Genomic DNA, 135,000 nt, shown 5'->3' on the forward strand with positions numbered 1-135,000 from the left:
ATTCATGGAAAAGTGTAGATATTCGTATCGATTATACAAGCCTCTGGTAAGAAGATACTTAAAAGGTCACCACCAACATGTAACTGACACTAATAAACATGCTTCGTTGCAGAAACTGTCAAATGTATTCATTACATGAATGATGATGACTACAGAAAGGTGGATGATTAACTTGCTTCGTTGCAGAAACTGTCAAATGTATTCATTACATGAATGATGATGACTACAGAAAGGTGGATGATTAACTTGCTTCGTTGCAGAAACTGTCAAATGTATTCATTACATGAATGATGATGACTACAGAAAGGTGGATGCTAAACATGCTTCGTTCCAGAAACTGTCAAATGTATTCATTACATGAATGATGATGACTACAGAAAGGTATCAGAAGAAGATGGTTGATGAAGGGAGATGGGGATGGAGGGGATTGTGGAGGGGTGCGTGGGGGGATGGGGGGGTGGGGGACTAGGGGGAGTTAAACCCAAACCGATAACCTCCAGGAAGGTATTGCCACATCGCCCCGACCCCCGGCACGCTCCGAGGTCCCGGGATGTCCCGGATGCCCGGGGGACCGGAAGTGACGCGGGCCTTGACTTGCGCTTTGCAGGCGAAGGGCTGCGCGTGGCCCAGAGACTGCAGACAGAGGGTGGTGGTGTGGCGGGTCTGTTTCAGCTTCTCCGGCACTCCCTGCAGCAGTCTGCGTGCTCTGGTGGCCATGGCTTTCTCCTTGGTTCGGTTCCCTTGTTGTGCTGGAAACGAGGGACAGAAAAGAAAAGAAAAAAAATGACCCTATCACAGTCAGCCGTGTCCGACTTAATGACCGTCAGAACTGCAGAGGAGGCAGCTGCTGTCCCGACTAGAATTTGATTATTGTGGAGAGTGTCTTGCCCGAGTTACATCCCCCCCCAGCTCCTCTCAGCCGAGAGGGCTTTAGGACTGTAGGCGTTGCGGCTGGTCCCAAAGGCCAACTAGCCCCTGAGGCTGCAGCGCTAAGAGCCAGTGCAATCTCGCCTCCTAGTCTGGTAGTCGTAGTCCTTCACAAAAGATTGAGCTGTAAACGAATTCCCATTGCAATGAACTTAAGAAACCATGCAATTCTCACTTTGTTGTTGGCCCAAGTGTGACCTAACGTCAGCCTCTGAAAAGAAGCCGATCGCCGAGCCAGGGACATGGAAGGGAAAATCCAACAGGGAGAGAAAAAGGGATACTGGTTCTAAAGACTTTCAAGGCCATCGGGGCAGTGAATTCACATCCACTGTGCACTAGGACTCCGGGAAAAGGAAAGGAAGGCTGGGCCCATTCCTGTCCTTCCGCCGTTCCCCAACGGAAGTAAGCCTACCCCAACGGAAGTAAGCCTACTCTAACGGAAGCTACCCTAATGGAAGTAAGCCCACCCTAACGGAAGCTACCCCAACGTAAGCAAGTCTACCCTAACGGAACTAAGCCTACCCCAACGGAAGTAAGCCTAGCCCAACGGAAGTACGCCTACCCTAACGGAAGTAAGCCTACCCTAACGGAAGCCACCCTAACGGAAGTAAGCCTATCCCAACGGAAGTAAGCCTACCCTAACGGAAGTAAGCCTACCCCACCCTAACGGAAGTAAGCCTACCCCACCCTAACGGAAGTAAGCCTACCCTAACGGAAGTAAGCCTAACGGAAGTAAGCCCACCCTAACGGAAGTAAGCCTACCCTAACGGAAGCCACCCTAACGGAAGTAAGCCTACCCCAACGGAAGTAAGCCTGCCCTACCTGTTCATAGCTGAGTGGAGTGAGGAAACGCTGGGTAAAGCACCTTTCCTAAGGTCACATCACATCGCCGAAACAGAGCCTTTAATCCATTCAGGCCTGCGCCCGAGCAATGCTTTGGCGTCAAACTTTGTTTCAATAAAGTGACGGGCGCAACAGCCGAGTGGTTAAAGCGTGAGACTTTCAATCTGAGGGTCCCGGGTTCAAATCTCGGTAACGGCGCCTGGTGGGATAAGGGTGGAGATTTTTCCGATCTCCCAGGTCAATATATGAGCAGACCTTCTTGTGCCTGAACACCCTTCGTCTGCACACGCAAGCAGAAGATGAAATATGCGTGTAAAAGATCCTGTAATCCATGTCAGTGTTCAGTGGGTTGTGGAAACAAGCACATGCCCAGCATGCACACCCTCGAAAACGGAGTATGGCTGCCTACATGGCGGGGTAAAAACGGTCATGCACGTAAAAGCCCACTCGTGAACTTAAGAGTTAACATGGGAGTTGCAGCCCACGAAGAAGAAGAAGAAGTTTCAATCAAATATTTTCCATGTTCCGACATATGTATAAACTGCTAGCAAAGGGAACGAACTTCTACAGTATTTCCGGCTGTGTCCACGCATGTCAGTTTGGAGAAAACAGTGGTTTATTTCAGTGTAATTCCTGCATTTCCCCCCCACGTCAGTGTAGCAGGGAAGCCTGGTAATGCTGTAGACTCCCTTAGGATTGAATGGGTTAACCCTGAATCACTAGTGATCACTGCATCGAAAATCCAGCGCCTGACCGACTGACCGACTCGGCCACAGGAGCCTCCCATGATTCCCTTCAGTGCCCTGATGAAGGGCTGTGCTGTGCGAGCTGTTCGCTGTAATGCAAACTAGAACAGAACAGAACAGAATGTGTCTTCATTACCAAGTGTACCAGGATTCGAACCCAGACCCTCACGGACTCTGTACTGGCAGAGTGAGCGTCTTGACCATTCTGCCACTTTCCTCCTGTGTTGCAAATCTAAGTGAGACAAGTATTTCTCAATTAGAAGTGACGGGACATTTTAAGAACTGTTTCTCTAAACTTAAAAGTCCTTGTACAAGTACAGAGGGTTAACGTACAGCAGTGACGTCATTACTCCATGACGCAGTTTCCCTGTTTCAGACGTCAGCGTTCTGTTCTCACTCCCAGTCCAGCCAGCGTTGTACGGTAAAATTAAAGCCTGAACCGGACTATAAATGGCGGGCGATTTGAATCAAGCCAGTTTCTCACCAGAGTCTGACATTGTGACGTCGGTGAAGGTTTATTCAAAATAAAAGCCTAATAAAGCTACGGTTTGGCTTCATTTATGGCAGAGAGCAAGATTTGCCTAGCAGCTTCCAATCTAGACCTGAATTGACTTTGGAAAGTACAAAATGTGTCAGCTACACGTAATACAAAATTTGAATGCAGAGAAAAGGGGCGGAGCTAGAGCCGTTTGTGTTTGCGCTAGACGTGTCTGTCAGATAAAAATAGCACCAGCACGTGGTACTGTCCGGTGAGAATTGGAAAGCATGCAGACAGCCCCTCGACGTTGGCAACCGTAAACGACCACATTGTGTGGCAGGAGTACACGGATATCTTTCTCCGCTAACAGTGAGTCGGTCTTTGTTTTGCTTTCACCTCCCACATGTTTACATTTCTACCGGACACGTGCTCGCGCTTTTTATAGATAAACTCCGCCCCTTTCCCTTTTATGGATAGGCTCTAGTGCGCATGCGCAACCGAAACCTTGCTCTCGGGAGTTAAGACTTTAAGTAAAGGAATGGGCTCCCTCACAGGGTAAAGTACCCGATAAACTCCCACCCCTTATGGCAGAAATTTGTGCAAAGTGGAGAAGGGCGCTTACAAGGTAGCTCACAGCATATGCACCTTGAAATGTGTAGAACATATATGAGTAGACCGATAACAGCAAGTATTTCTCAATTAGAAGTAACGGAACATTTCAAGAACTGTTTCTCTAACCTTAAAGGCCTTGTACAAGTACAGAGATGATTAACGTACAACAGTAACGTCAGCAGTATTAATACGGATGAGGAAAGACAGAAGAAGAAAGATAGGGAGATGGAGATTTTTTTTTTTTTAAGTATGAAAATAATAGCAATAAAAAAACGAAAGACAAAAATCTTATCAACTATAAATGGCAGGTCTTGCGAGGAAGGAAACAGCGCCAGATTGTCAGGCAAGACAAAGAGACTGAAGGACAAACAGATGAACTTGGGCCAAATGCTTGACGGGAGCCATAGCCGAATGGTTAAAGCGTTGGACTTTCGATCTGAGGGTCCCGGGTTCGAATCACGGTGACGGCGCCTGGTGGGTAAAGGGTGGAGATTTTTACGATCTCCCAGGTCAACATATGTGCAGACCTGCCAGTGCCTGAACCCCCTTCGTGTGTATACGCAAGCATAAGATCAAATACGCACGTTAAAGATCCTGTAATCCATGTCAGCGTTCGGTGGGTTATGGAAACAAGAACATACCCAGCATGCACACCCCCGAAAGCGGAGTATAGCTGCCTACATGGCGGGATAAAAACGGTCATACACGTAAAAAGCCCACTCGCGTATATACGAGTCAACGTGGGAGTTGAAGCCCACGAACGCAGAAGAAGAAGAAGAAGACCAAATGCTTGGGTCGTTGAGATCTTAATTCAACGTTCTTTACTGTGATATGACGTTAAAGACGAATTTTTAGTAACGGCATTACGTACTAAGGAAGCGCGTTTGGTATCGTGTCTTTCTGTCTGTTGCAATTACGATTATAAAGATTGATTTTAAGGATTGGTGTGCCTTCAGTTGATGCCGATAACTAACGATAAGAAACAAACAACGACAAAACCAGAGCAGGTATATCTTCCACCTTCACGTCAGTAACTATTATATAACGAGCAACTACAACACGAAAATGCACAGCTTGTGTGGATGCAAAAAGCTGAGAATGCAGTCAAGTCCTTTAATAGTGGATGGGACACGTTCATAATCTGCTTTGCAGTGCAGAATGATTGGAAAGTGAGCCCGTCTTGATTATTATATGTTACATCCGTTGTTTTGCCTATGGCTGTAGTGAAAATCTGCCCAACAAGCGCACAGTAAACTGCACACTCCCCACGGCCAGCCAAAAGTGTGTATGGAAGCAAGGAATTCAGAATTTGGCAGAACTGCTGTCTCGAGATTGTGCTGGAAACGAAAACTCAGAACACAAAGAAAAAAAACCGTGGTTTAACACACGCACAGACGCGCACGCACACGCGCGCACACACACCACACCATGCACCATAACGCCACGTGTAGGCTATGTGTGTGTGTGTGTGTGTCGGTCTGTGTGTGTCTATGTGTCTGCGTGTGTATCTCTGTGTGTGTGTGTCAAAAGACAGGCAGAAAATTCATTACTTACTTGCAATTTTTTTTAAAATCAATAAATGAATAAACCACCACCAATAAACGCAAAATCAGAGAGTTCCCCTCAAAATCCCTACACTTTCTAAGTTCTTCCTTTCCAATACTTGGCTACAACACTAAACTTTAGCACTCGTTTCTTCTGCAGCGCTGCAACCTTCAGGCGATGTAGTTCCAGCTGCAGACAACGATGGCACCGAACCCTCTGGCTGTCTCTCGGCACCGCTCGGCGTTTTTATGGCCCGGAAATCGGCCGGCCGGCCGGCCACCCACTCGGCCTGACCGGCGCAGCATGTGAGCCCGAGCTGACCGTCATCATATCGATCTGTGGTGATGTGTGTCTGTGTGTGTCTGTCTGTGTGTGCGTGTGTGTCTGTGTCTATGTGTGTGTGCGTGCGAGCGCGTGTGTGTGTGTGTGTGTCTATGTGTGCGTGTGTTTGTGTATGCGTGTGTGTGTGTATGCGCGCGCGCGCGTGTGTGTGTCGGTCTGTGTGTCTGTGTCTGCGTGTGTATCTATGTGTGTGTGTGTGTGTGTCTGCGTCTATGTGTGTGTGTGTATGTGTGCGTGCATGTATGTTTGTGTGAGTGTGTGTGCCTGAGTGTGTGTGTGAGTGGATGAGTCTATGTGTGTCTGAGTGTATGTGTGCGTGCATGTGAGTGTATGTGTGTGAGTGCGTGCGTGTGAGTGAGTGTATGTGTGTGTGTGAGTGTGTGTGCCTGTGTGTATGTGGGAGGAGGGGGGCACGGTAGGGGAGTGGGGGGGGGGGGGGGGGGGGCGTAGTGCGTCGTGTGTTTTCGCCTTGTTGATTCCCCGTGTCTTGATGGAACAACACGACACAATACGATAAGTTACAATGAAATAAATGAAATGAAATGTGGAGTCTTCTTTTAAATTTCTTACAAAGTAACGATAAGAACCAGTATTTAAAAGGAAACCACAAAAAAGGGGGGGGGGGAGGAGGAAACTTTGAAAATAATGAGCTACCAACCATACAGTTTTTTGTAGGAAACTACGTGACTTTGCATTGAGCACTGGGGTTCCGAGTTTAACTCTGAACTGCTTCAAACATAAGTTTGTTTTCCCAATTGAAACAGATCTATAGAACTGCAGCTTTTGTGAGCGAATTCGTTTTTCTTTTCTTTTTTTAAACAACACGTTTTCAGTTGTTCACATTCACAGATGATAAGCATGAGGGCGATTACACTGACGGGGGCGGTAGTCAAATGGTTAAAGCGCATGAGTTTCCCCGAGTTCTACCCCTGCCGCACCTCATGGGTTAAGAGAGGAATTTTTTCCTATCTCCCAGACCTGCTGGTGCCTGAACCCCCTTCGTGTGTATACCCACGCAGAAGATCAAATACGCGCATCAAAGATCCTGTAATCCATATCAGCGTTCAATAGGTTGTAGAAACAAGAGCATACCCAGCATGCACACCCTCGAAAACGAAGTATGGTTGCCTACATGGCGGAGAAGGTAATCCAAGCGGTCATGCACGTAACGTGTTACATGTCTGTGTGTGTATGTGCGCGACTGAAACCTGATTGAATGATACAGGAAACGAATGATGAGCGTCAGTCCAGTGCATGCTGTCAGCTCTACCCAGGTGGGCAGCCTATTGTGCAGATGACTCCGTGCTTGTAAAGCACTTAGAGCTTGATCCCTGGCCGAGAATAAGTGCTATGTAAGTAGGTGTATCCAAATCATCAGACACATTGCTGTAGCCAATATTGGCCATCGTCGCAACAGACTTCGGACGGTGCAAGCAACTGATAAAAAATAATTTCTATTGTATAAACAAAAATAAATTAATAAAAAATTATAAAATATTTTATACAGGTATTGTTTGTGGTGGACAGCTGTTAGTAACTGACAAAAAACGTTTAAGAGCCGCTCTAAATGCTGTTGAGGTCCCAGCACTAACTTCTCCTTTCAGCTGCTTCCACTCTGTTGCTGTTCTTGCAAGAAATACATTATTGAATTGTTCCGTTTTGTACGAGTTGTTCTTGTTCTGTTAAATTGTTTTGATTGTTTTGTTGCTTTTTGTTTGTTTGTTTGCGATAGACTGAAAACTTGGACCAGCCACAAGAAGTTTTGGTGCGTTCTTCTTTCTTTCTTTTGTTTATTCACAGGAAACATGTTGACATACAGCCACGTATTTACACACAGTTCCTTGAAAAAAGCCATTTGTTGTCTGAACAATGCTTTTTCTCACTCGAAAGGTGTCAGATATTTTTTCCCCAAAAAATTTAAGCCAAACGGATCCCGACTGGTAAAACGGATCTGGGAAAGATGGACAGTCACAACAAAGTGACCGATTATCTGGTCACTGACCACGCGGTCTCCCTGGTCAGAAGACGACCACTGTGGTCATTCGGATGAGTTGTTGTGGGAGGGAGGGGAAGGGGTAGGGGGAGGCTAGGAGGCCTGGGGGGGGGGGGGGGGGGCGTCATAATTCCCTGACGTCATCGTGCCGAGTTGACCTAAATTCTGTGATCCAGTTAGTACCGGAGGTCTGTGGTCGCGATGGCTGTGAAGTGTTATGTTTTGACACTGATGCTGAGGTCACTGTCCTAGAGCCATCTGACGTTTTGGTTCTGGTTCTCCAATGTTGTGCCGATGTGTAGTAAAGAACAAGTTGAGGTTACAGACCCCTGTCATCGCTGGCTGCAGAATTCGGTGACCGACCCTTGGTGATCATGGAACAGTCGTCATGATCAAAACGCGGTTGTGACGATTATAGAATTGTCCGTTATATTATATTCATAAAACAGTCGTGATGATCATATAGAACAGTCGTTATGTTCACAGAACAGTTGTGTTGTACCACGTACTGACCTGTGCCAGCGATCATATGGTTACAGAATGCTATCAAAAGATCATAATGTTTGTAGAATCCCGTCAATCTTGGCTGTTGCATTTGGGAATCCTGTCAGCTCTACTCAGGTGGGCGGCCTGTTGTGCAGGTGACTCCGGGTGACATTTGGCCAGATCGTCTTCTTTTCCGTTGCTGTCGTGTTTTGGTTGGTTTGATTTTTGTTGTTTTTCTTCAACGGATCTGACCCCAAGTATCTTTCTGAACTCATCCATATCTATACCCCGTCTCGCCAGCTCCGTTCTTCCTCTGATACTCGACTTCTCAGGCTACCTCACGTCAGAAGACAGACCTATGGACACAGATCGTTTTCTTTTCAATCGCCAAAGACGTGGAACAAGCTCCCTGATAACCTCCGTCATTCTGATTCCCTCGCATCTTTTAAATCTCGTCTCAAAACTCACCTTTTCCCTCAGCAATAAGTTCAATTGTGGCAGGTCAACTTCCTTTTCGTTAGCTGTGCTCGACTATGTGTGTATACATATGTATGTGTACATAACTACATGCATGTATATGAATGTGTGTTATGTGTGTGTGTGTTTATGTAAGTTTGTGCCTGCCTATGTGTGCGTATGTGTTAGGGTAGCTGTTAGTTACACATGTATGTTAAAATGTATGTATGCAGTGTGTGTGCGTGCGTGTGCGTGTTCTGTCACATTTTGGTGTGTGTATGTAACATAGATATAATGTTTTATGTTAACAAAAGCGTTTTTGTAAAACACCTAGAGCAGATTTCTGGATAGTGTGCTATATAAGTATCCATTATTATTATTATTATTAATGTCGCCGGCTTCTTATTGCCTTCTAATTTCTGCGTTCTGGTCCAAACCATGTCCATGCTTTACTTAAGTTTTCCCAGCGTTTGGTTGGTTGGTTCTTTATTTTGTAGTTGTTTGTTCCTTGGTTGGGACTTCGGTACAATCTAAAGTAAGGTGTCTGTAGTATACCGTGCGTTCTTTGCCTTGCAGATCAGTGCCATACTAGTCCTTTGTTTCCGTCGTCGTCGTTCAAACCTTTCTTCCCCTTGTCTCCCCTTGGAGATGCTTGGGTTACGTTCAATTACGGACTCTGCCAGAAACTCTCTTCCCTTCTCGTGCTGTCTCTCCCTCCCCCTTCTCTTTGCCGTCTCTTCCTTTCTCATCGTCTGTCCTTGTGGTTCATCAACACGTGGCTTTTCCCGCAAAATTCTACACATCAGTTTGCTCTCTCATTCTCCCAACTTCCATGACCAGGCGTTCCTATCCAGTTTATTTTCTTAGGTATTGATAAGAACCTGCGTGCTGTTCTACAAACAGCTCTCGCCCTGAATAAAGTCTTGGGCAAAAAAACAAAAACAAACGCGCGCGCGCGCGCGCGCGCACACACACATACACAAACCAGATCATAACTATGTGTTCTTCAAATGACTTTGTGAGTCGAGATGTGTCACACCAGGTCTACCCGAGGGAACGATGCCGGTATTGAGTGTTCCCAGTTGCAAGGTGGAGACAGTATTTTGTTGGCCATTTGAGAGGGGTTGAACACCAGGTACGGGTAAACCACCCAGCAGTTGACCCACAGCTTGGTTCTGAAAGTTTTCTGCAACGCATGGCATGACAGTGAGAACATGAAAAAGTTTCATTTGTGCGGCTTTTTTTTTTTTTCTTCCCCTTTCAACGTTTTGTGTCTGGAGGGTTCCGTTTCTTCGTATTTTATTTACCGACTTTTCATCAGCATCAAACACCATCCAGCCACATCTCACGGAGAAAACGCTCACTACAGCTCAAGCAAAAGTGATCGTATGTTGGATTCTTAATGAGTGTCCTGTGCGTGCCTGCACCCATCGTGAACACAGCGCAGGCCTCCAAGGGTGGTGCAGGATTGTTCCAAGGGCGGGTGAAGACAGTGCTTCTCTGGGTCCTCCCCAGCACCTACGGGTGTGGTGTTTCTTTCTTCTTCTTCCAAAGCAAAAGAACATTACAGCAGCAGAAGGTTAACCGGTCTGTATACGATACGACTACGGATTGGATGCTATAACAACAAAATTTAATTGGAAACGTTTTATATTAGGAAAAAATAAAGACTTATGTTTGAAATGGTTCATAGTTTAATCAGGAGCCCCACTGGCTCTCTTGTAGTTTTACTGGTGAAGTAATTATTGTTGTTTTATTTTATTCATACTTTTTTGCAAATTGATGAAAAAGGAATAGAAAAAAGAGTGATGACATGAGACACGGGTGAGTGGGGAAAAGGATGGATTTTCGTCTAAAATCACAATTGTGGACGGACGTTAAACAAAAGAACGAATGATATCACACACACACACAACACACACCAAAACAATAAAACAGACCCCCCCCCCCACAAAAAAAAGCAGAATGTTCAAAATTCTGCAAACACACACACACACACACACAACCAAAACAATAAAAACAGACCCTCCCCCCCCCAAAAGAAAGCAACATGTTCAAAATTCTGCATATATTGTCATACCACCATTAAAATCCTCAGTATCATCATCATCATCATCGTCATCAACGTGATCACAAACGGAAGCATATATATCACAAATGTGTGTGTGTAGTTTTGAACGACAGCAGATCCGAACCATGGACCCGAACGCTAGGTGCCACCACCACCACAGACACACAGACTTCTCCCTCAGGTCCTGATGCTTGCATTCAACGTGCGCATCAAGTTCAACCACACGGCAAGACACATGAAGACACGGACTGGGTCAGAGGGTATGGTGGATGAGAGGGGTTAATGGGATGACTTAACGAAGGTCGAAAACAGTAATGTTGAAATTCCATGTGAGATTCGTCTGTTACTCTGTGTGTGTGTGTGTGTGTGTGTGTGTGTGTGTGTGTGTGTGTGTAAGGTAGGAAATCAAAATCGTCTAGGCGTGCAAACTGCAGTTGCCTGAACAGAATGAGGAGCATTCTTCTTCTCCATGTACTGATTCATTATCTGTTCATTACGAGGTGATTTAGACTTGTTCACATTCAATCAACACACACACACACACACACACACTATGTGTGGAGCATGGGGAAGGGGTGGAGAGAGAAAGAGAGAGAGAGACAGAGAGAGAGAAAAGGAAGTTTATCGTGGGATGTTGGGTGCTGGCGTCATTTCTGTCACACGCCCAATAAAAGGAATAACACGTTCCCTTCTACAGTATGAAATGTACAGGGGCAAACTGGAGAATCCTTCATCAGGGTTGTGGTGAGTGATGATGCTAATGATGATGACCAGCTGTTATCACTTTCAGGAAGCAAGATCATATCATTAAAGATGGGACACATTCACAGCAGGCTTACTCACAATACTGAACAACAGGATCATTCCAATATGAATTAATCATAATGAGTACGCCCTTTTCCTGCTGAGAAGTGGAGGGGGCGGGGGCGTGGGGGTTGGGGGTGGGGAGCGGGGGCAGCGTTGTTTGTTGCTGTTGCCCCATAATCTGCACCCCTTTCACTGACATCACTCCTGTGCTGCTCATTCCGAGTCCCCCCCCACACACAGCCATAATTGTATGCCGCGTAATGTGGAGCAGAGGACTGGCAACGCCCCATTCTCAAACACCAGCAACATGAGGAGAAGGCACTTAACCCACCTGCATCTGGACAGCACCAGCTGCAACCCTGTCAACTGTGCCACAGACACTCCAGAGCCCTGACTGGACTTATCAATTACACATCTATGGACCCACCAAGCATTAACTTCATGCTCATCTTCGCTTGCGAACGAGAAACAAAAACAACCCTTCCAGTGGCATTAACTCCAATGCCGCCTCTTCGGAGTCCCCTGTACACAGCCACAATTATATGGCATCTACGATCTAATACTGGTAACTTGCTCTGTGTTGCTCTGTGCTCTGTGTTGGAGGGCTATTCCTAAAGGGATATAGCCACCGTGTTGATCTTCTCAAGAAGTTAAACAAGGTTATTCTGATACGGCATTGATTGACATTGTTGCTCACTGTCTAGCCGACCTGACAGAACCATATTATAAGGACTGAATTCCAATATGGAATAATACTGATGCCGAGTCATTTCATGCAGAGAAACAACAGAATAACTGCAGTCAAGGACAGTGAGGTTTGCAGGAAGACAAACAGGCTAACAGCTACAGAGGACACAGTGGCTGCTCATTTCAAGAATAAAAAAACAACAATAAAAAAACAAACTGGGTGATTGCAAAATGGGATGTAGCCACTGTGATTATATGTTCAGACAAAAAAAAAACCCAAAAAAACAAAAAAAAACCCCAAAAAAACATGGAATAAAGAAGAGTCACTGCAGTGGTACTTCATGAACAGTATCGACAGGATAATTTTGAATGACTCACTGCAGCAGGTGAGAGGGGTTGGTGTGTGTGGGGTGGGGGTTAGACCACATGGATAATATCAACAGGGTAAAAACAATGCCATGTTACTTTCTGGTAAAGCAAAAAAAAAAAACAACCACAAAAAAAACCACAAAAAAAACCCCATAACACAGGACAGTCACTGCTGTCTTGTTTGAACGGAACACGTTCGATTCCAACAGTAGTGGAGTCATGCTGAAAATGCACAAGGTGATCTTTTACAGCGGATCATGTGACTGAATACCGTGTTGAAGATAGCTCAGTTCAGACACTCGTTTGGCTAGCTATGGTAATTCTCAACACTTTCCATTAATCATTTAACAGTTACAGCACTCTGAACAAACATGCTGGACTAATTACACTTAAAACAAAGAACGATAAATTCAAATATCCAATCTCTGAACAGACCGCTTTCCCCTGTGTCCGAAAATAAGTGAAGGAGAGATCAGCAATGCATAGGCAATAATAAATACACTGTTCTCCTTAAGATCCTATTGCTGTGAGTAAGACCCATGCAAATTATACTTTCACTTGATAAACAACAGACCACAATCCTTACAAATCTGCAGTCCAAGCTGAATTTTTTAGCCACTTACTTTGGCCAGTTGTACAATTTTATGATGAAATGGTCAAAGAGTTGTCATCTTTTTTTCCCCTGTGAATAATAATTTAATTTATTCCCAACAGTAAACAAGTACACAAACTATTCTCCAAGAACATTACCCGTAATTATTAATTTATTCCCAACAGTAAACAAGAACACAAACTATTCCCCAAGAACATTACCCATAATTATTCCTTAATGTATTCCCTCCAGTAAACAAGAACACAAACTATTCCCCAAGAACACTACCCATAATTATTAATTTATTCCCTACAGTAAACAAGTACACAAACTATTCCCCAAAAACATTACCCATAATTATTCCATAATTTATTCCCTCCAGTAAACAAGAACACAAACTATTCCCCAAGAACATTACCCATAATTATTCATTTATTCCCTACAGTAAATAAGAACACAAACTATTCCCCAAAAGCATTACCCACAATTATTTCTTAATTTATTCCCTCCAGTAAACAAGAACACAAACTATTCCCCAAGAACATTACCCATAATTATTCCTTAATTTATTCCCTCCAGTAAACAAGAACACAAACTATTCCCCAAGAACATTACCCATAATTATTCCTTAATTTATTCCCTTCAGTAAACAAGAACACAAACTATTCCCCAAGAACATTAGCCATAATTATTCCTTAATTCATTCCCTACAGTAAACAAGAACACAAACTATTCCCCAAGAACATTATCCATTATTATTCCTTAATTTATTCCCTCCAGTAAACAAGAACACAAACTATTCCCCAAGAACATTACCCATAATTATTCCTTAATTTATTCCCTTTAGTAAACAAGTACACAAACTATTCCCCAAGAACAGTAATTATTCCCCACAGACCAGACAGTCAAGTCATCGAAAGCCGCTTCACAGTCCTCCAAAACATCAAGGTCTCTGTGATGTGGAGATAATTTTGCAGACACAAATCTGGATTTGCAACAAGACAGAAAAGAACAAAAATGCATGGGTGGGAGTAATTCCGAATTATGCAGATTTTCATATTGTCATTCTGACAATTCCCCTCTCTTTTAACTCTTTTTTAATTTTTTTTAATTTTATTCAGACTACTTTATGTGGGTATTCTGACATGCACTTTGGGTAAGCAGCCCTGAGACACCGACTACAAACTTTTCAGTAAAACAAACAAAAAAATCAGTTAATCCCACACATGGATATACATCCCCCATGCTCCTTTCTACCCACCCCCATCCCTCCCCATCACCTCCCCTGTGGCTGTGCATCCAGGCTTATTCAGACCACCAGCTACGCTGCTCAACAAGGTCGCTATCAGGGCTCATTATAAAACCAGGATCTTTTGCATCACTGCATTCTTCTAGCCCGTTTAATCATAAATCCAGGATTTTTCTGTATCACTACCAGTTCCTGATCATTGTAAAGCCAGGATTTTCTGTACTGCAACATTTTCCTGGTCAGTATGAATCCAGGATTTTTTTTTTTTTTTTTTTGTAGTTACATTTCTCTGGCTCACTGTAATTACAGGATCATCCACAGCACCACTTTTTTTTTCTTTTTTTTTTCCTCATTATAAAACCAGGATCTTCTGTATTACTACATTTTTCTGCCTCATCATAAATCCAGGATCTGTATTGCTACATTTTTTCTGCATCATAAATCCAAGATCTTCTTTATTGCTACATTAATCTGCCTCATCATAAATACCGGATCTTCTGTATTGCTACATTTTTTTTCCCACATCATCACCATAATTCCCAGATCTTTATTGCAATATCTGTCTGCCTCATCACGAATCCAAGAGCTTCTGTATTGCTACATGAATCTGCCTCATCATAAAGTCAAGATCTGTATTGCTACATTTGTTTTCTACCTCGTTACATATCCAAAATCTTCTGTATTGCTACAGTTTTCTGGCTCCCTATAAAACCAGGATTTTCTCTATCGCTACAGTCTTGTGTTTGTTCACCGGAACTATATCACCTTATTGCACCTTCAGCCCTCTCGCCTCACAAATCTGCTGATAAGCTTGTCGACACTGAATGGCTGTCCAAGTGTTCATTTCAGAAAAAAAGAAATGCTGACAAATTTTGTTTCAGAAAAATCTTCTTCACAAAATGCCCATCATCGTTTTCCCTGAAGTGGTTGCTGAAAATTGATCACCAATCAGATAAGCCATACAGTCAAACACACACACACACACACACACACAAAGAAATGACAACCCAATGGAACACAGAAAATCCCAAATAAATAAAAAGCTAAGAAAATGAACAGCAGCTGCCCATCACATGAATCAGAACCAGTCAATGAAAACAAGAACATCAGACACTGACATACGAATACACGCACATAAGTGAAAACCTTGTGACTCAACTTTTAACCCTTTCGCTGCCAGGAAAATAAGATTTAAGTGAAATCTATTTGCCAGGGTTTTTTCACAAAAAACGGGTATAAATTTTCAAAAACTTCTGTGCTCTTTGTTATTGGAGAAAGACCCATAAAAGTATACATTTTCTGAAAGGGAAATGAATAAAGAATACAAAACACATGATGTTTTCCCATTTTATGCATTTTAAGTGACATGCTGTTGTTTTGAAATCAGTGTTTTGTTTTTTGTCACATTTTCAACTTGTTCATTACAAACATTAGTCTGGTAATTTGCACAAAAATATCATTTTCTGGACAAATGGATATCTGCACACACAAAATCATACTAGAACAACCACAATATAAAAAAAACTGAAAAAGAAATAGATGCATTGTGACTTCTGCAAGTGATAATATGGATGTGAGGCCACGCCCCCTCAGTCTCCACCATCCTCCTCTTCACCCCTCTCACACCGTCACTTCATCAGACCGCGTTGGCTGAGTGCCAAGAAAATAGCTCATACGGTGCCCTGCTAAAAATTCGTCTGCTAGAGTTGAACAGCCTGCATCACTCACTGATAGTTGTATCTTGGCCACTCTCTTGATTGCTCCCTTTATTTTCTATCAAATCGTCCTATAAATGTTCACCACTGTCTTCTCCTTCGAATTTATGCTCCAATTCTTTCTGAGCATCAGCTGAAGAAAGTAATCTTGGTTGATTTAGTTCGCCACGAGCGCATGTCTTGAGCACGGAGTCAGTCCGACATTTTGTTGAGCGAGCGAGGAGAGGAGCCAGGCAAAGACTGCGGCCAGTAACCCAACCAAAACGTTCAAATAAAGGACTGCCTTATGACGCAGATGGTGTTTCTAGCTATGAATAGAATCCAGAAAGATTCCCCAAGCTAAAGCTACCAGCATTTTTGTCAACGAACTGAATGCAAAGCAGGGAAAAGTCAGAATATTTCGATGACGAGTTATCTCGTCATGCAGGCAGCGAAGCATACATGCTTGCCATGACGAGTTATCTCGTCATGCAGGCAGCCTAGGGGTTAAAATGATACATACAAACAATTACAAGGTTTCCATTAGCAACACGTTTATAGGTATGCACATGCTAGCATTCACAACACAAAACCTGCAGTGTTTTAAGACAACCATGATATATGTTCTTTTATCATGGTACTCACAATCAAATTACCCATGAATATTCTTATAACAAGAATCTGGGGCACGCAGCGTTGAATCGTAACTGCTAATGAGCATACTTGTTGCAACAACTAAAAATAAAAATAAAAAAGCAAAAACAAAAAAGCGAGATACATTCAAAAATACATGAATTTATAAATTAGAAATAGAATACAAAATTATCATCTGTTAACTCAACCTTTCATTCCACAATTTCCATGGAAACATAAATTATGCACAATATGCTGGGGCATTCAAACGCACACACACTCTCTCTCTCAACCAGTAATGGAGGCTCCGTTATTTGGTCCTCTCACAGCTAAACTGTAAGCGATCCATCATCCCATGTTCAGCTGAGTGAACTACGAACATTCATCAACACTCACACAGAATGATCCATGTTCAGTTGAGTGAACTACGAACATTCATCAACACTCACACAGAATGATCCATGTTCAGTTGAGTGAACTACGAACATTCATCAACACTCACACAGAATGATCCATGTTCAGCTGAGTGAACTAACAGCCATCAACACTCACACAGAATGATACATATTTAGCTGAGTGAACTAACCATCACCAACACTCATACAGAATGATCCATGTTCAGCTGAGTGAACTACGAACATTCATCAACACTCACACAGAATGATCCATGTTCAGTTGAGTGAACTAACCGTCACCAACACTCACACAGAATGAAACATGTTCAGCTGAGTGAACTAACCGTCATCAACACTCACACAGAATGATCCATGTTCAGTTGAGTGAACTAACCGTCACCAACACTCACACAGAATGAAACATGTTCAGCTGAGTGAACTAACCGTCATCAACACACATACAGCATGATCCATGTTCAGCTGAGTGAACTACGAACATTCATCAACACTCACACAGAATGAAACATGTTCAGCTGAGTGAACTAACCGTCATCAACACACACACAGAATGATCCTCCATGTTCAGCTGAGTGAACTATGAACATTCATCAACACTCACACAGAATGAAACATGTTCAGCTGAGTGAACTAACCGTCATCAACACACATACAGCATGATCCATGTTCAGCTGAGTGAACTAACCGTCACCAACACTCACACAGAATGATCCATGTTCAGCTGAGTGAACTAACTGTCACCAACACTCATACAGAATGATATATGTTCAGCTGAGTGAACTAACCGTCACCAACACTCACACAGAATGATCCATGTTCAGCTGAGTGAACTAACTGTCACCAACACTCATACAGAATGATCCATGTTCAGCTGAGTGAACTAACCGTCACCAACACTCACACAGAATGATACATGTTCAGCTGAGTGAACTAACCGTCATCAACACTCACACAGAATGATATATGTTCAGCTGAGTGAACTAACCGTCACCAACACTCATACAGAATGATCCATGTTCAGCTGAGTGAACAAACAGTCGCCAACACCCATGCAGAAAGATCCAGACAAGTGAACTAAAAAGTCATCACCCTTGCCAACTCACCCAGGCCCGGACACAGTAAGGCACTCTTACAACAGGGAACTAAAAACCATCAATGTCTGGATATCAGTCTGGTTTGGAATCATGACTTTCACTTTCAGCTCTTCATCTGGAACAGTACACTATTCCACTATAGCACTATTCATAAAGGGACATAAGAGTATTTCATTGTAACACAGGGGGATTGTGCATTGCGTCACCATCACTAGTACACAACTAAATCATCATTATGCGTTCATCCATGTGTTCAAATCATCCGAGTAGGGGGAGTGAAGCCTGACCAGTGCTAGCGTTCTCTGGGTGAACAAAAAGCCTGTGGAATGGTTGTACCATGTCCAGTCCTTTTCTGTTACCAAAAAATATACTGTACATGCAACAGGGTATAATGCTGTTCAAGATATAATGATGGTCTACACTGTGGAGGGTAAAAGTTTTGAATAAATCCGAATTATTTGATTAAATCGGAAATATTATATCCTCCACACCCCAAAAGGGGTGCAAGGATTGCATTTCTCTGAATCTTTGAGGAAAAAAAATCCTACATGTTGACCAATCAAAGGTAATCATGTCATTTTTCACAGGCTATTTCCTAGTTAACATCTGTATAGATTTTAATCATATAAATAACCCCGGAGTTGAATCAATGGAGACCTGTGTTCAGTCGACACTGGATACTGCTCAACACGAAGGCAGTACATGGTAGGCATATAACCCATTCTGATACACAACCAGCCAATCCAGAAAAAAAGACCTTCTCACAAACTTACTCAGCCATTCACAAACAGTTCAACTTTACACAAACTTGGTGCCTTTGGCAGGTGTTTTGGGCAACACACACTTTAAGCGAAAGGCATTTGTTTGGAAATGGGGGTGGACCTGACAACAAGGACATGATGGCAGCACATTTTGAACCCCTCCTCCCCCTCCTGCCCCCCAATAAAAAAAAAATACAATAGTTTTAATTCATCGTCTTGAAAAGCAGCTGTACTTTTTAACACACACACACACACATGTGCACATGCACACCTTTTTTACCCCACCATGTAGGCAGCTATACTCCATTTTCGAGGTTGCCACAGTTTGTTATGGGCCTAGTGATCAGCTACTGCTACAGCAGCAGTGGCTGATACTCTACGCTGTGACCAAACGGAACTGCTGCCAAACTTGCGTAAGATTTCCTAACAGTTTTGTTCATTTATACTGAAACACATACATGTCTCTTTAGTGTGTCATTTGTTTGTCTTTGAACTGTGTGCACAACCATGTGTTACTTTCTCTAAGAAAATAAACTGACTTCTGATTCAAGTTCCTCCGTCTTACTTCACCAACTAACCAACCCTTCCTTCCCACAGGAAAGAACCCAGCTGATAAAGAATATAATATAGATTTGTACTTGGAAAAATACTCTTGGAGTCATCACAGTAAGTGTCGTTTACAATTTAAAATATACATGACAATTGATAATGAGAAATGACTTACCATGTCAGAGAAACCATTCCACAGAATGGTTCAACATATCTTTCTATTAATTCACTGCCAGCCCATGGACTTGCAAAAGGAGATTCCATTATTAACAACCATGCTCCACCCCTCCCACCCCCTACCCCTCTCCATTTTGATTTTAGGATATCAGTGAGCGATGGAATAAAGGAAGACAAAATTAAAAAGGTGAACTTTTATCACACTGCTTTTTTTTTTTTTTTTTTTTGCTTTTTTTTTTAACAGTTGACATGATGTTGCGTACATTAATCAGTCTGCACACTTTCCCATCTCCTTGAAACTTAAAACAACCTGCATGGAAAGAAAGCTAATAGTGGAGTGTAGTATCCCTCACTCTATCCCCACCCTCCTGGGACAGGTTTCCGTTTCAAGAAGGCATCAGAGCATGCAGACTGATCCATATACTCAACAATCTGCTATAAAAAAAAAAAAAGTTTAAATAACAATGATTTAAAACAACAACAACAACCGAAAACGAAAGAAGCAGATGCCTGACTACACAAAGTCAAACAGAATGATGAAAAAAAATCATGGCTGCATAGGCTGGTGACTTCATACACACATCACATCAGACTTGTCCCAAGGGAAAGGTTTTGGTGGTGTCACCGTGTTTGCGAACGCTTCACTAGTCACGCAACGTCAGCGCAGCCCAAGGTTTGGTTTCAGGGTATATGGAATCTGACCATGACTCCATGTGCACCTTTCCTTGGCAGAGACATTGCAGAGGGATATGTGTACGTTTCCATGGAATGACAACTTGTGAACTTATACATCCATACACAAATGGTCAATGAACAGTAAGAAGGAAATTCATAACGTCCTTATAAAGATATAAAATTTCTTTACAAAGTTAGAAATTTTCAATGCTTTGCCGTAATACAAAAAACAGGCATGCATTATACACATATATATTCTCACACATGCATATGAATGAATGCTTACCACCAACTTATTCTTGAATACTGAATACCTGCAAGGCGGTGACTGCATCCTCCAACACAACTTCCGCTCTTGGATCACCCAATTATCAGCATGCTTTTAATTCACCACCCAAACTATTCTGTATACTGAGGCTTTGGATCACCCAATTATCAGCATGCTTTTAATTCACCACCCAAACTATTCTGTATACTCAGGCTTTGGATCACCCAATTATCAGCATGCTTTTAATTCACCACCCAAACCATTCTGTATACTCAGGCTTTGGATCACCCAATTATCAGCATGCTTTTAATTCACCACCCAAACTATTCTGTATACTCAGGCTTTGGATCACCCAATTATCAGCATGCTTTTAATTCACCACCCAAACTATTCTGTATACTCAGGCTTTGGATCACCCAATTATCAGCATGCTTTTAATTCACCACCCAAACTATTCTGTATACTCAGGCTTTGGATCACCCAATTATCAGCATGCTTTTAATTCACCACCCAAACTATTCTGTATACTCAGGCTTTGGATCACCCAATTATCAGCATGTTTTTAATTCACCACCCAAACTATTCTGTATACTCAGGCTTTGGATCACCCAATTATCAGCATGCTTTTAATTCACCACCCAAACTCATCTGCACGCTGAGGCTTTAGATCACCCAATTATCAGCATGCTTTTGATTCACCACCCAAACCCATTCATGCCCCTCATAGGCCTTGGATCACTGAGGCCTTGGATCACTCTTTATCAGCAAGCTTTTAATTCACCACCCCAAACCCATTCAAGCGCACCACCTTGGCATAAGCAAGGCACACACACACATGCTCCAGCCCCGGTCGTCAACAGTTGTGGGGGTACAGCTGGCTAGCGTAGTAAGCCTGCAGGAGGCTGGCATCGTACTGCTGCAGAGCCGACCCTGGCTGCAGCTGATCCACCAACACACCACCACCACCACCACCACCACCGGCCCCTGCCGACACCGTCACTGTGGGCACCGCGACATCTTGTCCTTCCTGTTTGACGATAGCCAGGGGTTGGGGGGTGGGCGTCACGGCAACGTACACAGGGGTGGGGGAGATGGGAGGGGCGGGGCTGATCGGGGAGTGCTGCATGTACAGATGCTGAACCCCACTCTCCTGAGAGGTGGCCACCGGAGCGGAAGACACCACCGTCTGATGAGGGGCGGCAGCCGAGGAAGCATCAGGGGGCTGCAGGTTCAAATCCACGGGGTTCAGATCCGCCGCGCCCTGGCGGAGGGCGCTGTCCACCTCCATCGACCCCATGCTCATGTCCCCTAGGTCCACCACCTCATCCCCCTTCAGACCCTCAGGGTTCAAGGCCGTCGCAGAGACAATGAGGTCGCTGGGGGTCAAGGTCTGCAAGGTGGGGGCAGTGCCCACCACAAAGCTGGTGAAATGGGGCGGGGCCTGGGGGTACAGGGGCTTGTGGGACGGCTGCAGCCCCTGCGGCTGCTGCAGCAGGAAGTTCTCCGGAACCAGGATGGTGGTGGTGGCGGCTGCAGTGGCGGAGGACACAGTGGAGGTCATGGCAAGGTCAGCAGCGGCCCCCGACTGCTGGAACATGGTCTCCAGCCCCGGGGGCAGGAACATGGCGCCCGCCTCCCCCCCACACACCCCCACCCCAACCCCTCCGGCCGACCGGAAGGGGTCCGCAGCCTGGAGAGTCACCACGCTGCTCTCCCCTTCCAGCATGACGGAGGGTCCCAGCACGGACAACTCTTGCTGCTCTCCGCCCATCGTCTCCTTCCCGGCTGCCATCTCCGAGGCTTTGTCCGAGGACAGGGCATCTCCCAGGGAGTTTTTCAGCAGCAGTTCCATGGCGGTGGACTCTGCCAGCGCCCCCTGGCCGCTGTGTGTTGTCGACGCTGGGACGGGGACTTGCTGCAGCTCTGGCTCCACTTTCTCTTCCTTCTCTTTTTTGACCCTGGCTTTGGCGCTGCCTCCTGACTTCCGTTTGCTGGGCGGTTTCTTCTCTCCACCTGGGAAAACGTAAACCCTGCTGGAGTCTGCACCAGTGGTTCACAGTACAGTATGCATAATCAAAACAAAGTTTTCATCCCAACACACTGTCAATATGCACGAACATCATCCGCTTTCAACATAAAAAATGGGCAAATGAATTTCTATAAAAAGGAAATTTTCTTCCAAAAATTACGTTTATCTAACATACTTACCATGACCCACCAGTGCAGACTCCAGCAGGGGTCTGACATTCCTGTCCTGTGCAAACTACTATCCGCCTATGCGGAGAAAACGAAAGTAGCTACGGCCGATACTTAAAGATTTCAAATCATCACTAATGCACAAAATGGGCAAATAAATGAAGACATTTGTATAAAAACGATCCTTAGAGATTTAAAGATTTCAAATCATCACAGACACACACACTAAAGATTTCAAACCATCACAGACACACACACACTGAAAGATTTCAAACCATCACAGACACAAACTGACCGCTGTCCGAAGAGGCCTGCTGTGAGACAGAACGGAGGGAGACGTCAAAGTCCGGCTTCATATCCCGCATGATGTCACTAGCTTCCGAGGTGGACAACTTGTGGCGGTTGATCAGGTGGAGCCGCATGTTGCCCCGCGTGGTGGAGCGGTACGGGCACTCCGGGCAGCTGAAGGGTCGAACCCCGGTGTGAGTCCGACCATGCACTGACAGCTGTGTCCTGCAGTCAGAGAGAGAGAACTACATGTGTGGAGCGGTGGCCAAGCGGTTACGTATCAGTCTAGGAAGCGAGTGTCCACAGGTTTGATTCATGCACCAGGACCGGGATTTTTTTTACTCCCCCACTCCACTAGAACCTGAGTGGTGGTCTGGGCACTAGTCTTTTGGATGAGACAATAGACTTGAGGTCACATGTACAGCGTACACTTAGTGCACATGAAACAACCCATAGCAACCAAAGGGTTGTCCCTGGCAAATTCTGTAGAAAAATCCAGTATGACAGCAACACAAATACAGTTCCAGAAAGGAAGACAGGAAAAAAAAAAGTTAAGGGTGGTGCTGTACTGTGGTGACCTCTTCTACCCCAGAGCTGCCGAAGTTTCACACAGAGAAATCTCTAGTGGCAATACAGAACTACACAATACCATAATTTATCTGATGTTTCAGAACACAGACAACTGTCGCAAAACAAGATGCACAATACTAATTCTCCCTTCCTCGCCCTCACGAGTCAGAACAAACCCACAGGTATCTTCTGAAGCTTGACATTGTTTTGTCAAGGGACCTGCAAGCTTCAAAGTCTACAATACCCTCACGTTTATGGACATCATGTTTTGTACATCTCTTTTGTACATCACGTATGTGTGTGTGCTTGTACAAGTAAGTGTTCATCTCTGTGAGTGTGTGTGTGTGTGTGTGTGTGTGTGTGTGCGCGCCGTGGAAGCTGCGATACGTAGACTAGAAATGAGTGTGTGGAGGAGGGGGGTAGAGGAGGTGCAGGGTAATGTGTGTGGTGTGGTGTGGTGTGTGTGTGTGTGTGTGTGTGTGTGTGTTGGAGCTCATGTATGTTTATATGTATTTGACTGTGTTTTCATAACTGTGAAACTGCATGTTTGGTGCATATCTGTTATGCATGTGTGGGTGTATGTGTGAATGTATGTCTTCATGTTTTACATTTATTTGCTTATTTATCATCATTGTTGTCTTATTTATTTATTTATTATTATTATTATTATTACCACCACTACCTTTATTTATTTATTTATGTAAGCTTATCTATTATTTATTCACCTTTCTTTTTTTCTCAAGGCCTGATTAAGCCCGTTGGGTTACGCTGCTGGTCAGGCATCTGCTTGGCAGATGTGGTGTAGCGTATATGGTTTTGTCCGAACGCAGTGACGCCTCCTTGAGCTACTGAAACTGAAACTGTACATCTCTGTTCATTTAATGGTTGAAAGAGACCTCCCTTTTTACTGCTTTTTGGACAGCAACCACCTTGTTCAAACCTGCCCATCACTAGGATCTCATATGTTTTTACCCAGACATTTAGACAGTTATATTAAGGGGTGCACATGCTGGGTATGCTCATGTTCCCAAAATGTGACAAACACTTTTTTTGGGGGGGGTGGCTGGGGGTGGGGGTGGGGTTCTTACTGACTATGGGATTTTATGCACTGGCAGGTGTGAACATATGCTGACCTGGAAGAAAAAGACACTGGCCGTGTTTTTTGACCTGTCGAGAGCGTTTGACAAAGTGTGGAAGGAGGGCCTCATCCTGAAACTTCTCCAAGCTGGCGTACGTAGCAAGATGTACATGTGGATCCAACACTACCTCTTCGGCAGGACCGCAAGGGTCAAACTAGATGGCTTCCACAGCAGAAAGGTCAAGCTACATAAGGGGTGCACATGCTGGGTAAGCTCATGTTCCCAAAATGCGACAAACACTTTTTTTGGGGGGTGGTGGCTGGGGGGCTGGGGGGGGTTCTTACTGACTATGGGATTTTATGCACTGGCAGGTGTGAACATATGCTGACCTGGAAAATCTGGGGGGAAAAAAGAAAAAAGACAATGTCCACTCTTAACGTATTCAACGCCAATACACAGATTAAAACTACTCAACCTCTGCCTCTAGAAAAAATAAATAAATAAAAAATCTAAAATCTAAAAACAATTTCACAGAAGCACATGGTCAGTATCTTCTCGTTCATCAGATGGACAGTGGTCAGAGTCAAATAGGGTGGGGGTCATTTTTTAATCCAAGAAGGATGGCAAGGGATTACTTTTAATCAAACAGAATTATCTGCTTTAGATGATACACATCCAGAACTCATACCAAACACACAAATACAGAACAAAACACACTCCACACCTGGTTTTAAAAGTGCGGTCACACTTGTCACAGGAGTGCTTTTTTTCCACTCGGTGTCGGTGGAAGACATGACTATGCAGATTACTGCGACTCTGGAATCCAGAACCGCAAATCTCACACACAAATGGGGTCTTCTCCAAATGCGTCCGCTTGTGATCCTGGAAAATAAGACCACATGCTATCATCTTTATCATCAAAGTTCAAATGTCAAATGTTTCTGTCAGTCACATGCTACATACTACTAACAGAAAAAATCAGAGCCAAAAGGATATCTGTGAACTGACCAAATTCATTTGATTAATACTGTTCATTTTTATCTTTCTATGTTGCTTTTAGTCCAGCCGACCAAACAGGGTTGCACCTTTTTTTTTTATCAGGAATGAAAAAATGCCAGAAAAAAAGAGACAGCAAAACCTAGGGAAGAAAATCAGGCAAAATGACACAGTCACATTCATGCACCTAAACCTAGGACATGCATCTGGCGTTGACTATTCTGTCAATTTTTTGTCAAAGAATTTTTTATTTTTTTTAACTAACCTGAGCAAAAACATAGTAATAGATTATAGTTAATACACAAAATCATACATTGTAACAGACATTCTATTCTTTTCCTTTGTTTCTCAACTTTATCCTTCTGCCCCTTCTCATTCTTTTCTTTTCCCTTATTTTTCAACTTTCCTTTTCCGCCTTTTCTCTGATAATTCATTGTCTTTACTCGTGTGTGTGTATGTGTGTGTGTGTGTGTGTGTGTGTGTGTGTGTGTGTGTGTGCGTGTGTGTGCACATGTGGGCTTGCGTGTGCAGCTTGTTTTAGTTTATCAACAGCTATTAGAGGGATTTTTAATTGACCAGTTTTGATCTCTTTTTATGGAGTGCCTGATCACATTTTGTTTGTGAAATTCATCCCCGAGGAGTTTATTCCCTCGGAAGGCTTCCACGCCCATACTGGTGCAGAAAAAACACAGATTTTCCTCTTAATTACATGTGGAAACTTCCAGAAATACTGTAGAGTTAGTTCCCTTCCTTTTGCTTTCATGCAGATGCATGAATGCGAAAGGAAATTTTTTTCCTAAAATTACTTTTATCTAACATACTTACCATGACCCACCAGTGCAGACTCCAGCAGGGAATCTAGATTCCTGTCCTATGCAAACTACCACCCACCTTTGCTTAGAAAATTAAAGTAGCTACAGCCGATAACCTCCCGGAAGTAGGTTACCTCCCCTCTATATCCCTGACTAGCTTTCTCTTTTAACGTTTATGCATATGAATGATTGCGAAAACCATTTTCGATGAGACAAATTCTGATGCCGCAGAAAACGCTCGGGCGCTGGCCTCAATGAGTCAAGGTTCCTGTGAAGTTAATTTCCGTGCGGATCAATCAAGTATTTTTGATTTGCCTTGCTTGGATCTGTTCTACTGGGTTACCTTCAGCTGGAACTTGGTGAACAGTTCCTTGCCACACAGGTCACAGGTGTAGACTGACCAGCCCTTGGGCAGCGGCACTCCATGCTTGAAGTACTTGTGGTAGTGCAGGTAGTATGTTGTGTTCTCCCGGCTTCGGTAGCCGCAGATGTCACACACCTGCACACAGCAGTAAGTCTCTCTGTTACCCCTCACTCCACACTGGCAAACAGCCATAAATTTCGGTCGCACACAATACTAGAACTACACACTACTCCATCCAAAGTCAACAGACCTGAAGAAGATGTACATGTCTTCTTAAGAGTATATTTGTGTTGTACAATACTTAAAACCATACAATATATTATTCGATAGGAAAACCAAATAAAACTGCACGCAGGAACAAACACAAAAAAAATGGGTGGCGCTGTAGTGTAGCGACGCACTCTCCCTGGGGAGAGCAGCCCGAATTTCACACAGAGAAATCTGTTGTGATAAAAAGAAATACAAATACAAATGCAAATACTCCAACCAAAGTTAACATACCTGAAGAAGATGTACATGTCTTTTTTGTGTATGTTTGTTTTATACAATACTTAAACCATACTCTACTCCATCCAAAAGTAACAGACCTGAAGAAGTTGAAAATGTCTCTGTCACAACCCATAAGGGGTTGCCCATGAACCCCCGCACCTTCCCAGACTAACTAACACCCCAACAACACAAAACACAGAGACATAGAAAGTTCAGCTCAATTCTTTACTGTTGCTGTGCTTTGAAAACTCTGGTCCAGACACACAAATTTAATACACTTAACTATAGCACCATTCCCCTTCATTTTTATGAACAATATAATTATCAAGGTGTGCTTAAGCAACTGCAGTACCAGTTCTATGCAACGTCATTTCACTTGAACCAAAGTCAAACCCATCTGTGGATGACCAGTGTTAATGAACCCACTCAAGGCCTGAAGTCACATGCCTGCTAAAGAGAGGAGAGTATCAAAGGACGGGATACACTGGACAAGGAAGTTCTTGGGAATATGGAGGTTGGGAAAGGGAGTGGGGCGTGAGGGAATTTGGGGTGAACAGGGCAGAAGGGGAACGAAGACCACTGCAGAGGCCAATCCTATCACCAGGAATCAGGCACACCACTGACCCAGGAGAAACACACAGAACACAGACCCACACAGAGGAAGAAGGGGGTCACACAGGAATCGAACCCCACAACCGTCCAAGAGGGCACCCAACAGCTCGCTTGCTGGCTCGGCGACCCTTCTCCTTCCAAAGCTCGGCACCAAAGGCAATGCAAAACCCTTCCTTCAAAATGACGTTAACTCCAAACTCATCTCAAGAGTTCAGAACGAGAAGGAATACGGACATGTCAGACACACATCACAACAGATTCACGTGCATTAGTTCCGAACTGAACTGAGCACACAAGGGGCCGATAGAGCAAAAAGGGGGAGAGAGAAGGAAGAAAGGGAGAGGGGAAAGGGAGAGGAGGGGAAGGGAGACGAACCCACGAACAAAGCACACAAATGAATGCCACGAGCCGTGACAGTCTTCTAAGTGTATGTTTTTATGTTTGTGATTATCATCATTATCAACTGGTCCATTGATTGGCTGACTGATTGATTGGTAATTGACTGATTAATTTGGTTGGTTGGCTGGTTAGCTGAATGGTTGATTTATCTGTTTATTTATTTTTTTCATTCATCTGTTGTTATGACTGTAAAATATATAATGCAATCTTGAATAATCTCTCAGTACTTTCACATGGACATGTCTTTTAAGTATGCATCTTGTTAGAACTGTGAGAAACACAACTGCATGGTATTTTCTCTTGAGAGATAATAAAGTCGACTTAACATATGAAAAAAAAAAGATTTCTAATATATAAAGTTCTTCTGGAATGGCCATTTAAACGGCATCAACATACTTACATTTCTATATTTTTCAAGCATATGTGCACACAAACGCAGTAGTCTACCAAGCTGATAATCAGGAACGTCCACCTCTCAAGTACACTGTATGTAAAATAACTTGCTTAAAAACAATAAAATATTCTGATTGTTTTTAAAGTAAACTCCTTTTTTTTTAATAGATTTAATTACAGCACACATGTGTGTGAGAGAGTGTAGTGGCAGTCTTCAATTTCACATCTTTTGATTCTAAGTGATTACAGTATGTGTATGTGTGTGTGAGAGTGTCAAATTAGTCTTAAAAAATTTCACTTCTTTCCACTCTGAGTGACTGTAGTATGTGTACATGTGTGTGCGAGTTTAGAAGTGGTCTTCAATTTCACACCTTTCCATACTGAGTGATATTAGATGCATGTGTGTGAACGAGTGCGCACACACACACACAAGTGATTAAAAAAAAAAAAAAATAAAAACACCCACAACAAGTAAAGACCACAGATTTCGGCGCCTCACCACATCAACCAGACAGGAGGGCCCATCTCCCAAGTACGCAGAAAAGTAACCAACTAAACAAACAACAATCAGGTTACACAACGCTGAGACACCTTGGGAGGTGACGCTCGTACCCCATTCCCCCCGGTCCTCTTCATGACCATTGTAATGGTACGAGTATTGCCTCCGCGAACTGCATCTGAAGACGCATCACCGCGGTCCCTATCGGGAGAAATCAGGGCCTGGGAGAGTCTCTTGCCGAGTCTCGATCCCAGCATCATGATTCTTGCTATCGTGGGTTGACATACGAGGCATGGTAACAGCGCTTAGGCACCCAGCGAAAATACGATCCGCAACAGAGAAAGGAAAGGCAGGATCGACTGAGAGGTAGAGAAAAGAACGATTCGAGTCGAATCAAGTACACAAAAGGTAAAAATACAATAAAATCAAGCCACATGCAGCAAAATAAGGCCAAATGAACACGCTTAATAGCCAAAAAAAGCATAAGACGAGACAGAGCATAAACCTCACAAGAAGGGGTCGAGAGCCTTGGCCAAAGGAATGATTCAGCGCTTATAGCTTTTAGAGGCGTTTGATTAGTTAAGAGCGGACCGGGCAAGACGAGTTGTCTTTTCACTGTTAGCCGCACGAAATTTGGCCAAGCAGAGCAAACAGTCTGACATGGAACAGTATATGACACCAAAAGGAAATTTTCTTCCTAAAATTACGTTTAAGTAACATACTTACGGTGACCCACTACTGCAGACTCCGGCAGGGGTCTGACATTCCTGTCCTGTGCAAACTACTACACGCCTATGCGGAGAAAACGAAAGTAGCTATGGCCGATAACCTCCCGGAAGTAGGTAACCTCCCCTTTGCACCCCTGACTAGTGCCCTCTTTTTCTGGCAGCCATCTTGACTCCTGTTCCTGTGCTCTTCATACGGATAAGGTTTTTTTTCGTATTTTCTGTCTGTCTGTCAATTCTCTGGCATTCTTGTTTTTTGTCAAATTATGTCTTCAACCACGTCACATAATTATATGGCTCTAATATCAGTGCCTCACGCTGAGGGTCCATCTCCCAAGTACACAGAAAAGTAACCGACTAAACAAACAACAATCAGGTTACACAATATCAGTGCCTCACCAGATCGCCTGGCACGGAGCCACCCCCCTCCTCAGCAGCACACCTCTCCCCCTCCCCATCCTGCCGCCGGACCTCGATCTGTTCCATGACCTCTGACTCGGGCACCTTGTGGGTGGCCATGACGTGCGACAGGCAGCGCTTGGGCAGCAGGAACCGGTTGTTGCACAGCAGGCAGACAAACACGCAGCCCCCCTCCGCCACACTGGACGCTCGCTGGTTCAGCTCGATCAGCAGGTGGGTCACCTGGTCCTTCTTGATCCACCGCGGCTTCTTGCCCGGCTTGGTGGAGGGCATCTGCAACCCGAGACAAATGGTGAAAGCTGGGGACTGCGACAGGGGCAAACGTGGGTCTTTGTCGTTTGAACACTATTTGTATTTGTATTTCTTTTTATCACAACAGATTTCTCTGTGTGAAATTCGGGCTGCTCTCCCCAGGAAGAGCGCGTTACTATACTACAGCGCCACCCTTTTTTTTTTCTTTTTCCTGTGTGCAGTTTTATTTGTTTTTCCTATGGAAGTGGATTTTTCTTCAGAATTTTGCCAGGAACAACCCTTTTGTTGCCGTGGGTTCTTTTACATGCGCTAAGTGCATGCTGCACACAGGACGTCGGTTTATTGTCTCATCTGAATGACCAGCGCCCAGACCACCACTCAAGGTCTAGTGGAGGGGGAGAAAATATCAGAGGCTGAGCCGTGATTCGAACCAGTGTGCTCAGATTCTCTCGCTTCCTAGGCAGACGCGTCACCTCTAGGCCACCACTCGAGTGAAAGTTATTGATGGTGAAATTTCTTATTGACAGGACAAACGTTCTTAATCATTTCAATAGTATGCTTGAGTTAGTTATTAATGGTGAAATTTCTTACTATGTGTTGTCAACCCCAATTATACATTTCCACAGTGACTTTAGTCTGAACAGAAGAATTGTGTAACAATGTTTTAATCTTCTAAGTTTGATACACTTTTCATCATTCTGTCGGACCCAAGAGACCAGCTGAGTTATGAATATTACAAATCCATTTGAATAGTATGCTTGAGTTAAAGTTATTAATGGTGAAATTTCTTAATGACAGGACAAACGTTCTTAGTCATTTCAATAGTATGCTTGAGTTAAAGTTATTAATGGTGAAATTTCTTACTATGTGTTGTCAACCCCAATTATACATTTCCATAGTGACTTTAGTCTGAACAGAAGAATTGTGTAACAATGTTTTAATCTTCTAAGTTTGATACACTTTTCATCATTCTGTCGGACCCAAGAGACCAGCTGAGTTATGAATATGACAAATCCATTTCAAAACCTCAATCTCAGGTAAAGGATGGAGATTCTTCCGATCTCCCAGGCCAACATATGTGCAGACCTGCTTGTGCCTGAACCCCCTCCGTGTGTACATACGCATGCAGATTTCATGAACCTCCAAGCTCATTCAATCCACTTTCTAATACAAGGAAAATACAGTCCATTACTAAACCAAGCAACCAGACGTCAAACCCTGACCTTGATTCTGACGACAGAGCCGGAGGCGGGTTGCTGGCCACAGTGCTGGTCGGCCCGCCCGGCCTCCGCCCCCTCCATCCGTTCCTGTTTGAGGGCTGCGCTGGCCGCAGCTGCCATCTCCTCCTCCTCCTCCTCTTCCTCCATCTCCTCCCTCATCATCTGCTCCAGCTCCATCTTGGCGCGCTTCTTGGGCGGGGCTCGAACCCTCACCCCGCCGCTGCTGCTCGGGGTGCTCAGCAACATACGCCTGTGTGTGCGTGAAGATGCAGGAACACACACACACACACACAGAGTAGGTTTAAGCAGTTGGAGGTAAAAAAAAAAAAACCCAAAAAAACAAAACAAAAACAAGTACCGAAAAACCACCTCTCCTTTACAATGAAAATAACTTCGCAAAACACACTTGGAAATTAAGGAGTGGTAGGGAAGGGTTCACAGAACAGACAGCAGAAAAAAAAAAAATAAAATCCTTCATTGATAACTATACTGCGTCCACAAATTCCTCTCTTCCAATACAGTGGGCCGTGACTTAGTTTGGTCTCCAAAATAAAACACATCCAATGTTTCAGTACACCGATGGTCCTGAAAAAAAAAAAAAATGCCATCACAAATTTAGTATATGTATCTAAAATCTACTTCAATGAAGAGATCCCTGTATGTTTCACTTTGGTAATGGCGTACATTTTCACTGTGCTAGACTCCACACCACTTTCTTGGGAAGAATCATAAACTTTCAGGTTGCTATCACTTTGTTCAAACTTCCATAAGGTAACAGTGCATCACTAATAGTAATACACGTACCTACACAAACACATCAACATGCAAGTGTGAGTGGATGTTTAAAAAATAAATAATAGAAAAAAAAAAAGAAAAAACAAATTTTTTTTCTAAATATACATATATAAAATTCTCATATATACACACATGCAAGTAAACATACACACACACACACACACACACACATTGCAGAAAACGGACACACCGCATCTCAACAAGACAAAGAATAACAACTCGCTGACAGTCCCTCACCTGGTCTTGCCTTTCTTCTTGCGTTTGGTGGTGACCGGGGAGTGAAGGGTCTCCCTCAGCTGCTCAGCACCCACCCCCGCACCCTCTCTCTCCACCCCTTTGCTCTCCGGCACTCCCATGTCCTCCAGTCTCTGATGCTTCGCCTCCCCACCGCCCGACCCCTGACCCTCAGCGTCTCTGCTTCTGCCGTCCTCCTCCGGCGTCTCTGTCTTGGCCATCAGCAGCTGATCGGTCACCACAGACTGAATCAAACGTTTCCTGTACGCTCTTGGCGCCGAGCGTTTGGCTTCGGTGAGGGTGGTGGATGTGGAGGCAGCCATTGTAAACTGACCTGCCGACGTTGGGGAAGTATCAGAGGCCAAAGAGGATGGCAGGCAAGTCAGATCAGACTGGAGCTGAGCACCTGGCGGGGTGTTTTTCTCGTCTTCGCCTGCGTTTCCCAGTTGTTTCCGATCAGGTATGTTCGCCGCTTCATCAGTCTGCGAGGACTGTTTGAGGGCCTCGGACAGGGCGGCAGCTATCCTCCCTTTCTTGGTGCGGCCCCTGTGTTTGGCCATTTGGATCTGCGCTTCTGCACTGCCATCCCCCACGGAGTCTTTCACTCCTGGCGCTTCGCTGACAGTGCCGGAACCTTTTTGACACACGCTTTGTTTGAGGGGTGGCGGATTGGAACCCAGGTCCAGGTTTTTGGTGGGGGTGCGTGTGGCCGCTCTGGTCCCATAGGAGTGCAGCACGGGTCGAGCCGTCTGACCCGGCAGGACAGGCTGGGAGGAGGAGGAGGTGGAGGTGGAGGGGAGAGCTGGGGACGGGGAGGGGGTGGTGGTCTGTGCTGCTGCCCTCTTCCTGGCCTTGCCTGGCACTTTGCTGCTGCCCGGAGTGGCAGGTGTGGCTGACCCACTGACCATGATTTGACTCTGCGCCTCCCCACTGTCCTGACCCCGCCCCTCCGTGTCAATGCTCAGTTTTTGCATAGGGTCAGCAGTGGTGGCGATGGTGGTGGTGGTGGTGGAGGTCAAGGACGTCACGGCCACAGACAACGACGATGATGCCGATGACGACGACGATAACAACAAAGAAGATGCTGGTAATGAAGGCACTACGGAAACAGCCACCACCGACTCGGACTTGACGCGACTGGCTTGCGACGCTAGATGCTTCTTGTGGTGAGGTTTCACCGCTGTCGAAAAGGGCACCACCCCCCAGGGGTGTCCGACACTGCGTGGTGCTTCGATTCAGTGGACAGCGGGGGCTTCTCCGAGTCACCACCCTCTCCCCCAGCCACGCATCCCCCGTTCACAGCCAGGCTCAGCGAACCTACGCCCCCCAGACGTAACGCATTCCCCCCAGACCGCCAGTCCCTGGCGCCAGAACAGCCACAGTCCTTGAAGGGCGCTTCTTCTGTCTGGCATGACTGCTCCACCTGGGTGGGTGGGGACAAGGCGGGGGGGTCTGTGGCCACGCCCACACTGCAGGAAGGTGGGGGGGAGGGGGCGGGCAGAGGGAGGGAGGCGGTGCACTCCTTGTCCAGTTTGTCCACAAGGGTCTCCAGAAGGATCAGCTCCGGAATGGCGATGTCCGCGTCGTTGGTGGCTCCCATCGACGCCAGCATCTCGTCGCTCGTCTTCTTCAGTGACTCCATCTGTTGGGCAGTGAGTGAGTGAACTGATTTAAGGGTCGCTCGACGCTTTACATGGAATGGCCTGTGATGGCCTAGAGGCCAACCTGTGGTATAATTTGTGAGAACTCCAACAGTGTGGTGAAAGGAAATCTCTACAGAAAGTAATTTACCTAATCTTATGTATTGTGTAACACTGCCGCAGTATTTATTGTGTAAATGAGCAAGTGAACGTTAATATAAATCAGTTAACATTTACTGGGTTGAGGACTTAAATGTAATTATGTTTGGGGCCCAAATTACTACTCTTGTCTTGTTCCACTGTGTGGTAGAGTGTGAGAGATCAACAAAAACATACATGCACTACCAACCACTTTATTTATCATTGGTGGACTGTGACAACTCCATCTGTTGAGCTGTGGACTGATACAATGATCGTTTGATGCTTAGCATGATACTGACATCATTCAGTCAAGACAACAAACTGATACTAGAACCGACAGCTTCATCACCACTGTTTCCATTTTTTTCCCCACAATGCTATGTACAAACACTAATTTCTGCCTTGGTGAATTCAATCTTTTCAACCCATATGGGAGAAAAACATAAAGCAGAGTACCATAAAGTTCGGTCTATTGAGCGCACTGGTATATAAGCCGCACCCACTAAATTTTGGAAAAAATTGAACTTTATACATACATAAGCCAGTTTTCATCTCGCCATGTAGGCAGCCATACTCTGTTTTCAGGGGCGGCATTCTCATGACACTCACGTGTAAACAGCGAGCCATGATGTTGAGGTCGCGCACGCTCTTGGCCACCAGTTTGATCCTGCCCTGGTAAATGTAGTCGATGAACGCCGACAGGGAGGAGGCCGGGATGTCGGCCTTGAACTGCACCGTCAGGATTCGACCCCCACTCTTCCCCATGCACGTCTGGCTCAGCACACCGCACAGGTAGGCGCTGGCTGAACACAGGACTGCTTTGTGCACCTGGAACAGGACAAAGGCACTGGTTGAACACCTGGAACAAGACAAAGGGACTGGCAGAATGCTTTGTGCACCTGGGACAGGACAAAGGCATTGGCTGAATGCTTTGTGCACCTGGGACAGGACAAAGGCATTGACTGAACGCTTTTTGCACCTGGGCCAGGACAAAGGCATTGACTGAACACCTGGGACAGGACAAAGGCACTGGCTGAACATCTGGGACAAGACAAAGGCATTGACTGAATGCTTTGGGCACCTGGGACAGGACAAAGGCACTGGATGAACACAGAACTGCTTTAAGCATCTGGAATAAGACAACAGTTCATCATTGTCTATAGGCATTGGCTGAGAAAAGAACTGCTTTGACTACAGCCCTTGTCTATTTCTTACCCCAAGGTTGGTTGGTTCTGTTACTTATTTATAGTCTGTTCACAAAAGCTGGTTACTTTGGATTCTTAACTCACTCAGTACGGCTAGTCCTCTCTTCTCCTCTACACATACCTTTCGGATGTCCAGTGGGTGTCTGAATGACCCAACCTTTAGCTTCCGTCGTCAGAATTGTGGTATTCTTTGTCAACATTCACCTCTTCAGTATAAGAGCCTTCCGCTTGCAATATTTTGATGATGGTAACTGGGGTGAAACGCTGTTAATGTCGTCTCTTTCGCCGTTCGTATGGAGAGAGTTAATGATGAGTGCAACAGCAGAGAGGTTAACTAAAAGCACTGAACTTTCAATCTGGGAGTCCTGGGCTCGGAATTCCAGTCACAGTGGCTGGTGAGTTATGGGGGAGATATTTCCCCGATTCCCAATTCAACAGAGGGGTATACCTGCAAGCGCCTAAACCCCCTTCCTGTGTATATGCACACAGAAGATCAAATACACAGGTTACAGCTCCTGTAATCTATGTCAGTGTTTGGTGAGTTATGGAAACAAGAACACACCTGGTATGCACAGCCCCCGAAAAAAAGGAGTATGGCTGCCTACATGGCAGGGTAAAAACATCATCCATGTAAAACTCACTTGTACAAATAAATGAACATGGGAGTTGCAGCCAACAAATGTAAAACTTTTGGCCACATGACATAGTCAGATTTTTTTCGTTTTTTTTTTTTTTTTTTTTTTTAATGCCATCAACACAAATCATGTGATCAAGTACATGGCAAGGATCTTGTACCTTGATGGAGTGAAGAGAGGTTCCCAGAACAGCGTCACAAAACTGCTGCTGTTTCATCATCTCATACAGCCTCTCTCGTGACGACGTCAACGTGTCGTTACAAATCAGGTCCCCGTGTGCGCTGAACACTTGGTCCACGGCACTCTGCACACAACAATGTGTTCACACAGAAATAATAATAATGCAGACTGCACAGCCTGGGAAAAACAACAACTCATACAATTCTACAGTTATCAGAAAAAATAATTATCACTGGGTTTACTGAGCTGGTGATTACTGATCATGTTACATACCTCTGTGTGTGTGTGTGTGTTCATACTCGTATTTCTCTTTATCACAACAGATTTCTCTGTGTGAAATTCGGGCTGCTCTCCCCAGGGAGAGAGCGTCGCTACACTACAGCGCCACCCATTTTTTTGTATTTTCTCCTGCGTGCAGTTTTATTTGTTTTTCTTATCGCAGTGGGTTTTTCTACAGAATTTTGCCAGGAACAACCCTTTTGTTGCCGTGGGTTCTTTTACGTGCACTAAGTGCATGCTGCACACGGGACCTCGGTTTATCGTCTCATCCGAATGACTAGCGTCCAGACCACCACTCAAGGTCTAGTGGATGGGGAGAAAATACCGGTGTCTGAGCAGTGATTCGAACCAGTGCGCTCAGATTCTCTCGCTTCCTAGGCGGACGCGTTACCTCTAGGCCATCACTCCACACTCTGTGTGTGTGTTTGTACCTGTGTGTGTATGTGTATGTGTTTGTGGTGTGTGTGTGTGTGTGTGTGTGTGTGTGTGTGTGTGTGTGTGTGTTTGTGACTGAAACCTGACTGAATGACACAGGAAGAGAATGACAAGCACCCAAAGGCAGCTGTCAGTTGGCTCTATCCAGGCAGGCAGCCTGTTGTGTAAATGACTCCATGTTTGAAAAGCGCTTCAAGGTGCTTAGAGCTTGGTCTCTAACTGAGGATACCTGATAGGCACAATGTCAATATCCGCATCATCGTCATGTTTGTGTGTGTGTGTGTTTGTATATGCGTGCACATCTTTTGCTACAGTTTAATAGACAATTACATCTTTTAATCACTCTTTACTGCTTCTGCTCTTTCAAAATACTGACACAAAATATGCTGACAGGAGGGGTGGGGGATGGAGCAGAGCAGAGTGCAGGGAGTTTATCTAAGACGACATTTAATGATTTATCAAGGGTGTGTTGTTAGAGAAGAGGTTGGCACTTGAAGTGACCTTTGAACTTTTCACAACCCAGTCAATCACCAAACCTGAATAAGGACCAGTTGGTATTTTAATTTTTATTGTGGATCTCTGCACTGTATGGCTCATTCTTCACACAGGCACACTCACAACACATTCACACACCCAACACTCACACGTGCATGCACACACACACACACACACATACTAATACACTCACACAACACACACTTTAACACACATACATACACACACACACCTGCACAAACATTGACACACAAACACACACACACACACGCGCGCGCGCGCACACAAAAACACACACACACACCCGCAGAGACAGACACGCACACACACACACGCACACACACATGCACGCACATGCACAAACACACACACAAGAACACACTCACACAAACACACACACACACGCATGCTCACACACGCGTGTGCACAAACACACATGCACACCCACAGACACACAAACATACACACATAAACACATGCACACACACACACACACAAATACACTAACACCCCCACACCCCTACAGACACAAACACAAATACACACACACATGCACACACACACACACAAACACACACAAACAGACATCTACACCCATCCCCACACACACAAACACACACACACACAGACACACACTCATGTATACACACATGCACTAACCCCACCCCACCCCCCGTCGCCCCCCCCACCCTCTCCCCACACACACACACATAAGCACACTCACCAACCCACACACAAACACACACCCACACACACAGACACAACCCACCCCCCCACCCACCCACACAGACTACCTTGAAGGCGGGTACAGGCAGAGGGGCAGCGGTAGCCAGCATGGAGTGATGCACACCAAGGTCGGTGTAGGGCGTGGTCAGCTCTCGCCTCAGCCGACTCATCTCTGTCGGCTTGCACAGACCACAGGAACAGACAAAAACTGGTCAAAGCATCCGCCACCACAGACAGCTCACAGACAAAAAAAGAAAAAAAAAAAAAGAAAAAAAAAAAAAAAAAAGATAGTGAACTCTGTCTCTACAGGCAAGAATCTTTAAAAAAAAAAATTTTTTTAATTATTTTTGTTGTTTTGTTTTTTCAACATGCTGCTGCCAACACTGAAGTCACCTTACGAGAAAAGTTATAATTTCTTCACAATAATACGTGGAACAAGGCTCCCTGATAACCTCCGTCGTTCTGATTCCCTCGCATCTTTTAAATCTCGTCTCAAAACTCACCTTTTCCCTCAGCAATAGGTTCAACTGTGGCAGGTCCACGTCCTTTGCGTTAGCTGTGCTTGACTATGTGTGTATACGTATGTATGTGTACATAACTACATGCATGTATATGAATGTGTATTGTGTGTGCGTGTGTTTATGTAAGTTTGTGCCTGCCTAAGTGTGCGTATGTGTTAGGGTAGCTGTTAGATACACATGTATGTTAAAATTTATGTATGCAGAGTGTGTGTGTGTGTGTGTGTGTGTGTGTGTGTGTGTGTGTGTGTGTGCAGTCACATTTTGGTGTGTGTGTCTGTAACATTGATGTAATGTTTTATGTTAACAAAAGCGTTTTTGTAAAGCACCTGGAGCAGATTTCTGGATAGTGTGCCATATAAGTATCCATTATTATTATTATCATTAATATCTAACAACTCTGCAAGATGAGGAGAGCAATGAAATGCAGAAAGCACTGCCATTTTTTTCCTATCACAGCCACTAAACTCATGTGAAATCGTTATAATCTTATTACTGGTTAGTGTGTTCATTCTGCCTTAAGAAAATTTCAAGTTATATACACATATACTTTCTTTTTGAAGTGTGCATACTAGAATTTTTTTTAATTATTATTATTACTCTCTGTGACCCAAACATCCCTTGGTAAACAGCTGTTACTGAGCATAAAACAGGCTTGCCACTGAAACTGGAAGCCATCAAGCTAATGCATCCTAAAAGACATCAGAAACTTGTGAAAACAAACGCCTTTTCAAAAAGAAAATTTTCTATCTAAAATTACGTTTAATTACACATACTTAACCGTGACCCAACTAGTGCAGACTCCGGCAGGGGTCTGACATTCCTGTCCTGTGCAAACTACTATCCGCCTATGCAGAGAAAATGAAACTACGGCCGATAACCTCCCGGAAGTAGGTAACCTCCCTTTTGTCCCGCTGGCTAGCGCCCTCTTTTTCCGGCAGCCATCATGACTCCTGTTCCTGTGCTCTTCATACGGCTAAGTTTTTTCGTATTTTCTGCCTGTCTGTCGATTCTCTGGCGTTCTTGATTGTTATCAAATTATGTCTCCAAACAGGTCAAAAAAGCAATTTATGCTGATAGAAATCAATTTCTGGCAAAACAAACCAAAGGTAAAAATCAATGGAGACTGAAATAAAACTGTGTATCAAGATCAGCTTTGTTTGATTTGGCACAAGTTGCGTCCCAGCTGACTACACAACAGCCTTTGCTAACTCTGTGTCATATATGTCCACCGCTGATTGGCCAAAACGTCTCTGTATCTTTGGCACACCATGTTATTCCTTTGCTGTCAAGGAAAAACAATTTTTCATGTTTTTAAGCCTTCCAGTGCTTTGTAGAAAATACAGCAATCTGATACATGCTTTTTTTTCACTTAAGTTTTTTTAAAGTAAATAATCAGAATAATATATGTAGCACTTTTAAACATCTCAAAGCTCTTGAAAATGACATGTCTGTCACACACACACACACACACACACACACACACACACACACAGAGCACAAACACAATCACTCAAACATGCATATACATGTATGAAAGAAACAGCTGCAGATTCAATAACCACAATGGAGACAAAAACTACAGAAACGGAAACAAACATCCATAGTTTGACAGATTACAGAACGTTAAACAGATTTTTTTTTATTTGTATTTCTTTTTATCACAACAGATTTCTCTGTGTGAAATTCGGGCTGCTCTCCCCAGGGAGAGCCTGTTGCTACACAACAGCGCCACCCATTTTTTTGTATTGTTTTCCTGAGTACAGTTTTATTTGTTTTTCCTATGGAAGTGGATTTTTCTACAGAATTTTGCCAGGAACAACCCTTTTGTTGCCATGGGTTTTTTTTACATGCGCTAAGTGCATGCTGCACACAGGACCTCGGTTTATCGTCTCATCCGAATGACTAGCATCCACACCACCACTCAAGGTCTAGTGGAGGGGGAGAAAATATCTTCAGCTGAGCCGTGATTCAAACCAGCACCCTCAGATTCTCTCGCTTCCTAGGCGGACGCGTTACCTCTAGGCCATCACTTCACATACCTGCTGTCTAGCGAAGTCAGTGGCATTGTGCCGAGATGATCCCCCAGCAACAGACGAATCGGCCATAGCCATGATGTTCAGAGGATCCCGCGACGTCTGCAGCTGGAAAAAGTTAATACCGGCACCCACACTGGTGTTGACAGTGACAGCTGACAGAGGATTCTGCAGGCGAACATCGGCAGCCTGAGATGCCGCCACAGTCTGTCGCTTTGCGCTGGTCGCCAGGCGTGATGCGGAGGGATAGGTGCGAGATGACGACTTTGTGCTGCTGCCTCCGTTCAGCGTCAGATCCACTGAGGGGAAAAACAGTGTCGAACAAAAATTTTTATTTCATTTGATGAAACCACCCTTTCAATGATTTTCGGTTTACAGTTTCTAGGAAACTGTTAAACTAGCCTCAGATACAGTCTGTACCAGTGGGTCTTGGAAAAGAATGCGTTATTAAATTTCAGTTTTAGTTTTAGTTTCTAGAAAACTCATGATCAAAATGTTCAGGTTTCTTTTGTCTATCTGTATTTATTTTACAATCAATGTGAAATTTTCTATACAACATTGTCAGGAACAACCATTTTGTTGCTGTGAGTGTTTTTACGTGCACTAGGTGCCTGCTGGAAAGGAAATTTTCTACCTAAAATTACGTTTAAGTAACATACTTACCGTGACCCACTAATGCAAACTCCGGCAGGGGTCTGACATTCCTGTCCTGTGCAAACTACTATCTGCCTATGCGGAGAAAACGAAAGTAGCTACAGCCGATAACCTCCCAGAAGTAGGTAACCTCCCCTCTGCCCCCCTGACTAGCGCCCTCTTTTTCTGGCAGCCATCATGACTCCTGTTCCTGTGCTCTTCATGCGGATAAGTTTTTTCGTATTTTCTGTCTGTCGATTCTCTGGTGTTCTTGTTTTCTGTCCAATTATGTCTTCAACCAGGTCACATAATTATATAGCTCGATTGGGCGATCGCGCTACTAAGTGCCTGCTGGAAACAGGATTTAACACAGAATACATGAGCTTATCGTCACATTGGAAGAATACCACTCATACCACCACTGAATGTCTAGAGGTGGTGGGAGTAAAAATCCTGACCTGTGGATTCAAACCCATAGGCACTCACTTCACAGTTATGTATACCTGATGCCGTGCTGCTGTCTAGGGACCCCAGCACCTCCAGTTCTAAGGCACGCTGAATCTCATTCCGCGGCCGATGAATGGCATCGCGGACACGTCCCAAATCCTCTCGCCCCGCTCCGGACCTGGCCAGTGTTGTGAGGTCGACGAGGTCGCGCGAGGCAGCCGTGAGGTTGATCCCGGCCAGATCCTGGGGGTGAAGGCCGACACCACCGGTGGCAGAGCTGTGAGTGCCCCCATCCACTACTTGGCCCGCAACCACATCAGATGCTGACAGCTTTGGAGAGACAAATATATACAGTTTGACACATGGTAGATCTGAGGCTGACAACTTTGGAAAGACAACTGTACACATAACACATGGTAGATTTCAGGCTAAGAGCTTTGGAAAGACAAATATACACATGACACATGGTAGATCAGAGGCTACAGTACAGTAGGCCTCCTTCGGTCATGGCTGACCATGGATAGAGTATATCCAACCTAATGTCTAATTGGGCTGTCTGCTTGGACTAAGCAGCGGAAACACACACACACACACACACACACACACACACACACACACACACACACACACACGCACACACACACACACACAAAGTAGATCAGAGGCCAAGAGCTTTGGAAAGACATATATATACACATTGACACATGGTAAATCAGAGGCTGACAGCTTTGGAAAGACACAGATACACACTGACACATGGTAGATCATAGGCTGACAGCTTTGAAAAGATAATTATGTGCATAACACACGGCAGATCTGAAGCTTGGTAAACACAAAAGTACCTAGGAAGTCTGGTGCATCCATGAAACCTACATAACTTTACCCACTCGCAATCACACCAGAGACCAATAGCTTTGTGAAGACAAACACTGCTGATTTTACATCTACAAAACTATCATATAATTTAACTCCTATTTACTGTATCTCAATGATTATTGTTTTTTTCTGTTAGAAATAAAACAAATTTCAGTACAATGTCAACCCAAAAAAACAGAGTACTGATGCCTAAACTGCTGGGTAAAATTACTAAAAACACTAAAATTGTCATGCTCACAAAAGCCCACTTGTACGGTAAATAAACGAATGTGCAAGCTGCAGCCCATGAATGCAAGAAAAAGTACAATCTATCATGGATGTGGGTATGTCCGTTATGTAACTGATAATGTTGAGGCAAAATTCCCAGCTACCTCATCACAAGGCTTCAGCTCGTCTTGTCTTTCGTTCCTCTAAATTTGATCACGTCTCTCCTCTCCTTCATGCTTTACACTGGCTCCCCATACAAGAAATGATTATTTATAGAGTCATCTTTCTTTGTTTCAAGTCCATTAAGGCTTCTGGTCCACACTATCTTTCTGATCCCATTCATCCTTACATACCCTCATGCCAACTCCGCTCTTCTTCTGACACCCGCATGCTTAGGATCCCCCCTGCTCAAACCAAAACGTATGGCCAACGCAGTTTTTCATACCAAGCCCCCTTTCTTTGGAATCAACTTCTGCAGCCTCTCTGTCCTGTATGCTGGCACACATGCACACACGACACACACACACGCACAAAAGAAAAGTAAAAAAAGGAAACGCGCGCGTCTTCATGCAAGCATGTGCAATACACACACACACACACATAAATAAACACATCATACCATAGCACGGTCAAGGTCCCGCTGGTTATAAGGACTAAGGTCACGAGGCAAGGTGGCAGGGTCAAGGGCGTAGGAAGTGGAGGCCAGATCGCCTGGAGCGGAGCGCTGAGGCAGGGAGATGGTCTGCCCCACACTCAGGTCAATCTCCCGCTGCAGGCCCACTATGTCAGGATGCAGGCCTACCAGTGTGTCCCTGCTACGCACACAAACAAGCAGAGGACAACTTTTCCTCACCATCACCACAATTTTTTTTTTTTTTTTCTGTACTGATAATGAATGAAGATGAGGACCATGATGATGCTGTTACGGAGGGAGGTCCATTTTACATTTGAGAGGAGGCTGGACTCCACCCTGCCTTTTAGAATATATCCCAGCATCAACCAGATCTTCGACTTTAAAGATTTACACACCTGCAGTGTTGGTCAGGAATTTTGACCATAGAAGCTGAAGTGGATGATCCTGGACTGAGTGGTGCCTGTCTCCACATTTGAGTCCTCAGCACACTCAACTCTGGGTAGAAGCCAACCGTGGGCTGGAAAAAAAGCACCTTTGATGGTACCAGTCATTTGGATGAGATGATAAACCGAGGTCCTGTGTCAAGCATGCACTTAGCGCACGTAAAAGAACCCACGGCAGCAAAAGGGTTGTTCCTGACAAAATTCTGTATTAGAAAAATCCACTTTGATAGGAAAAACAAATAAAACTGCACGCAGGAAGAAATACAAAAAAATGGGTGGCGTTGTAGTGTAGCGATGCCCTCTCCCTGGGAAGAGCAGCCCGAATTTCACACAGAGAAAACTGTTGTCATAAAAAGAAATACAAATACAAATACCTTAACCCGCACCCTCCCAGTCCTCAGTCCCAACATAAACCACATCTCCACAAGTAGCTGGCTCATCATCAACTTAAAATCACATGATGAGGTACATTTCTGGATGACTGTGAAAACACTAACACCTACTCTAGTAACAGAGAAGGAAGGTTTTAGCATAAATCATTTCAACTTGCCGAAGGATGATATGTTCATGTCTGTATTTGCCAAGAAAAAAAAGAAAACTGACTGTATACATAAAAAGAGGCAATTTTTTTCCCTCCACCTTGCTATGTGGGCTGAAAATAACCCATTTTCTATGTACAGGTGTGCTGAAAAAGACCCATTTTCTATGAATGGGTGTGCTGAGACCCATGAAATACATGAAAGGACACTACCCAAATGGAAAATAATGGATCTTTCATCTCAAGCAGTAAAGGAACATACTAACAAAATACAAAAGTGGGCCAATTTGCCACATGAAAAACAAGAAGGCATACAGAATCCAAAATGCGATACCTACAGAAGGTCGACTGAACGTCTGCTTTCAAGTCCAACCTAAACACAAATGTCATTGCACAGTCAGTACACAGTATAACCTACCTGGAAGTCTGTGAGGTGAGGTAATCCATGGCAGACCCTCGCTGCCCGCTGTCCACCAAGTCCTTGGGTAGCAGACTCACATCCAGGTGTCGACGGTCAAAATCTGTGTGCATGCTCACCGCATCCAGGTCAACCTGAAAAGGCAATACAATTACAAACAACGCCAAAGTTAAACAAGAGAATCAAAGCCTTTAAGGCTCAGATGTGATAACCACTTAATCCAACAGAGTAATTATGGAGAAAAAAATGACAATGTAATGTTTTATTGCATTATTGTTAATAATGTTACATTGGGGAGCTATAGATTTTTCATCTCTGTTCCATCTGTGGATTATGAGAACATGAAACAACTTGTATGCATGCCTCAAAAAAAAAAAAAAGAAAGCATAACTACCCAAGCAGTTGGGTAAAACTGGTCATATACAAATAAAAGGGAAGTTAATGTGGAGTCACACCCCTTCAACTTTGTTAGGCTGTCAATACAGAACAGGCTGAGGAACAAGGATTTTTAAAAAGTAGTTCTGGATTATTTGTAAGTGACCAAAACAATAACAACAATTCCAGCGTAAATCATCTGAGTGGTGGTCTGGATGCAAGCCATTCGGATGAAACGATAAAGCATGGTCCTGTGTGCAGCATACACTTAGCACACATAAAAGAACCCACTGCAACAAAAGGGTTATTCCTGGTAAATTTATGTAGAAATATCCACTTTAACAGGAAAACAGATTGTAGGCAGAAAAAAATAATTAAAAAATGGGTGGTGCTCTCAGTGTAATGACGTGCTCTACCTGTCAAGAGAGCCCAAATTTCACACACAGAAATCTTTGCGACAAAAAAGAAAAACAATACAATAACTATCACCTACACAACCACTCTTTTCTATTGTCACTTTCTGATTAAATGCTCTATATACAGTAACTTGTGCTACTATTGTTCCTACTACTGCAAACAATAATAATACCAATATTACTAATGATAGGAATAATAGGAATATTACAAATACTAATAGTAATTATAATAAATCTTATTATTATCATTATCATCGTTATAATCAACCTGTACCCCTACAACCATAACTACCACCACTACCAGCCACAAACAAAAGGGTTCACCTGTGCCGAGTGGTAATCTGCCTGTGCTGCCAGAGACCTGTCAGCAGCCTGGCCGGAATGAAAGGCGCTGGTCTGCTGCGTGCCCTGACCCGAGTGATAGGAGCCGGCATGCTGACCAAGCTGGTCGCCCCCGAGAGCGTGGTAGTCCTGCTTGGTCAGACTGCCCTGCAGTCGCTCTCCTGCAGTCGCCCCTGAGTAGTCCAACTGACCCAGGCGGTCAGACTGCGAGGCCACGTGGTATTCCTGCTGACCCAGGCGGTCCGACTGCTGCGCGGAGTGGTAGTCCCCCTGCCCAAGCCGATCTGACTGCTGGGTTGCATGGTAGTCGTTCTGCACCAAACGGTCGGCGGACTGACCTGAATGGTAGTCACCACGGGACAGGCGACTGGACTGCTGAGCAGAGTGGTAGTCGTTCTGAGCCAGCCTCTCGGCGGTCTGGCCAGTGTGGTAGTCTGCAGAAGCTAACCGATCCTGCTGCTGGGTGGAGGAGGAGGAGGAGGAGGAAGAGGAAATGTGGTGGTAAGACTCCAAACCCAGGTGGCGCTCCTGGGTGACCAGGTGGTCATGGTAATCCGACTGGTTGCCGGGGTGTCTGCCGCCGTTCTCCGCACCGACTGTCGCATGGTATGCGTCCCCTTGACTCAGCCGGTCCGTGGCTGTGGAGTGGTAATCCCCTTGGCTGAGCCGCATGGACAGAGCGTCGACGGCCGACTGGGTGGGGTGGGGGAGGGTGAGGTGGTCGTTATAGAGGCCATGGCCTGTCGGGGAGACAGGGGAGAAGTGGGTGGGGAGGGTGGTGGTGGTGTTGCTGCTGAGGCTTGTGGAGGTGGCTGCTGCAGCCGCCCAGACGTGGTACTGACTGGCCACACTGGTGCTGTTTCCCGCCCCATAGCTCCCTCCCTCCGTCAGCGACGGCGTCAAGGAGAAGGGACCCCCATCATCACTATCCATCCTCAGCCTTCATTCATTTCAAACGTTACAGCTTCCTGTGCATTGCTCTTTGAAATAAATGAAGCCTCACCCCTGCTGGCGTCTGCACCAGCGGTCACGGAATAGTATGTGTATTTCAACGCTCTTTTCAATAAATGAAGCATCACAGGCTCAAGTTCAATGCTAAATGTATCATTTCTTTCTGTTCGTAGTCAGCACTTCTTCTTTTGACCTTATTACTTTTGGAAACCTTTGGAACTGTTTTTAATCCAAGGGTTTCCTAGTGGATTTTTCTTTCCAAGGTATTGTGTTAAATGACAACCTCCCGCTTCTTCAGTGTAACCTGCAAAATAGGTTTCAGAAAAAAACATTATTCACACACATACAAACTTCTCAGAAATACATGGTCAAAACACCATCAACTGTGTTATTGTTTGAATTGGTTCACGGTTGATAAATAGAGTATATATGTATAATATGTAGATGATCATGCCACACCTCTTCTGCATCAGTTACACTGGCTTCTTATACAGTCTCATTCTCTTGCCTTTTGACCTTTTGACAAATCTCTTCCCTTGTATCTTTCCTCTGTATTAGAAATGAATGAACCATGCAGAATGTTTAGATCCAGTTCTGAAAAGATGCCTAAAGTCCCAAGAACTAATTCCAAATGCGTAGGCTCAAGTCCCCCTATTTTGTAATTCTTTACCTGTTCTGCAGACATTGCTGTACTCAGCACAATGGATAGTCCAAAGTTTGTTAGCCAAACATAATTTTATGCCAGAAATACCTTAATGCTTATGTAACCCAGTTTTCGTGCAGTTAATATTCAATGTATGTATGCTAGAGAATGAGACACACACACACACACACACACACACACACACAGAAAGAGAGATAGAGAGAGACAAAGAGGGACAGCTGTGTGTGCATGCATGCATGTGTGTTACAAAATATATTTCATTCCAATCTAAGCCTTAGTTACTTAATAACTCTTTTTTGTTTGATGGATCTTGAAATGTGCTTGATTTTCATTTGTAAATGTATTGGATATTCTCTGTTATCAAAGAGCTGTTATGATGTTTTTGAGTCATATAAATACTAACTGGATGATGTAAGGCACTACATAGTATAAGCAGCATTGGTACTGGATATTGAGCCATAGAAAAGTTATGTCGTGTTATCATTATCATTATAAATATTTGTTATGTTCTGATCTTTATCACAAACCTTATCATCTTCTGCTGGTGCATGACACCTTTAACATTCTTAATTTGAATGATAGAGTAACAGATATCATGGTAGTAGTAGTAAAATATAATCATGAAAAGACAAAACTACCTCATTACAAGAACAGCATGTGTGCTTTTATCAGTTTTTGCTTAGCTGATTAGTCAAAATCCACAAATTTTCACACACACAAAATGCTGAAAATTCACAAACTTTCAAGACCTGGAGCAGGTGTTGATCAAGTTTGAGAGAGAAATGGTGTGGGTCCCTATCTCACTGCATGACACAAAGGTTGTTTTTTTTTTTTTTTATTAGTATCAACTGGTATCAATGATTGGTTGAAAATACATTCAGTGGTTGAGAGAATTTTGTTTTGTTTTGTTTTTCTTTCTGATAATGTCAAAATATATAACTTTATGTTGCTGCCCCTTGTCAAAAGATTTCTAGGCGGTGATAATAAATAATTCAAGTGTCCTGTGTCAGTTTCTCTAACCAATGTTAACAGAGCTTAGATCAGTCGATCTCTTTTGATTTACAGTACTTAAAAAGTGAAATCATATTAATGAAATTTTGGCAAAAAACGAGTTTGGCTTTTAAAAAATTGATGATTTCGTATAATCATCAACTGTGAATGTCAATATATTTAAAAACTTTCTTCAAAGTTCAAAACATTACAATCGTGCCAAAAGCCTGATGACCAGGGATTTGTTTAACTTGTTTCCCAACTGCAAACTGAATAAACCTGAAATCTGAACGAAATTATCAGAATAATCGATTATCTCTTTTCATTTATGTTCGAAATGAACAACTACCACTTCCTTGAGGACATCAGGAACTTCAGTGACAGATCCCGATACAATGGTAACGATGTGATCTCACAGTTCGCACTCACATGCTGCCCAGTGTTTTCGTCACAACTCGATTTCTAGTTTCCGTTCCAAGATGGCTTCCGTTAGTTTGATCGCGTAAAGAATTTACAAAAATATCATAAAATCGCCGCATAAATCAAAATTTCACACTATCAGATGATACGTTTAATCCTAAGTTATTTGTAGTTCAAACTATACAGTACCGGTTTGGATCAGACCTTTCCAGTTCAGATGAAGTTTTCTGTCTGTTTTCAGTCGGGAAAACAGACTTGAGTCAGCTGGCATGACCTTGTCCTTGAGGCTGCGATTTCATTGGACAATGATATATTCACATCTCATTAGCAAAACAGACTTTACACACGTGTTGTTTTAACAGTAATCAAAGATGCAGGGGAACAGTGGGGCTAATTAATGAGGTTTCACGTGTATTGATTTTATGTTTGCATATATTGCAGGGATTAATTGCACGAACATGTGTGACCTCATTTTCAAACTTTTCAAGTTTACACTTGATGACCTCAATATGCACTGACGGTCTGTGCAATCAAGTTTTTGGTTTTTTGTGTGTCTATTTTCAATAATAGAAAAGAAAAAAAAATAATGATAATAGATATATATATATATATATATATATATATATATATGTATACACACACACACACACACACACACACACACACATATATATATATATATATATATATGATAATAATAATAAGAAGAAGAATGCTCACGATGATGTTGATGATGCATGGCCAAAAGAGCCCTTCTTTTTTTCTTTTATTTGAATCCAAAAACCTACATTCGGCAATATCAAAATGTAATTTGACCTGAATGATCTTCAGTCAATGTCACGTTCAATTCAATCCTATTGTGCATTACATCTCTTCTTTTATTATAATATTAACCAAACCAAGACACATTCTATATCATTGAAAGATACGCTGATTCATTTTAGAAAAATATGTAAAACAGTGAAACGATTGACCTCCATTGTTATTGCCAAGGAAATGTCATTTTTATTTTCTGCACACGGGGTTATTTTCACCGCGAAAAACTGCCTCAGTTGAAGGAAATCGCTTTTCCAATGCAAGAATTTACAATTCCGATTGATTTATCAAGCAAAAATGATATAAAACCAAAGAGTAAAACCAAAATGGGTTTTATATCACTGAATAAAGACTAAACGTTTGTCCAAACCATCTCGAGCTCGATGCATGTGGGCAGACATCTCTCTCTCTCTCCCTCTCTCTCTCTCTCTCTCTCTCTATATATATATATATATATATGCAGACATATACACTCACGGTTTTGACCTCAGGGGCTTTGGTGGAAGATATCTAATGAGTATATATACATTATTGTGTCTGCAAAGTTTTTATGTCGTTGTGTTTTGTTTTGTTTTGTTTTTGTTTTGTTTTTTGTTTTTTCGCATATGAATGGTTTCATCGGTTTGGTTCGGCAAATCAAGCCAATCATATGCTGTTTGAACTGACTAACTTGTGGACAGCCTATCACGTTCAACTTGAACATTTTTTTTTAATTGATACTCAGTGTTATACTGATTCGGGCGGGTTTTTTATCCGAGTCTTTTAAACACTGGAAGCGCCGGGATCTCTTTATTTCAACACGTCTGCACCGGTGTGGCCGGCGATCGACTGACAAGTGAATTTCATTCAAGGCTGATAAAGGGTTCATGGAGAAACAAGACTGATTCGACGTGACTGATTCCAAAACTCCTTGATTGTGACCCTGACTAAGATATATTATTAGTCTGGTCTAATATGCATGTTTCATTTTAAAAATCAGTGGTACCTTCTTAAAGCCCAATGTGTGTATCCAGTGTAAGTTCTTAGTAAAGACGGAACAACGGCAGAATATACTATAACAAAATACTGATGTGCAACCTTAATTTTGTTCGGCATTCACGGCCGGCCGGCAGACCGTCTGACTGGGAGAGAGAGAGAGAGTCAGCCAGATTTATAACTATAGATCGAAGAAACTGAGAGAGACCACTGAGAGAGAAATTCGGGCCGTGCGGAGATGCCGCGCCTCGTAAAAACAGGTAGATCTTCGCACAACTGAGAGGCAGTTTCCGTTTGTTCATTGTAGTGCATACATTCAAATTTGTGTACCAAGATATCAAAGTGGATTTCTTCAGCAACTAACAGAATTTTGCCACTGAGAGGACAACACGTACTAAAGCTGAAATTCCACTATGATAGTAGACTGGCCAGAAACTGAAGCCGAATCGAAATTCGCACCAAAATGCGGAAACTGAAATTCACCATTGCCAACCTTTTTACGGTATTACTTGAACTGGAACTGTAATCAGACGTTTGAGGCCTGTGAAGGCCTTTTCGTCGTCAATTCAGTTAGATACGGTATACCAGCATGCGTAGCCTAATGATAGCATACTGGATCATTAAATACTTGGAGAGTTGGCCCAATGAGCTTCTAACCTTGTCTTGAAAGATGACATGGTTGGGGCAGTCACAACACTGTCTGGCAAACCGTTCCATTTATTAACGACCCGCTCAGTAAAGAAGGAACTGCGCACTTTCAGTCTATAATGTGATTTGTTTAACATTAGAATATTACCTCTTCTGTCCCTATACTTACAGTGCAGGTGATTTTTCGGGATTTGAGGTCTTGTAGATCCCATGTATGTATTTACAGCAATCAGTCATATCTCCCCGCTGCCTCCTGTGTTCTAGACTGGGTAGCTAAAGGAAAGCGAGTCGTTCATGATAAGGCTTGTTCTTCAAATGACCAGTCAGTTTCGTTGACCACTGATCGCTGGACGTCTTCCACCTCTCTGCACAATGTTTTTGACTGCGGGTTCCAGACCGAAAGTCCGGCCATATTCCAAAATGGGTCTTACTACCCGCAGGGATTTGAACAATTTAACAAACAGGTCTTCAGAGAGGTACTGAGTCGAAAGAACGCCTGATTATACCAACCATCTTGTTAGCCTCTGCAGTAACTGTTGCCACATGCGTCTTAAAATCCAGCTTGTTGTCAATGTACACTCCCAGGTCTTTCACCACGTCACTCTCAGCAAGTGCCAGGTTGTATTCCTCCCCAATGTTAGTTTTCCCTTTCATGTAGTAAATCGCTTCCGATTTGCAGTTTCCTGGCTTCACTGCATTGCATTTTTCTGGATGGAAGTGGAGGAGCCACTCTCTAGACCACTGCTGTAAGTTGTCTAGGTCATCTTGGAGGACTTGTGAAGCCCCAACCTAGTCACCGTGGCTCTGTGTGAACAAGTTCGTGTCGTCTGCAAACAGTTTCACATTGCTCTTCACTTTGCTAGGAAGGTCATTAATGTACAACAGGAAAAGCAGGGGTCCTAGAACACTACCTTGTGGGATACCGCTTGTGACGTCTGCCTGCTGTGATGTTGTTCCATTCTCAACCACCTTCTGCTTCTTTTGAGACAGAAAGTCCTGGATCCAGAGTAATACCCTGCCTGACACTCCATGTGCGTGGATCTTAGAAACAAGTCTGCGATGCGGAACGCTGTCAAACGCTTTCTGGTAATCAACTGATATAGATAGCATCAATGGAACCACCTCTATCTAGGGTTCTTGTCCAGCTATCCAATACGTCCAACCATTGCGTAGCACATGAGCGTCCCTGAACAAAACCATGTTGTTCAACGTTGATCAGGTTGTTGGCCTCGAGATGGTCTATGAGCTGGTCCCTTACCAATGTCTCAAGGACTTTACAGAGAATGCATGTGAGACTCACTGGTCTGTTGTTATTTGCTACGATCTTACTTCCCTTCTAAAAAATTGGAGTCACAAATGCTTCTTTCCATTCCTGTGGGAGCTTTCCTTCTTCCATTGATTTCTGAAACAGTGTCGTTATTGGAACTGCTAGGGGTGTGGGGTGGGGAGGGGGCGGGGGAGGGGGGGGGTTCAGGCAGTTCACCTCCTCCCTCCAACAAAGCCAAAGCCATTCACCCACATTTCGCTCGAACTTCGTTGCGAAACTTTTCTTTCGAAAGAGTAATCGAAATTTTAATTTTCGCATGATTTCGCGACTCAGTGAGGCAGTATTCTGATGAGATTCTCCATCACCAGGCCCATTACTTAAGTCAGTTGAGCATTAATGGCTTCCTTGCCACTGCATCTGGACTTTAAAATGTTGTTCACCATATATGTGCTTTCAGTTCTATTTGTTTCTCATTTCTTCCCGGTAGTCTAATCAGTAAAAACCGGGCCGTATTCAAAATCACTTATCTCATTCTTTTCGGCACAAATTCAATTGCAATTTTATTGTTCTGATGCCATGGTTTCACTGAATAAAAACTGGTGGCTAGATTTCGTGTTTTTGGGTGGATGACATTTTTTTTCATCGAATACGAGTTTCGCATCATCTTTTCAAGTCTGTGGATTTATATCGCTGGGGTCAAGTTCTTTTTCAGTGCGCCAAGTACGTGCTGTACACAGGACCGGTTTAGTCGCCTCATCAATCACCAAAAGACTCAGTAGACGCTGAAGTGCAATTGATTTTCTGATGGACTTACTCGGTCAGTGAGCAATGCACTAGCTGAATCTGACAAAGTAATCCATTGAGTCCAGGTCAGTTGATGTTCATGCGTGCACATGGAGAGAGACTAATTTCAATGAAACACTGTGAAAAACTTGGAGAATGAGAGAGATGGGTTCTGGAGACTGAGACACAGCTAAGTTAGCTAAGTCGACTGATGAAACACGGAAGGCAGATCGATATACAGACTAACATTCAGCTTCATTAACAACTGACACTCTGGACATGCAGTTGTTAGTAACTGCAACGAGATAGTCAAGCTATAAAATGAAAGAAGCCCTAAAATAATGTTCAAGTCCAAGAGTTACGAAATCGCATGTGGGTTGTCTGTTCCAGCAATGTAGGACTGCACGGAAGGACAAAAGAGCGATAGATGTTACCACTGATATTTTTTTCTCAATCAGAATAATGATGATTTATTTATTTACTTATGTAACCGTGCCGTGAACCGAGTGGTACATTATAAAGGGGTTGCAAAAGAATTACTATTTCTGAATTTACAGGATAGATAGTGAAGGACAGAAAGCTCCTTCACACAGGCCAAGGACATATAGAGGCTAGTCACAAAGGGTTTTTCTATTGTTTTATTTACGATAGTTATAAGGAGAGAAGAAAAGAAGATGAGAAGATAAGAAGACAGTGCATCAGAATGTTAGGCAGCTGTGTGTGTGACAAATGAGCGTGTGGACAAAAACAACACTTTGTGAAGACTGATTGGCCGAACTCTGAATGCTGAACAGCTTTCTTTTCAAATTCGATTATGAATAACGTTACACCACACGAGTTACCTCAGCATGTCAATGGTTGGATACCGTCACTTCGGTATGTGCTGTAAGTTGAACTACAGTTAATTGTATCCAGCTGAGCGCTTGGCTACAATCTATTTACCTTTTATATTATTATTATCATACACTATGAGTAAAATTGAGCAAGTGTGAAGCAACTGTAAACCTGCTGTAGTTGTGATTATATATCCCTTTCTTTCACATGCGCATGCATGTGTGTGTGTGTGTGTGTGTGTGTGTGTGCATGTCAGTGTGTGTATGCGTGCGCATGTGCCGAAGTGTGGGAGTAAGTGGGTATGTGCATGACTGAGTGAGTGCGAAAGTGAGTGAGTGTGTGTGTGTCAGAATGCACGTTTGTGCTTTGTTATTAGTTTTAGTGCAGTTGATACATTTAATGTGTCTGGGCGCGCACGCACGTGTGCATGTGTGTGTGTATGTGCGTGTGTGTGTGCGAGTGTGAGTGTGCGCGCGCATGTATGTGTGTGTCTAAAAAATGTGTGTTTTAAAGGAGTGTATTGCTTTTTAATCCAAGCATTATTTACTTGATATTTTTATTGTTTGGTGGATCATGCTTTTTCATTCATTCTGTGAACGCACTGGATTGAGCTGTTGTAATGTTTTATGTTGTGTTCTTATCTGGCTCAATGATGTAAGGCGCTTTGAGCAGCATTAGTACTGGATATCGCGCCATAGAAAAGTAATGAATCATTATTATTAGTAGTAAATCATCATTGTTTATGATGGAAACATGGGCCATGGGCCAGAATTTGAAGCTGTGAGCCCTCCACTGAGGCAGCAGCACACATTTCGCACACACAATACTGTGCTTGTGACTTAAATGTCATACAATAATAATTATGTAGGTGACCCAGATATTTGAGCAAAGGATGTTGAGGCATGGGGGGAATAATAATAGAGGAGATGTGTACGTAATAAAGCAGCCAGCCTGAACAGTCTGTCAGTAGAGACGATGACGATGACGAATGCACAGTCACTAGTGAGTCATTCACGCAGAACGTTTCAAGATAAATGTGCATAGACTTTTGTTTACACACGTTTCTGGGGCATCTGACTGTGTGTGTGTGTGTGTGTGTGTCCACGCACGTACTTGCTTGCTTGTGTTTGTGTGTATGTACATGAGACAGACAGACAGAGAGAGAGAGAGAGAGAGAGAGAGAGAGAGAAACGATACCAAGTCTGATTTATTGATTAAGTCCCCTTTGTACAATATGTTTGCTTCCTTCACAGGTTGCATATCTGCTCTGCCTTGCATTTGACTGTTAGTCCAATGCTGATTTCATTCTTTAATTCTTTTTTTTTAATTTTAATTTTTTTTAAATTTTTTATTTTACATGATCTACCCCTTCCTCTTTTACGGTTCCAAGTCACGGGTCACCTACTGCAGTCACATTCACCTCCTGGAGAGATTCCATCAACGCTGCCTCTCCACGCCACACAAAGTTGAAGATCTCTTGGGGATCCACTGAAGCGACCATCTCACAAATGTTGAGTTTCTCAAGAAAGCCTGACATTCAAAGAATGAGACAGTTTATTTCAGAAAAGATGTGCTTTATACGATGTATGTATGTATGTATGCAGTATATGAACCCTCTCTCTCTCCCCCCCCCCCTCTCTCTCACACACACACAAAACTTCATGATGACTTTAAATTTCAATTGTATTTTACAAATTCTGATTAAAAAAAACCAACCCCAAAACACAGGGTTACAGAATCTGACAAAAAACCAACAAAATAATAAATACCAAGCACAACAACCAACACAGTACTTATCATTCATTCATTCCAGAGAGAGCATGTGTGTGTGTGTGTGTGTGTGTGTGTGTATGCGCACGGCGCATGTGTGTGCGCGTGCGCATGTGTGTGTGTGTGTGTGTGTGTGTGTGCGTGCATGTGTGAGTACGCACAAGTTTCTATATTCAATGATATGCACTTGTATGTATCCTAATTTCTACTGTATCTGTGTTTATGTATGATTTTTGATTTATGTTCGTACCTTGTTATGTACTATCCCCCCTAATATTCTTTGTGACCCCGGTACAATAGGTAATAAAGACATATTCTATTCTATTCTAAAGATGCATTTGAGACTGCACATACCTGAGTTCACTTTCAATGAACAAGCACATCATACAGTATTCCGTCAAGAGTGATCAGACTGTAGAATTGCCAAAGCATTTTTTTCATCAAATAAAAGTACGTAAGATATCTGGATGTTGTTATTGTAGTTTTTATAAACAGAGATGTGGAAAAGAAATCATGATATTCTTCAGGTATCATGAAAGCCTGAAAAGATACATGTGTGTGTGTGTGTGTGTGTGTGTGTGTGTGTGTGTGTGTGTGTGTGTGTGAGTGTGTATCTGTGAGTGAATGCATGGGCACCCATGAGCACATGTTCATTGAGCATATCGATGCATGTGCAAATCTCTAAATTATGCTTCAAGCATGCATGTACAATATGCATGCTTCAGTGTGATATTAATATGCGTGGATATGATGATATAATGTGCATAAGCATTGGTGCAGACCATATGATAATCAATGATAATAATATTATGCTAATATAAGCTCCCTGAATCATGTACAGACACAAATCAAAGCACTTGCACCAGTCATTCTCACACACGCATAAAACTGATTCCAAGTAATGAGTGTTAAAAAAAACAAAAACAGAAGAAGAAAAAAAAAAAGGGGGGGGGGGGGGGGGGGGGGAGTAAATTTATAGTCAAGCCATATGGATACATAATGAAATAGGTCCTGATGTTCCAGTCTATTGAAAGCCCGAGAAAAACTGTTGACCAGTCATATATGTCCTCTCTGTCATTCGAGAATTGGTGATCACAAGATTCATTCCTTGTCATTGACCGTATAAATTATAATGATTAACTATCAATAAATCAATAATTATCTACAAAATTCTGGATCAATAACATTCCAGATAATAATTATTCACAAACATTCCTTCTCAAATCCACCAGGCGAAAAATCAGCACATGCTTTTTTCTCGGTTACTCACAGAATTCCCCCATTCTGGTATTCTTCTTCTTCTTTGTTCGTGGGCTGCAACTCCCACGTTCACTCATATACATGTACATGAGTGGGCTTGTACATGTATGACCATTCTCACCCTGCCATGTAAGCAGCTATACTCTGCTTTCGGGGCGTGTATGCTGGGTATGTTCTCGTTTCCATAACCCGACGAACGCAGACAAGGATTAAAGGATCTTTAACATGCGTATTTGATCTTCTGCTTGCGTATACACATGAAGGGGGTTCAGGCACAAACAGGTCTGAACATTATGTTGACCTGGGAGACTGGAAAAATCTCCACCCTTGACCAACCAGGCGCTGTTACCATGATTCAAACCCTCAGACTGAAAGTTCAACGCTTTAACCGCTTGGCTATTGTGCCTGTCATTGTGGTATGGTACTAACATGTATAATCTGCTGTACAGGAAAGATCGCGAATCGATTGCGATCGAGCCTTAATTTTAGCCTGATCTCCCAATCGAGCCACATAATTTTGCGACCTATTTGAAGACATAATTGGACATAAAACAGAAACGCCAAAGAATCGATAGACAGATAGAAAATGTGAAAAAACTTAGCCGTATGAAGAGCACAGGAGCAGGTGTCGAGATGGCTGCTGGAAAAAGAGGGCGCTAGCCAGCAGGACAAAGGGGAGGTTACCTACTTCGGGGAGGTTATTGGCTGTAGTTGCTTTCGTTTTCTCCGCATAGGTGGATAGTAGTTTGCACAGGACAGGAATATCAGACCCCTGCCGGAGTCTGCACTAGTTGGGTCACGGTTAAGTATGTGTAATTAAATATCAAATTCAAACACACTGCACCGAAACAGGGCAGAGAACAAACATTCCATGTATTCATAGTTTTGTTTTCTTTGTTACTGGCACTCATTTTCCCCCTCTTATTTTTGAGTATACTGGCATTGGTGTTACTGGTTTAGGGTAGATCTGGTGGTTCCTCATCAGAATCAAATTCCGCTTGTTCATCCCGAATCCATTTTCCATCCCAGTCTTTCTTCCATCCAGACCTGAAACGACAACAAAAGATCAGAACATGAGAAATACATAAAAGTTTGTGTTCTGCACATTTATGGCAGTGATTGGTACAAGTACAATCACGATAATGGACAGACTTTTCGAAAATGTTGATAGAGGAGACTGTATTGTGTGTGTGTGTGTGTGTGTGTGTGTGTGTGTGTGTGTGTGTGTGTGTGTGTGTGTGTGTGTGTGTGAGCATGCTTGTGCAAGTCTGTGTGTGTAAGTGTGTGTGTGTGTGTGAGTTCATGCACTTGTATATGAGTGCATGTGCATGCATGTGTGTGACTATGTGTATGTGGTAAGTGTGTATTCCTTTGTGCGTGATGAGCGTGGGGATGGACGTGCATGGATTTATTTTAATAACTGTAATTTAATAATAAGAGTACTTACAGATGATTTTCTAAGTCCATTTGAAAAGGACAGAAGAAAAATAATTTGCTGACTTGTTCAACATGAGTCATCCCAAGTGAAAATACATTGTTTTCTGACAGAATAGCAATCTGAGAGTAGAAAAGGACATGGCCGAAAACAGAATAGCAATTTGAAAGGAGCAGTAGACAAGGCCAAAAACAGAATAGCAATTTGAAAGGAGCAGAGGACAAGGCCAAAAACAGAATAGCAATTTGAAAGGAGCAGAGGACAAGGCCAAAAACAGAATAGCAATTTGAAAGGAGAAGAGGACAAGGCCAAAAACAGAATAGCAATTTGAAAGGAGCAGCAGACAAGGCCAAAAACAGAATAGCAATTTGAAAGGAGTAGAGGACAAGGCCAAAAACAGAATAGCAATTTGAAAGGAGAAGAGGACAAGGCCAAAAACAGAATAGCAATCTGAAAGGAGCAGCAGACAAGGCCAAAAACAGAATAGCAATCTGAAAGGAGCAGAGGACAAGGCCAAAAACAGAATAGCAATTTGAAAGGAGAGGAGGACAAGGCCAAAAACAGAATAGCAATCTGAAAGGAGCAGAGGACAAGGCCAAAAACAGAATAGCAATTTGAAAGGAGAGGAGGACAAGGCCAAAAACAGAATAGCAATTTGAAAGGAGAAGAGGACAAGGCCAAAAACAGAATAGCAATCTGAAAGGAGCAGCAGACAAGGCCAAAAACAGAATAGCAATCTGAAAGGAGCAGAGGACAAGGCCAAAAACAGAATAGCAATTTGAAAGGAGAAGAGGACAAGGCCAAAAACAGAATAGCAATTTGAAAGGAGCAGAGGACAAGACCAAAAACAGGATAGCAATTTGAAAGGAGCAGAGGACAAGGCCAAAAACAGAATAGCAATTTGAAAGGCCAAAAACAGAATAGCAATTTGAAAGGAGAAGAGGACAAGGCCAAAAACAGAATAGCAATTTGAAAGAAGCAGTAGACAAGACCAAAAACAGAATAGCAATTTGAAAGGAGCAGAGGACAAGGCCAAAAACAGAATAGCAATTTGAAAGGAGCAGTAGACAAGGCCAAAAACAGAATAGCAATTTGAAAGGAGCAGAGGACAAGGCCAAAAACAGAATAGCAATTTGAAAGGAGCAGAGGACAAGGCCAAAAACAGAATAGCAATTTGAAAGGAGCAGTAGACAAGACCAAAAACAGAATAGCAATTTGAAAGGAGCAGAGGACAAGGCCAAAAACAGAATAGCAATTTGAAAGGAGAAGAGGACAAGGCCAAAAACAGAATAGCAATTTGAAAGGAGCAGTAGACGAGACCAAAAACAGAATAGCAATTTGAAAGGAGCAGAGGACAAGGCTTAAAAACAGAATAGCAATTTGAAAGGAGCAGAGGACAAGACCAAAAACAGGATAGCAATTTGAAAGGAGCAGAGGACAAGGCCAAAAACAGAATAGCAATTTGAAAGGAGCAGAGGACAAGGCCAAAAACAGAATAGCAATTTGAAAGGAGCAGAGGACAAGGCCAAAAACAGAATAGCAATTTGAAAGGAGCAGAGGACAAGGCCAAAAACAGAATAGCAATTTGAAAGGAGCAGTAGACGAGACCAAGGACGTTTTAAGGACTGGAAATGGTTCTTGTTTTTTTTTTTCCCCAGAGACAAAACAAAAACAAAACAAACAAAAACAAACAAAAAACACAGAAAAAAACTTCACACGACTTCACCTACCCACTCAAATGATAGTATTTCTGAGCCAGAGTCTTTTTCTCTGCAGTGTTGACAGGGCCAGATGTGGCACCCCCATCCTCTGGGTAAGGACCGGTTGTCTGCACATGATGGGACACAGACGCTGCGCCGTCCAATACTTTCTCCTTGACTTCTGCAACCCTGCCGGTACTCCCACACAGCCCCTGGCTAGTTCCACAGCACTGGGCACTGCCTTTCAAGCACTCAGATCTGGCAGGAGAAAACGGACCCACAGCAGAGGACACAGGAGTTGAAGGCGATGAAGTGTTCACTCCCTTTGAAGAAGCATGAAAACTGCTGAGACCACAACGAGATGATGATGATGATGATGATGATGATGATGATGATAAAGTCCATGGAGAAGGATCAGAGTACTGTGGGCCTACGCAAGCACCCGTTTGGGTCAAACACTCATCGCTGGATGGCACGGATGTGGGAGGCTGGTCGCTGTGTCGTGGTGAGGGATGTGAGGCAGTGTTGTGTGTGTTCTGTCTCACATAGGGCATCACTGGCCCCTGGTTTCTCTGCGCTGCTCGGAAAATGTTCTTCAGTTGATGGCTGTGCTTCTTTGGAGCAGCGCTCGACAAAGCATTCTTTAAAAAAAAAAAAAAAAAAAAAAAAAAAGACAGGAAAAGCAATGTCTCAATATGTCAACCGTAGACCGAGACATATCAATGTGCACGTGTATGTGCACATACACACACAAGTGCACATACATTCTGTTCACACACACACACACATATACAGTTAAATGAATATTATCATTTTTGACTGAACAAAACCTATATCATTTCAAATTTCACACTCAACTGTAATTATTTTCCATATTATTATCATAGCATATATCCAAAATCTGTCAAATATTCTTTTCACTGACAAAAGTTGTGCGTGATTACTATTGATAAAGTATGTAGTTTGTAAAAAGAAAAAAAGCAAAGCAACAAAATGGTCTCACAAAATTACATCCCAAGGAAGCAGGTGATGGAGAAACAATAAGATGAAAATGTATAAGCTGTCTAGTCAAACCATCCCCCAAAACACACTGACATACATTCTCTCTCTCTTTATCTATCTGTCTTCCATCTAGATCTATCTATATCTATCTGTGTATCTATATCTATATATACAATTACAGTTTAATAATTTACAAGAACAAATTACAAACAATGGAAAACAAAAAACAAAAAAACAACAACAACACCTACAGCAGGACTGGATGAAGTCTGAGGCTGTGACTCTGAACAGTCAGGGTCAGAGTGAAGGTCTAAGATTGGTTTGCGCTCGTGTGGCCTTATCCTGCGTTTCTTCACACGCGGGTCGTAAGGCTGAGCAGACACGATCCCTCCTGCCGAAGGGGCTGCTGCCTGCAAGGAAACACACAGATACACTGACACCCACACTGACACACCACACATGTGGAAGGTCTTCAAAAAAAATTCACACATGCAGATCAGTTCCTGAGTTTTTAAGTCAAAGCCCAATCGACCAAACAAACGTTTCGTGGTCACGACTCTTTCTGCAGAGCTCACACCCTCACCACAAAAGAGGAGGGTACAAAAGCTGAAATAACAGAAAGCCAGACAATGGTAAAGGACACCCACAGTCAACTTTTCTCTGATTCTGCAAGGTGAATGTCTCTGTTCATGGGCTGCAACTCACACGTTCACTCGCATGTTTGAGTGGGCATTTACGTGTATGACTGTTTTTACCCCACCATGCCATGTTTTGGGGTGTGTGCATGTTTTCATAATCCAAAGAACATGAACATAGATTATAGTATTTCTACTATATTTATTACATCTTCTTCAAATGTTTTCACACATGGATTAAAGCGTTAGATTAAAGAAGGAAGAATTAAAGCCCCACTAGGTCTGCACACATGCTGACTTAGGAGATCGGGGACAAAAAAAAAATTCCACCCGTAATCCACCAACTACCAATACTGGGACTGAACCCAGAAACTTCAAACCATTCTAACCATTTGGCTGTCCTCCAAGGTGACCAAATCAACCTAACAAAAACAAAACAAACTGGGATACTTGGAGGCAACACAAAACAACATGTAAACAACAGCACACTCATCTGATTTTGACATAAAATTAGTGAGTGGAACATGTGATGTCTTGACATTTTTAGTCCTACCTGTTTGATGGTCGTGGTTCCATCTTTCATGTACTGCTCATGTTTCCGCTTGAGAATCAGTGCCTTCAGTTCCTTCTTTTTTCTGAGAAATACCTCCTCACCTGCACATTTCAAAGCACAGTCGGTCAGTCCTGACAGATCTGATGACAATACTATAAAAGTCATTTACAACCCTACTGAATATTCTACCCAACACTCTGCTTATATCACAGACTGACATAAGCTTACAGTTACAGTTTGGCCGATAGCAAAGTGAGAGCCGTATGATCAATGATTTCTCCACTCCAATGGGAATTCATTTACAGCTTAGCCTTTTGTGAAGGACAATGAGTCTCAAACTAGGAGGCAAGATTACACTGTCTCTAGTGCTACAGTCTTAGGGACTAGTTGGGTTTTGGGGACCATTCCACCACCGACTGTTCTAGAGCCCTCTTGGTCAAGAGAGTGGGGATGTAACTTGGGCAAGACACTTTCCTCCATAATCAAAGTCTCGCCCAGATAGTCTGGACAGCAACTACCTTCTTCACTGTTCTGATGGTCAAAGTTGCACACAACTACCAAACTACCATAGTCAGTTATGATGCTGCTAAGTATTCTGCCAAAGAGAACCATGTTGATTTCATGAAGCAGGTCAAAAGCAGATACACGTGAAACAGTAAAAATCTGAAATGTTTCATTAAAAGTTTAAAAGAAAATGATTTTTCATAAGTGGACTTTGAAAAAGACTGCTGAAAGTACATCTATGAGAAGATTTTATTTTGAAATAGATGTGGGAAAAGATTGCTTTAACTAATGATCTAACTCATGTCATATTCACAGTGTATGGCTCTGTTGCCATATCATTTAACAGAAATGTTGTGGATCCGAAATTTTCTAAATGCAACTTAATGCTGTTTTTCATCAGGTAAATGCTGTTATAACAAACATATATGGCCACAACGCTGCTACAGACAACTATACAGTTTGTGGTACCCTCACATGAACATGCAAAAACACACACACACACACACATACACACACTCACTCTTTTACATTAGCTGCCAGCAACAAATCCTTACCTGCAGCATGTTTTTTGCCTTGTCTATGCACCATGAGCATGTTGACTGTGTCAAAGATAGGATTGTGACCACACACAAGGCATGCAAATCTGGAGAGAAAAACAAACAAACAAACAAACACCCACATCTTTACATTACTGTCATGAAACAAACCCACATAGCTTACATCGCTGTCATGAAAGAAACACACATTTACATCAATGTCATGAAACAAACCCACACCTTCACATCACTGTCTTGAAAAAAACAACAACACCCCACATCTTAACATTATTGTTATGAAACAAATCCACATCTTTACATTATTGTCATGAAACAAACACGCATCTATACATTACTGTCATGAAACAAACGCAAATCTTTACATCACTGTCATGAAACAAACACACATCTTTACATCACTGTCATGAAACAAACACACATCGTTACATCACTGTCATGAAACAAACCCACATCTTTACATCACTGTCATGAAACAAACCCACATCTTTACATCACTGTCATGAAACAAACCCACAGTATCAGTATCAGTAGCTCAAGGAAGCATCACTGCGTTCGGTCAAATCCATATACACTACACTACATCTGCCAAGCTGATGTCTCACCAACGCCCTTACTCAGGCCTTGAGGAAAAGAAAAAAAAGAAAAGAAAAGAAAAGAAAAGCAATAAAATAAAATAAAAATAAAATAATTAAAGTAAAACAACAACAACAACAACAAAAAAACCAAAAACCTCCCACATCTTTACATCACTGTCATCAAACAAACACACATCTTTACATCACTGTCATGAAATAAACTTCCACACCCTTCCTGTTTACGTCACTGTCATGAAATAACCCCCCACACCTTTCCTGTTTACATCACTGTCATGAAATAAACTTCCACACCCTTCCTGTTTACGTCACTGTCATGAAACAAACACACATCTTTATATTGCTGTCATGAAATAACCCCCCACATCTTTCCTGTTTACATCACTGTCATGAAACAAACACACATCTTTACATTGCTGTCATGAAATAACCCCCCCCCCCCACACACACACTTTACTGTTTACATCACTGTCATGAAACAAACACACATCTTTACACTGCTGTCATGAAATAACTCCCCTGCATCTTTACTGTTTACATCACTGTCATGAAACAAACACACATCTTTACATTGCTGTCATGAAATAACCCCCCCACATCTTTCCTGTTTACATCACTGTCATGAAACAACAAACACACATCTTTACATCACTGTCATGAAATAAAAAAACCCACACCTTTCCTGTTTACATCACTGTCATGAAACAAACACACATCTTTACACTGCTGTCATGAAATAACGCCCCCGCATCTTTACCGTTTACATCACTGTCATGAAACAAACACACATCTTTACATTGCTGTCATGAAATAACCCCCCCACATCTTTCCTGTTTACATCACTGTCATGAAACAAACACACATCTTTACACTGCTGTCATGAAATAACGCCCCCGCATCTTTACCGTTTACATCACTGTCATGAAACAAACACACATCTTTACACTGTTGTCATGAAATAACCCCCCCACATCTTTCCTGTTTACATCACTGTCATGAAACAAACACACACCTTTACATTGCTGTCATGAAATAAACCCCCCACATCTTTCCTGTTTACATCACTGTCATGAAACAACAAACACACATCTTTACATCACTGTCATGAAATAAAACCCCCCACACCTTTCCTGTTTACATCACTGTCATGAAACAAACACACATCTTTACATTGCTGTCATGAAATAACCCCCCCACACTTTACTGTTTACATCACTGTCATGAAACAAACACACATCTTTACATTGCTGTCATGAAATAACCCCCCCACATCTTTCCTGTTTACATCACTGTCATGAAACAAACACACATCTTTACACTGCTGTCATGAAATAAACCCCCCACATCTTTCCTGTTTACATCACTGTCATGAAACAAACACACATCTTTACACTGCTGTCATGAAATAACCCCCCCCCCCCCCATCTTTCCTGTTTACATCACTGTCATGAAACAAACACACATCTTTACACTGTTGTCATGAAATAAACCCCCCCCCCATCTTTCCTGTTTACATCACTGTCATGAAACAAACATATATCTTTACATTACTGTCATGAAATACCCCCCCTCCCCACATCTTTACTGTTTACATCACTGTCATGAAACAAACACACATCTTTACACTGCTGTCATGAAATAACCCCACCAACATCTTTCCTGTTTACATCACTGTCATGAAACAAACACACATCTTTACATTGCTGTCATGAAATAACCCCCCCCCACATCTTTCCTGTTTACATCACTGTCATGAAACAACAAACACACATCTTTACATCACTGTCATGAAATAACCCCCCCCCCCCCACACCTTTCCTGTTTACATCACTGTCATGAAACAAACACACACCTTTACATTGCTGTCATGAAATAACCCCCCCCCCCCCACATCTTTCCTGTTTACATCACTGTCATGAAACAACAAACACACATCTTTACATCACTGTCATGAAATAACCCCCCCCCCCCCAACATCCTTCCTGTTTACATCACTGTCATGAAACAATCACATCTTTACATTGCTGTCATGAAATAACCCCCCCCCCCACTTTACTGTTTACATCACTGTCATGAAACAAACACATATCTTTACACTGCTGTCATGGAATAACCCCCCCACATCTTTCCTGTTTACATCACTGTCATGAAACAACAAACACACATCTTTACATCACTGTCATGAAATAAAACCCCCCACACCTTTCCTGTTTACATCACTGTCATGAAACAAACACACATCTTTACATTGCTGTCATGAAATAACCCCCCCACATCTTTCCTGTTTACATCACTGTCATGAAACAAACACATCTTTACATTGCTGTCATGAAATAACCCCCCCACATCTTTCCTGTTTACATCACTGTCATGAAACAACAAACACACATCTTTACATCACTGTCATGAAATAACCCCCCCCCCCACCTTTCCTGTTTACATCACTGTCATGAAACAAACACACACCTTTACATTGCTGTCATGAAATAACCCCCCCCCCCCCACATCTTTCCTGTTTACATCACTGTCATGAAACAACAAACACACATCTTTACATCACTGTCATGAAATAACCCCCCCCCCCCAACATCCTTCCTGTTTACATCACTGTCATGAAACAATCACATCTTTACATTGCTGTCATGAAATAACCCCCCCCCCCCACTTTACTGTTTACATCACTGTCATGAAACAAACACATATCTTTACACTGCTGTCATGGAATAACCCCCCCACATCTTTCCTGTTTACATCACTGTCATGAAACAACAAACACACATCTTTACATCACTGTCATGAAATAAACCCCCCCACACCTTTCCTGTTTACATCACTGTCATGAAACAAACACACATCTTTACACTGCTGTCATGAAATAACCCCCCCGCATCTTTCCTGCTTACATCACTGTCATGAAACAAACACACATCTTTACACTGCTGTCATGAAATAAACCCCCCACATCTTTACTGTTTACATCACTGTCATGAAACAACAAACACACATCTTTACATTGCTGTCATGAAATAACCCCCCCCCCCCCCCCAAATCTTTCCTGTTTACATCACTGTCATGAAACAAACACACATCTTTACATTACATTTACAGTCATGCAAACATAACATCACTGTGCTCTTTGAATAACTTCCTCTCACAAAGTCCTGTGTGTATTGCTCTCTCTTTGCACCTGTGTGTGTGTGTGTGTGTGTGTGTGCGTGTGTGTGTCTGTGTCTGTGTGCACGTGTGTGTGTGTGCATGTGTGTGCATCCATACACAGACATGAGTGTTTTATAACGACAAAAATGCCATTCTCCTTACCTTCCATTGCACAACAGTTTTGCCTCATCCTCTGGTATGTCTTCTCCTAACAACTCCTGGACCCTCCGTCTCTGAGGAAGAAATCCACAATCATGTTTTTTGTTAGCTGAGGTTATAAACATAAATACTTCTTGAAAACGTGTGTGTGTGTGCGTGTGTGCGTATGTGTGTGTATATGTGTTGTAAACAAGTTTTAAAAATAGACTCAACAGTAGTTGCTTTTCCTTTGTTTTTTTGTATTTTTCTATTTTCATTTTCTGGAAGTTTTTTTTTTGGTATGTTTTCAAAATTAACATACCCCCACCACTTCTGTCATCATGTGGTTTTGATTTTTAAAATCATAACTATGTTGAAATGAATTAGTAGGATATATACAGCACAATATTTAAGAAAGGGAGTTAACAGATCCGAGAGGTCTACCTTTTGTTGTAATCTCTGCTGGTGGGTGTTTGTGTGTGCACGAGAACATGTATGTGCGCGCACGAGTGTGTGTGCACATGTGCATGTGTAGGGCATTTTTTGGTTGTGTGTGTGTGTGTGTGTGTGTGTGTGTGTGTGCGTGTGTGTGCACGTGTTCATATGGACATCTGCAATTTGTAGTATTGGCTCAGTGTATATGTGTGTGTATATATATATATATATATATATATATATATATATATATATATATATATATACATATATATATATATATATATATATATATATATATATATATATATATATATATATACACACACACACACATATATATATATTGTTGTTTTTCATGTGCAGAGGTATGTTAGCATGCATTAGTGTATATGTATTGTTTCATGTTAGGTGCTTAGAGCCAATCATGTGGGTTTTTTGCGCCATGTAAGTGGGGTAGGTGAGCCAAATTGGAAATAGTGTGTAATTATGAACGCTTCATGCAGCACCCCACTTCAAAGCGTTTTCATCACACATGTTTCACAATTTAATGTCTGCTTCGACCTCGTTCTGATACCTTAATGAATAATATTTCCAAGAACCAGTCAAACATCAACTGTTTCCACCTGTTTCTGTGCTCTTTTTACTCTTCGCACACCACTGCCGACCAAGTTCACAAATTTGCTCTCAAAATCCTAAATTCAGGGAACCATGTGTAGGACTTGATCTTTGACACAGTTTATCATAGCTGATCTGATTGGACATGTTGAATAAATTATGCATATCCAGTGCTGGGAGATTTCAAGAAAGCCTGTTGGTGACAGATCAAAATGTCAGTTTTGATAGGAATCTCCAAAATAGTGTTGTTTGCAAGTGGACCTTAGGATATTTTGATTGAGTCTATTTGTGAACGATGCTGCACAGTTACTGAGTGCTTTCAAAAGGGTGTGTTTGTGTGGTGTGTGTATGTTTAAATGTGTACTTGTTTGTGTGGTGTGTGTATGTTTAAATGTGTACTTGTGTGTGTGTGTGTGTGTGTGTGTGTGTGTGTGTGTGTGTGTGTACATGTGTGATCAAAACCAACAATACAGCAGTCTGGTGCAATGTTCCAATAATATGTTATATCTGACTAGTTCAAGACCTGCTTGTTTTAATTGTCCACATGTATCCAAACCCATAGTTCGCAATTAGACTTGCCAGTTCGCATTTACCCTCAGGAACCCCTGTTATTTTATCTGTTGGAAGAAACATCGAAAAGAGGAAGAAGAGAATTTCTTCGTGGTGCAACCAATCGGAGAAAGCCTTCAAAAACAGAAGAACTACATTTGACAATCATACAACCTGTTATCTGTACAATACACATGTTGGGCTGGCCGCTTTGTCTGGATCGTTCGCAAATGGGCCTAACTTCTGTTACGGGCGCAAAAGCCGAATGGTTAAAGCGTTGGACTTTCAATCTGTGGGTCCCGAGTTCAAATCTTGAAGTTAATGGGTGGAGGTTTTTTCGATCTCCTAGGTCGGTTTTTTCGATCTCCTAGGTCAACATATGTGCAGACCTGCTAGTGTATGAACCCCCTTCGTGTGTATAAGCATGCAGAAGATAAAATACGCGCAAATTAAAGATCCTTTATGTGTAAACCATGTCAGCGTTTGGTGGGTTATGGAAACAAGAACATACCCAGTAAGCACACCCCCGAGTATGGCTGCCTAAAAGCAGGGGTAAATAAACAAAACGGTCATACATGTCTGAGTGTGCGTGCCTGAAATTTGAACGACACAGGAAACAAATGATGAGCGCCCAGTGGCAGCCGTCAGTCGGCTCTACCCAGGTAGGCAGCCTGTTGTGCAAATGACCCGACCCCGTATTTGTAAAGCGCTTCGAGCTTGGTCTCCGACCGAGGATATGCGCTATAGAAGTATCAATATCAACCAATCAATCATCTCCCTCGTTCACTGTATGACTCAGCTCTCAACGAAGTTTACAACAGTGACCACGTGTGCTGGGGTATTTTCCCTGTAAACTGAAACTTTTTGTTAAGTTAACTTAACGAAACAGACAGTAAAACAGATCAAAAGCTTACTCTGAGATTATCCAGTAGTCCCTTGTCATTTCCTTCCCGTTTGAATGACATCTTAGAAAGACGAAACGAAGAAAAGTTGTGCCGTTTAGTTTCGCTTTTAATCTCGCAATTTCCCAGAGGAAGAATCGAGATTATGAAACATCCGGGCGACGTGAGTTGGCATGCGCAAAGCTTCCGTATCGTATTAAGAGTTCACAGCAGGATCAGGCATCGACGAAAATTTCTTCTGAGTAAGAAACAGCCGTGGATTATTCGTTACAAACGCTTCTGTCTTTTAAATATTTGGTTCCAAACTGAAATATACCTTCTAATATTAAGTTCCCCGGAAAATAATTTAAATGAGTTGCTGAAACGACGTCCTTGGATCGCAGTCCGACATAACAGTAATACGAGGGTCAAATAACTTCGAGATATTTTTCATTCTGGACGTGTGCCAAAGGAAACATTTGTTTTCAACGATTAATTGTTCGGTTGTGAGTACAGAATGTCAATAGTTCCATGACAAAATGAAGATTGTATCCATTGTTTGTTATGTTTGTTTCGGCCGAATGACTCCGTTGAAATGCACTTGATTCTAATCCATTGACGTGTAAGAAAAGGTGGGAGGGGTGATCAGTAGCTTTACATGTATAAGTTAACAAATTTGTTATTTGTTATATTCTACTGACTAATATAATTAGAAGGCATCTTCTTGAATATTAACATTTAGACCGAAACCGAGCAAATGGAACGACATGAGTTATTTTTAGAATGTGTTTTCTCCATGGCATAATGTGGTATGATTGTCATGATTTTGTGTGTCTACTTCCTGATGACATATTTCCCTTTACTAAAAATAGTGAAATTGCAGATCCTGTAATTTACCATGCTGAGTTCAAATGAGGATATGCCCACTGAAATTACAAATCTGATTTGTGTACTTGAATATTTATTTTATTATTTAAAAGAAAGTAGACAGCAGTCTTGACTTAAGTGTAACTGATACACAGTATATTATTGGGTGTGGTTTTGAGTGATCTTGCACACATGATCATACTTGTATTTTGATTATGTGATGATTCTTATTGTGGTTGGTGCATGCTTGGTATTTCAGTATTTCCATAAACCACCAAAACCTGAAAAGAATTGAGAATAATTGACACATGAAAATTAAAGTTGTATTTTATCTTCTGCATTACATTGTATACAAGTGCCTGAAATGGGGTTAAGGCATCAGCAGGTCTGCCTATTTCAGCATCTGTTGATTTGGGAGATAGAAAAATCTCCACCATTAATGTACCAGATGCTGCCAGGATTGAACCCAGGACTGTCAGATTAAAAAAGTCTAGCTTTGTGACTACTCGGGAATTGTGCTTGTTGAATGTAGTGTGCATTTTATGTTTTTGATTGTTATCTACCTGATACAGGGAATATATTTACACTGATCAGGTTGTACTGGCTGAGAATTAACAATGTTTGGATGTGATTTGTGACATATTCATGATATTGATTCATTAACGAAAGCAAATTATTTTTATCACTTTATTGAAATGGTTCTGTTCATTGTAATTGTATTATACAGTCTCTTGTCTGTTGTCGTTAATTAACTGAATCATTTCTCTTACAAACTTTAAAAGATGTATATGCATACGAGGTATACAGTCAACAGACAAATCAAATAGTAATACCAGAGGAGATACAGCCTGATATTGTTGTTGATCAACTGAATGCTTATCAATTAACATTCTGGAATTCATCTGCAAAAAATGTAAATACAGATAAATGTTCCAGACTTTACTGCTGCAAATTGCATGTCACATGGAAAAAAAAGTAGGCAACTTTTTTTTTTTTTTTTTAACAGTAGACGGGAAGTTGTTGCATGAAGTTTGCTCTTGTGTGGAAATCTGTAACCAGCTATGGAAGAGCCAGTATGAGAGAAATGGCACAAATCTGAAATTAAGGCTAGCTGTATTGAGTGAATGTGTGAAGCTGAAGAAAATAGTCGATCTCATAATTAAAAAAACAACCCCAAAACAAAAAAATTTCCTCATCCTCTGCAAGTACCAATGTTCCATCTGGCATAGCGGCAGCAGTGATCATCACATTAAATAAAAAGGAACAGAGTATACTTTAAAGCTACATGCTTGCATGACATCACATCTGTACCATGGTAGTACATTGTGTTCAGTTTCAGTTTCTGACTATTACATATGACATATGTCAGCTGATGGTAAAGAGTCTGGGGTGGGCATGTATGAAACAAGTCATTTAGTCTGTTCGCAAAGTGCAAAAATAAAAGTATGTGTCACTGTGAGTGTTAAGGGATCATTTGACTTTGAAATCAGAACATGTGTACTGAAGAAAAGTCCTCAAAAACTTTAGCTTGCTAATAACATTTTGTGGAATTGAAGTAGCAAGTTCTATTCAGACTTAGTTTACATAATACTTACATCCAGTATTATAATAAGGTTTGTGATTTTTACTTGTGATATTAATACTTTTGTACACTGCACATAAACTTTTGAAAATTCCACATGATCTGAATGCATACACTGACTTAAAACCACTGTGCAATCTACATTTCTAAATTGCGTCATTATTTTGCAGGAATCTGGTGACTGGTTATTGCTCTTGTCGAACTGAACACTTAGTTATTTCAACATGTCTGTGGGTGATGACAACAATGAGGTATGTATCTTGGTGGTGGTGTTTCTGTTGATTCTTATTTATTCATTTTTTTGTGAATGTGATTCTTATTGCTATTTTCGTGAAAATTTAATATTCTGGAGTTTTCATTTTTACATGCCAGTCGATGAACATCATGCAGATGACAGTTCGTTTCATTTTAAATTATTTATAACATATGAATTATATACTATTAATAGTATATATATGTATACATTTTTTATCCTTTGTTAGGCTTGGTCTGTTTGTTAATATTTTTAAACAATATTACAGCATACTAACAGATGTGGTGTTATACTTTCAAACTGAAAACTCCTGTTATGAAGGCATACATTTTATTTCTTTGAACGGCATTGACTGATTGAGTAAGCACTCCTTTAACAGGTTTTTTTTTTTATATAGTGCTACTTCAGTAGTAACTGTAGTCAACCTGGTGTAATTAAATGTCTGCATTTGACTAATATGTTGATCTTAATTTAATTAATATTTTGTTTTTCAGTGCCCTCTGTGTATGGAACTTCTTGAAATTGATGATATCAATTTCTTCCCATGCACCTGTGGATATCAGGTGAGATTTTGCACTGTGTTTATGTGAACATAGTATGAGAGGCAGTAAACAATTAATATTTTTGGTCACACAATATTGTATTAGATCTATTTGTCCTCATTGCAGGAGTGAGTATAAAGGAAAGATTTCACAACTGAAAAGAAAAGCAACTGGAAAATGAGTACTGGTGACCTATCTAAAAAAAAAAGAAAAGGATGCGCCAGCAGTTGATCATATATATGGGGCAAAGCATTTATCCAAAAAAGAAAGAAAAAAACCAACATAGAAATTGCTCGTTTCTTCTTTTTGAAAAATAGAGACACTGGTCAGGGCTAAAAGACAATCAAGGCAAATAAGAATGTTTCCGCAAGTTAAGATTTCTCAGTTTATGACCTATTTTATTATAGCTTTTTCTGACTTTTGTATATGGGGTGCGAAAAGATGTTGTCACGTCCTTGACAGCGCGTGCTGTCTGCCATCTTGTTGAGGTAGAAAACAAAGCGGAGACTGTGTTTACATTGAGTCAAGACCATGGCTTCATACAGCAGCATAGTTGGATGCATTCATAGAGAGACGAGGATGCCAGAATAGGTCATACTCGCATTTATTTGAGAAAACCCACTGTCAAGACAACCCAGGGAGATAGTATCCGCCATGGAAACACATCGGCGAGAATGGATTGTGCTGATGAAGACTTTTGACACTGTGAAGCCACACCATCAAAGGTATGTATACATTTGTACTACTGTCTGTTACACAATATAATGTGTTGTCATTTGCAAGCTCTGTTAGGTGTTCGATGATTTTATTAGCGAAAATTGAATTCATAAGCATGATCAAGTTATCGATTGACTCAGTCCCAAGTTCGAACGATGAAAAAGACAAAGCAGCCTAATGAAAGAATATTTCACAGTCTCACAGATTTACACTAAAGAAAATACTGGTTGATGTGACACGGTGTACATTTTAAAACACTACTTTGCCATTGATTCAAAATTGTAGATTTAATTTTTTGTAGAATTACTGTGTTGTGTATGGCACTTTGTGTGTGTGTGTGTGTGCCAAATTTGTAAGAGACTGATATATTTATAAAAAATAAAGAATATTTATAAAATGCTTATACAAATGGAGAATGTAAATTGAAACTCACTTTTAATAAAAGGCGTCTAATGATCCAAACCGGAGGTCAGTCTTCAGGGACTGTGTTAGATGTGGTTACAGTCCCTGAAGACTGACTTATAGTCTGAAATGTTCGATGCCTCTTATCAAAAGAGTCTTATTTTACAACCAACGGGTTTTGCTTTTATAAACTTTCTCCATCAGCATTTTTTTTTTTTTTTTATAGACTCCGTAGTCATCTTTTATTTCATAGCTGTACCTGTTTGTACTAAATTGGATATTAAGTTTTGTTTTTTAAGTACTTATAACCTATGTGTCAGCAGCGGTCAGTATGTAATTCAGAATATATACAAGATTTATTGTTTATAATAAATAATTTGTGGCAGAGTTTCTTATTCCAGAATATTTTATCTTAATGCACATGTTACTTTAGAACATCTCTCCTCTCCAAGTACTGCATGTAACAGTTTATTATTTTTTTAAATACTAAACCACATTTACATGACATCGGAGAAACTGTTGTTGTTTTTTTCACCAGAAATGAATTATTGTTGATTTTGTATAGGTTGAAACAAGCGTCCCTATATATAGTATATAGGGACAGTGGGATCAAGAGTGGTGGGGTTTCTGTTTATTACTCTCAATGCAGTCTACAGCATTTCTATGCAGAAGTTATTTGTTTTCAGACTATGCATGTTTCATGAAGTAGTTAGCATACTTGAAGATGATGCTGGCTTTTAGGAAGCCTGGATCTACATTGATCCACCTGATGAGGGTGGCTTTGAAACTGACAAGGTCAGTGGTGAAGATGGAGGAGGCACAATATCTAACTAGAATAGCTGACTGTTTAGCAGCAACAGCTGCATTACACAGGAATGGCATGTGAGAAAACCTTGACACAGGTGGAATTGTGAGTTCACTTATGCTTGAAAGTAGAAAAGTGAATAATCGGGTCTGTGAAATCATGTACTTTTTTTTTTTTTTACCTGTTTGTTTGTATGGTACTACAAATTCAGGTTTGCAGATTGAACTTCAGATTTTCTTTTCTCTATTTTCTTATTTTACATTTCAATGTTGTTTTTTCTTGCCTATGGTTGATTTTAATTCAGTTTAAAAAAAAAAAAAAAAAAGAATATCACTTTTTTCCCACAGAAAAGCCAGTAGTTACTCAAAATATTGTTCATGAGCAAAAAGGAATGCAACTCAAGGTACTCCAGTATAACTGAAAATAAGGTAATAAATAGACACAGTGTCATTTTCTGGGTGTGCCAAACAATTGTCATTTTTGTGCAGCTACCAAGTGAAGCTGAGACAGACTGAACAAGAACTGACTCTCCAGTACCATCAACCTCGGCATCGTCAACTGTGCAAAGTCAACAGGCATTCACAAAACGGAGGAAAAGAAAAAATTCTACTGCAGCACCTACTACCCCATAGAAAGCCAAAGATGGTCCTAGAAGAGACTGGAGAAGAGTGGACCTGTCAAAAAGGCAGAGAGAACGCTTCCCTTGGAAGGCTAAAGATGTTGACCTCTCTCGTCTGCCAACTACACCAGTTGAACTCTTTGTGGCCAACACCATGTCCAACAAGGTTTGAGTTGAACCAGTCCAACCAGTAAAATGCTGGTTTAGACCTGAAGGACAGTGAGAGGACATCACACAGCCACTCCTGGTAAAGCACCACAACCAGAGGATGAGTGGTGTGGATTGCTTGGACCAAAATGTTGACAAGGACATCTCCGTTCGTTTCAAGAAATGATGGTGGTCACTGTTTGCCTTCAGTGTTGATGTGTGTCCTGTACAGATTAACACCAACAGCTGGGAACAAGCCCCTAAACATACTGGACATGGGCATTCCATATCCAGGGTTTACTTTGCGCAAGCGTCACAGGCATCTTCTATTGGCTGCCCAAGATTACCCACGTTGGCTGTAAGCAAAAGTGTGCCTTCAGAGTTACGCTGTGACGGGATCGACCACATCATTCTGCGCTGGAAAACTCAACTGAGATGTGGCTACAAAAAGTGTATTGAAGATGCAAGCAATGCGAAGTTGGAGTGCTTGACAAGTGCTTTGATTTGTTTCACATGCCCCAGACACTTATGGAGTTGCCCACACTCTGAAGGACCCAGAAGCTGCTGTTACCCTGGGCTTTGTCTTTTTTTGTAGACACGAGTGACTTTTCTTGAATCGGTGGGAACATTTAGGGTATTAAAACTATTTTCAAACAAAATAATCACATTATCTTCGAGTTAGCTTTTTATATACTTCTATGTGGGGGGGGGAAACGCTGAAATCCTGTTCCATTTCTTTCTTTCTTTACTGTTTTCTTTTTTTTCTTAATATACAATACATGTTACAACCATATATAATGTTTCATTTATGTTTTATTTTAAATCTTCCTGTAAACAAGCTGCAAAAAAAAAAAAAAAAAGTTGTTTATGATAGTTGTGTGCCCATTTGATGAAATGGGTGAGAATGTGCGTGTGGAGGGGGGAGTGGGAGGGAATATGAATTTTTCAACAAGTTAACTTTTTGAGTTATTTGTTACTGATGTAATTCAGGTTCATTTAAAATCAACAACTGAGAAGGAAAAGGCTTGTGTTCTTACTGTGTGAAGAGTCGCAAAGTACATAATGTGCACTTTGTAAAACCAAATAATTGGATAGTTTCAGCTTGACTGAAAAACTAAAACATCAAGCTGGTATCACAAAGTTACTGAAAAAAACCTCAACGACTAGTTGGGTTGTCTCTTTCAAACTGAGCATTGTATAGTCTTTGTATAATCCCTGCCATATGTACACAAGGATGTGCACTTTTAAGTCGGTCTTGCAACATTTGCACCTTTTTCTACACACTGATGTGCAGGAGCAGTGAATCAGTTCACATAAAGTTTCCTGAGCTTTTGTAAAATGGGCCATAAAGGGGGGAGTTGGGGGGGGGGGGGGGGGGAGAGTTAAGTACTGATGTGAATCTGAAACATATTATATTTTTGATTGCCACCTGATACCTGTGTTTTTTTAGCCCAAGTTGTGTGCTGCAAACAAAACAATTCTATCTTTAACAGCCCACATCCATCTTTATTTCATTGTTTTAAGATTATTATTTAGATCTGTCAAAGTTTCAAACTTCCTCTGTGTTTGTTGCGACTTTCTGGCTTTACTGACTTGTAACAAAAATGTCAAAAGCAAGTTCTGGTGAAATATTTTCGGCAGTCACTCTGGGCAAGTCCATTTCTTCTGACAATTTGTGACTGGCAGATCAAACGCGCATTTCCACTCTGAGCAGTACAAGATTTTCTTGTGTTTCAGGAGCATGCAGATTTGCCAACAGCTCTATGTATGTTTGTGTGTGTACGTGTGCACGCATGCGTTTGTGGGCACACTCACCATGTTTTTCACACTTACAGAGAATACACATGCGTGCGCGAACACACACACACTTTACCATCACTCACATGCACAACAGAATATACACACAAACATTCATAAACCGCACACATAGATGTGGGCACACACGCACACAGACACAAATATATACATACAGGCATACCTACGCACATGTACACATGTGAGCATGCACAAAACACACAAATGTGCACACGTATTTACATGCACGCGTGCACACCCACATGCATGCACGCAGACACTCTCACTCCCTCAACTGTTTTCACACATGATCTCCATCCTTGTCAAGACGCTGGAGCTGTTGGTAACACTGCATACAAACGACATGATCATCACTTCATTTGTGACATTCAATGGATTTGTGCTTCCAAGCCATAGACACTAATAATTCTAGTGTCTGTTCCAGGCTGATTTTACGTTAGCTGATTATGTGGCAATACACATCATGACTACAGTTATTAAACGTTAGTTTGATCAGGATCTAAGCTGAAGTTCCAAAGATTTATGCATCAGCTTATGGTCGTGAAATATTTGAACATTCACTGTCACCGTCAGCTCTCTTGTCTTCATTTGAGTAGTGCAGAGAGAAAATGCGAATTTTCCTGTGCCTCTTTCATATGGAAATTTAAAGATTATTCAGTTCTGAATCTTTTGACACCACCTAGATATTCAGGATAATTCTGGTTTTTTAAGTCACAGGCACACAAATTTTTTTTTTTTTTTTTTTCATGAGCTGATTTCTCCATTTCTACTCCTAAGGCACACCAACTTGGAAAAAATCATTAAAAAAAAAACACAAAAAAGTATGATTGATAGATTAATTCGTTTTTTTTGTTTGTTTTTTTTTGCATACAAATTTAAAAATTGATGAATTGCGACTTTAGCTGGGTTTCCGTATGCTACATCGCATACATACATACATACATACATAACATATATATATATATGTATATATAACTGTTCCATACCAGCGAATCTGACGGACAAAGTACAAATTCATTTACAAATTTTGAGGGTATAGGGTGACCTGATGGGGGTGCGGTGGGTGGGAATGAGGTTTTCCTGGCTCATTGATTTTGTGGTGACCGATCAAATAACCCATGGTCTCCTGAACCAAACCTAAACTCTATTATGTATGTTCTTTTTCTCAGTTTATTCTTTTAATGTTTCTCCCTTAATTTTTCTTTCCCCTTTTTTTTTCTTTTCTCTCTCTCTCTGTTGTCTCATTTGTTCTGTCACCTTTCTTTCTTTCAAATGTGTGTGTCATTTATTCATTCTGTCCTGTCTGCTTTTTAACCTTGCTTTGCTTGTTTTGTGTACGTGTGTGGCAAATAAGATATGCAAATTAAAAAATATACTATCTGCATTCACTCATTTGTCTGTTTTCAGATCTGCAGATTTTGTTGGCACCGCATTAGGACAGATGAAAATGGATTGTGTCCAGCATGCCGAAAGGTATCCACTATGTTTTTTAAGAAATTTCAGTGTGGTTTGTGGTAACTTTTGAAAATAAATGATTAGTTCAAATCCAGTTCCTCACCGGCACACCCACCTCATACCGCCCTACTCACTTTGATAATTAGTTTAAATGTCTCTTCCACTGCCCTGCCCCCTTTGATTAATTTAAACATTAAAAAGGGACAGTTTTCAAGGCAGCTGTAATGTATTTACCTGTACAGTATACCAGTAATGATCATGTTGTGTGGATGTTTTTTTCCCCCTTTTTTTTCAGGTTGTGGCATTAGTATTCAGGATAAGCAAACCATTGCTTACCGGGTTAAATGTTTATATGTCTTGAACAAGGCTTGTCTTGAAATCTTAAAGATTTGACAGGGTAAATCATATGCAGGAGTATGGAGATTTGGAATCAGATGGCATGATTTGTAACAAAGTGATAGGGTTTTTTTTTATTTTTATTTTTAATAGAGTCCATGTTGTTTAAAGCCACTTAGTAGTTAGAACAATTGAACGCTTTAAATTTTTTTTTTTTTTTTAATGAACTGATGTAACAAAACGATAGTGATGTTCTAGATCAAATCCAAAAGGAACCAATGCTCTGATTGTGCATGTTATTGGGGAGTCCTGTGGTCTATCTGGAAAAGGGCAAGACTGGCAAGTTGGTATATGTGTTGAAGGAGTGTTTGTGTGTGTGTGTGTGGGCAGCAATATCCAGAAGACCCAGCGGAGTTCAAGCCTTTGACAGATGATGAGTAAGTGGGCAAGTCGGTCAGCCACAGCCAAGATCCTCTGATAGGGCAAGGCAATTCTGTAATAAAGTACAAGCAGTTGAGACGACCGGGTTCAGCTGACCATGGCTTGGTTCTGTCTTTTACACACAGAACTGAAATATAAATTGACACATCAGAGAAATATTAGGGAGAATAGTGGGCCTTCCTTCAGCTACTAATTTTACTTATAGTAGTTTTAGAAGAAAAGGAAGAAAAAGAAAGGAAGTAAAGGGGCAGTTTGTACCACCATAAGATAAGGTTTTTATGTGTGAATGTGTATTATTGTCATTTTATGTCAGAGTTCTATGTTCTAACATTTTATTTTATTGTTTCTTCCTGTTTGCTACAACTCATACATACTTTTACACAACAAAGCTTTTACTTTGTCTGTTATTAACCCTTTTTTGTAAAGGTACATGTTGCGTAATTTGATCTTTTCACAACAGTGAAAGCTGTTACTTGGATTTGGTGTTTTTAATATATACATATTTTGATCTCTACTTATGTTGAGTTTAGAATGGATTTAGCATCAGAATGTCAGCACAGATAGTTATGGAAGACTGACATATCTCCATGGCTTATTCTCCCAGCATTATAGGGTTCATGACCTGGAATTCCCTTATGGACGGCTGGCATGTTGACACTGGCTTCACTGTCATAATGTTTTCATTTTAAGCATTTCTGTACCTTCCCTATTACAAAAAGCGGTTTTAACTAGACATGAAAGAAGAAAAATATGTCTTCATTCAGAGCTGCAGAATGCCTAACCTCACTGTTGATCAAGTGAAGCTTGACCATAATTGTCCCCCACAGGGTGCAGAACATCAAGAAGGAAAGAAAGCAGAAGGAATGCCAAAGGAAACAAAAGGCGGCAGAAAACAGGAAGCATCTGGCGAATGTGAGAGTAGTACAGAAGAACCTGGTGTTTGTGGTGGGGCTCTCACCACGCCTGGCAGACCCTGAAGTGCTAAAGAAGCAGGAATACTTTGGAAAGTTTGGCAAGATCCATAAGGTGGTCATTAATCAGAGCACTTCCTATGCTGGTTCCCAGGTAAGGCATGCTTTTTTTTTAATAATCTTTTCTTTGAAAAATTTTAATTCTTTTTTTTGACAAACTGACATGTCTTAAAACACTCCCTTTTGATTAAAAAGATTTATAGCCTGCTTTATTTGGTTTGTGAATGACATTTAACCATCTATAATTTTATCAGTTTGATAATAATGTTGATTATACATACTAAATTTGTGAAAATGATAAAATCGGTTCTGAATTAAGAATGTGATAGTTGTGATTTTCTTCATAATTTGATTATTGTTTGGATGTTTGCCTTCAGTATTATGACATGACTGATACTATTCTGGTTTGACAAACTGTGTGTTAAACGATGCTTTGATATAGGCAGAAAGAGGAGCAGTAGGATTACAAGCTGGAAATTAGTATGGATTTTTTGTTCATCTCTTGGAGTATCATTTTCAGGGTCCAAGTGCAAGTGCCTATGTGACATATGTACGTGTGGAAGATGCCTTACGTGCCATCCTACAAGTAAACAATGTCCATGTAGACGGCAGGACGCTGAAGACTTCACTGGGGACTACGAAGTATTGCAGTAACTTCTTAAAGAGTTCCCAGTGCACAAAAAATGTTAGTATGAAGCTCAGGACATGGGCAGTTAGCAGTTGAGTGTTTTGTGTTTGTGTGTGTGTGTGTGTGTGTGTGCTTAGGCATGTGTAAATGTGAATAGACATTTGTATGAAGTTTAATTATAAATACAAAACTGTGAGAACTGGTGCAGACTCCAGCAGAGGTCTGATTCCCTATCCTGAGCAAACTACAACCCCGCTGAAAGGGAGAAGATGAAAGTAGTTTAGTGAGGTTTGGTGTTCCAAGGTAAATGCTGCTGATAAGAAATTTTCCAGCCAATGTTTCTTGAAAAATAGTTCGTCTAGTCTTGTATTCACTCTGGCATAAATAACAGCACAGTAAGTGAGAACACAGCCACATCCATACCCACAAACAGGGAAGATAAATCTGTTGTCTGTCTTGGTTGGACATTGCCAAGAAGAAGAAAAAATTCACTAAGCTCATCAGCAGTTTCAGTTTTCAGCCCTTTTCCTTAGCTTTTTGTGTCAAGGAGGTGAATCTTAATAAAAATTTAAAAGAAAAACTTATAATGTCCCATCACTGGCAGGGGCCCATACTTCCTGTTCTGTATGGAAACATCAAACCCCCCAAAGAAACATTTGGTACTCTAATGATGATATCCGTTAGTTTTGGCCTCTCTCAAACCACCAAATAAAAAATGACCTGGCCAGAGATGATAGTGATAGAGATTAACCATTCGTTTTATTTTTATAAATGCATTGCATATTTTGCCAAATGAATGTGGGTCATGAAAAGGTATAAATAGTTATGATTTTTAAGCAATATTTTTTATGTTATGCGGGTGATACTTTTAGAGAACATGACTCATAGTTTTTGTTGTTTATACAGATAAAAATGTTTTTGTTTTGTAATTAGAAATGTTGTATGATGATTGGTTGTGTTTCAGGACTGTATGTATTTGCATGAACTGGGTGAGGAAGCTGCAAGTTTTACAAAGGAGGAAATGCAAATGGGGTAAGTATATCTTAGGAAGCTCTTATAAAGTTAAGATGTTATAATAGATTTTTTTCTCTCCCAAAAATGTTAACATATAAACTGTCTTGATTGAATTGGAAGGAGGAACTGAAACATTGATTCTGATTGGTGATATGTCACTTTAGTTATTTCTATGGACAAGAACATAGATTAAAAAGGTGTATTCTGTAATAAATTGATCAGGCAAGCTGCATGTGGTTGCTGCTTTTAAAAGTAATGAAAACCTTGAAATAACCCACAAGACTGCTCAGACAAATGGCTTAATACTATAGATTACTCTGGAACTTATTTTAGTAGTTTGCTGTTTGAATGCTTCTGACAGGTTAAAGGGGTACCACTTTATGTTCAACTGCAGCTTTGTGAGCTGCTTCCTCATTCCAGAAGTGATTGGCTTTATGGTTTTGCATTCGTTCCTGTGCTTTACAGACATGTTGTATATATATGCATTTTTGTTTCTTTGAATTTTGAATCGATGTAATTCCCGAGATCTGGTGAGGAAGATTGTCTAACTTGTGATGGCTCAGAGAGGAAGGCATGGTTGTTGTTTTTTTGTGTGGGTTATGGAGGGTGCAGTGGACAAAGGTACTTTGTGTGGTATTAGAGTGTACTCTTATTAGAGTGTATTGTTTTTTTAATTTAAAATTTTTTTTTTTAATGTTTTTATTGGACTTGGGGTTGGAGATGGAAGGGAAGAGCAACATCTTGAAATAACAAAAATGCAGCAAGTTAATGAGTACATCTCTGTTTCTTTCAACCCCTTCCCCTCATATTAACTCATTGAGAATTTATAGGCTGTCATTTATTTCAGGAAATGTTTAAATCTTATATTTCTGGACTTTGTCAGTATAGCTGTTTACTCCCGTGGCCATCCATTGAAAATGTGATAAACATGCATTTCTGGACTTTGTCAATATAGCTATTTACTTCCCTAGTTTATTTATATATATATATATATATATATTTTTTTTTTTTAAACATTATCATCCTGATAATTCTTTTCATTGAGCTGTAACGTTTTTCATACTGATAACAATCATGATATATTTTGATGTATGATTTTTTTTCTCTTACAGAAAACACCAAGAGTATGAACAGAAGTTGATAGAACAGTTTCAAAATTCACAGAATTCCACAAACAACCACGTTGTGAATAACAGGATACAGAACAGGTGAGTTGTAGGATGGTTTTGTCAGTGTTAATGTTTTGGTAATTCTTCATTGTGACTCGTTATGTGTGGTTAGTACTGTAGACACGGTTTAGGACCTCCCACTCCCCAACATCCATTGGAAACTTGTGCACTACAAAGTCATGGACTGTCACTGTCTGTTATTCTTGACTGTGTTAAATGAGTTGGTAACATGTTATGAATGACTTTGTCATTGTTACTCTTGATTGTGTTTAATGAGTTGGTAATATGTTACTGATGAAGTGTTGTGTAAACAGAATTGATGTGTGTACCAGCCATTAATGAGTAAGAGTTCGCTCAGATAACTGATATTAAAGGTCAGTAATATAGACTGGTAATGGAGTGGGTAAACGGTTCTTCAGTCAGTTCTTCATCATCTTGTGCGAAGTTGTATGTGCAGACCACACTAATTCTAGGGTTTGGGATATGAGGTTGTGCCAAAGCGTGCTCACTGAAAGTGTGACATTTTATAACAATCAAAAATACAATATTAACTTTGGCTGTTCTAACACATAGTATTTCCAGAGTGTATATCTACCCATAAAAAGATAAATATGTACAGTAACTTGTCAGGGACCATTTTTTGTCAGTCTCTGTGGTCGTTTGGATGCAACACAGGACTTGGTGTTTTTACAAGAAAGATGCGTGGTCGGCAGTTGTTTCTGTCTTTATTATCATTTACATGTATATTTTTCAGAATAATTCCTGCGGTGGTCAGCATAGTATATACTGGGGGGAAAACTGTGCATGCATAATGTTGGAGACAGTTGTGAGAGCACATTTTGGCTGTTGTCAGAGCACATTTTGGCACAGCATTATATTATTTGACCTGCGCATGATACAAGCATGAGATCTGTTCACTTTGTTTCCTAATTTCTCTGTCAATGTTTCCTCCCTTGTTTTTTTTCGTTCTTCCTTTCTGTCCAACTATTCTACCTTGTGTTCTTGATTTATCCTCTTCTAATTTATCTTCTGTTATCTTGAATGAACTGAAGTGCATGAAACAAGAAAAATAAGTCACAACAGGAATTTCTAATGGTATTACATTGCTCTCCGATGTTCCAGCTCTTGCTGATAGGTTTGTCCTCCCAGTTTCAATAACTGAAGTGCGTGGATTCTGTTTGCTTGCAGTAATAAGAAGTCCAGCTTGTCAGCGACCCAACAACAGCAACCAATGCCTCAACACTCGCCACCTCTCACAGACACTGGACCTACAAACTCCAACAAACCTCCTCGCCTTATGGCCTTGGGTTCACATTCAGAACCATTTCAGAGTGGTGCTTCAGAGGCCTGGCCATCCCTGCAACCAGACTCTGGGCAGAATGGAAGCAGTGCAGTTGGTCCCAAGTCAGAATTGTTAACAAATGGCAGTCGCAGTTCATCCAGCAACAGTTTAAATCGAACAAACACACCACCCATAGCTAGCACAGTTTCCAGCAAAGCTGTGGGTAATGGGAGACACAGATCCACATCAGAAAACACTTCTCAAATGTAAGTGTTTGCTTTGTGTGTGTGTGTGTATGTGTGTGTGTGCGCGCGCGCACTTCAGAAAACATGGGCATATCTTCATATGTGTGTATAGATGAGAGGGAGCAAGAGAAAGGGAAGAAACAGTTTATGTGAGATGAATGGAGAACATTAAACAATAGTATAGTGTGACAGAAAAAGAATATTCTGGAGTGAGTTGAATGGAGAAAATAAAACGATAGTATGTGTGACAGAAAAGGAATATTCTGGAGTGAGTGAGTTGAATGGAGAAAATAAATCGATAGTGTATGTGGCAGAAAAGGAAGTCTGTAGTATGTGAGATGAATGGAGAAAATTAAACAATAGTATATGTGACAGAAAACGGATATTCTTGGGTGTGTAAAGAAAAGATGATGAGTAAAACTGAACCGGCAATGTAAGTCCTTGTAATCTGTTGAAGCAGGGCACTCCTTGCATCACTGTCCCTGTTTTGTGTGTGCTGGAAAGCCAGCTGCTTAAGGCTAGGGAACTCTCAGGGGATCCACTATTTTCAGTGGTAGAGCAGTTGATTTCAGAGGGGAAATTTTTTTTTTCTGTGGGAAAAAAAATTGATGAGTACGTTTTATTTTCGTCCAGTCTGTTTCAAGTCCATTTCTGTGAATTATTGTTTCATCTTTCAGGAGAGGCCCCCAAAACCTCTAAAAAATCACTAAATTCGTTTTTGTTGCCCCCCTGGATCCCCCAGTTTGTACTGAAAATTAATGTTGCCTCAGCACCCACCCAGTGGCTCAAGACAGCCCCTGGACCCCTGCTGATTTTCAGAGGAAACTCTCCTGAACAGTTCCCCAGCCTGTGCATAAAAACAAAATGGTACTTGACATTTGATGAAAAAAAGTGTAATGGAGACGGCACTGTCAGCCATGAGAGTCATGTGAGAGTCTTCAGAATGTGGCTGTGTGTACTGCTGTGCCACAACAATTGGAAGTCATTGAAATCTCTAAAAATGGTATTTGCCCTGGATCTTGTGTAGTTGAGGGTTTATTTTTCTGTGTAGCCTGTGAGATGGGCTTTGAAGAATATGTTGTGAAAGAATGAGATTGCTGTGTATTTTTTTTAAAATGGGGTTGCTTTTTTGTTGTTTTTGCCATAAACCTTAAAGCTTAATGTTAGTCTGAAATGATCCCTCAGGTGAGCTTGGTTGTTAGTGTGATTTTGATTGGGAGAGTTGGCTTTGCCTTACGTGTGTGTGTGTGTGTTTCTGTTGTGTTCTAGGTCTGACAAAATTGGATCTGAAGTAGACTCCAGCAGCTCAGACAGTCCGCTCACACTCCCCGGAAGTCAGACTCTCCCAGACTCCAAAGCCCAGCCCCAGTCCAACAGTTCCCTCTCCCCACCTGTTCCCATTGGTCCTCCCACATCTCACTCCCACAGCCCCACACATGAGTCCAATGCTCAAAGCTTACCAGGTGAGGAATGACTTTCTACATAACGTGTGTCTGCATGTGTGTGGTCATCAGTGTGACTTGTCTGTGTATCACAGTAAAGTGAAGTCAACATGACTAACAAGTATGTTTCTGCAAAAAAAAAAGACCATTTAAGTTGCCAATCATTTCCACAGCCACTCCCTGAAAACTTGGCATTTCTTTGTTGCTGCCCTATTATGTCATAAGGCATGATGGACAGAAAGTAAACAAGTCGCTCAAAACGAGGCATTTTGTTGTGCAGTGACCAGTCTAATTCACTTGCCACTGTCCCTCCCTCAAACCTGTGATCCACTGACATCCCTGGGGGCCAGTCGCCACTTGGCCAACTTCCAGCAAGCCAACAACAGTCTTTCATTCTTCAGCAACAGTATATTGGGCAGTAAACCTGTACTGCCTGTTCCCCAGCCACAGACACAACAAACAGGTCAGAGAGACGTACAGTGAGGTTGTGCAGTTGCATGTGTTAGGGCGTGTGGATTTGTCGGGAGCTTTGAAAAGAGCTCAAATTTAAGATGTGTATGTGTGATAAAGAATGAATTGGGAGGTATATTCTTTGAAGCATTCATTAGATGTCTCTCAGTCACACAAAGCAAGGAAGAAACTACTTTTTCATTTGCAGTATTTGGGCTGCAGCTCCCACATTGATTTATAAAGGTCTAAAAGTCTGGCCGATTTTCCAGTGCCATTTTGTCACTCATATAAAGGATTTCATGGGTGTGTATGCAAATGTTTCCTTTACCCACTGAGGCACTGATGCGGATTTGACTGGGTTTTCTTCCATTTGGCTGTCCCGCCTATCAAAGAAGAAAGTGAAAAAGTGAAATACAAATATTTATCAGAGACTGTTCAGAATAAATCTTGTACGCGTCTTGCATACAGGATATATAGCTCTGTCTGTTGCACTCAGTGTTTCATTTCTTTTTTGTGTTTTTTTTTGGGGGGGGGAGTTGGGGGGTGACATTCTCAAAAAATGCTTAGGTGTTTACTGATTGGTCCAAATCAGATAGCCATCACCTTTCCATTGTGTTCTGATTTATTTCATGGACCTATCATTGCATGTGTGTCAACTGGATTTAAGGCATTGTCCTCTTTTTAAAAAAAAATTTAATTTTTATTTTTTTTAATGAACTATTTTAAAGATTTTCATCTATAGGATTCACTTGGCCTTGTTGAACAACTGTAAACCAGTTCCGTAGGGCAGATGATCCCAGTTGTGAGAAAGTGGTATAAAGTTACATCACATAATTAAAAAAAGAAAAGAAAAAAAAAAGCAAGCCAGTACTGTTTTCATTCTTTTCTGCAGTATAGACATTTTATGTTTGCCTTTGCATTGGGAACAGTGACATGGTCTTGCCCATTATTTTTGATGTTAGTTATTTTTTGCAGCTTCAGAAATTTGATATGCAAAAAATATATGAATTGAAGAGTAGGCAGTGTTAGTATATATATTTTTCTAATGTGGGGATAAGTTTGATTATGATTTTTGGGTTATATTTTATGTGATGATATGGATAGAATGAATGACATGGTAACTGATGGAGTGATAACTGACTGTTGCAGAGGGGTTTCCACCTACAGAAATGTCTGATTCTATATCAGTCAGGAGCTCTGTAGACTGGCAAGCAGCTTTCGGTTTTAAACACAATGAAAAACACAGTGAAGACGATCTAGGTGAGTGCTGTGTGCCACGCAGCTGTAATGTTCTGGGCATTTCTGTGTGTTACATGGCATTTCTGATGTTGTATTTTGATTAGCCAATGATTAGCCCAACTTTCATGCTGTTGCTTTCTAGTTTCTGCATTTGGAGGGAAAACTTTTAAATATTAACTCTTGTGGATGGGGAGGGTGGTGGTTGAAGCACTAAAATATCCAATGCTAGTTCATTCAGCCATTGAAAAGGTTCCTTGTGGATACCATTATAATTTTCAGCTATAATTTTTTTATATTTACTGCAGCTGGTATCAGTGATACTTAATTTCAGCCCAAATTGTTGAGAGATTATGGGTTTATTTGTGTAAAAAGAGGTTGTGGGTTTAGATCAAATTATGATAACATGCATTGTGATTTATGATCTCCTCTTTTATCTCTGTTTTACGATTCCCCTCATACATAATGGGTTTAGAAAATATTTTCATGTCAGCTGTGAAGTTTTGCACTTTATCTGGTATGAAGTCAGGTAAATCACTAAATGTCATTTTATGTTCACTGATCACCTAGCAATTTCATTTGGTAAAGATGAATGTTACGCCACTTAGAAAGCTGAAGCTGAAAATTTAAAGTTACACAGCTGTCAGAAAGTAACGTTATACATCTGTCTGACAAACTTCTTGTTACCCCTATCCTCAGAATTTGACCCTTGTGCGGAGTCGTTTAAAGGCTTGGCAGATTTGATGGAGAAGGAGAATGAGAATGGCCGGCACTATGGCCTGAACCACAGTCTGGCCCAGGACCAACATGTCTACCCTTCCCATATGCCTCAGCCACTGCCGGGCTCTCTCCCTGCAGCCTCGGCTCCTTCCCAGCACAGCCTGCCTCCTGGCTTCTCTCTCTCCCACATACAGCACCAACATCAACAGCAGTTTCAGCAGGACTTCTACCGCCAAGGTGAGTAGGGGGCATGTGGAGCTCCAGTCTGAAATGGGTTTTGGCATGTGTGTGTGTGTGCATGTGTTTCATCAGTCAGACCTGTTGATATTTTACTTTTAAAAATTTCATTATCAAAGGTTGGGGGGGGGGAGGGTAGGAAGAAGATAAATTTCTGTAAAGAGATGTAGGAAAAGTTAAGAATTTTTACAAAGGTACATTACAGTGAAATAAAAAAATAAAAAAGAGAATGTTTATATCAGTGTAAAAAGAAAGGAAAGAGTAAAAAGAAAAGAGACATAACATAGACTGTATCAACCCAAAGTGAAGAGGAATTATGAAGTTTTATTACTAAATGGATGAAACAAATTTTTTTCTCTGGAAGAAGAAATTCTTCTGTAAGTTAGGAAAAAAATACAACTGTGTATCAACTAGAGAGATTTTGTCGCTGAACATTTGATGTTTATATTGTAACCTGAAAAAGGTAGAGGGGTAACAGAAAAAGAATTTTGTTGTCAACAAGTAGTCCTTGTCCTTTCACGCCTTGTCCTGATCGCACACAGAAATGAGAGGCAGTCGGATGATGGACTTCATGCCACCATTTGGTGCCCGCCCTCGCTTTCCACCAGCTATGCACAACAATTTTCACCACGGTGTTCCTGAAATGACCTCGTCAGGCCCTCTCCACCACCCCTCAGTGTCTCAGCCCAACAACCTTTCCTCACAGGTATGACTTCCTAGGAAACTGTGAAACTGCTGTCAGTGAAATCAAATTGTGTTTCAATAGTGAAAGCATTGGACTTCAGTTCTTTTTATTTATTGATTGATTTGTTGTTGTTTTACCTTAAATCTTGGGGTCCTGGGTTTGAATCTCAGTGACTGCATCTGGTGGGTTCAGGGTGTAGGTTTTTCTAATCCCCTAGCTCAACAGATGTGCAGACCTAAAAAGTGGGGATACCATGACCACGAAACAGTTTTTCAAAAAGGCAGTAATGTATTTTTTTTTCCCTTCAGGTATTTTCAAGATGTCCTCAGTCCATATTGTTTTCAGTTTGACCTGAACATAATGATTCTGGAGGAGACATGCACTGAGTTGTTTCCAGACAGGATGTGACGGGTGGTGTGTTCCTTGTGGTTTCAGAGCGACGCATACAATGTTCAGGGCATGCAGGATGCTCTGCGTTCCATGCTGCCCAATGTCAACATCAGCTTCGGCTCACCCCCACAACAGCTCCAGCACCCACCCCCTCCTCCCCCACCTGGGGTCTCCCACCCCCAGTCAGGTCAGTCAGTCCCTTCAGGGCCACTGTTGTGTCGTTCTCTGTGTTGCTCTGTGTTTTCTTTTCTACCCTTCATGCCCCCCTCCCACCAACCCACCCACCCCCAGTCTGTTCCCTCTTTCTCAGTGTACGTTTCGTCGTCGTTTTTTCCCCCATGTTTGCTTCTTTCAGCAGTTTTGATCTGAGTAAAGTTTATAGTTTTAGAGTTTTTGCTTAATTTAAGATATTTCATTCTTAAAGTAAAAGAAAAAAACAAACGCATGATTTTCAGGAAAAAAAATCCTACCATCATGTTGAAATGATAGGATTGTTAGATTTTGGTGGGGCATATTTGGCATGATGTTTAAAAGCTGCTCAGGATCAGACCATCAGTTTCCATTTGGTTGAGTTTCCTACATTTGTGTCTGACTGGCATGTTAAAATTTTGCCTTTGGGAGGGAGGGGGGTATGAATATTGATGTCATTTTTTTTGCTTTTTCAATTAAAATAAAAGAATAAACTTTGAAATTTATCAGAATGATCACAAACAGAATTATTATGTGAAATGATTTTCGCTTCATAATTTGAAACAGTTATGTTCTTGACCTAGTGATTTGCGTAAATATTCTTGGCGAAAATTGGGTTATAAGTGTGTATTATGGTCTTTAGGGAGGGAGACCGAGAGAGAATTGTTAGACCATGAAAATTTGTAGACAAAAAGAAAAGTATTTTGAAACTGATAATTGAATGCTAGTGTTTGGCACGGAAGTTCTCTCTTATCTAAGGATGTTTGGAACAAGTCAAGCAATTTTACAATAATAGATTGTTTTTTATTTATTTTTTATTTTTTTTAATTTTTTTGTGTGAAAATGTCAGCATTATAACACTTAAACAAAAGATAATGGTAGTTGAAGAGAAAGCACTATATAGCAGAGAAACAGATATTTGTGAAACAGTTCTGCTCCATCTAAATGTCCATATACCATGACAAAATGTTCAAGTATGTCTATTTTAGAGTAATTTATCTTACCTGTCATGTCCAGTAGGAGAAAGAATGGTGGAAAAAATATTTATTGACACAGGGAGAAGGTATACATAGGTTAATTTGTGTGTGTGTGTGAATTCTGTGCATTTAAACTTTGCTTGAGTAATCTTTTGAAAGATCGGAAATGACTGTTGTAGAAGTTTTCCAGTTGTTCGTTTTTGTACCTTTTCCTCTTTTTCTCTTACATGACAGTTGTTGCTTTGTGTACATTGCTTTCGGTGTAGTACGCAGTGTTTCGGAGTGTAGATGGCAGTGTCCGGTAAATAGGGTAACAATCTTGGAGATCTCCTGTTCTTTGTCACTGTTCAACCATCCACTTAACAAGAATATCACAAGTGCAGATGAAATCTAAATGAGCAGTTAATTTGGGTGATGGGTGCAACAGCTGAGTGATTTAAGCTTTGGACTTGCTGAGGGTCCAGGGTTAGAAATCTTGGTCATGGTGTCTAGTGCATTGAGAGTGGATCTCCCAGCTACGCAGACTTGCAAGTGCCTGAGCCCCCCACCTTGAGTGTGTTCACAGGCAGAACATCAAATACGCATTTTGAAGATCCTGTTATCCATGTGTTTGGTGGATTATGGAGACTTGAAGGGCTCCTGAAAACAGAATGTGGTTGCCAGCATAGTGAATTTAAAATAAAATAAATGCATATAAGAGTTCATTCAAGTGTACACAGAGTTGCAGCCTACAAACGCAAAGAAGAATCTGTGATGAACACATTAGAGATGCCCCTGATTCACAGAGGTTGAAAGGCTCTGCACACTGATGTCTGAAATGTTAGGCTCTGTAGTTCACATACTTGCTAAGAAAGGATTCCTTACCTTTTTAAAAACACAGAACACAGTGTAGAAAATCAGTGCCCCACATCCATTCTTTTGAATGAGGGATCTTACTGACCATACTGAAATATGCTTTGAGGAGGATCAAAGGAAAAATTGTTTTACTTTGTCATCTGCATTCACTGTGGGACTGAACATTTACAAACTGTTAACAAAACAGTGACATAAATCATGGCTCCCAGTTTTTTTCCGTCTAACTCCCAGTGATTAATTTGAAAGGACACATCTTATCTCCACTCAAGCTTACATATTTCATCATACAGCTTATGAATGCATGTCCACTGAAGGAAATTAAGTGTTGAAAAGGAATGACAACAATCTGATAATACAGAAATTGTCTGAATGTAAAGCTGGATGCACAAGTTTCAATCTTTCCTGTGGACATAGTGGCAGCATTCTGTTTATACAGCCTGTCTTTGTGCCACCCTCAGACATGAGCCGTGGACACTCCTGTCTCCGCAGTTTTCTGCAGTACTGAACTCTGGAGCTCCCTTTCATCGCACCTGCTTCTTTCACTTTGCAGAAGGTTCAGCAGAACTGCCACACAAAGCCTGATGTGAACCTGGTGGTCACAGAAAGGCACTGAAATGGCATGGTGGTGAAAGGCTTTTGTGCCCTGCATTCAGTGAATGGCGTACAAATGCAGCAAAGGCAGGCATGCATGCAGGGCTGTTGTTCCCAGCAAAGCAGGTGCTTTTGTTTCTGAAAGACTGACCGACATTAATGTATAAAAAAGTATTTACATGAGCATTTGAAGGTAGGAATTTTAAGGTACTTTATCCAGCATAATCAGTACAAAATTGTGGGTGGAAAGAATGCCTGCATAGTTTTCCATTCCCTTCTTTTCTCGTTTGGTATACAGAAATCTCATTCTGTGATTTAATGACGACAACAACGAAAAAAAAAGATGACATACCCCCGAATCAAAAAAATTCTTGTCATTTTACTTCCCTATACTTCTTTAAAAAAAAAAAAAATTTCCTTCCATCGGTTTCTTGAGCAGAAAATGGGAAGGGCAGGTAGGATGGGGCAAAAGCAGAGGAGTACTTACTTACTGTACGTACTTACAGCTTTTGATGTGTGTGTGTGTTGTGTGGCAGTGGTTGGGCACTCTGCTGCTGCCTCTGACTCCAGCTGGCATCCCACTGACCCTGCCATTGTCTGCTCTAGAACAATCGGAGAAGGTGCGCATCATCTTTTCTACTACTTCTTCTCTTTTGTTTTCTCACCTCTCAACTTCCAGAAGCGTTGCAACGCTGAATCAGTGTCACTCATCAGTCTGTTCATGACAGCACTTCTTGTAAATCCCTGGACCCGTTCTGCTTTTGGACATAGATGTTTTAAGTTTGAAGACCTCTTACAAGAACAGTTAAGGAGAGCACTGAATGAAGGAAAGCATAAAATCATCTCAAGTTTTACCTTCATAACATCATTGGAGAATACAGTGTATTTTATTTGTATCACCTGCACTGGAGAACCATTTATACAGATTATCATCCTCTTCATCCCTTTTTCTTCCCTTTTTTTTTATATTAGGCCCCCAGTATAGGGGTATTATAGGCTTTGCTTTGCTTGTTGGTCTGTATACTTGTCTGTCCAAGAAGCTCTGTTCATTTGTCTGTGCATTTGTCTATCATGGAGCACTGCACATCACTTTCCTAAATTGATCGGGCCGGTACCAGGCACACAGACCAGTTCCAGTGTCTTGTCAGTTTAACCCAGTAGGAAGAGAACCAATTGCTTGGTAAGGAACTGTTCTAAAGCCCTTTTGGCCAAGAGTGGGGATGTAACTTAGGCAAGACACTCCACGATAATCAAAAGCTTGCCAAGATTGTCGGGACAGCAGTTGACTTCTTTGCTGATCTGACTGTCATATACCGACGTGACTGACAGTCATACATCTTTATGAAATTCTGAAGTGGTGTATCCGTCAGTGGCCTTGAAAATCCACCATTGGCTTTATTGGGGATGTGGTAAAATCAGCGGCTTGCAAGATCAGAGATTGCAGGATCACATCTGGTTAAAGACCTTTGTGTCTGTTTCATTTGGTTTGGGTTTGAGCTGCTTGTTTTATTCCAGGTAACTTTTCAGTCAAACATGACCACACAGCTTTCTAACTACAACATTGAGTGACAGACAGAAGAAGAAAAAAATTGCTAGGACCAAGCTTGGTTTTGATTTGTTGGCATTAATCCATCACTTTCCCCATGACCCAGTTGAATGGATGCATTTCAGGTCATGTGGAATTTGCTGCAGGTTGGGCATTGACATTTTCTGGAAATGTGGAGATATTACAGAAAAAAAGAGGGGGGATGGGGGGGGGGGGGGGGAACTAGAGCTGAGTACTAGCAGGACAGAAGATACAGACAAGTCTTGAAAGTACACACTTAAGAAATACTTACCCTCATTTTGTTTTGCAAGTCTGCTTGTATATGTTAATGCATGCTTTTATGTGTGTGTGTGCACTTGTAAAGATGTGCATCACAACCACTGTAAAGTCCATGTTCTGTTGTTTTTTGTGTCCAGATAGGACAGTCATTACCAAGCAAACTATGTGCATATCTTCAGAAAAAAAACAACCCTAGTGTACTTTACTGCTTATTCATTTTGATAAAACGTCATTACGTTCTATTGTTTCTTACATTGCATTGAAGGCGTTAAGTGATGGTGGACTGGGATGTGTACATGTAAGAAACCAAGAAGTGTTGGTATGATGCATTAGTGCAGTTGAGAAAGACAAAGCATCGTTCGTTCGTTCTTTAGTTTAACGTCTTTTCACTGTAAGTGATATTAGACGAAAAGACAAAGCATTTGTTTAGCAGAGAGCTATATTTGGCCATTGATGATGCTGAATTGTAAGCATTCCAGCATGAATGTAAATGGTCCATATTTATAATCATTTATACTGCTTGAAAAACCTAAAGCACATCTGTTTGCTGTTTTGTTTCTCCATAAAATAAACATGCTTATAACTTGCTTCCAGTCTTTATCAGATATGTTACAGTTGTTGGATGAGAGCATCAATCTGTATTGGAAATTCAAAATAAAGAAGTAGCAGATTGAAGTCAAGAGACACAAGCTAAAGCTTTTAGACACAGAAGAGCTTGGGCCTTACTGCCAGTCTGCTAGTTCAATAATTGGTCATGGTCAGAGCAAAAGGAAGAAAAGAAACACAAAAAAAGCAGCTCAGTATGGCAGACTAACTATTATTGTATCAGAAACTGGTCCCAGCATGCAGTGGATATGCATAGCATATGAAAAATATTGACCTGTATATCTTCAATATACATACAACATGAAAAATACCAGCCTATATGTCATGATGAACGCCGTCATCATCCACATCATTTTTATTATCATTTTTATTTTTTAACATAGTTGTACAAAGTGCTTTCCTCTTTTATCATTGGATTACAAGTGGAAAAAAAGGAAAAACCCCAATGACAGACCATATACTATACCAGGCTTGGGAACTCTCAGAGGATCCGCTATTTTCAGCTAAAGAGCAGTTGATTTCATAAAGAGGAGGGTGGGGGGGGGGGGGGGGGGGACGTGATTGTGGTGTTATATATTTTGATTTCAATTTCTCTCATTTATTTATTTATATATTTTTAGTTGCTACACATACACATCTTTTGTAAGCTTTGTGATTTTATAGTTGAGGAATTCATCTTTCAAGAAGTCCTGTATATGTATGCAGCTTTTTGTCCTGACTGCTTACTTCATACTAAAGTTATATTTGTGGTTTATTGGTCTTTTTTTTCCATTTCATATATCATCAAAGTTCTTTTGTATTTGAAAGCTGTCTGCATTATTATTAACATTTGATGTCAATAAAAGAGCAGTCACAATGTAGCTTAACATTTAGAACAGCATAATCACAGAGCACTCACTACAGTGGCTACCTCATAAGAAGTGCCACAAGATACATGACCACAAACACAAGATGAGTGAAGCAGCAGTTGAGGATTTTGGAACCAGTAGCCATGAGGCTCTAGCATGGAGTACATGTGTATATGCATTTCTCTCAATGATGGAGGCTAGAATGGGTTAAACTGAGACAAAATGTATTTAAGCCTTTTCTGTTCTTTTCATTTCCTGGTGTTTTATTTTGCAGGGTAGGTGTTTCATAACATTTTTTTTATTGCTTGTATGTGTTGTCTTTTTTAAAACTAAAGTTAAGAAACCTGTCTTATTCATGTTTTGTTGTGAATGAATTGCGCGCTTTGTATGCTCACACAGCATGTCTGCGTATGGCTCTGCAATACTAACAGTAACACACCAGAGTGAGCACACAATGTTCATGGGTGGTTTGTCTATTCCACTTTGTTTCCTTTCCCAGTTGCATTCCTTTTGGCAAGGGTGAAGCGCACATTATTGCTTTGACCTTCCTAGGTCAGTAGTAATGGCTCTTTGGCAGTCTCAGTACATGTTTACTAGTTTTCATACTCCACAGACAAAACAGTCAACAGCAATTGAAGTTGTAATAGTTGTCATTAAAGTAGTCAATGGCAAAGGAAGTTTTAATTGTTGTTAGCATTTAAAGACGGGTGATTTAAAGTACAACTCAGTGAGATAAATTTATAATTTTCTTCTTTTTTTTGTATTTTGTAGTAGACATAGCATTTAATATTAGCAGCACCAGCATATACACTTGCTGGAACAAAAGCATTGTAGAATATAGATTTGACTGATTTGTTGTGGAGATTATTGTAACAGCATCCATTTTTTCATTTTTCTGCTATATCTGCCATATATGTAAGCTGTCAGCCCTTGAAAACAAAAAGTCGTGCTTTGCTTACATATTCAGTTTTATTCAGCTGTTTCACTTCTGTGTACTAGATTGCTTTGTCCTTTAAAGTCATTGGCCTCAGTTCTGTGGGAAGAATTTATTCTGATACTGCTGCGGCTCTGACTCTTGTACATATTATTGGAGATGTGGACATTGTTTTTGAAAATGGGAAAAGGTATTTGTTTGCTGGAAAGTTTTACCACATAGAGGGATGATTTAAAAAGGTGTAAAATGGATTGGTGGGGGAGGGGGTCACCATTGAAATACATTACTACTAGATGCATCTTCTAATTAATGTTTATTTCTGAATATTAGCAATCAAAATAGGCTTCAAAGACAAGGCTCCAATACATATATAGTATTAACAGAGAAATGTAGTTTTCCTATCCGTATTAGAAATTATAGACCCATTTATCCATAGGCAGATTTTGCACTTTTCACATGCAAACACACACACACAGAGTTACATTGTTAGACACGATTCCAGAGCTGTCACTGCACCACTACTTGTCAACAGCAGCATGTCGTCACGTTCCATGCTGCCTGTGGACAAGCTAGCTTCCCTGTGTGGTGCAAAACGCCTCACCCTGCTGGTTTCACTGGTGATGGGGGTAGTGCCTTTTGTGTTGTGCAGAAGCTCCACACTGGATGAAGTCCATCCACCAACTGACAGAGTGTGAAGGCCCGGTGGGCACCAGTCGCCTGCCCTTTGCCCAGCAGTTCCCGCTGAGCGCTCCAGCCAGTGCCTGGCCCCCACAGATGCAGAACCCCCCGCCCGGCTTCCGCAACCCCATGAGACCCAACAGTGGCCCCACAGAACCTCACAAAATGGCTGAAGGTCAGCAAAACACTTTCCTTTAAAGAAAAAAAAAGGTACACACACATACACACACACACACACACACGTAGTGCAAGGTAGGGGGAAAAGGTGTGAATGGGTACCTGACTTTGGTTTGGGAAAGGTACAGATACATTTTGAGATGGAAGGAACAATCCGAGGGGCTAAGGGGGAAGATTTAAAGGAAGGTACACTGTGTTTATCAGAAATCTTTTGATCACAATAAAACAGGCTAATTTAGAAATATGAAACTAATGTTATATACATTTGCACACACTGAATACAGAATTATTGAATGAGCTTCATGCATCAAGAGATGAAAAGAATAAAGTCTGTACTTATGTGCTTGATTGAGGATCCCTTTTTCTCTCACCAGCCTTGTTTTAATGTTAGTTTTTAAAACATTGAGATGTTTTACCAGTTGGTAAGACTAGTCTTGACATGTCACATGTCTTATCATATTTGTGCTCATACTTTTATGTTTGTAATTAAGTCTTAATGCTTGTCAGTTGCTCCCCAAATTAGCACATGCACACAGATAAAAGTCTAGGCGTTGTTTGGATGTTTTATCACATTTGTGTGAGCACATTTATTGAACTGTTGGATTTGAAATCCCAGGTTTTAACTATTCATTTTTCCTTTCACTTTATGCAGCTCTCCAGTAGCAGTGTCATGGAAAGGAATGCAGAACCTGTGCCAGAATTGATGCTTGTCAAAAGATCCCTTACGTTGCCACCAGCCCGCCTTTCCTACCAACCAGTATCTCGTTTGCTTTCTTCTGGCCAGTGGCCGCCATCTTTACAGTCTCAGTAACCAGTGATGGTTTTTGTAACAGTGTTCATTGAATAGTATGATTGGCCAATCGTTTTCATCTTTACTTTCATTGATCTAAACAAACAAACAAGATAGACTGTTGCTGGACTATGATAATCATCCTCACTTTCGTCTTGATAGTTTAGTTGTTTATATTTATTCTCCGCACCCTTCCCCAAATTTCTGTTACGAATTTGAAGGATACAGAAATATTTATTACAATAGTTTGCAAGGATTTTGTGGCTGCTTATACATGTAACTTGACCAGTAAGTAAATGATATGAGCAGTTATTGAGGCTGTTCTTTCTTTTAATTTTTCTTTTTATATAGTCATTTATATGCACATAGATGACATAAGTAAATTGAACATTTATGCTCAGTATGTGGTTGCCATGTTGGATAAATCTTATGGTATTTTTACAGTTTTTCCTCTTGCATGTCTCAGTTAAAGTATATTTCAGGTATGATACCTCTGGAAAATGGAATTGACAGAATAAGAGAGCAGCACACCACATGAAAGACAAAATAGATGGACTCGAAGTGTGAGTTGAGTAGTGGTCATGAAATGCTGACTATAATGGTGAAGCTTCATCCATATTTGTTTTCTTGCTGTGTATAGACATGCAGTGTGGTACGGTACATAAGTGGCTCACTTGCTCTTGGAGTTTTCGAAATCAACTAGGAAGTGCAGAAGTATGGATACAGCAAGGGGAGGCAGTGCTGTTACATACTTGTACTGTATTGAGAGGATTTATTTAGAAGATTTTGTTTTGTCGTGTTGTTTGTTTTTTCATGTGCCAGACTCCTTTTGAAGGACAAACATTTAGTGAATACAGTAACGCTTTCTCCTTGTGCTCCAGCCTATGCCTTCTCAGCATGCCTCTTTTTCCTGTTTATGTAATGTGTATAATTTTTACTCTTTAATGATGTATCTTAGCTAATTCACTCAGAAAATGCCTCTTTAGAAAGATTCTCAAATGTCCGAAAAATTGAGAAGACAGAAATGAAGATGGTGGATTGTAATGCATGCTTTAATTGTGTATAAGCACATAGAGCCCTGCTGCTTATTTGGAAAAAAATATATCTAGAATTCTCTCATTGTCTCTCTCTCTTTCTCCCTTTAATTTCTTGGAGACTTCCCCTGTTTATTCTTGTCTTTTTCAGATTCCTTTTATTCCCCCAAGGTTTTCTTTTTATTTTTTTCTTCTTCTTCTTTTTTTTTTTTTTTTTTAATGCAATGACAGTCGGATTTGCACATTTGTTTTTGTTTTTTCATTATGGTGACATTGCTTCTGGGAGCCATGAAATAGCCCATTCACGGTCAGCTGGGCAATAAACAAGATTATTCGATATGATTAGTTTATCAGGGGTGTCTGATGGTTCTCAGCAGATAGTTAAATGTTCAGCCACAAGTTAAGCATGCTTATAGTTATATATGTAATATTTCCTGTTGTGTGTGAAAATAAACTTCAAGTAGGTAATGTGGAAAGGAAAGTGGTCAGCACTTGGAAATTGAGAAAGTTTTGAGGCCAACACACGCAGCATGCGCACTCATCCTCACCATTCCCTAGTTGCTTGGGCAGATTTGTTCCAAACAAAGCAAGAGAAAGTTGATGTGTAGCTCAGTTGTTTCAGAAGAGAATGATTACTTACATTTTGGCAGAGTTGACAAAGATGGATTGAAGAACTGAACACCGAATGGGATCAGTGTCGTCCTTGCTCTTGGAAGTATTCCTGCATTCTCTTTTTCAAAGTGGATGTGTTGCGTGTGTTGGTGTCAGCTGGGTGCAGTCTTTATATACTACAAGCCCATTTTAATGCACCACATATCTAGGAGAAAAAAATGACCACATTCCTTTCTTATGTCTTAAATGGATTTTATGTTTATCATCTTGATTTTTGAGATGCTGGTTGGCCAATTTGGAGAGTTGAAATGTTTCCCCTTTCAAGTACTCCGTCTTGGTAGTCACTGACAAAGAGGCATTAATTTGAAACACTCATTGCCCATTCCCATCCATCCTTGCTTGAGTTTGGTGTTGTGTCGCCTCGGTTTCACTCGTCAGCATGGAGACTGCTCTGGCAAGGGCGGCTGAGGCTTCAGAAACGTGTGGGTTCCTCCCACCCCATCCCCCATCCCACCCCACCCCAAGTGAATTGAGATAGCTGCAGTGAAGGCTTGCATTCAAGTCAGCCATTCTTGTCGGGAGCTTGTCCTTTTTGGATTTGTCTGTGATGGGAGAGAATGGAATGCTTCATGATTTGATTGCTTGAACACTTTCTGATTCTAGAGGACAGAGTGTGGTATGAGAAGGAACAGACCCGTTTCTTCTTTTTGCCGTATCGGCTGGCCTGAATGAGCTTCAGTGAAGATGGATGTAGATATACCAAGTTGGGATCTGCACTCATCTTGCTGGAGTTTACTTTTTTTTCTTGAACACTGAAGCTTTCTGTTATGACAATGCGGGTGGATTCTGTGAAAGTAACCATTTGAAACTAACTCTGTACACCCTTATCTATTTATGAACACTTGGTTGACTGTGGATGTGAATGGCCAAGTTATGGATACAGGTTTCCAATACAATAAAAAGAAAAAAAAGAAAAGCAAATGCACATCCTTTTGTTTGAGTGTGGTTGTGTATACTTTCAAATGTTTGTCCTGTAAATTTGAGTGCATGCGTGAATAAATTTGTGATGGAGTACAGTAAATTTGGATCCCTTTTTTTTTCATGTGTCCATCTCACTCCGAGATACTTGGACATGGTCTTCCAAATATCAACCAAGCACAACTTAAACCACATAACACAAAAGTCTTGAGTTTGGCATAACACATCTCGAGTTTGGGTTTGAGAAAGAACCCCCACATTCAGCTCAAGGAAAGACTGGAGACGATATAAAATTAAACATGATAATCATTTCTGCATGTAATTGCCTTTATCGGTTTTCACAATGAATGTCTTAGTCAGGAAAATGGCTCTCACACCTTGAAATACAGACTGCATGAAATAAGCATAGAAATGTGGTAAAGCCTTTTTCTCCAGTTCACTTGTGTTCTTGCTTTCACTTTGAATGAGCATGGCTGTGCAGCAGATGTCTCTGGCATCGCAAAGCAGTGTGTCAGAAGTTCCGGATGTAGTGACACCACTTGGACAGTGTGTGACTATTTTTCTGCAGCTTTCCATCATTAAACATTCCAGTAACAAGTGTTTCGACATGCACCAAAGTTAATACATCAAAGGTCACTGAGAAAGGCAACTGATGTCAGTAACTGAAATGCACTGAAGCACAGTTGACTACGGAAATGGTTGACAAAATAACTGGTGGTAATGAAGTAAAGCAAGACACAAGAAATGTTGTAGTTGTGTTGTAGTTGTGCTGTGTTGTGTTGAACTGTATCAATTATCACGGCAGATGTCTCTGTGAAATTCGGACTGGCCTTCCATGGGAGAGCGCACTGCCACAGTGCAGCGGCACCCTGTTTTCTGTCTGTGAGTGTATTTGTCTTACTATTAAAGTGGATTTCTCAAAAGAATTTTGTCAATGACAACCTTTTTGTTCCCACGGGTTCTGTACAGTGTGCTAAGTGCATGCTGCACACAGGACCTCATTTATCGTCTCATCCAGAAGACTAGCACCCACTCCACCAGTCAAGAGGAAGGGTGGGGAGGGAGTGTAAGCCCACGATTTCTTGCAATCCCACGATTTCTCTCACTGAGAAGAAATTGTGGGCTTACAGGAAGCAAAACTCCCTGCCTGTCTGTGAGAGTTGAACCCATAAATGCTCGCTACTTAGCCACCACGTATTAGGTGTTTCTCTCTCTCTCTCTCTCTCTCTCTCTCTCATAAGGTAAAGACAACTGTATTGCCTTTAATCATTTTTTTTATATTCTGCTCATTTTCATGAACATAAATCTCATTAAATGTGACTACACAACAAGTATAGAAATTATATACTAAAACAATATTAAAGTTAAACGTTCCTAGTATGACTCCTCTAGATCTTATCAAAACATGTCCTCTTCCTGATCATTGATGACTGACATGGAAGAACATTTTTTTTTATTTAAGAAAAAAAACATATTTGTGAAAACCAGACAACAATACTGGATACACTTCATTCAGAGAGGGAAATGGGGTACACGAAATGTTAATTCAAAAAAAGTTAGAAACCAGTTCAGAGTATTTACACAGGGATTGTCAGTGTTGGGAGGTGTTGGGGTTGCTCTCTGGGTGGTGACTGATACAGCATCGGGTGTGGCTGGACAGGTCAGTACAGGAGTGACAGTTCCTCCCACACTGATCACAGGTGAAGTCTGACACTGGTCTTTCTGTCTGGCTTTGGGCCTTTCTCCTGTCTCTTTGCCTCGAAATGCTGGGCATACGTCTCTTGGAGCTTAGAGATGCCTTCCTGCACAATCTGCCTCCAAACCGATTGTTTTGAGGCTGCAGCTTCCCAGATGTCCAGGTCGACGTACGAGACTTCATAACTCTCTTGCAGACATCTTAACTCGGGAGGAGCTGATGAAGATGTAAAGGCCAGGATCAGCAAGGCGCGTCATGCTTTTGTCACCCTCAGACCAGTGTGGGGGAACGAAAACCTGTCTGCACACCAAGCTAAGGCTGTTCAACACTAACGTCAAGTCCGTGTTATTGTACAGTTAGGAGACCTGGAGACTCACAAAGAGCCAGGACAGCAAGTCGCAAGTCTTCATCAACACCTGTCTTCGCCAGATCCTGCGCATCAGATGGCCGGAGCGAATCTCCAACGAGAAACTCTTGCGCCGGACGAAGCAAGACCAAATCACCAAGACTATCCAGATGAGGAAGTGGGGGTTGGGTTGGACACACCCTGCGTAGAGGACAGGCCCACATTCCATGCCACGCCTTGCACTGGAACCCACAGGGGAAGCGGAAGAGGGGACGACCAGTCACCACCTGGAGAAGAACTCTACAGGCAGAACTCAAGTCCACCAACGTGAGCTGGGGTGAAGCCAAGAGAACAGCCCAAGACAGAGCGAGATGGAAATCTGCAGTGCAGGCCCTGTGTTCCGACCGGAACGAAGAGGATTAAGTCAAGTAAGTCAGACATCTCCACAGCGCAGTTGGTGTCTGCTTGTGGGACACTCTCTCTGCACCAGTTCGTAAATAGGATCCTTGGGGATCCAGCCATTTCCATTCGAGCTACGCGACTGAGCCAGAGTATGCGTCTTTGTCAGAAGAACGTACATGCTGGGGATCCCAGCTCTCTCCAGGGCGGTGTTGTTCCGAACTTTGTCCTGTCAGGTGATGTTCAAGATGTGTCGGAGGCGTCCGTCCGTAAGTGTACTGGGTCATTTTTACTATTTTTATCATTGTAAACCAGGCTTGTCCAGAGGAAATGCTACCGCGCCCCCCCTTCCAAGATCTCAACAAAACTATGTGCCCACTTTGCACATACAAATAACAACAGAAATCCTCAAATCAGAAATAAAACAAGCAGGCATCAAAGTGTGCACACTGATCCATATATGCTGTACCACATCTGTTCAAGAAATATACATTGGCCTGAGCGGATTCCTGACGTGAGAAAAAACCAGATAGGATGGTGAGGGCCTTGAGATCAGAACATAGGATCATCTTAAGAACTGACGAAACCTCACCATCTTGAAGGATGATTATTTTTCAGTCAATTGGATTACCACATTAGTGGGAGTGAACTTTAAAAAAAATATTTTATTTTATTTTATTTTTATTTTTATTTTTACAAAGCACAAGATACTGTGAAAATAATTATTTTTGCATGAAAAAATCAAACCACGGACACAGCATGAACAGTAGAATCATACTGGAAACAAAAGGCATGAATTGTTAGAAGCGCAAGAGCAATAACAAAGAAATGGCATCAAAATAATACAAAAAAGCCCCACCTCAATTAATCCTTCAAAAGGCAAAGGAAAAAAAAAAAGCTTCAATAAACGCTCAACATTTTCCTTCACAAATCATCTTATTCATTGGTATGGATACCATAAACTGTAAAATTCAACACATTCCACTTCCAAGCAATGCATATATATATTTTTTTAAACACAACATCTCACGAGCAGAATAATGTGTTCAAATGCTTAATCCATTTTTGTACACTCTTCGTTTCTGAACAAAATGTGTTCCACGTTCAGAGTTAAAGCTGTGGTAAACTTTGATGGTGAAGAGTTTTTTGGTATCTTTCTTTCATTTTGAATCTTTTGTTTTTAACCCTGAATTGACATCCGGCATCTGCGTGTGGCTGAATAAAACCAGCATGAACTGAGCTGAACTAAACCCTCCGTACAAACTATTCTTTTTGAAACAATTCTTATGTAACAGGTGGAATTTTGCCTGGTAGCTAATGTCTCTGCAGGAAGACGTACGTGTTAAAAACAACAACAAACAACAACAACAAAAACAAAACAAAACAAAACAACAACAACAACAAAAACACACACACACACACACAAAAAACAACAACAACAAAAAACAAAAAAAAACTTGATGAAGAATGGAATAACTGCTACTTTTAGACCAGTTTTTGGTATAAGCAATTTATATTCGTTCAAAGACAATCCAATGCAACAACCAACATTAAAACATTAAGCACAGCAAACATAATCCAATAAAGCGCACATGGTAAGATGAAACTGGAAGGAGAAAATCCCTCACATGAACAAAAGCGATGTTAATTCTAATCTCCAAGACATTCGCTCTGCACCCTACTATCAATCTCCATTTCTGCTCCTTATGAGATTTCAGACACAAATAAGAGGTAAAGGTAGATTTGAATTCAACTGCTTTTGCAGTGAGGTTACGTTTTCCTGTTGGAAAAGATAAAGAGTTTACGCTGTGTTTTTACTAAGGAGTGGCTCAAGGCCACTCTGCCAGAGGTGTGATGTCGCCAAGTCTGGCATTCTCCAGGATGACGTGGGTGGGGATGTGGGCAGATGCGCCAGCGATGGCGTCAGGAATTTCTGTGTAGTGGTCTTCGTCAAGTTCTTCCTCTTCAGGACATGGGTTAAATGCGTCACTTTACCTGTGACATCACGCATTTCCGGTGTGTCACCTGCAGGATATGGGTTAAACGTGTCACTTTACCTGTGACATCAGTCATTTCCAGTGTGTCACGTGTAGGACATGGGTTAAATGTGTCACTTTACCTGTGACATCACGCATTTCCAGTGTGTAACGTGTAGGACATGGGCTAAATGTGTCACTTTACCTGTGACATCACGCATTTCCGGTGTGTCACCTGCAGGATATGGGTTAAACGTGTCACTTTACCTGTGACATTAGTCATTTCCAGTGTGTAACGTGTAGGACATGGGCTAAATGTGCCACTTTACCTGTGACATCACGCATTTCCGGTGTGTCACCTGTAGGACATGGGTTAAATGTGTCACTTTACCTGTGACATCACGCATTTCCGGTGTGTAACGTGTAGGACATGGGCTAAATGTGCCACTTTACCTGTGACATCACGCATTTCCAGTGTGTAACGTGTAGGACATGGGCTAAATGTGTCACTTTACCTGTGACATCACGCATTTCCGGTGTGTAACGTGTAGGACATGGGCTAAATGTGCCACTTTACCTGTGACATCACGCATTTCCAGTGTGTAACGTGTAGGACATGGGTTAAATGTGTCACTTCACCTGTGACATCACGCATTTCCAGTGTGTAACGTGTAGGACATGGGTTAAATGTGTCACTTCACCTGTGACATCACGCATTTCCAGTGTGTAACGTGTAGGACATGGGCTAAATGTGCCACTTTACCTGTGACATCACGTATTTCCAGTGTGTCACCTGTAGCACATGGGTTAAATGTGTCACTTTACCTGTGACATCAGTCATTTCCAGTGTGTCACCTGTAGGACATGGGTTAAATGTGTCACTTTACCTGTGACATCAGTCATTTCCAGTGTGTCACCTGTAGGACATGGGTTAAATGTGTCACTTTACCTGTGACATCACGCATTTCCAGTGTGTCACCTGTAGGACATGGGTTAAACGTGTCACTTTACCTGTGACATCACGCATTTCCAATGTGTCACCTGTATGACATGAGTTAAACGTGTCACTTTACCTGTGACATCAGTCATTTCCAGTGTGTCACCTGTATGACATGAGTTAAATGTGTCACTTTACCTGTGACATCAGTCATTTCCAGTGTGTCACCTGTAGGACATGGGTTAAACGTGTCACTTTACCTGTGACATCACGCATTTCCAGTGTGTCACCTGTAGGACATGGGTTAAATGTGTCACTTTACCTGTGACATCACGCACATTCCAGTGCCTCGTCTCAAGGACGTAGGTGAAACGTGTCAAATATTTTTGATTGTGACATTCTGCATCTCCAGGCTGTCAACTGTATCTCGTTCAATACATCACTCATTCTAACCTGTAGCCTACTGTACTGTACTGTACTGTATTGTTCTTTTTCACAACATATATCTCTGTGTCACTCCTAGAGAGGAGCGGCCTGCCCCGCATCGAAAGCCTGCTGATCCAGTGCCAGCTACGCTTGACAGGACATGTTGTCCGCATGACAGACAGCAGGATCCCGAAGATGCTATTGTATGGCCAGCTGAAGGAAGGCCACCGTGAACTTGGAAGACCCTGCAAGCGCTTCAAGGACACCTTGAAGACAAACCTCAAAGCCTGTGACATAGACATCGCTTCCTGGGAAATTGACGCCCTTGACCGCTGTCGCTGGAGGATTCTGTGCTCCAGTGGCATAAATACATTTGAAAACCAGAGAACGCTGGCCGTTAAGGAGAAGTGTGAACGAAGGAAACAGGGCTCAACTTCTGGAGACGTTTTCCCTTGCAACACCTGTGGGAAGTGCTGCGCATCCAGAATCGGCCTCTTCTCCCATATGAGGACACACACCGACAGATAAGCCTGCCTGCCTACTCATCCGTCGGACCGACGGGAGACTCCATCATCATCATCATATCTCTGTGTGAAACCCTGGCTTCTCTCCCTAAGGCTACATTTACACTAGGCCGGTATCTTAGCTCAACTAGTTGAGCTAAGTTGAGCGTCAACTAACGATGTCTCCGCTCAACGTTGGTCAACTAGTTACCGAATTCAGGTTGCCTCAACTCCCTTGCGAATGCAGTTGTTGTTTTTTTTAAATAAGCCCCGCCTCCCCGCCACGTCACACGCGCAGCAAGCGCTGGGCGCTTTTATACAGCATTTTTACTGGCAACTACCACCAACTGCCAACAACTGTTGCGTTAACTTGTGCTCAACTTGGAAAGTTGACATGTAGTTGGTGTGGGTCTTGGCTCAACTTCCAGGAGTCGACGGCACATCATCAGGAACAACTGCGGAATCAGGACTCGACATCTTGTTGTTGCAGGGTCGACAGTGAAAAACCCTAGTAGCAGCCAAAGATTTGAATGAAATGCGCGCAAAGATATCGTGTGATGGTCTGGTTTATATACTGTGCGCACACCAACTGTACAAGTTGAGACAAGATGCAGTAACCCACACCAACTAGTTGCCACAACCTCTGTCAACGTAAATCAACTTAAATCGTAGTTATCGCGTCCAAAAAACACACACTGCGTGCGTGCGAGCGAGGCTTGGCTTGCGAGTCGAGCAATGCCACGCGGTGGAGAAAAAGGTTGCCTCAACTCAGCGCATCTTGTGTAAACGCGCATGTCAACTGGCGCCAACGTCGAAGTTGGCGGCCAACTCCATAGGATATTGGGTGGGAGGTGATATCTATTTCAGCTACGGCAACTTGAAGCGCATCTTGATCGGGAAAACCAGATAGGCAAGGTCTAAAAATAAAGGGTCGACAACTGCCACCAACTCACAATATCCTTCCTCATCTAGCTCGGCAACGCTAGCACAACTAGTTGCTGGGAGTTGAGATGCCTAGTGTAAATTAGCCTTAACTCACTCAGTACGGCCAGTCCTCTCTTCTCCTCTACACAGACCCCTCGGATGTCCTGTGGGTGTCTGAATGACCCAACCTTTAGCTTCCGTCGTCAGAATTGTGGTATTATTTGTCAACATTCACCTCTTCAGTATAAGAGCCTTCCACTTGCAATATTTTGATGGTGGTAAGTGTGGTGAAACGCTGTTAACGTCGTCTCTTTCGCCGTTCGTATGGAGAGAGTTATTAAGGAAAGTGTGTCGTTACAATGCTGCGCCACCCTGTTATCTGCCTGCAAGTGTAATACTTGTTTTCCTGTCAAAGTGCATTTTTCTACAGAGAATTGATTCAAACCTACACACCCCCACGACAACTCAGATCATTTTCTGATTTACGTGCTCCCCGTATTAAAACCCGATCCTTCGGTGATTCTTCCTTTTCTTATTCAGCTCCATATGTCTGAAACAGTTTACCTCACGATCTTCGCCACTCTCCTTCATTTCAATCTTTCAGAACTGGTCTGAAAACACATCTTTTTGAAAATGCCTATCCATAGACCTTCTATGCCTTTTCAGTTATAAGCCATGCAAACTCTCTCTCCCTTTCGTTATGTGTGTGTGTGTGTGTGTGTGTGTGTGTGTGTGTGTGTGTGTGTGTGTAATTATGTAATGTAATATGCGTAGTCTCTGAATCTGTTTTATATTATTGTGCGCTAAATTATTATCTTTCTTCTTCTTTCTTTGTGAGTTACTACTTGCTTGCTTGCGTGCGTGCGTGCGTGCGTGTGTGTGTGTGTGCGTGTGTGTGTTCAATGTATATTGTAAAGCACTTTGTGCTCTCTTTAAGGGAGGAAAGCACTAAACAAATGTCCATTATATTATTATTATTATTATTAAAATATAATCACACAAACACACACACACACACACACACACACACACACAGGCGCGCGCGCGCGCACACACACACACACGCGCGCGATTTTATCATTGTTATAGTGTGTCAGGTTATGGTTGAGTTAGGCAACCCCAAGCCACAATACACTACCCCTTGTTTACCACCTCCCCCTCCCCTTCCCCACTCCTCCCCCCCCCCCCCCCACCTTGAGACTGTTGGTCACAACAAGTCCCTTCCCTCTCTCCCTTCCCTCTCCTCCCCTGCTAAGCCCACATACCTGCTCTGTTGCTAAGCCACTTGCCGGCACATCACAGTCTAACATAGCCTGAACAATTAACCTCTCAGAAACCACTTCAACTCCCTCCCCACCCCCCACTCTCCTCATCCCTCCACCCCCCCACACACATCCTCCCTCACCCACCCTTTCCCTGCTGAAGTGTTAGTATATAGGGATTAGGACAGTGTGTGTGTGTGTTGCATCTCTGCCATCGGTCATCTTCTTGTGACCAACCAGAGGTGTCCGTTTGCAACATGTTATACACATCTTCTTCTTCTTCCATTAATGCTCAGCGGTCATAAGTTTGACCATTACTAGCATTTTTATGCGTGTTGGGTATTTTCGTGTCTCCATAACCCACCGAACGCTGACATGGGTTACAGGATCTTTAACGTGCGTATTTCATCTTCTGCGTGCGTATACACACGAAGGGGGTTCAGGCACTAGCAGGTCTGTTGACCTGGGAGATCGGAAAAATCTCCACCCTTTACCCACCAGGCGCCGTTACCATGATTCGAACCCGGGACCCTCAGATTGAAAGTCCAACGTCTAAACCACTTGGCGCCTATTGTCCCTTCACTGGCCAGCCCCACACTCACTCTGAAAGCAGACCCGGACACTATGGGAATCTGGCCCGTTTCCCACTGAAGCTCTGAAGATCGGGTTCTAGAGATCCGCCAAAGGGGTCTCTCGCTGTTGGCCACATCCACCAGGGACACCCTCAGAGACCTGTCGCCATCACGGGGCAGGGAGAACTGGAAGGACAGACAGGCGGGGCGTGACGTGGAGAGTGCTGGTGGAAGGAGGGGGGTGGTCAGCTGACTGCGGGCGTCCTTTCCGAAAACTCTCTGTGTGTGTGGTGTGTGTGTGTGTGTGTGTGTGTGTGTGTGTGGTGCGTGTGTGTATGTGTGTGTGTGTTCCCTCTCTCTGCTGTCACATTGTCTTAACCTTCAACAAAACCGTGCCACTTCAGGAAGCACGTGCGAGCCGAGTCAAGTGCCTGTCAACAGAGGGTTGGAAACTGACCACTCTGTGTGCACCCACTGTGGTGGTAGAAGATTTCCACTTGGCCATTGGCTGGATCATCCCCCCCCCCCCGAACCCCCCCGCGCATGTGCAAAGCTTGCTGTTCAAAACGGGGGCGCCATGTTTTTTCTGCCCGGTCTCTTACCGCGTGAGAGTGGCAGAGACGTTCGGGTTTTGCAGGACGAAGAAAGGTTAGTGTTCAGTAGTAATTGAATGTATGGTGTTTATCTAGTATGAAATAATCGAAATGTATCAGTAGTGTTGTTGGTATTGATTAGTACCGGGGTATTTTAGACACGTACAATTTACAAATATCTGCAAAATGCAAGTGCAACATTTCCATTTGTTTCAGCAGGTCAGGCTGTTTTGACATGTATCTTGACCTGATTTTATATTCTTTTTTTGTTAGCGGTATCTCTTTTCTCTCCCCCTATCTCCTCACTGCAGCAACAGTTAATAAATCTCTGCCTCCACGCCTGGACAAGCCAACATAATATGCAGCGATACGACGACAGACTTTTCACATTACAGTCTCCCTCCACATTTCTTCCCCTGGACTTTTTCCGCTTATAATACCGAAGAACTCGTAAACTGGTTAATAACATTGTAAAGTATGCTCAACATTTGGGCAATTTCCACATTTATTCACCTGCACTTTTCCGTTCATAATCTGGAAAAACTCGTAAACTGGTTAATAACATTGTAAAATATGCTCTACATTTCGGCAGTATCCACATTTCTTTCTCTGCACATTTCCATTTATTATACGGAAAAACTCGTGAGCTGGTTAACATTGTCAAACATACTCAACATTTCATTTCTGGGTTGGTACATTAGGAGGGTTGATAGAGGGATTCTTTCAAAATTGTGTTGTATTTCTATTTTTTGTCACAACAGATTTTTCGGTGAAATTCGGGCAGCTCTCCTCAGGGAGAGCGCCACCCATTTTTTGTATTTTTTCCTGCATGCAGTTTTATTTATTTTACCTATCGAAGTGGATTTTTCTACAGAATTTTGCCGGGGACAACCCTTTTGTTACCATGGGTTCTTTTATGTGCGCTAAGTGCATGCTGCATGCGGAACCTCAGTTCATTGTTTCATCCGAACGACTAGCGTCCAGACCACCACTCAAGGTCTAGTGGAGGGGGAGAAAATATCGGCGGCTGAGCCGTGATTCGAGAACCAGCGCGCTCAGATTCTGTCGCTTCTTAGGCGGGCGCGTTACCTGTAGGCCATCACTCCACACGAATGAAACTGTTCACTGTAGGGTGGTTTTTTTTCTCTCCTTGTTTTTCAGTCCCAGCTAATGGCCTGATCTGCTGACAAGGTCACCACCAGTACCACCCGTACCACCCACGCCATGGCAACACAAAATACGTCAGGGCAGACGACCAAGGCGAAAACCCTCCCCCCCCCCCCAACCCCACCCCCCACCTACATCGTCCCAAAAGATCTGACGTCAGCGCTGCTCGTGGTATTGTCGGGAGATAAGTTTGTTACCAAGTGAGTTGGTCTGAGTCGAGGGCCCATACCGAAATTGTACGTTCATTGTCATATCTCACCAGTAGTGGTTTACGGAGGTTAGAAAATACCGGATATACTTGTTTAGCCGCTTCATTTGGAAAAAAAAGTTGTGTGTATTGTATTTTGTCACAACAGATTGCTCTGAAATTCAGACTGCTTTTCCTACTGAAAGTGCGTCACTACAGCGCCAGTCCCCCCCCTCCCTTCGCGTGTACAGGTTTTCCTAGCAAAGGGGATTTTTCTACGTAATTTTGCCAGGGAAAACCCTTTTGTTGTCGAAGGTCGCTTCACACGGGACCTCGGTTTATCAGACTGACTAGCATCCAGACCACCACTCACTGTCTGTGGAGGAAGAGAAATCACTGGCGAGTTTTAGAATCGAACACGCGCGCACATTGTTTGTTTCTCAAGGAGGCATCTCTGCGTTCGGACAAATTCATATACGCTACACCACATCTCCTAGGCAGGTGCCTGACCAGCAGCATAACCTAACGCACTTTGTCAGGCCTTGAGAGCATGCATATAATTATATTTGTGTGCCTGTCAAAGAGTGGATTTTTTTGACAGAATTTTGCAAGAGGATAACACTCGCGTTGCCATGGGTTCTTTTTCAGTGCGCTGCACACGGGACCTCGATTTATCGTTTCATCCGGACGACTAGACGCTCAGTTTGATTTTCCAGTCAAACTTGGGGAAAAAGGGCGAGAGCGGGATTCGAACCCAGACCCTCACGGACTCTCTGTATTGGCAGATGAGGCGTCTTAACCATCCTGCCACCCCGCGTCCCTCTGTGTGCACAGATTCTCGCGTTTCCTGGGCGGACGCGTTACCGGTGTATCAGTGGATCTGAATCTGATTGTGATAGATCTGTGGGTGTAGTGGTAGTTGGGGGGGTGGCGGGGGGGGAAGGATGTATAGGAATTTGGAAGGGCGAGGAAGAGCTATCGACTGTCCGACAGGGGAGGGGAGCAAGTTGAGGAACAGTAGTGTTAATGGATGATCAACGGCTCGAGGCTGGGCGGGTGTGTGTGCCGTGACATTTTTTCTCCTGACTGTAGGTCTGTATACCCCCGTGTTGATGTCCAGTTTTGATGCTGTGACTAGGTCTGTATTCCCACTTGTTGAAGTCCACCTTTGATGCAGTGACTAGGTCTGTATTCCCCCATGTTGAAGTCCACCTTTGATGCAGTTACTAGGTCTGTATTCCCCCATGTTGAAGTCCACCTTTGATGCAGTTACTAGGTCTGTATTTCCATGTTGAAGCACGTTTGATGCAGTGACCAGGTCTGTATTCCCCCATGTTGTACACCTTTGATGCTGTGACTAGGTCTGTATTTCCATGTTGAAGTCCACGTTAGATGCAGTGACTAGGTCTGTATTCCCCCATGTTGTACACCTTTGATGCTGTGACTAGGTCTGTATTCCCCCATGTTGAAGTCACGTTTGATGCTGTGACTAGGTCTGTATTCCCCCATGTTGAAGTCATGTTTGATGCAGTGACTAGGTCTGTATTCCCACATGTTGAAGTCCACCTTTGATGCAGTGACTAGGTCTGTATTCCCACATGTTGAAGTCCACGTTTGATGCAGTGACTAGGTCTGTATTTCCCCATGTTGAAGTCCACGATGCAGTGACGGTCTGTATTCCCCCATGTTGAAGTCCACGTTTGATGCAGTGACTAGGTCTGTATTTCCCCATGTTGAAGTCCACGATGCAGTGACTAGGTCTGTATTCCCCCATGTTGAAGTCCACGATGCAGTGACTAGGTCTGTATTCCCACATGTGGGTGTCATGTTTTCAAGCAGTGATTACACCTGAATTCCCTCCATGTTCTGTTTTTTTTTTTAATACAGTGACTAGGTATGTGTTCTCCCATATTGATTAGTTTTCATAGTGATTTGATCGATCTGTGTTTACCCATGTTAATAGTTTGTATTTTATACAGTGACTAGGTCTGTAGTCTATGTTGACGTCCAGCATTCCTGTGCAGATATACGATGTCCAGTTTTCTCAGTGACTTGCCATGTGTTTCCCCATGTTGACGTCCACACCTTTGGTCCACTTCGCGCGTTGTTAAAACCTATGAACGGATCTGCAGTAACGCACGTTAACCCCCCCCCCCCCCCAAACCAACAATCTTTGCAGTTTCAAAATTTGCTATCGCTGTTTAAAAAAAAAAGTTAATTCTATCAGAATCCGAATTTTCTGTCTTTTTCAGAAATCACAGCTCGATTTTTAGCAGGACTCGGGCGCCAACCATTCCGACCAATTCTTCTCAGTGCCGTGAAAACATTCACTTTGTTGAAGAAACATGGAGATATCACTCGAGAATCACTGATTTGTTTTTGTCGAGCGTTTGCTGGTTAACTTTTGGTCAGAAATAAATGAACTGTTCTGGCCTGATCGTAGTGGATTTCCAGATTCCCCGACTGTTCAAAACAACTGAGTATACACAAGGTCAGCCGTTTGTATTTTGAGAGAGAAAATTCGGAAGGATGGTTAGTCTTAAAGAAACATCGTTTGCAATTGGGCATCGTGGCATTGTTCACACGTGACATCCATGTTTACGATTATTAAGGAATGTAAACGCGTCCTGCTTACACTATGTTGCATTTGGTGTTGAAAATAGAGAATCTGGAAATGAGCAGAAATTAAAGATGGATCCTATATCACCACGTAGAGAAAGGTTTTCCAACCTGGCTTCCTTTTTGAACTTATTCACTGGATCCAGCAGGCAACAATTTTTCTATCGTTTGTAATCGGAGAATCGATTTAGGGATTGGCACCCGAGTATACATGCTGTAGCTTTTATGAAACGGCAGCATTATGTGCAGTATTGAAATTTGGTGCGGGCAGTTTTGAGTAATTCGCTCGTGCTTTCAGAAGTGGACCAAAGGGGTTGACAGGTCCTGATCTGGGCCTTACATCAGTTGTTTCCCTTGGCCTGTAGGGTGAATAACGAAGCACATCGTCATGGGGCAAAAGCTCAGTGTTTAGCAAATTAGGCTAAATGGAGGAAATTCTCTCTCTCTATATATATATATATATAGAGAGAGAGATTATTGATTCATTTCAGGCACGCACACACTCAGACATGTACTATTTTACGTGTATGACCGTTTTTTTTCTTTTTTTAACCCCGCCCTGTAGGCAGCCATACTCCGTTTTTGGAGGTGTGCATGCTGGTAATGCTCTTTTTCCATAACCCACCAAACGCTGACTGACGGATTACAGGATCTTTAACGTGCGTAAACACACGAAGAGGGTTTAGGCACTGGCAGGTCTGCACGTATGTTGACCTGGGAGATCGGAAAAATCTCCACCCTTTACCCCACCAGGCGCCACCGAAATTTGAACCCGGCACCCTGAGGTTGAAAATCCTTGCTTTAACCATTCGGCTATTGCCTACTTTGCTAAACATCGTGAGCTTTTTGCCCCATGACGATGTGCTTTGAGAAATGACTGAAATATAATGCGCATTTAACCGTTTTTGTAACTTTTCCATGACTTGAACAGTGAGTTTTTGTCATGACCATATGATGGAAAATAAACAGAACGCTGAAATGATATTCGTGTCTTTAGTGTAATTTATTTTAGAAAAGTTATTTGGGGGAGGAACGGCCGAATCACAAAGTTGGACTTAGTATATATTTGCATCGGTCGTTCACAACACAAACACACTATGCAACATTTCAAGTGATGTTTATTTTTCAAAATATTTCTTCAGTCAATTGAAATGTATATATATTCATCGGTCATTCCTCCGCCTTAAAGAAAAAAAAGCAACATTTCAAGCGATGTTTACTTTTCAAAATATTTATTCAATCAATTGAAATGCCAGAAAAACATCACAAGTTTGCAAAAAAATATTTTAAAAAAGGGGGAGGAAGGCGACCGCATTATATACTAAGTCCAAACTTGCGAATCGGCCGTTCCTCCCCCAAGAAAATCGCAATTTTAAAACTCCTACAAAGCATGTCACTCAAGCGTTCCCTACTGTTCAGAGCCGGGTGCTAGTCCTTCTCCAGGCCCAGCGGGCCACAACGGAACATCCATTGAAAGTGAACGACCCAGTGGCCCCTATCCTCCAGTCACTTTAATCTCACAACCCCAGATGACCACTGAATCGTCCATTTTCAACAACAGTTCGACGTTTATCCACCCAATGTTCCACACTTGCCAGACACTGAACGTGAAGGACCAGCACCCGTACCACCCCTGAACATGGACAATGGGTTGACAGGAGACAGTGGACGTTTTCGAACTGGTGCACTTTCCATTCGCCTGTCTCACTCGCGCGCGCACATAGCATAAATGCACGCGCGAGTTTCGAGTCGGCGAACTTCCCACAATCGCCTGTATCCTGCCTCTCCCTTTCCTAAACATCGTTGAGTTATACGAGTTTTTTTTTTGGGGGGGGTGGGTGGGGGTTGTGAACAAGCGATGTTGGGCACTGCTGTTGCCTGGTCACTACACAGGACACCACCACCTTCTAAGCCTCCTTTTGCCAGTCATTCGGATGAGACCATTAACCGAAGTCCTGTGTGCAGCGCGCACTTGGCGCACTGGAAAAAGAACCAACGGCAACAAAAGCGTAGTTCTCTGGCAAAAATCTGTAAAAAGAAACTCTGGTAGGTACACAAATAGATGAGCACGCACTTCGGGCCTGACGAGCGCGTTGGGTTATGCTGCTGTCAGGCTGCTTAGCAGAATTGGTGTGGCGTATATGGATTTGTCCTAACGCAGTGACGCCGCCTTGAGAAACTGAAACATCGGGGGGTGGAGGTGCGAGGACTTGTGAAACCAACAATCAATACTTCTGTGTTTATCTCCGCTTCACACGTTGTTGGCACTGTGAGACCCGCTGACTGGAGACCCACAACTGTTCTCTAACGTTGCCCGCACTGCACGGGTCCGTCAACTGCGAGTTACAGCATTTAGACCGTTCATAACGCAGTGTCACTATTCATAACACTGCTTCTGATTAGTAACACACACAGAGCGTCACAACACACGGCTGATTGGTAACAGAGCGTCACAATTCATAACACTGCTTCTGATTGGTAACAGAGCGTCACAATTCATAACACTGCTTCTGATTGGTAACAGAGCGTCACAATTCATAACACTGCTTCTGACTGGTAACACACAGAGCGTCACTCGTGGAACAGAGGACAACAGTCACGTTTCCTGTCTGACTGGAAGAGGTGCCGTGACGTCCTGACACCTAGTCTGTCTCCGTGATCCAGAACGGAATGAACCATGCGCTCACTTCACGCTCCACTGCACTGGCACCTTTGTGCTGCTCCACGATGCCAGACCGTCACGTTCCTTCTTTCAACGTTGACACTGTACTGTGTAGGAATGTCATTTCTGGATCAAGACGATTTTACCATCCCACAACCCAACACGACTCCACAGGTTGATAGTCCACCCCTGTCCAGCACTTGCCCATACACACCGCCAGTCTCGCCTGGGTCACCAAAGTTCCATCTCCTCAAAGCATAAACGGTGGTCTGGGTACAAGTATTTCAAAGGAGACGGTAAACTCGGGTCCTGTGTGCAAACATGCACAAAACGATACACACTGTAGAGGCATTCGTATTATTGTAATACTTTTTTGTCACAACAGATTTCCTGTGTGAAATTAGGGCTGTTCTCCCCAGGGAGAGCGCGACGCTACACAGAACGCCACACATTTTTTGTTGTATTTTTTCCCTGCCTAAATTTGGGATTCCGATTCGCCTATTCCCAGTTCGCCTACATAGTCCACAATACACCAGTTCCTCTATTAAAAGAGGATCGAGTAGATAGTGATAAAACCACTCCACAACACTTGAATATGCATTTGCACTCACGCACATTCGATTTAGTTTATGTGAATGTATCATACGCCTAAAAGCTGTGTGTCTGATGCGCAGTCCAAAGCTGTGACAGAGACCTTCCCTCAGCTCAGAGTTTTTAGCTTCTCCAAACGTTATTTTGCGTCTGTTTTGTTGACGATCTGCCCGGTTCTAAGCATTGGAAAATAAACGTAAACAATTGACAAATATTCATGCATGGATTGTATGTGTGTATGTGCGCGCGCTCGCTCGTGCATGTGTGTTATAGAGACACACAGAGAGACAGAGAGAGGGACACACACACACATTAAGAGGGACAGAGAGAGATTGAGAGACAGAGAGACACACAGAGAGACAGACACAGAGAGAGGGACACACACACAGATTAAGAGGGACAGAGAGAGATTGAGAGACAGAGAAACAGAGAGAGAGAGAATAGACGAAACGGGAATGAGTTCAGGCGAAACCGGACGAATCGTCAACAATGAAGACGCCACCTGAGACAGAGTGGCTGCACCATCAAACAGTAGGCGACACAGGAATAGACTATCGGATATGTTCTCTTTGTCTTCCTACCCCCCCACCACAGTCCTGCCCTCTTCAAAGAAGTTCTCAAGGTTTCCATTCCATGCTTGCCACACACGACGCCTGACCCATTACCCCCCCTCCCTTATATCACCGTTGTCCACACTGCCTGACCTGGGTGTCGTTCCCTTCACAGGACCCCGGGACTCCAGACCGGCACGTGCTGCCAGTCTTACAGTGCGTATCCTGCAGATGGACACTGTGCCAGGGCCAGTGACCGTACACACTGTTCATGCTTGTACCACTGAGCTTGTTTCCATGGACAACACGACACGAACCTGTACGCGACATACCCCACCACCACCACCACCACCACAGCAGGCCCCTGTGTAAAGGTGGAACTGATGACTGGCAGAAATCTGTGCAACACAAATTATGGGAGTCTTTTGGTGGGGAGGGGGTGGGGGGGTCCATCTGTCCACATGACGGAGGTCTGGTGTGGCTGCTTCCCTCGTGCCCTGGTCACAGGTGTAGGGGTCCGTTCCATTCTGATGCGTCTCCTCCGGAGGCTGTCCTTGTCTGCTTCCAATCTGCACCGCAGACTGGTAACAGAGCAACGAAATACATCAAATGATAAAATGCATTTTTATAAAGTCAATAAATGATAACACCTAAATAAGATTTAAAAGACACGGAACAAAATAGAATAAAATAAACTGGTATGAACATACCTAAAACCACGAAATCGCTCGTTCACCTCTATGGGTAACGTGATTGTTCCTTTGCTCTCTCTCTCTCTCGCCATTGTTCTGTAACAAGATACCCTGGGAGATTAAAAAAAAAATTATTGCAACGCTTTACAGTGAGGGAAGGGGGTGGGGGCAAGAGTATTAACAGACCTAATACATGCAATGAAATTCTTCCACAGCTAAAATACGCAGACTACTGATTAGAAAAAAAAGTTGGATATTTACAACTTACAACTATTTTTGTCTTCGAAACGAAACCGAATGAAAAGAGTACAGGGCAAAAAAAAATGTGAATAATGCCTGCGGTTGTTTATGATCCTTGATGAATAATCTAAGATAAACATGCTTGTCAGACCATTAAATAAATGCAAAATTAGGTAAGGCAGATAAACTTTATGACCTGCACTTGTCCTTACGTTACTTCTACTGCGATGAAAAGGTTTTGTTTCGAAGACGGAAAAGTATACCGAATTGGGTATACCGGTAATGGTTGTCGGTCTGATTATAAGTAGAGTGATGGCCTAGAGGTAACGCGTCCGCCTAGGAAGCGACAGAATCTGAACGCGCTGGTTCGAATCACGGCTCAGCCGCCGATATTTTCTCCCCCTCCACTATACCTTGAGTGGTGGTCTGGACGCTAGTTATTCGGATGAGACGATAAACCGAGGTCCCGTGTGCAGCATGCACTTAGTGCACGTAAAAGAACCCACGGCAACAAAACGGTTTTTCCTGGCAAAATTCTGTAGAAGAATCCACTTCGATGGAGAAAAACAAATAAAACTGCACGCAGGAAAAAAAAAAAAAAAAAAAAAAAAAAGGGTGGCGCTGTAGTGCAGCGACGCGCTCTCCCTGAGGAGAGCAGCCCGAATTTGACAGAAATCTGTTGTGATAAAAAGAAATACAAATACAAATAAAGTAGGCAGGCCTAACTGCGAATGATCCAGTCAAAGCGACCAGCTCAACATGTGTATTGTACAGATAACAGGCAGTACGATCGTCAAATGTAGCTCTTCTGCATTTGAAGGCTTTCTCCGACTGGTTGCACCAGGAAAAGTTCGTCTCCTCCCTCTTTTCAACGTTTTACTACGGCTGAAATAGCAGGGGTGCCTAATAGTCCATCAGCCAGCCCCTCAAATTAAGGGGGTCGGTACCACTCATAGTGGCAAGTGTTATCATATATTTTTGGAATCGTCTATGTCCCTAGATGTCAGAAAATCATGATAATGTTGTGAACGTGGCAGCTTTCTGCCTGTTATCACGTGATTTCTGACCCCACCCTACCGCGTCTAGAACGCGCACCGTGATCAAGCTCTGTTCTCCCAGAACCCAAACCATTGAAGATAGAAAAACCGTTATTGAATAAAAAAGATGTATAATAGTATGCTAAACATCTTTTGTTCTTATAAGTATATCAAATTATTATTTGTTCGTGAAATGTAGTGGCGTTTTGAGGATTTCATAACATATTCACACAAAATTCGGCATGTCGTCTTTTGTCAAAGCTAAAGCGTTAGATATAGGAAGACACTTTATGAAGCAAAACGAAGCGCATGGGACTTGTGAACAACTTTTATTCTCATAACACTATCAAAATGTTGATCGTTTTGGAAAAGTAATCACTTTTGTGAGTGTCATCAAAGATTACGCAACACGACAAAATTCTCAGTTTGTGTTCTGCTCTGCCTAAATGGTTGCAAAGAAAAAAATATTACTATACAAGAAGATGTAGAATAGCACGCAAAACAACTTTTGTTCTCATACATTTATCAAAATATTAATTCGTTCATGAAATGTAGTGCCGTTTTGAGGATTTCATGACAAAATTCACACAAAATGCGGCACTTCGTCTTTTGTAAAGGCTACCTAGTAAGATATAGGAAGACATATTTAGAAGCAAAACGAAGCGCAAGGGACTTGTGAACAACTTTTATTCTCATAACACTATAAAAATGTTAATCGTTTCGGAAAAAATCATGGCTTTTGTGAGTTTCATAAAAAATTACGCAACACGACAAAATGCTCAGTTTGCCCAAGTCGGTGTAATGCTCTGCTTAAATGGTTGTAGATGTAAATATACAAGTAACGCCAAACAACCAGATGTAGAATAACACGCTAAAGAAAAATTGAGCAAAAATAGATGAAAGTCAAAGATATTGCATTTTGACAATGGGCACACATGCAAACTGGGGGAGGGGCAAAACAGAGACAATACTTGAAGAGCTAAATCTATTAAAGGTAAATCAAACAGCAACGTTTGTTTTTATCATTTGATATGTGAAATTATCGCACATTCGTATGATATAGGGATTAACATAAAGAAAGTAAAATCTATATTTTTCCTATGTTTGTGTCTGTTTCAGACGGCGTCAGAGGGCAGTACTGACCACCAGAAGTACTTCTGATTGACAAGGATCCAGTACCATCATGGCAGAAGCTCCGCCTGAAGGAAGACCCGAATTAAAGTCTTCAGCTGACCAGTGTATCATCCACTAACAGACTTACAAATGTGATGAAAATGAGTCTGACTTCTCCAAATTCATTCCAATCATGGGAAACTGCTTGAAGCGGCTAAAATAAGGAATCATACACCTGTGCTGGATGCTGCCAAGACGGTAGCTGGTATGGAAGTACCAAAAATAAAATGCCATATATACTGCACAACTGTCTTCGCTATGAAACATACTTTGAACAGCCTGAAAAGAAAAGCAGAGGAACCAGTTCAACCACGTGAGGAAGCTTCGCAGACAAAGTGGCAAAGTCGAGGACCATCTTCTACTTCAAGAGGTCTTCCAAAACAATGTATATTTTGTGAAAAGTCTTCGAAGTATTTGTAAAAATCTAACACAAGAGAACAGTTAAATACAGGCAAAAGAACTTCGTGTGGGTAAAACCCTACGTGACATTGCTGTGAAAAAATGTGACACCAAAATAACTGCTGTGACAAGCAGAAACGTGGTAGCAGCTGAGGCACAATACCGTCGGACATGCTACAAATTATACACTAAAGAAACATGTAAAGACAGGTTGCCAACTCGGAAAGAGGCTGATGAGGAAATGCCAGATGATGAAGAAAGGGTATATCAGAACGCAGAAGATGCATCGTATGCCTTGCTTTTCAAGCACATCAAAGAAGAACTAATGGCACAGCCAGACGTCATTCCTCTTGTGTCTCTTACTGAGAAGTTGAAGATGTTCATGTCAGTGAATGGTATCAAAGACGTCAAAGATTCCACAACTAGACACATCCGCAGAAAGCTTGAGATTAGATTTGGTGAGGAGCTGATTATGTTTCCAGATGAAAATGGAAAGATTTTAGTGATGCCAGTCACTCTCAGTCCCCACGAACTTGGCCCAATGTATCAGGCACTCAAAATACAGCTGGCCTTGTGGAAATCAGACAGCTCATTGACTGACAAAGTGTTGGATAAAGCATCTCTGCATCTTCGACAAGCAGTGAAAAATTCGCAGAACAAGTCACCATGGCCCATCAACCCCTCAGACACAATGGAATCTGTTGGACCCGCTGATCTGAAACGCTTCCTTCTGGCACTCATTACTGGTGATCCAAACAACGAGAACACAACAACCAGGAATCGAATCCTCATTGACTCGTTTAACCAAGACATTGTGTTTGCTAAGTCATGGGCAACAGAAGACTCCAAAACACATCCTTTTGTAATATGGTCTGAAAAGTCTTACTTGAAACGTGGAGCTGATCAGAACGCTGAACAGGCTAGGACATGGAGTATCATATGAACAGCTTGAAGAGAACGACACAGCACTGTGTCTACAAAAGATAGCAGATTCCATCAACAAGAGAGTGATTCTTCCCAGGAACAATGTCACGTAGGGTTTTACCCACACGAAGTTCTTTTGCCTGTATTAACTGTTCTCTTGTTTTGGATTTTTTCAAATACTTCGAAGACTTTTCACAAAATATACATTGTTTTGGAAGAACTCTTGAAGTAGAAGATGGTCCTCGACTTTGCCGCTTTGTCTGCGAAGCTTCCTCACGTGGTTGAACTGGTTCCTCTGCTTTTCTTTTCAGGCTGTTCAAAGTATGTTTCATAGTGAAGACAGTTCTGCAGTACCTATGGCATTTTTATTTTTGGTACTTCCATACCAACTACCGTCTTGGCAGCATCCAGCACAGGTGCATGATTCCTTATTTTAGCCGCTTCAAGCAGTTTCCCATGATTGGAATGAATTTGGAGAAGTCTGACTCATTTTCATCACATTCGCAAGTCTGTTAGTGGATGATACACTGGTCAGCTGAAGACTTTAATCCGGGTCTTCCTTCAGGCGGAGCTTCTGCCATGATGGTACTGGATCCTTATCAATCAGAAGTACTTCTGGTGGTCAGTACTGCCCTCTGACGCCGTCTTAAACAGACACAAACACAGGAAAAATATAGATTTTACTTTCTTTATGTTAATCCCTATATCATAAGAATGTGCGATAATTTCACATATCATACCTGTATATTTACAACTACAACCATTTAGGCAGAGCATTACACCGACTTGGACAAACTGAGCATTTTGTCGTGTTGCGTAATTTTTGATGAAACTCACAAAAGCCATGATTTTTCCGAAACGATTACCATTTTTATAGTGTTATGAGAATAAAAGTTGTTCACAAGTCCCTTGCGCTTCGTTTTGCTTCTAAATATGTCTTCCTATATCTTACTAGGTAGCCTTTACAAAAGACGAAGTGCCGCATTTTGTGTGAATTTTGTCATGAAATCCTCAAAACGGCACTACATTTTATGAACGAATTAATATTTTGATAAATGTATGAGAACAAAAGTTGTTTTGCGTGCTATTCTACATCTTCTTGTATAGTAATACTTTTTTCTTTGCAACCATTTAGGCAGAGCAGAACACAAACTGAAAATTTTGTCGTGTTGCGTAATCTTTGATGACACTCACAAAAGTGATTACTTTTAAAAAAAGATCAACATTTTGATAGTGTTATGAGAATAAAAGTTGTTCACAAGTCCCATGCGCTTCGTTTTGCTTCATAAAGTGTCTTCCTATATCTAACGCTTTAGCTTTGACAAAAGACGACATGCCGAATTTTGTGTGAATATGTCATGAAATCCTCAAAACGCCACTACATTTCACGAATAAATAATAATTTGATATACTTATAAGAACAAAAGATGTTTAGCATACTATTATACATCTTTTTTGTTCAATAACGGTTTTTCTATCTTCAATGGTTTAGGTTCTGGGAGAACAGAGCTTGATCACGGTGCGCGTTCTTGACGCGGTAGGGTGGGGTTAGAAATCACGTGATAACAGGCAGAAAGCTGCCACGTTCACAACATTATCATGATTTTCTGACATCTAGGGACATAGACGATTCCAAAAATGTATGATAACACTTGCCACTATGAGTGGTACCGATTAACCTGCTGGCTGATGGACTATAAGGGTAAATGCGAACGGGCAAGTCTCATTGCAAACGATGGATTTGGGTAAATGTGGACAGTCAAAACAGAAGCAGGTCTTGGAACTCGGACATATTGGAACATCGCGCCCGACTGTTGTATTGTTGGTTTCAATCGCACATGCACACAGACACACAAACACACCCTTTTGAGAGGGCAGCATCGTTCGCAAATACGTAACATATCCTATGGTCTGATTACATACACTTGGAAATTCCTGTCAAAACTGACTTTCTGATTTGTCAGCAAATGCTTTAAATTCTCCCAGCACTGGAAATGCACAATTTATTCAGCATATCCAATCAAATCAGCTACTTTAAATCGTGTCAAAGTCATACAACTTGCTTCCCTTGATTTTAGGTCGGCGATAGTGCGCAAAGAGATTCACTGGTGGAATGGACAGATATATGGAACCTATACTTTAATGGTACAAAATGCAAAATGCTCCATATTGGTAGCAAAAACCCTGAACATGACTACTTAATGAAAATTGGTGATAAAGAGTCTAATGTTGAAAAATGTGAAGAAGAAAATGAATTAGGTATTTTTTGATAAAAACCTACTCTTTGACAAACATATTGCATGCTTAATAAATAATGCAAATCAGAGAATTGGTATAATCAAGCGTACCTTCACATTTCTGGACAGTAGTACATTTTAAAGACTATATAAAGCATTGGTAAGACCTATATTAGAATATACAAACACGGTTTGGTTCCCAAAAATAAAGCGTCAATCTGCTGCAATCGAAGGTGTACAAAGACAAGCAACAAAATTAGTCCATGAAATAAAGGAGTCTTCTTATGAAGAACGGCTAAAATATCTTAAACTCCCTTCCCTTAAAGCAAGAAGGGTACGAGGGGACTTAATACAGTCGTATAAAATATATAATAATGTTGATGACATTGACAAAGCATGTTTCTTTATTAATCCACAAATTAACATTGTCACCCGTAACAGTACCGACAAAATTCAGAAGCAACATACTTTTAGAAAATGCTTTTAGTTAGAGTAACAATTGGAATAGACTAACCTCAGAAATCAAACGTGCACCTAACATGAATGCCTTTAAAAAAGCTTATTGATGACCACGAGATAAAGAAAACAATGTTTGACTTTGATGGTCAAAGGTGAGCCTGGGCTTGAGAGTACCTGAGCAAGAACAACAAAACCTACTAAAAACAACAAAAAAACAACAACCCCCAAAACAAACAAAAAACAAAACGAAAACCGACGGGGTGTATAAAGCCGCAAGGCTACGATGCTTGGCATCGCCCCTAACCTGAACCTGAAGAGAAGAAAGAGCGCGGAAATAGACGGAAATAGCCGATTTTTGACTGGTTCGTTGGAAACGGTCATCATTAAGGTATCAGAACGAGGTCGAAGCATACGTTCAATTGTGAAATGTGTGTGTGTTAAGAACGCTTCCAAGTGGGGCGGTACACAAACCGTTCGCAGTTACACGCTGCTCTCAATTAGGAACACCTACCCTACTCTGCATTTCTTCCCCTCCTCTTTTAAACGCCCCTTCTTTGCAATGCTTCGGAGGGAAAAGCGACAGGGGAGAAGTGCACATAGATATACAGGCATTGGTTGTCGGGGTTTGCCCGATAGTCGGAATGTAATATAATCCTTATCCTTATCAGAACGTCAACAAGGGAATGGGAACGCATCAGATCGATGTACTGAAAATCCCAATACTTCAGCTCTCTGCTGATAAGAGGTTGGAGAGAAAAACAAAAACCAACCGCCCTCCCTCCCAAAAAAGCAAACCTAAACCAAACCACACACAAACACTCGTACGTATCAAACACACCTTACATCTAATATTTCCCACTGCATTGAACTATAATTTGCTGAGATTTCTGATTAAAGTGTCACCACCCTCACTGTCAGAATAACCAGTCAGTGGGCAACACACTTTAGTTTCAACAGAACGAGGACAGACGCTACTAACCGCTGTACACAGGCGTGGGAGGTCAGATCCGGCGGGTGGTGGTTCTTTCCCTTCTCTACCGCCTTCATCGCAGTGAAGATTCTGTAGATTACAAGGGGGGTTTGCCTGTTATTGAGTCACTTGTGGTACAGTTTGCTGGTTCCGGGGGTGCTGGGAGGATGGGGAGCTGGGGGCGTGGAGGGGGGGGGGGAGGGGATCAGATTTGGGACTTGAAGCCTTCCAGGGTGGGGCTGAGGGCAACCTCAGCAGGATGGCTGGTCCAATCGGATAATATCCTGGGGAAGAAGAACTTCTGTCTGTATAGAGTCCTGCACTTGGGGGGTCGGGTGTGTGTGTGTGTGTGTGTGTGTGTGTGGGGGGTGATAGTTGCTGGATGCGACTGGCGGGTTCCCTTGGGAGCAGAGGGGTTCTGGGAGGGTTTGTGGCACGTGTTGATGATGAGGCGTCCGTTGTGGAATTTGTAAAAGTTCATCAGCCGCTCCCTTCTCCTTCGCTCTGTGAGGGGGGACCACTGAAAGGTTGACACGTTCTGTAGAGAACTTCGTAGCTGGGTGAAAATTGTTGAAGGTTGTATTCGGTGGCAAGGTACAGACAAAACGTGGTCGTGGTCACGATTGGTTGTCATCGCGCTGGGCTAAGTGGTCAAGTCGGTGGGGTAGCAACGATGTGTCCAGGACTGCAGTAAAGTTGATGACTCGACGTTGTGTAGCCAGAACACCCGGTGACCTGTTTTTTTTCAGCGCGCCACTTCCACTGGTGCAAGTAACCGCCCCTAGGTGAAGCACTTCCGGGGTAAAATCACGTCTGCTGAACCATTTCACATCATTAATAACCTACATAACCAGAAGGCAGAGGATTAATCATACGAGAGAGACGCAGTCTACGAAAAGTTATCGAAACACTGGGTAATGGAGAAGGTGGGAGCAGGGGAAAAAACCAACCTTACTTCCGTGAACGAAGATTCTGTACAAACTGAAAATCCACAATAGCATGTTCACAGTCCACTTTCACTGCGTTGATGGCCACAATCATCAATTTGATTTTTACGCCGTTTTTGTTGGGTTGCGATGAAAGAAAAACAAACTACAGAAAGCGACAGACCTATTAGTGAGGATGAAAACCTAGTCCTACTCTAAGTGGGTTCTCCGGCAGGCTACTATCACTTCACTTTTCGCCCTTCCGAGCTAGCCGGTCCCTTGCTGATCTAAGACAGCAGGGCCCCAAAAATAAATACCCCCCCCCCCCCAAAAAAAAAGTATTGGGGTAAGAGAGGGGGTAGGGAGGAGGAGGGGGGTGGGGGCGGGTAGGGGACCTATTATCTAATTAACTACTGACTGGGGGGCACCCTAGACTTAACGGTGTCCAAGGTGTCTGCTGCTATAGCTGTTTCAGGCAGGTTGTTCCAGTTACGTATCGTTCTGGGGAAGAAGGAATATTGCCTGTATTGGGTTTTACACCGGATCTGGTTGAGCTGGCGAGAATGTTTCCTTCATTATCTGAGTGGGGCTGGCACGATGCAGCTTTTGTCGACGATCGCCTCTTCGTCCATTATTTTTCGTAGCATGGCAAGCCTAGCTAGCTACCTTCCGTCTGTGCTGCAGAGTCGGCCATTGCAGTCTGTCGATCATCGCGGTGACACTAGATGTGTTGTGGTACCGGTTGACCACAAACCGTGCTGCTCGTCTCTGGACAGCTTCGATCTTCTTGATGTTGTCTTGGGTATGCGGGTCCCATACGGTGCACTCGTACTCCAAGACTGGTCTGACGAAAGTCTTATATGCTGTTTCTTTGAGGCGCACTGCTGGGATCTTCAGGTTTCTTCTGAGGAAGCCGAGGGTCTTATTGGCTTTTGTCCATAATCATTTATAACGCTTGTTACCAGGTCCTCTTCTCGCTGCGGAAATCATTTCGACACCATAATCCTCGTATGATAAGTGGTGTGTGCATTCTTTCCACTCCCTACAGCGGGTTATTGTGTGGTAAAGCAGACGTTGGGATTTTCTTTCTTGAAACCAGGCTCCCACAACGTACCCCATCAAAGTCAAAAGTACACACACACACCCTTGTTACTACTTCACACATTTCACAGCTCCTTCACTTTGAATTTCCCACTCCATGTTCACAAAAATGAACAGTTCACGTTCACTGTAAATGACGATGTTGAAATACAGGGAGTTCAGTTTTTTCTTTTTCATTTTTTCCCCCACAACTGAACTGTTGAGAATTATATCTTGGCGTCCGCATCCATTTTTTGAATGGTCTTCTGAAGCACAACCGTTCGTTCCCTCTACACACTGTAACTTCTTTCCTTTCAACCTGGTCTCTGCTCTCTGAGCTGGTGTCAGTTCACAAACCTGTCACTCTCACGGCGTGTTGCACGTGTCGCTCGTGATAAATGTTTGAATTTTTTTTTTTCGCTGCGTCAGCCGTGACCTCCACCAGTGGACAACGTTTAGACCCCAACACCGAATAGCGCTATTGTCTGGGTTGTTGAAACTCAGCTTTGCCGGTGTGTGTGTGTGTGTGTGTGTTTGTGTGTGTGGATAGATGAGTGGATGGGTGGATGGATGATGAACAAACGAACGAACAAACGAAAGGATGGATTGATGGATGAATGAATGAATGAATAGACGTATGGATGAATGAATGAATGAATGTGTGTGTGTGTGTGTTTTATGGCTGTGAGCCCTCTCTGTCCCTGACTGTCGAGTCTGTCTCTGTCTGTCTGCCTCTGTCTGTCTGTCGGTCTCTCACACACTCTCTCCCCTCTGCACAATTGGCCTGACCTCTGATAGATATTTTTTCTTCAAACTGAGGAAAAATGAAACATGTCAGACTTTCGAGTATGTCATTAAAGTATGTACTTCTACATTGATTTCCACTTTGTTGTGGTGTCTGCTTATTTACTTGCTTATTTATCATCATTGTTGTCTTTTTATTTATTTATTTATTTGATATTATTTATTTATCTATTTATTTAAGTTTCATTATTATTTATTTATTCATACTATTTATTTTTTAATTATAATATATATTTTATTTTATTTTATTTATTTTTTCTCAAGGCCTGACAAAGCGCGTTGGGTTACGCTGCTGGTCAGGCATCTGCTTGGCAGATGTGGTGTAGCGTATATGGATTTGTCCGAACGCAGTGACGCCTCCTTGAGCTACTGAAACTGAAACTGAAACTGTGGTGTCTCCAGTCCTTTATTGATAATTTTCATAACTGAACACATAAAATGAGATGCTGATTCTGTGTCTGATACACACACACACACACACGCGCGCGCGCGCGTACACACACACACACACATACACACGTGATAATCGTAATCATCATTATCACTGTCATCATCTCTTACTTGAATTGCTCTGATCTGATGAGACGGCCTCGATAAGATATGCCCACAGTCTCGGCACATACTTTTGCCAGTGACTATACTCCTTCGTTCGTGGGCTGCAGCTCCCACGTTATGTACACGAGTGGGCTTTTACGTGTAGGCAGCCATACACCGTCTTCGGGGGTGTGCATGTTGGGTATGTTCTTCCATAACCACCGAACACTGACATGGATTACAGGATCTTTAACGTCCGTATCTGATCTTTTGCTTGCGTACACACACGAAGGGGGTTCAGGCACAAAACATCTGCACCTGGGAGATCGGAAAAATCCCCACCCTGTACCCACCAGGCACCGTTACCGAGATTCGAACCCTGGACCCTCAGATTGAAAGTCCAACGCTTTAACCACTCGGCTACTGCGCCCGTATGCCGGTGACAATATGCGTCGAATATCAGATCACTTGATTAATTAAGTATTGTATCAAACATCAAACCATACCCGGTGACAAACTTGGTCGAAACTTGCATACAAAGCGTCCAGTGTCTATGGTCAGTCTCCAAGGCCAAAGTTCTGACCGATCTCTGTGGAAGCTAAGTACAGAATGACCCATCTCAAGACCGTCCTCTCTCACACCTCTGTCACCAATCTCACCTGCTGGTACAGTTTCAGTTTCAGTAGCTCAAGGAGGCGTCACTGCGTTCGGTCAAATCCATAATATTATACGCTACACCACATCTGCCAAGCAGATGCCTGACCAGCAGCGTAACCCAACGCGCCTTGTCAGGCCTTGAGAAAAAAAGAAGAAAAAAAGGATAAAATAAAAAAAAAGAAATAAGTAAGTAAATAAATAAATAATAGATAAATACATAAAAAAGATCTACTACTAATAATAATATTTATAAGGCGCAAAAACTTAATGAAGCCAACTATAAGCGTACAAAAAAAAAAGTAAATAAATAAATAAATAAAATAAAATAGTACAATACATCAGCGATACGTCAATGTATTTCGTCCACCTATCAAATTGCGTGAGAACGAGTAAAGGCTTTTCTCTTAGTACCCAGCGAAAATTGTTACCTGTACGTCAGATCAGCACAAAAAGGGAAAGAGAGGTTCTAGCAATATGGCGAAAGAAGAGACGACATTCTCAATGTTGATGCATCTCATGTTTATTGAAGACCTCCTCCCACACCCCTCGCCCCCACGTCGTTCACACATACGGGCCTGAACAGTCACAACAGACGACGATACATGAATGACTGTCAGAACACAGGAAAAGTCATGGTGACATGAAACTAACGAAGGCCACAGTGAAAGAGGGACGTGATGCACGTGACGAAGAGTCTGAGACGTCATCTGGTGACAACACAAAGCTCACTCTCTGAACCACAGATGCGTTTTCATTTTCAATATGTTGGAACGTATTTCCAACAAAACATGATCACCCACAAGACAGATTTTAATAAAAGAAAAAACAACAACATTGCAGGACTTCTTTTCCATTAGAATTCTTAAGGCTTTGACTGGCAAGAGAATGAATTCCATCATATTTAACAAAAGTATATGGGCAATATGCACATTTCTTCACCTGTACTTTTCCGTTTATAAGACGGAAAAACTTGTAAATTGGTTAATAACATTGTAATATATACTGTACATTTCTTCCCCTCCACTCTTTGACTGGCCTTCTTTACGTCTCTCGACAGGGGAAGAAATGTAGAGTATATATTACAATGTTATTTGAACAAATTTACGAATTTTCCGTCTAAGGAACTTCTTCTGCGTTCACTCGTATGCACACGAGTGGGTTTTTACGTGTATGACCGTTTTTACCCCGCCGTGTAGGCAGCCATACTCCATTTTCGGGGATGTGTATGCTGGGTATGTTCTTGTTTCCATAAGCCACCGAACGCTGACATGGATTACAGGATCTTTAACGTGCGTATTTGATCTTCTGCTTGCATATACACACGAAGGGTGTTCAGGCACTAGCAGGTCTGCACATATGTTGACCTGGGAGATCGTAAAAATCTCCACCCTTTACCCACCAGGCGCCGTCACCGTGATTCGAACCCGGGACCCTCAGATTGACAGTCCAACGCTTTAACCACTCGGCTATTGCGCCCGTCCGTCTAAGGAACGAAACTGAATGGAAAGAACACAGGGGAAGAGACGTGAATATTGCCAGTATCTGTACATAGAGACCCATGGCATGTCCGCTTTGCAACGATCGTGGAAATGATTAATTTAAAACATCACCAAAAGGACCTTTCAGTTCATCGTGGGGGTGAACGGTATCGTACAGGACTTCGGTAAAAAAATGAATCCACATATTGTTTTTAAGACGAGTAATTTTTGCCACGAACCATCTCATCTGATTTGGGTTAAAACACGCTGTCTCCAAGGTATGTACTGTTTCAAATGTGGGAAAAAAATAACATGCGACCTGGTGCTCAGTTAGATATCTACCTTAACTTTAAGGTGTTTAAGATTAACAACAAGCTCAACTTGCGAATTCGTGCTAAAACAGATGTCAGGATGTCAGGACAAAGAACTGCACGTTGGCGTTGAATGAAACAGTGCACAGATTGCCAAAGACGTCTAAAAGGATGTATTCATGACGTAACATCAGATCACGCTAGCACCAAGAATTTCACAACTTGTGTTAGCGTCAGACCTGGTGGTTTAAAGGGAAAAATTATTGGAATCAAATTAAAACATCCCCAAGAGAATTGGCTTTGGCATGATGAGAATTCAAACCTAAGACGAAACATAGACACTAGAATTCCCTAGATACGAGATATTAGTGAGATATTAGTATCCATGGACAAAACGCTTGTGTTGAGATGAAAACTTATTCAAATGAATTACCACCAGGGTCAATGATGTACACTTGATTGAATTCTGTAACATACGAATCAAAGTTTATCGTCGGAAAATAAATCTCGAAACCAAAAAACGTGCAAATTAACTCACTCAGTACGGCCAGTCCTCTCTTCTCCTCTACACAAACCCCTCGGATGTCCAGTGGGTGTCTGAATGACCCAACCTTTGCTTCCGTCGTCAGAATTGTGGTATTCTTTGTCAACATTCACCTCTTCAGTATAAGAGCCTTCCGCTTGCAATAATTTGATGATGGTAACTGGGGTGAAACGCTGTTAACGTCGTCTCTTTCGCCGTTCGTATGGAGAGAGTTAACTTAAAAACAAATAAGCATCACGATCCTTCACGACTTACAGCGCCGGAAAATTTGGACTGATGTAAGTATTCACTGGGTGTCACCGTAGACAGACGCTTTCAGATCTGTGAAAAATTAATTTTTTCCCCTTTTAAATCGGTTTCAGGAAGCGTTCAAATATTCTCCCTGTTCTAGTTTGTCGTGAAACAAATTTAGCCTTTATAGTTTATAGTGTATTCAATGGATTGCTGAAAAGAAAAAGAATGGATTACACCTCCATAAATTCAACTTGCATGAAGTTTTAATCACCGCATAGCATCAAGAATATGTATCATATTGTATTGATTTGTATTGTATTGTCACAACAGATTCCTCTGTGTGAAATTCGAGCTGTTTTACCCAGTGATAGCGCATCGCTACAGTGAGAGCGCCACCATTTCTTCTTCTACCTGAAAGTGTACTTGTTTTCCAACCAAAGTGGATTATTCAACACAGTTTTACCAATCCCCTTTCCACTTTGCATATCGATGATGTTAGTGCAAACCACAATAATGCTGAATTAAAAAAAAATATATACACAGCTAATACTAAATCGATACTGTCTTCGAGAAACGAAAAAAATTCACTAAAATATACAGAGAGACTACATAAACGTAGAACTCACAAAACATCATCATCACCAACTGAAATACTGTACACTGACTAGCTTGAACACGACAGCACACGTTTCACATCATTTACAACACAGCGTTTTCACACAAAAAAAACACACAAAAAAGGCAACATGCACACAAGTAAATCATTCAGCATAATGTAAAACC

At 42.1% G+C, this 135,000-nt stretch overlaps 4 protein-coding genes across 7 annotated transcripts; 1 reads left to right on the forward strand and 3 right to left on the reverse strand.

Annotated features, from left to right (window-relative positions):
• Nucleotides 1-19,751: 19,751 nt before the first annotated feature.
• Nucleotides 19,752-33,987, reverse strand: LOC143301458 (uncharacterized). Its single transcript, XM_076615761.1, has 7 exons — nt 32,814-33,987; nt 31,785-32,031; nt 30,289-30,582; nt 26,752-26,907; nt 25,325-25,482; nt 22,959-23,176; nt 19,752-22,480 (listed from the first exon to the last, which is right to left on the reverse strand). The coding sequence occupies exons 1-7, from the start codon at nt 33,782-33,784 to the stop codon at nt 21,321-21,323; spliced, it is 3,204 nt and encodes a 1,067-aa protein (XP_076471876.1). The 5' UTR covers nt 33,785-33,987; the 3' UTR covers nt 19,752-21,320.
• On the reverse strand, nt 33,985-49,715 carry LOC143301459 (uncharacterized). 3 transcript variants are annotated; one of them, XM_076615762.1, is made up of 10 exons: nt 49,644-49,715; nt 46,412-47,684; nt 45,297-45,430; nt 43,883-44,078; nt 42,237-42,510; nt 41,107-41,399; nt 38,615-38,725; nt 36,592-36,735; nt 35,201-35,419; nt 33,985-34,452 (listed from the first exon to the last, which is right to left on the reverse strand). In XM_076615762.1, exons 2-10 carry the CDS (start codon nt 47,360-47,362, stop codon nt 33,985-33,987), a joined length of 2,790 nt encoding a protein of 929 aa, XP_076471877.1. In that variant the 5' UTR covers nt 47,363-47,684; nt 49,644-49,715. The 3 variants fall into 3 exon arrangements, with proteins under 3 accessions (XP_076471877.1, XP_076471879.1, XP_076471878.1); XM_076615764.1 differs by having other exon boundaries at nt 49,659-49,714; XM_076615763.1 differs by lacking the exon at nt 49,644-49,715 and adding an exon at nt 49,384-49,463.
• Nucleotides 49,716-57,499: 7,784 nt separating this feature from the next.
• LOC143301012 (uncharacterized) lies at nt 57,500-70,693 on the reverse strand. Its single transcript, XM_076615000.1, has 7 exons — nt 70,597-70,693; nt 68,105-68,175; nt 64,191-64,279; nt 63,133-63,233; nt 62,196-62,354; nt 60,973-61,583; nt 57,500-58,854 (listed from the first exon to the last, which is right to left on the reverse strand). Exons 1-7 carry the CDS (start codon nt 70,645-70,647, stop codon nt 58,764-58,766), a joined length of 1,173 nt encoding a protein of 390 aa, XP_076471115.1. The 5' UTR covers nt 70,648-70,693; the 3' UTR covers nt 57,500-58,763.
• A 53-nt stretch (nt 70,694-70,746) lies between these two features.
• LOC143301628 (CCR4-NOT transcription complex subunit 4-like) lies at nt 70,747-102,114 on the forward strand. Of its 2 annotated transcripts, XM_076616044.1 has the most exons (19): nt 70,747-70,826; nt 73,183-73,263; nt 73,760-73,828; nt 79,720-79,785; nt 80,494-80,540; nt 81,372-81,609; nt 82,036-82,200; nt 83,108-83,175; nt 84,270-84,365; nt 85,515-85,874; nt 87,123-87,316; nt 87,576-87,758; nt 88,895-89,005; nt 89,681-89,938; nt 90,481-90,644; nt 91,059-91,200; nt 94,162-94,245; nt 98,488-98,691; nt 99,346-102,114. In XM_076616044.1, exons 2-19 carry the CDS (start codon nt 73,237-73,239, stop codon nt 99,354-99,356), a joined length of 2,487 nt encoding a protein of 828 aa, XP_076472159.1. In that variant the 5' UTR covers nt 70,747-70,826; nt 73,183-73,236; the 3' UTR covers nt 99,357-102,114. The 2 variants fall into 2 exon arrangements, with proteins under 2 accessions (XP_076472159.1, XP_076472160.1); XM_076616045.1 differs by lacking the exon at nt 94,162-94,245.
• Nucleotides 102,115-135,000: the final 32,886 nt, after the last annotated feature.

The sequence above is a fragment of the Babylonia areolata genome, chromosome 27 (assembly GCF_041734735.1).
Source record: "Babylonia areolata isolate BAREFJ2019XMU chromosome 27, ASM4173473v1, whole genome shotgun sequence".
NCBI classification, from domain to species: Eukaryota; Metazoa; Mollusca; class Gastropoda; order Neogastropoda; family Buccinidae; genus Babylonia; species Babylonia areolata.

Coding starts and splice junctions, on each gene's coding strand:
- LOC143301458 (XM_076615761.1), bottom strand. CDS start 33,784: ATGCAAAAACTGAGCATTGACACGGAGGGGCGGGGTCAGGACAGTGGG. Junction 32,032..32,813: donor AAGAAGAAAGGCAAGACCAG/GTGAGGGACTGT, acceptor ACGCACACACAG/GCGTATGTTGCTGAGCACCC. Junction 26,908..30,288: donor GCTCCGTGCCAGGCGATCTG/GTGAGGCACTGA, acceptor TGCTGTGTGCAG/GTGTGTGACATCTGCGGCTA.
- LOC143301459 (XM_076615762.1), bottom strand. CDS start 47,362: ATGGATAGTGATGATGGGGGTCCCTTCTCCTTGACGCCGTCGCTGACG. Junction 45,431..46,411: donor CAGATTACCACTCGGCACAG/GTGAACCCTTTT, acceptor TTGCCTTTTCAG/GTTGACCTGGATGCGGTGAG. Junction 42,511..43,882: donor GGGACCTTGACCGTGCTATG/GTATGATGTGTT, acceptor GTCTCTCCAAAG/CTGTCAGCATCTGATGTGGT.
- LOC143301012 (XM_076615000.1), bottom strand. CDS start 70,647: ATGTCATTCAAACGGGAAGGAAATGACAAGGGACTACTGGATAATCTC. Junction 68,176..70,596: donor GACTACTGGATAATCTCAGA/GTAAGCTTTTGA, acceptor TTTCTTCCTCAG/AGACGGAGGGTCCAGGAGTT. Junction 62,355..63,132: donor GAACCACGACCATCAAACAG/GTAGGACTAAAA, acceptor GTTTCCTTGCAG/GCAGCAGCCCCTTCGGCAGG.
- LOC143301628 (XM_076616044.1), top strand. CDS start 73,237: ATGTCTGTGGGTGATGACAACAATGAG. Junction 73,264..73,759: donor TGGGTGATGACAACAATGAG/GTATGTATCTTG, acceptor TTTGTTTTTCAG/TGCCCTCTGTGTATGGAACT. Junction 83,176..84,269: donor AAGGAGGAAATGCAAATGGG/GTAAGTATATCT, acceptor TTTCTCTTACAG/AAAACACCAAGAGTATGAAC.